Below are 121,896 nucleotides of genomic sequence, written 5' to 3' on the forward strand. Positions count from 1 at the left end.
TAACTATACACTTATCCCCTATTATGTGTGTATTCGATACATATTAATGTGGCATAAACCCTTTAAATGTTACTGTTACTATTGACAGCTACAATAAACTGGGTTAGACAGTCTGACTGTAGTCCTCTGGGGTGTGGACTGGTGACTTGGGAGAATATCTGGAGGATTGTGCAGAAAGGTAACATTTGTAACAAAAATGTAGTTATACACAGCACAAGAGAACACAGTCCACTTCCAAACATTAATTCCTAACAATGAGTTTAATTAATATAGCAAAGTACTTGTGGTAAGTGGATGGCACAATGAGCCTGGTGACCAGTGCCAGACAGCCAAAAAATGCATAAAAAGGGCCTTAATTCTCATGATCAAAACATGATCTAAGATTTTGAGACTTACCACTTTTGTAACATGTTGGATAATTAATCCTTCCATTTAGACAAGTAATTCTCATGTCAGTGGCAGGAGGAGCAACAAATCCAGATTTACATTCAAATTCTACAATGTCACCATTTGGAATCTGGAGAGTTTTTTCTTCTTTCCACCTTAGCTTTATATTATTTCTGTCCAGGTCATTTTGAGTTGTTTGACATGGCACTAAATAATAAAAAAAAAATGGTTTTCATCATTATTCATCATTTTTGTTTCATTTTATAAATAGAAATAAAGCAAAAAATATTGTAATATGTAAAATAGTGTTGAGTGAACTGAATCTGTAGAACCTTGTTTCAATAACAATATGATAATAGCATACAGAAGGAGGAACATAGATATGATGTTAGAATAGTCCAGAATACCTTACAAGTAGGAGGATCACATGATGTTAGGTAAGCTAATGATACCTTCCATACAGCTTAGGAGGCAGTATAGGGGTGGTCCAGAGAACAGACAAGAGAGAAGAATTGCAAACGTAGAACCTGAACCACCCCTATGTAGAAATATAGTAAGCAAAGCACACTCGTCACTGGGTTATATTGTAAACCTTGTACATCGGGCAAGATCCGCAATGTGAATGACTGTAGGGCGGTGCAGTCATTATGTGAAATGAAACATTATGTAGAGAACAGCTGAGAGAGAACAACTGCAAACGTAGCACTCACCCTTCCATTTGGTCAAAGAAGCTTTATTGAAGAATAAACATTACTGCACATGGAGCCACATCACGGGAATGTGGATCCGTGTACAGTAATGTTCATTCTTCAATACAGCTTCTTCGACCAAATGGAAGGGTGAGTGCTACGTTTGCAGTTGTTCTCTCTTGGCTGTTCTCTACATAATGCTTCATTTCACATAACGACTGCACCGCCCTACAGTCATTCACATTGCGGATCTTCCCCGATGTAGGAGGTTTACAATATAACCCAGTGACGAGTGTGCTTTGCGTACTATATTCTTACATAGGGGTGGTTCAGGCACCAGAAAAGTCTATGTACAGGTTGCAGCAGCCCTTGAAGAGAAGCCACAAGAAGATCTTTGTGAGGAATAATCTGCTCTAACCTATAATAAAACAGAAAAAACACTAGTCTAATGTTCTCTTCCCATGTTGGCTCCCAGTGGATTCTTAAGAAACTATTTCTACTGTCATCTTGGAGTTTAGCTGCAAGGCCCAAAGCATGGTACAGATCCTAAGAATAAATGGTTACTTGACACCAACTTGGGCTCAAGGTTCAGCCTGAAGCCCTGAAAGGTCCTTGGATACCTATGGAGCTTGTGTCCAATTTCTCCCCACAGTCTCTCTCTTTGTATAACTCCACAGTCTTCTGCTCTCATTTTAAGGATGAGGACTAGGCAGACTTCATCAAGATGTAACCTGACTATGTGCAAGAGCTGTTCAACCCCAAGCAATACTAGGTTTTAGGCATAACTTTGGAAATTGGATACTCCACTCCCTTCCTCACTTTAACCCCTTAACGACGAGCACCTTAAATGTACGTCCTGGTGGCCTGGTTAGGTGGTACTAATCGCAGCAGGACGTACATTTACGTCCTATGCATAACCGCGAGCATAGGAGCGATGCCCGGATCATGGGCGGCCAGTCCCGGCTGCTGATCGCAGCCAGGGACCCACCCGTAATCGCGGACACCCGTGATCCCGCGGATGTCCACCATTAACCCCTCAGATGCCGTGATCAATACAGATCATGACATCTGCAGCATCGCGGTCATTAAAATGGATGATTGGATCGCCTGCAGCGCTGCCGCGGCGATCCGATCATCCAGAACGGCAGACGGAGGTCCCCACACCTGCCTTCGCTGCCTTCCGGGAGTCTTCTGCTCTGATCTGCCCTCCCGCAGACCAAAGCAGAAGATGACCCATAACCCTGATCAGTGCTGTGTCCTATACATAACACCGAGTGATTGCTATAAATAGTCCCCTATGGGGACTGTTAAAGTGTAAAAATAAAAGTAAAAAAAGTAAAAAAAAGAAAGTAAAAATAAATGTGAAAAACCCCCTCCCCCAATAAAAACGTAAATTGTCCCATTTTCCCTATTTCACCCCCAAAAAGTGTTTAAAAATTTTTTTATATACCTATTTGGTATCGCCACGTGCGTAAATATCTGAACTATTAAAATAAAATGTTAATGATACTGTACGGTGAATGGTGTGAACGTAAAAATAAAAAAAGTCCAAAATAGATGCTTTTTTATAACATTTTATTCCAAAAAAATTTTATAAAAAATTGATTAAAAGTTCTATATAAGCAAATATGGTATCAATAAAAAGTACAGATCACGGCGCAAAAAATTAGCCCTCATACCGCCGCTTATGAAAAAGTTATAGGTCTTCAAAATAGAGGGATTTTAAACATACTAATTTGGTTGAAAAGTTTGCGATTTTTTTTTAAACACAACAGTAATAGAAAAGTATATTATCATGGGTATCATTGTAATCGTGTTCACCTAAAGAATAAAGGACACATGTCATTTGTACCGTAAATTGTACGGCGTAAAAACAAAACCTTCCAAAATTAGCAAAATTGTGGTTTTCTTTTTAATTTCACCACACAAATAGTATTTTTTTTGGTTGTGCCATGCATTTAATGGTAAAGTGAGTAATGCCATAACAATGTACAACTGGTCGCGCAAAAATCAAACTCTCATACTAGTCTGTGGATGAAAATATAAAAGAGTTATGATTTTTGAAGGCGAGGAGGAAAAAACAAATACGTAAAAATTAAATTGTCTGCGTCCTTAAGGCCCAAATGGGCTTCGTCCTTAAGGGGTTAAGCTAGACTCTTAGCAGCTCAAATTTCTGTCTCTGGGGAGACAAAAGTTGGGCTATAGTTGACTCACCCCACAGACTCGAATGTTTCCAAAGCAAAGTGTATAGGCCTATGTGAAGTGCATGTGCTTACCATTACTCACAGCCAACAGGTATAAACAGCAGAATCTGTAAGGACAGTGGCAATCCCCATTAAAACAGTAAAACAATATAAATACATATAAATATCATGCACTAATATCTAACAACCAACGCACTCCACAAGCTACATAATGGAAAGTTCATAAATACCCATGCAAGGTCACCCATTGTTTATAGCAGTGTTTCCCAGAATGAGCAAGCAATATTTCATGTGAGCAAGGTGCAGGCACATTTCTGTGTCCCCATTAAAGTTGCAAGTCCGCCTCAACCTCAGGTGTAATGACCAGAACTGAAACCAATATAGGGATCATGTTGTCAGACCAGGTGATTAGATTTACAAATACAAGATAGAGTCAGAAATGCAGTCATGTTATGGCCTAACTTGGATAGATAAATATAATGCAAGAACAACATGCACCATTGCCTTTTGTTTCAATGGTCAAAGGATGATGATACCACTCAGCTTAACAGGATCTGACTATTAACCCTCTCTTTAACCCTTGAACTTCAAAGTAAACGACATTGACCCCTCCACTTCCTTACACCAAAAGGGAATAATTTTTCCCTGTTTTAAGTTGTTTAAACCAGGGCTACATGCTAAACAAGGTACATTTTCAGGGGCAGAGGTCAAATATATTTGATAATCTCTGCAACAAAGGATCTATGGAAGTATGAGTCTAATGAGAGCTACACCGTGTCTTCAAATTGTAGATAGAAGAGAGTTTCTACAGAAAATTTATCCTAAACTTCTCCTTCCTTACCACTCCTATTTCTGCACTGATGAGAAAGGGGTGAATGCGAGAAAGTGGACCCCTGAGTCTGAGTCTGCTTTGTTGCAACTGAAACATTGCTTTGCTGCCTCTCTGATCCTCCATCACCCAGACATATCCAAACATTTCTTTCTCAAAGTTGATGCTTTAATATTGCAGCAGGTGCCATCCTGTTGTAGAGGAACTCAAAAGGGAAGTTTTCAGAAATGGTTTATTTTCCAAGATCTTATCTTCCTGCATTTGCAGTCTGCACAGCGAATAAACCCTCATCAGGCTCGATTTTCACTTTTCTTCGACAGGTACAATTTTCTCCTAGCTTTACAACCGGCCGATCAGAATGTGAAGGCAGATGCACTTTCCTGTTCCATTGACCAAGTCTGGTTTCTGTAGCCACAGTAGAGGTAAAGGACATTCCTCCAGGAAAGATCTTTGTTCCACCGGCCAAGAGAAAAATAATTCTTACTTGGGGACATTGCTGGTTACCCTAGGGTGCAGAAGACCCTTGACTTGATCCCATCACTAGTGGGGACCTACCTTATCTATGTCCAAGAGTTCCTGACTGCCAGCACCTTTTGTGCCTTCAATAAGGTCTCCAGAACCAAGCCTGCTGGGTATCTAGAGCCATTACTTATTCCTGAAATCCCCTGGTAGCACATAGCCATAGAAATTGCAATTTGGGCAGCGGTAGACAAAGTTTTAAAGATTTAAAGTTTTCATCCTGCTCCCAAGACTGCCTTCTGCTAGCCAATAAGCCTGTCTGTTCATAGAGCACATCTTCTGCTTTTATGGTGTACCTCTTCACATTGTATCTCCTGAAAGTCCTTACTTTCAGCTCCCAAGTTTGGTCCAAAGTCAGACGATTGAGTGGCGCAGCGAGTGTACACCCATTGGGGTGGTACAGAAGTGCAAATACTTTTTTAAGAAACACCTTATGACTAAATTTAGCATATGTGCCATACAAGTAGAATGCGTCATGCCACCTATACGCTGTGCAGCCACAATATTCTTGCCATTATCAGTGGCCACATTGCTCAGTTACAGGTTTTGAGGAGACAGCTAAAATGACATTTCCTTATGGTGACAGGGCAGCAACCTGTCCACTTTTTCTTTTCTTCTCCAGGTTTAGGAGATGTAATACAATGTGGCAGGGCTTCAAGTTGCACCAATGAAAGAAGTAGGGAGAAGGAGGAGGGGGACTGTAAGATGTCCATTGAGAAGCACCTAGATGACATGCCCCAGGTATTTGAAGTTGAATCGAATTGTTGAGTCATGGAGTGGCACACTCTCGTCCACATGATTGTACAAGGCGATTATGTTTTTTTTAAATTTAATTATTTTTTTTATTTAAAGTAATGGTGACTGGTAGACATGATCGAATTTTTCAAAAATTCGATTTGGCCGATTCACTGAATTTTCCCCCCAAAATGTGTTTTGTTCCTAATCTATTCGCGGTAGATCGCTATTAAAAATGGCTATTTCTGGCCTACAGAGAGGCTCAATAAGGGTGTAGAACACTTTGCTCTGTCCTAACACGCATAGGGAGTGTGCTGTGTTACTAAAATAATACAGTTATTCATTATGACATGCAGATTACAGGCATCGCTATTCAAATCACTGCCGCAGAGCATCTGGATGTGGACGATTTTTTTAATGTAATTTTTATTTTATTTCATTTGAATTTATTTAAATTTTTTGATTACTGATTCTGGTGAGCATCGAGCTGGTGGTCTTCCGCCAGGCAAGATAAAACCTGTTCCAGCCCCTGCCTCTCAGTGCCCCCCTGACTGTGAAAGTGCGAATGTTTCATTGTTTTCGCTCCAAGCTGTTTCATTGGATTCTTATGATTATTCCACAGGTATTATGACGTCGACGACCATAGGGCCTCAGTCTTGAAAATATTATTTTATTTTATAACTTTATTTTAAATTTAAGATTGATATTAAATTCCCAAGCTTAATGTCCGGGGTTTACTTTGAACTAATACTGTATGACCAAAAAACCTAATCTAACAAGGAGCACATGGCGGCACAGTGACAGAGCCTAGAGGTGGCAGCAGCATGAGGAGGACATAATCTGTCAGAATGACACAGCCTGTTTATGGTAGCAGTAACTGCCATAAATCTTCAATTTACATTTTCAAATTTAAATTGAAGATTTATGGCAGTTACTGCTACCATAAACATTTTTAGGTAATGCCCCAGGCCCATCAGCATCAGTAAACCATATAGTGGATGAATGACACAGCCTGAAGCTGGCGGCAGCATGAGGAGATATAGGGCTTCACAATCCCTAAGATTAAAAGATGACTTATCAAATTTAAATTGAAGATTTATGGTAGCTAGTTCTACCATAAACATTTTTAGGTAATGTCCGAGGCCCAGCAGCATGAGTAAACCATATAGTGGATGAATGACAGCCTGGAGTTTGCGGCAGCATGAGTAGAACATATAGTGGCTGAATGGCAGAGCCTGGAGTTGGCATCAGCATGAGTAGATCATATATTGGCTGAATGACACAGCGTGGAGGTGTTGGCAGCATGAGGAGACCATATAGTGGCTGAATGGCACATCCTGGAGTTGGCAGCAGCATGAGTAGAACATATAGTGGCTGAATGGTACAGCCTGGAGTTGGCGGCAGCATGAGTAGAACACATAGTAGCTGAATGACACAGAGGGGAGGTGACGGTAGAATTAGGAGACCATATAGTGGCTGAATAGCACAACCTGGAGTTGGCGGGAGCATAATTAGAACATATAGTGGCTGAATGACACAGTGTGGAGGTGGCAGCAGCATGTGGAGACCATATAGTGGAAGAATGGCGCAGCCTGGAGTTGGCAGCAGCATGAGGAGAACCTATAGTGGCTGAATGACACAGCGTAGAGGTGGCGGCAGCATGAGGAGTACATGTAGTGGCTGAATGGCAGAGCCTGGAGTTGGGGGTAGCATGAGTAGAACATATAGTGGCTGAATGGCACAGCCTGGGGTTGGCAGCAGAATGAGGAGAACATATAGTGGCTGAATGGCACAGCCTGGAGGTGGCGGAAGCATGAGGAGATCATATGGTGGCTGAATGAGACAGCCTGATGGTGGCAGCAGCAGCATCAAGAGTGTTGAAACTGACCCGGTGACAGAGTGGTGCAGTGGGTGGCAATACCAGTACTCAGTGACGAAGTTGCGTGAAAAAAGGTCTGATGCGGAGGAATGTTTGTAACTGGGTAGCAGCGCCTTAAATATGTTTGGCACTATCCATATTTGTGAAATGTTGGTGTGGCACTATGGGCAATCTAGTCTGATGCATCAGATATTGGTGGGTGGAAATCCTGATTCATCTTCACAAAGGTCAGTCTCTCCACATTTTTCATGGACAGACAAGTTCTCCTTGGGGTGACTATGGCCACCCGCTGCACTAAATAACCGCTCTGATGGCACACTACTGGCCGGGCAGGACAGCTTTTCCAGGGCAAACTCTGCTAGTTGCGGCCACAAATCAAGTATGGCTACCAGAAGTTCAGCGGATCTTCAAGGTGTGTTGGCATGGTTATGTCAAGGTATGCCACCAGATGCTGGTTCAGGTCCTGCTCCATGTCTACCTACTGCTGATGAGTTGCTTCACTATGCGGATGAAGAAAGCTACTCATCAGTGACTTTAGACTCAGGCTGCTGCTGATGGAGCTGGTACTGCTCCTGCCACCCCTCCCCTCCCCAGCAGCAATGGCAGTGGAAGGTTGCGAGAGGATGGACGATGGCGCCGTTGGATGTCTCTGTAGTAGGTGAGTTTGTCCTCCCTCTCAGTGGGTGTAAAAAATGCCCCCATTTTGTGCCGGAAGTGAGGGTCCAATAAGGTGGAGAGCCAGAAGTCACTGCGCTACCGAATGGTGACAAATCAGCGGTCACTACGCAAGTAACTGAGCATGCATCGTGTCATTTGTGCAAGTGACTCAGAGGAACTCCCTGCCTCCATCTCCACTGTATATTGCCACGGTGTGTGTCTAGGTCCTCTGTCTCACCTTCCTCATAACCCTCTGGCTGCTCCTGTTCCTCGTCTCCTGTTAGATGACTACAAAAAATGCCCATTTTGTGAAACCTAAACTGTGCTCCACTGTGGAATGAAGTTGTTCATCCCATAATCCTGGCAACTGACTAAAATGTGGCTTCCTCAAAGGGCCTGAGCAAATGGCAGGTGTCATGTTTGAGCTGCCACTGGTTGACATTGAAGATTCACAGGAGAGTACCCCTATCCGCGTTGATCATCAAGAAATCGGTGATGGATTTTCTCTGTTCTTATAGTCGGTCAAACATATGGAGGGTGAAATTCCAATGTGTTGCAATGTCACTAAGCAGACTAAGTTGGGGTATACCATTCTAACGCTGCAGCTCAAGGAGTGTGTGCTTTGCGGTGTACAAGTGGCTGAAGTGCAGGTAAAGTTTCCCTCACATTGTTAGGATGTCTTGCAAATGGGGGGAACACTTCAGGAACTGCATGACAACCATATTGAACATGTGTGCCATGCAGGGCGCATGGTTCAGCCTTCCTTGTCAGGAGCACATTCAGCATCTGTGCCGTTGGATGAGTGGACGCATACTGTTTTGTCTTGGACATGGCTTCGCCGATGGATTGCTGGCAGAATGACTGACTAAAAGTAGGAGGAACAGGAGCATCTGGAGCTACAGAAGGAGGGTATGACACACATCTCCCTTCGGCTGAGGTGGTGGAGCCTTGGCTGGCTGAAACAGGAAGCGGCATGCCACTGGGTAATGCTGCAGGCTGGACCACCACATCAGAGCCAAGGTTCTCCCAGGCCACTTTATGATGGCGAAGCATATGTTGACGCAGGGCCGTGGTGCCAACATTGGGACCCTGACCACGCTTCACCTTCTGCTGACACATCTTGCATTTGGCTATGTTAAAACACCAGCCGGTGAGAACTTTATCCTGGACTTTCCCAGTACCTAGGCCCTTGACAGATTAACAGGGGCAAAATAGTACAATACTTAGATGTTGGTATGAATTTCTGAGGGCAGAAAAATTTGCTACAGTATGCTTAAATAAGTATTTGTGCACAACACCACACAACAGTGCTGCAGCACACAGTCACTGTGTACTAAACCTAAAATTGCACTCTCTCTCTCTCTCAAAGACTATTAGGAATGGACTGCTGGGTATGTATTATACCATCTACAGACTAGTATAACCAGCAGACCATTTGTTGTGGAACAAAGACACAGAGTTGGGCTAAAAACGTATTCCTCCCTCCTCTGCTAACTTTCTCCAGCTGAGCTAGCTTGTTCAAACGTATGAGGCAACACACAGCTCTTTGCCCCTCTCTGTAATACAATGCCGTAGACAGTGACTGGGAGGTTAATCGTTGCAGTAAAAAAATATATAATCTTCGTGAAGTTTCCCACATTCACCGGATGGAAGAGCTCCTGGCCGACTCTAAAAATCAGTTAGATAGGTTTTATGACACTTGGAGACCCTGGTCGGAGTTTATGTCTTCCGGGGATTTTGCAACCCTGCACCTCTCTGCCTAATGATGTCCTCTGACCCCATGCTTGCTATTCTAGTAACCATATTGACACTAGAATGCCCGAGAGGTTCCCCACTGTGTCTGCTTTGAAAGGTAAGTGCTCACCTTCTAACCAGACATTCTTTGCTCTTTTCTCCCTTCCTTTTTCTTTTCCTCTTTCCTCCTGTCTTTCTCTTCCTGCTTTCCCCCCTTCCTCTTCTCCCACTTACCAGCCTGTACTTTCTTTAATGCTGCATTACTTTATGCCAGTCGCCAATGCCCACGCAGGCACCTAAGGGCCCTAACAGCACCATCATATGCTCCTAAATCTGCCCTCTTACGGACTTCATGTCACACACAAACTTACTTTGTGGATCTGTTTGCCTGTCCTACACGTGATGAGGCTTCTGACTACTGTTGTTATGTTTTCTGTTTATTGTTGGACCCAGTAACCGTCCGCCTATATCACATATATCTGCTTAGTGTATACGGCTTTGGCACATCTGTGTATATGGAATTATGTAATGTCTTACCTTTTTTGCATTTTATTTGCCTATGTTTTAAAACTCAATAAAGACATACTTTGGAAAAAAAATTCTGTGAAAAATGCACTGCTCTCTGTCCAACAGAATTCTGATGTGACTAGGATGGGAAACACTGCTGGAAAAAGCTTTTCTGTGTAACACACAGCACTCTCCATCCTTTCTCTCTGCAGTGAAAGGATGAAGTGAGTAGCCGGAATATGGCTGCCGATTATATAGGGTTGTGACATCACAGGGGTGATTGGCTGCTGATAGGCTGCATCCTGCATGGGATTCAGGGTCATCCTGCCTACCCTTGTTCCCGCCTTCCCAGGATTCCTTGCCCCATGTCCTAACATATAGATCCACCATTTTAGATGCCCAAGAGCCTGGACTGCACTTAATGGAGTTTAATGATCGATTTGTGGCAATATTCTCATTTGTTTCAAATCAAATTTTTTCTGAAATTCGTAACTAATTCGGACTTGTCAGATTCAATTTGCTCATCTCTAGTGACTGGGAATGCTCCACCTGTACTGGGCATATCCCATTAGTTGCCTAAAGGCAGTGGATTCAACCAGATGGCACAGCAGCGAATTCACCACCAACAACTTGGCCAGGTGTGAATTCAGCCTCCCAACCACTGAATGACAAATTTATTATTGATGTTTTCAGGCTATAGCTTCTATTATGGATAACGGATGAGATGGAGGAGGTGGAATACTAGATGATCTATACATTTCTAAGTGTTTGCGCCCTTAGTATTGGTCACATGTTGCACCAGATCCTCTATATTGTTTACATCAAGCATTGTTTCTCTTGTAGGTCCCTTTCATTATTATTTTTTTTTCTCTAGATTTTCACGCTGGTCACTACTTAGTATGACTGAATACTTGTTTTCTGTTTCAGCTATCTTCTAGTGTGTCTACCAGTGCACATTAAATTTAAGTAGTATATAATTTACTAGGCACTTTAAAATTACTATTATTACCATCATTTTGGGAAATATAGGTAGGTTTGCATTGAAGGTGTGAGTGATGCTGTATATTGCATGTTATTTCTGAACTATTTTTCTGTATCATTATTTATTTATTTTGGAAGTGAGAGATTCTTTGTTCCATATTATTCCTCAATAAGGATCCCAGTTGAGTATATATGTCAGCCACCAGTAAGCCATTGCCACCATTGCCTCTTGAGAAAGCCGCGGGTGCAGCGAAACATGTAGAGGCGGCAATAGTGTAAATTTTAAGGGATACCAGTATGATCAAATGCTCAGTAGCCACTGTGGGGCTATGTGATTAATAAATTGAGATTGCTCTCCTATTACTAGCTGCACTTATATGAGATCATCTGATTATCAGTTTTACCTTTTTTTGTTGGGATAATATATTTTTAAAAATAATAAGTAAAAGTTACGTTTTAGGGGTTGCATTATAGGGGTTTCATACCCCAGGCTTAGGCCCAGAGGTTTAGTAATTTTTTGGTTCATTTGGCCCCTTCCTGCCCTTGGGTAGTGTTTCTGGGAAATCATGACAGGGGCTGTTGCCCTTTTGAAATAGAATACATGTTCGAAAGCAGTGACTAGGAGTGACTCCTTTCGGCCATAGAATTGAATGGGGTCCTCTGCACCCTTCAACAGTATATGTCAGCATCCTGTTTTCGGCGGGATGTCAACAGATACCATTAACGGGGGCCAAAACGTAGTGTGTTCCAACCCTTAGCGGTACACATAATCCTCTCTACTGCTGGTCTGTCTGGGCATCTGGAGCCTGTTGCATGCCTGTGTTTGCCTTTGCGACACCTCCTAATAGCTTGATCAGAACAGCCTAGATGGCATGCAAATTATCAAAATGACCATCCTGCCTCTCTCATTTCAATAATGTGCACCATCACAAGGTTTGCCAACTGGGCAAAATTGTCTGAGTATGTTGGAGAGGCATGTTTAGCAGTCAGTGATGTCTCACCAAGAGCTACACTACCCAAAAGTAGTCTCTGGGAGCCTTTTTAAAGCTTAATGGGGGGATCAGTTTACACACTCCTGTGGCAAGATCCAGCATGTAATGAGACCACATCTGTGGCTATTTACATAACCACTGGAGGAATAACTGAAGTTTTGCAGCAATCCGACACTTCTACTTGGAAGCACAATTTAAAAATGATTTTTTTCAATATTTGTATAAGCACTGTATGGCAAAGTTATATGAGCCATGTAAGGCCTTGCTCAGAGGCGGCTCTCTAATTAGGCGATATAGGCGGCCACCTAAGGTCTCGCGCTAAAGGGGGCCTTGCAGTGATTTTGGCGACATTTTTTTTTTTTTCAAATGTCCCGCCCCGGCCTGCGCGCAGGGGGGGAAGGGAAGCCTGCGTGCGTCCTCCTGCGTCCCCTGTTCCACCCCTGTTCACCCCTGTCCACCCCCTGTCACCCATGCTCACCCTCTTGTCACCCATGTCCACCCCGTCATCCCTGTCACCCATGTTCACCCCCCTGTCACCCATGTCCACTCCCCTGTCACCCATGTCCACCCCGTCATCCCTGTCACCCATGTTCACCCCCCTGTCACCCATGTTCACCCCCTGTCACCCATGTCCTCCCCCCTGTCACCCATGTCCTCCCCCCTGTCACCCATGTCCTCCCCCCTGTCACCCATGTCCACCCCCCTGTCACCCTTGTCCACCCCCCGCTGTCACCATGTCCACCCCCCTGTCACCCATGTCCACCCCCCTGTCATCGCTGTCACACATGTCCTACCCCCCTGTCACTCATGTCTACCCCCCCCCCTATCACCCATTCATTTTGTGGTGTTGGGAAACCCCTTGGAGCCCTGCTGGCTCATCGAGGATCAGGGCCCTTTAAGTGGAGTTACTCTGGTAGCTCTGGATGTAAATATAGCAATATACTCAATGATGTAAGTATCCAGTCCAGTGTTTCCCAACCAGGGTGCCACCAGCTGTTGCAAAACTACAACTCCCAGCATGCTCGGACAGCCTAAGTTTGTCCAGGCATGCTGGGAGTTATAGTTTTACAATAGCTGGAGGCACCCTGGTTGGGAAACACCGATCCAGTCCATACTCATCCCACACCATGGCCAGTTAGGATGTCAGGTGTGTACACTGTCCGTAATAATGTTATAATAACATGTCCACCCCCCTGTCACCCCTGTTCACCCCTCTGTCACCCATGTCCACCCCCCTGTCACCCATGTCCACCCCCGCCACCCATGTCCACCCCCCTGTCACCCCTGTTCACCCTCCTGTCACCCCTGTCCACCCCCTGTCACCCATGTCCACCCCCTTGTCACCCCTGTTCACCCTCCTGTCACCCCTGTTCACCCCCTGTCACCCATGTCCACCCCACCCTCTCACCTATGTCCCCCCTCCTATCATCCCGTCACTCATGTCCACCCTCCTGTCATCCATGTCTAGCCCCCCTCAAACCCCCGCCAGTCCAGTGTGTTTCCCAACCAGGGTACCTCCAGCTGTTGCAAAACTACAACTCCCAGCATGCCCAGACAGCCTAAGTCTGTTCAGGCATGCTGGGAGTTGTAGTTTTGCAACAGCTGGAGGCACCCTGGTTGTGAAACACCGATACAGTCCATACTCATCCCACACCATGGCCAGTTAGGATGTCAGGTGTGTACACTGTCCATAATAATGTTATAATAACATGTCCACCCTCCTGTCACCCCTGTTCACCCCATGTCACCCATGTCCTCCCCCCTGTCACCCATGTCCTCCCCCCTGTTACCAGTGGCGTTGCTAGGGTTGGTGTCACCCGGTGCGGTAGAAAATGGTGTCACCCCCATACCTCCCCCCCCCCCCCCCCCGAGTAAGTTTTTAGCCTGTTGTGACAGACACCACTGTTGTAGCGCATTGTGAGAAATTCCAGTATAATAATCAGATATACCAGTTGCCTCAGAATGGGAAAGTGTTAAAGAAGTTTTCACCATTTAAATATACAGCTCCCAGAATTACTTAAAGGGGTACTCCACTGGAAAATATTTACTTTTATATCAACTGGTGCCAGAAAGTTAAACAGATTTTTAAATTACTTCTATTTAAAATCTTAATCCTTACAGTACTTATAAGCTGTTGTATTCTCCACAGGAAGTTGTGTAGTTCTTTCCAGTCTGTCCACAGTGCTCTGTCTGTCCATGTTAGGAACTGTCCAGAGCAGGAGAGGTTTGTAATGGGGATTTGCTCCTACTATGGACAGTTCTTGACATGGACAGAGGTGTCAGCACAGAGCACTGTGGTCAGACAGAAAATAAATTAAAAAAGAAAAGAACTTCCTGTGAATCACGTATACAGCAGCTAATAAGTACTGGAAGGATTAAGATTTTTAAGTAGAAGTAATTTATAAATCTGTTTAACTTTGTAGCACCAGTTGATTAAAAAACATTTTTTCCAGTAGAGTACCCCTTTATGCAGTGGTGAGGTTATGCTGGGAGTTGTAGTTTCACTCATCATAACTGTAGAACTGACAAGTGACTACAGCTCTGATAGGACATAGAGAGGAGAATGTACAATGATATCAGTGACTACAGGTGACGTCTTCTCTATAGTCTTCCCTTATCTAATTCAGATGGTACATACCGCCTGGTCCAGCTAAAACTTCTGTCTGCAGAATGTGACGCCCAGACGTCTCCTCACTATGTCAGCGCATTCTCATCCTCTATATGAAAACAATAATTATTATAAACCTGCCAGACACTGTATCCTCTAAATATAATACTACTATACACTATACTCTTTGATTATAAACCTTCCATACACCGTACCCACTGAATATAATACTACCACACACTGTACATTCTAAATATAATACCAACATATACTGTACCCTCTGAATATAAATCTGCCACATACTGTACCCCTGAATATAATACCGCCACACACTGTACCCACTGAATATAATACTACCACATACTGTACATTCTGAATATAATACCATCACATACTGTACACTCTGAATATAAATCTGCCACATACTGTACCCCTGAACATAATACCGCCACACACTGTACCCTCTGAATATAATACTACCACACACTGTACATTATGAATATAATACCATCACATACTGTACCCTCTGAATATAAATCTACCACATACTGTACCCCTGAATATAATACCGCCACACAGTGTACCCTCTGAATATAATACTACCACACACTGTACATTCTGAATACCAACACATACTGTACACTCAGAATATAAATCTGCCACATACTGTACCCTCTGAATATACCGCCACACACTGTACCCTCTGAATATAAATCTGCCACATACTGTACCCTCTGAATATAAATCTGCCACATAATGTACCCTATGAATATACCACCACACACTGTGCCCTCTGAATATAAATCTGCCACATACTGTACCCTCTGAATATAAATCTGGTGGTGTTGCTAGTTGATGATGGGGGTGCTAGTACTGGGGAGGTGTTGCTGGAGGATGATGAGGGTGCTACTGGCCATCCCCCCTGGCAGTATCACCCCCATCGTCCATCGGCAGGATCATCCTCCTGGCAGGAGCACCCCCATCATCCACCATCAGGATCTGCTGATGGAGGTGCTGCTGCTGGGGGGGGTTGCTGGTGGATGATGAGGGTGCTACTGCCAGGGGGGGGGGAGCATTAGGTAGGCAGCAGTTCCCCCACTTAAGGTAGGTAGCAGTTCCCCCACATTAGGTAGGTAGCAGTTCTCCACATTAGGTAGGTAGCAGTTCCCCCACATTAGGTAGGTAGCAGTTTCCCCACATTAGGTAGCATAGATTCCCCACATTTGGTACCAGTTACCCCACATTAGGTAGTAATTTCCCCACATTAAGTAGCACAGATTCCACACATTAGGTAGCACAAATTCCACACATTAGGTAGCACAGATTCCACCTATTAGGTAGAAGTTTCCCCACATTAGGTAGCACAGAATCCCCACATTAGGTAGCAGTTTTCCCACATTATGTAGCAGCCTTCGCACATTAGGTAGCAATTTTCCAACATTAGGTAGCAGTTTCCCCACATTAGGTAGCATAGATTCCCCACATTTGGTAGTAGTTTCCCCCCATTAGGCCGCAGGTTCCCTTGCATGTTCCCCACAATAAGTCAAAGTCTCCCCACATTAGATCGCTGGTTCAAACAAACCCCCCCTTCCCCCACACAAAAAAAACACACACACACAACATAGACACACACACACACAGATAGATAGAGAGAGACACACACACACACAGTCAGAGAGACACACACACACACAGTCAGAGAGACACACACTCACAGAGAGACACACAGAGTCACACACACACAGAGTCACACAAAGACAGAGAGTCACACACAGACAGAGAGCCACACACAGACAGAGATTGCGACAGACACACACAGTCACACACACACAGAGACACACACTCACAGACACACACACAGTCACACACAGACAGTCACACACAGACAGAGAGAGACAGACACTCACTCACCCATCCAGCGCAGCGCTCCTTCTCTCCGGTCGCTCTGCGAGTGACGTCACGTCCTCCTGCGCCGGCCCTGCGGAGGGACGTCGGACCGGCGCAACAGAAGACGTGGGGGCGCAGGCCGCTTCACTGTGCAGGTGACGGGGGGGGGGTGCTAGTACATAGACGCAACAAGTGAGGACCGGGGGGAATGCTCTTACAGAGGCAGCGCAAGTGGGGGGCTGCTGGTATGGAGACAGGCAGCGCAACTGAGGACCGGCGGCGTACCTGGTGTCACCCCATCAGGATGGTGTCACCCGGTGCGGGCCGCACCCCCCGCACCCCGGTCGCAACGCCACTGCCTGTTACCCATGTCCTCCCCCCGTCACCCATGTCCTCCCCCCTGTCACCCATGTCCACCCCCTGTCACCCATGTTCTCCCCCCTGTCACCCATGTCCACCCCCCTGTCACCCATGTCCACCCCCCTGTCATCTCTGTCACCCATGTCCTACCCCCCTGTCACCCATGTCCACTCCCCTGTAACCCATGTCCACCCCCCTGTCATCCCTGTCACCCATGTCCACCCCCCCCTGTCACCCATGTCCACCCCAATGTCATCCCTGTCACCCATGTCCTATCCCCCCCCCCCCTGTCACCCATGGCCATTCATTTTGTGGTGTTGGGAAACCCCTTGGAGCCCTGCTGGCTCATCGAGGATCAGGGCCCTTTAAGTGGTGTTACTCTGGTAGCTCTGGATGTAAATATAGCAATATACTCAATGGTATAAGTATACAGTCCAGTGTTTCCCAACCAGGGTGCCTCCAGCTGGTGCAAAACTACAACTCCCAGCATGCCCGGACAGCCTAAGTTTGTCCAGGCATGCTGGGAGTTATAGTTTTACAATAGCTGGAGGCACCCTGGTTGGGAAACACCGATCCAGTCCATACTCATCCCACACCATGGCCAGTTAGGATGTCAGGTGTGTACACTGTCCGTAATAATGTTATAATAACATGTCCACCCCCCTGTCACCCCTGTCCACCCCGCTGTCACCCATGTTCACCCTCCTGTCACCCCTGTTCACCCCCTGTCACCCCTGTTCACCCTCCTGTCACCCCTGTTCACCCTCTGTCACCCATGTCCACCCTACCTTCTCACCTATGTCCACCCTCCTATCATCCTGTCACTCATGTCCGCCTTGTCCACTCCCCTGTCACCGATGTTTTACCCCCGTCTACCCCCGTAGTCTACCCTGTCACCCATGTCCACCCTCCTGTTCACCCATCTGTCCCTTTGTTACCCCAGTCCACCCCTCTGTCACTCCTGTCCCTCTTTTACCCCCTTGTCACCCTTGTCCACCCCTCTGACCCCCTGTCTCCCATGTCCACCCTCCTGTCATTCATGTCCACCCCACCATCCAACCTTCTGTCACCCCAGTCCATCCCTGTCACCCATGTTCACCCTCCATTGTCCACCCCCCTGACCACATCCTTGTCACCCATGTCCACCCCTATTCACCCCTCTGTCACCCCTGTCCACCCCTCTGTTACCACCCATGTTCACTCTTCTATACCCATCTGTCACCCTCTGTACACCCCTCTACACCCCTCTGTACACTCCTCTACACCCCTCTGTCACCCATGTACACTCCTCTACACCCCTCTGTCACCCATGTACACTCCTCTACACCCCTCTGCCACCCATGTACACCCCTCTAAACCCCTCTGTCACCCATGTACACCCATCTACACCCCTCTGTCACCCATGTACACTCCTCTATACCCCTTTTTCACCCATGTACACTCCTCTATACCCCTCTTTCACCCATGTACACTCCTCTACACCCCTCTTTGACCCATATACACTCCTCTACACCCCTCTGTCACCGATGTACACTCCTCTATCACCCATGTACACCCCTCTACACCCATCTGTCACCCATGTACACTCCTCTACACCCATCTGTCACCCATGTTCACTCCTCTACACCCCTCTGTACACCCCTCTGTCACCCATGTACACTCTTTTACACCCCTCTGTCACCCATGTACACTCTTCTACACCCCTCTGTCACCCATGTATACTCCTCTACAACCCTCTGTCACCCATGGAAAAAAAAGTGTGGAGCCTAATAGGTTTGTTTTGCAGGTTTAACAGTGAAGAATTGTGTTTGGAAGAAATCTTGATGATGGCCCGGACCAAATGGAGAAGAAAAGGTAACTAAGCAAATTAGAGAAGACGCCATTGGTTGCTGTATAAAGCAGCACTTTAAACTACATACCCACTGATAAATAGATATAGTGCATTGCCTTTTTTTTTTTTATCGCGCTTGGGGGGCCTCAGATATATTTTTGCCTAAGGCCTCAAAAAGTCTAGATCCGCCTCTGGCTTTGCTATTTGAGTACTTTACTGTAGTGTAGCAAGTAATTTATGACATTATTTGAATCTATCAGAGAGGTTCCATCTTTACAGTGAATAAATAAATATAATTTCAAAATATAATAGCAAATGAGATCTAGAAATAGAAAATAGGGGTATCTTACACTGCGCAATTGAATGGTAGCACCATATTGTTCCAGGAAGACTTGCGTCAAAGCAGCATTTTCTGTTATAACACTCTCTGGCAGTAATTACGGCGGGACCACATGGTTTTCTGTCCAAGGGGCTCACAGCGCACTGGATATTGTCTACAACACAATCATTTGTTATTAATACTGATGTATTATTACTGAATCAATATCTCTAGTGTTATAGTACTTACTTTGTGACCATTTATGGAAGCACCACTTCACCTCACTGGTTTTAAGACTTGAGTCAAAACAGCAGTTTCTCCTTTCACAATCATATTGAGTAATACCAAACTCTCCACATTCTCTTCTTAAATGAGGAGTTCCTCCACATTCATTTGCTGTTACCATAAAAAACAACTATTATTTTGTTGGGAAATGAATCATAATGTGTCCTTATAATATTACCTGTGGTGGTTTACAGTATTACTAAATCCTCTACAGTAAGGAATCTACCATGTCATGGTATGGATCCATAAAAATGTAGATTTTTTTTAACACTTACTGTAAAATCTCTTTCTCGAAGGATCCATTGGGGGACACAGACCGTGGGTGTATGCTGCTGTCTCTAGGAGGTGTGTGACACTATGGTAATACATAAAGTCGGCTCCTCCCAGCAGGATATACCCGCCTTCAGGCTCTGAGCTAATCAGTTTAAGTTCCAGAGCAATAGGAGGAGACCATCAGGTCAAAGAAAGACCAAAAACTGAGGACCAGAAGAACAAACATAACTGGACACACCCTCGGACAGAGAACCAAAGGAAAAATCCAAAAAAGGGCGGGAGCTGTGTCCCCCAATGGATCCTTCGAGAAAGAGATTTTACGATAAGTGTTAAAAAATCTCCTTTTCTCTATCGGCTCCATTGGGGGACAGAGACCGTGGGACGTACCAAAGCCGTCCCTTGGGTGGGCAGACAATCAGTCAGGCAGATGGCTGTTCCACTGCCGCCTGCAACACTTTACTACCCAGACTAGCATCAGCCGATGCGAAAGTATGAACTCTGTGAAACCTCGAGACAGTGTGCAAAGACGACCAGGTAGCCGCCTTGTAATCTGCGAGGCCGAGGCTCTATTCTGGAGAGCTCAGGATGCCCCAACTGAACGGGTAGAGTGACCCACAACCCTGAAAGGAGGGATCTTCTACTTACAGCGATAGGCTTCCGAAATGGCGGACCGAATCCACCGAAAAACGGTGGTCATGGAAGCAGGTTGTCCCTTGCGACAACCTTCCGTAAGGATGAAAAAGGAAGCACACTGACGAAACGAAGAGGTGATGGAGAGATAAGACCGAACAGTCCGAACTACGTCCAACATGTGTAGTAAGCGCTCCTTAGGATGAGAAGGAGCAGGACAGAAGGACGGGAGGACAATGTCCTCATTGAGAAGAAAAGGCCGAGACCACCTTAGGCAAAAAGGAAGGGTCTGGCCTGAAAATTACCTTGTCCTGGTTGATCACCAGGAACGGAGAATGGCAGGAGAGAGCTGCCAATTCAGACACCCTCCGGATGGAGGGGATAACAACAAGAAACGCCACTGTCCAAGAAGGTAGACGGAGAGACACCTCTCTAAGGGGCTCAAAGGGTGCACCCTGGAGGGCACTCAGAACCAAAATCAAGTCCCAAGGGGGAGAGGGTGACCGATAAGGAGGGACAGCGTGCGCCACTCCTTGAAGGAAGATCCGGATATGAGAGTTAGAAGCCAGGGGCCACTGGAAAGGAACAGTAAGGGCCGAAACCAGACCTTAAAGAGAACTGAGAGACAACTCCAGTTCCAACCCTGACTGCAAAAAGGAGAGAAGACGGGTAACCAAGAAGGTTACCAGGGAGAAGTCCTGAGCTTCACACCAACGAAAATAAGATCGCCAAGTACGGTGGTAAATTCTTGCGGAAGAGGGCTTACGAGCCTTGAGCATGGTGTTAATGACTTGGGAAGAGAACCTGCGGGCCCTCAAAACCGCAGTCTCAATCGCCACGCCGTCAAATGCAGCGACTGTAAATTGGGGTGGCAAAGAGGACCCTGAGAGAGAAGGTCCGGGCAGAGCGGAGCGGAAGGCGCAGTGGAGCGTCGTCCAGGAGCCTGACTACGTTGGCGTACCAGGACCTTAGAGGCCAATTTGGAGCTACCAGAATGGCGGGGATGTCCTCTGTCATGAGCGTCCTCCGCACCCTGGGAAGGAGCGGAAGAGGAGGGAACAGATAGGGTAGAGCAAACCCCACCCAGGGAATCACTAGGGCGACCACGGCCAGAGCCTGAGCACTCCTGGAATGTGAATTGCCGAAATGGCCGGAACCTTGCTCTCCGCCCAGGTGAGAATCTTGGTTACCACGTCATTGCTGCTGAGCTGCTAGTACCGCCATGTCGATTTATGTACGCCACGGTCTTGGCATTGTCCGACTGAACGCGGACAGGACGGGACTGAAGACGGGCCTCCCAATGAAGAAGACAAAGAAGAATCGCCCGTAATTCCAATATGTTTATTGGAAGAAGGGTCTCCTGGGAAGACCAGAGTCCCTGAACCGTCCGATCTCTGAACACGCCGCCCCAGCCCGACAGGCTGGCATCCGTTGTAACAACATGCCAGTGAAGGGGAAGAAACGACCGCCCCTGGGAAGAAGGGGAGAGCGGAGCCAACCAGAGCAGAGCCTGATGGACCCTGCAAGGGAGAACAATCTGACGATCGAGGGACAGAGGAGACCTGTTCCACGACTTCCATACAAATGCGGATGGAGACTGATACCTGGGTCCGAAGGGAGCGGACTCCCGACCGGAGCGTCAGACGTTTGTCCGGCGGAAGACAAATTCGGGCAGAAGCCGTGTCGAATCGAAGACCCAGGAAGGTCAGAGACTGGGCAGGACGGCGGACTGACTTGTCCCGGTTAACCATCCACCCGAAGCGAGTCAGAGTGTGGTGAGTGATGTCCAGATTCTCCAGAGTCTGGGCTCTGGTTGGAGCCTTGATGAGAAGGCCGTCCAGATAGGGTATCACTGAGATTCCCCTCGACCGAAACAGGCCCATCACTGGCGCAAGGACCTTTGTAAAGAATCGAGGAGCCAAGGCTAGACCGAAGGGGAGGGCTACGAATTGAAAGTACCCCTCCGGAAACGCAAAGCGGATGTACCGATGAAGGCCTGGGAATATTGGTGGTAGGAGTTAGGCATCCTTGATGTCCACCGATGAAAGGAACACCCCTTGTTCCAGAGACGCCACCACCGAACAGAGCATTCCATTTAGAAGTGGCGGACGAGAAGAAGACGGTAGAGACGCTTGAGGTCTAGGATTGGTCGCAAAAAAACGTCTTTCTTGGGGACCACAAAAGGAATTGAATAGAAACCCCCAAAACCGTTCCCCTGGAGGAACGGGAACAATCATCCCCTGGAGAAGCAGAGACTGGAGAGCCGCTCGAAATTGCTTCGCTAGAGGAGGAGATCGGGGGGCCCGGAATCGAAAAAAAGCGATCCCTCGGAAGGGAGGCGAATTTGATTTGGTAACCTTTGGACACCATGTCCCTGACCCAAAAGTCCTTAATGTGCGAGGTCCCGATGTCTCGAAGAAGCAAGAGACGGCCTCCCACCTGAGAAGAAACCGCAGGTGGGGGCCTAACTTCATGCAGAAGTGGGTTTGCGGTTGCCTGATTTGAGCGAAAAACGGACGGACCGGTTGGAGTCTGACTTCACACCAACGGGCTCAGTAGAGCCATGCATCTTGGTATTACAGTGCTTTACAGAGAAAATAAGTCACTGAAGTCCCAGGCTTCTGTTTAGAGGGAGAAACAGCCCTGGGTACGGGCATAATGAGAAAAAAGACTGTGTCCCCTGTCAGCTGCAGAGAGGAGAGCTCGCTCCATGCAGCTATGGTGAAGGCCAGCCAATAGGAAGAGAGGGGCGTGCCCGAAGCCAGGCACTAACTAACAGACCCCTTCTGACTGAAAATTGCGCCCCCGGCGCTGATTGGAGGCTGCATCACACCTCTAAGAGCTCCCAGCCCTGTGGGCGGAGCTGTAGACCGACCGTGAAGAACTGTCATGGCGCCCACTCCTTGTCCCGAATAGAGCAGGCGGCCTAACGCCGGCAGAGGCTGCCGGAGAAGTGAAACTAAGCCGGCGCTGAGAACACCCGGCCCGTACCAGCGCCGCGGCTGTCAGCCACGTATAAGGCGCTGATTGCATAGTGAAAGTAAAGCCAGCGCTGAGAGTGCCCGGCCCGTAACAGCCGCATATAAGGCTGACAGCCGCATATAAGGCACTGAGGACATAGTGCACTAAACACACACACATATAAAGTGAAGTGCCCCACACACACATATAAAGTGGAGTGCTCCATATTTACTGCCCCCTTAGGTGCCACTGCTTCCCCGGAATAAATGCAGCCCCTGTATGAGCCAGCTCCATAAGAAAGGTGTGCCAAAAACAGGGGGTCTCCAGAGGTTGCAAGTCCGTACCTGTGGAGAAAAGTACTTACATCAGTCAGAAGAACTTACCTGATGGAGTCTTCAGTGAAGTCTTCAGTCAGCTTTAGTTACCTGCATCACGCCTGGCTGCTATGCGTGAGCGAGGCGAGCAGGGAAATAGGGGGTCCCGGACCCATGAGGTATCACCCAGGCGCTGACCGTTGGCGAGGGGGGGTGAACAGTGCATATACTCAATGTCTGTGCCCCCTTACTCGCAATGGGGAAACAGGGAACAGAAAAGAAAAGGGAATAAAAAACTAACACGTCCCTATACTAGGAAAACAAAAAAAACAGAAGACCTGGTCTGGAGCAAACCAGACCATGTCCACCTCCTTCAGACACTAAGCTTAAACTGATTAGCTCAGAGCCTGAAGGCGGGTATATCCTGCTGGGAGGAGCCGACTTTTTTTTATTACCATAGTGTCACACAACTCCTAGAGACAGCAGCATACACCCACGGTCTGTGTCCCCCAATGGAGTCGATCGAGAAAAATGTCAATGCATTTCTTTGTGCCCTACTGTCTTATGACTCTTTCACTTGTTTTACATTTTGTTGTGCTGCGGCCTTGTGCCAAAATAAAGTAAACATTTTCTCCATCATTCTGTACTCAATACCCCATCATGACAAAGTTAAAATAGAATGTTACAAATCTTTCCTAATATATTGTAAAGGAAAAACTAAAATATTGAATTGACATTAAAGGGGTTCTCTGGGGAACTAAACCCAGAGCCAATCCTTTCCCTCTCACCAACCTATTTATTTGTCTAAATATCATTCATTAGCTGTATGGAGCAGTTTTCCTCTTTCAGCTGTCACTTATATGCAGGGAGTGTGAGAAAGACATCATTATCAGATCCTGCTTGTCTCTGTGCAAACCCCTCAGTGAGACTATCCCCCACCCTCCTGGAAGACAAACACCACATGATTTCTGTATTCACAGCCACACCTCCCCTCTCCCTCCCTTTCCCTGTGTGAGGATTTTGCCGGCAGATAAGTCTCCTCTGCACATAACGCTGCTCTTTTCCTGCTGTAGATCTTATCACTGACTGCTGCCATTTAGAGCACAGCATGATTTATTTCTGGGGGTATGGATAATTTGAAAGAAAAGACATATACAGTGTTTTTACAACAACACAGCATGCACACAGATAGTAAAAGCAGTTGGCTGGCAGCCATTACACAGAGCCGCACTGACTGCTGGGAGTTGTAGTCTGGGCTGCAAGCAAGGAAAAATATTTAGGAGACAACTGGGGCCTCAGGAGCTAACAAAATCACATGGATAACTACAGGGGACACAGAACAGGTATTGTGGTGGCTTTGGGGCCCCAGTGCTCTCTGCTGACACCTCTGTCTGTGTCAGGAACTGTCCAGAGCAGGAGAGGTTTGCTATGGGCATTGGCTTGTATGCTGTACAGTTCCTGAAAACTTTTTGTCAAGGGTTCTAAAAATGTTGCCAGGTGGCCCAGGCCTGGCTGGAGGTAGTAGCAGCAAGGCTGATGGTGGACCAGTGGAACTGGTAGTTGCCAGTGGACAGCATAAGGTGGAAAAAATGTTTTTTGTTAAATTAGACCCATGCCTGGATAGAGGTAGCATCAGCAGAAAGGGTGATGGTCGACTAGTGGCACTGTTAGTAGCCAGTGGACTGCAGGATTTAGAAAAATTTAGTTTTCATTAAATTTGACCAGGAGGCCCAAGCCTAACTCGAGGTAGCAGCAGCAGCAAGGGTGATGGTAGACTAGTGGCACTGGTAGTAGCATGTGGACTGCGGAGGTGTTTTTTGTTAAATCAGGCCTGGCTGCAGGTAGCAGCAGCAGCCAGAGTTAAGATGGACTAGAGGGAATGGAAACATCTGAATTGACGTTAAATGTCCCATGTTTTTGTGGGTTTCAAGGCCTGGAAGTCAAATTATTCAGAGCATGGATTGTTCTGCACACTGACAACTGCATGAAGTGGTTCACCCTCAACACCACATTGTGGGGACTCCTGGTAACTGTAGCCACTGGCCAGTGGACAGCAGAAGGTGGTGAGATAGTGTTGGCTGTAGCCACCAGACCAGAGGCATTGGTGAACTATGTATACTTCCAGCCAGGCTTTGTGATACTTCTCATGTGTTGAGGTAGAGGCCTAATTCCTAAATTTGGACCCTGCCCATGCTTTACTTTCTCTGTAAATACAACACTGTGCCTGCTTTCCTAGTAAAGAATTTCCTTGTAGAGAATTTCCATATGGTGGGATACCATCTATAGCTGAGTACATCACAACCTGACTGTGCCCCTGTTCTAGAATGTTTTTTTTATTTAAGCCTTCATATCCAGTATCAGTGCCTTGTTAGTTGCTGTTGAGCTTTTTAGACCACAAACATCCAATTCTCCCAAAGGGGATTCCCAGGGTTAATAATCCAAAGATTTCCAAAATCCAGTCTGGGCTAACGCCCTTCTGGAACTAAATTCCCAAACTAGGGAACAACTAATGTTTTAAAAACTATTCTTTATTAAATCATGTTAAAATCTTGACAAAATGTGTGAAACTCAAAAAATATGATGTGAGTTAAAAGCACAGCCTTTGGACTCCTATTTGTTATCCATATGGTTGATCAAATAACTCCCAGCCGGGATGCTATTACATATTCTCCACTATGGAGCTTCCTAACTGTTCCAACACATTTATGTATCGCCTGATCCAAATGGCTGCTGGTTAGAATGCAAAACACTGACACCCCCCGAGGTTTCGCCGGCCGTAACCTACTTTATCAAGGGCCGAGATATTAAAGGAGTAGTCCAGTGGTGACTCAGTGGTGAACAACTTATCCCCTATCCTAAGGATAGGGGATAAGTTGCAGATCGCGGGGGGTCAGACCTCTGGGGCCCCCCACGATCTCCTGTACGGAGCCCCGACAGCCCGAGGGAAGGGGGCGTGTCAACTTCCGCACAAAGCGGTGGCCGACACGCCCCCTCAATACAACTCTTTGGCAGAGCCGAAGCGCTGCCTTCAGCAATCTCCGGCTCTGCCATTGAGATGTATTGAGGGGGCGTGTCGGCTGCCGCTTCGTGCGGAGGTCAACACCCGCTATCTGGCCGGAGAGCAGGCCCCCGTACAGAGAGATCGCAGGGGGCCCCAGCGGTCGGACCCCCCGCGATCTCAAACTTATCCCCTATCCTTAGGATAGGGGATAAGTTTTTCACCACTGGACTACCCCTTTAATGACAATATACCATATCCTCATGGGTTAAATAGTCTCTGTAAGTGTGTACAAATTTGATTTTCACTTTGTACCAATCTTGTCACACCAAGTCATTTTAGTAACTCCCCTTATATGTAATCAACTCCCTGAATGGTTAATTATTCCCCATGGGGTCTTAAAGTAACCAATGATTAACTTACCACCTAGTTGTTCTTTGGATCCCTTGTAAATAACATATTCTTTTGAGTTCTGTATTTCCGGGTTCCTGACATGTCATGTGATGTCTCATGTGACCTTTCTTTCCTAAGTCCGGTCATGTGAGTATACTACGTAGTGCCTTGTCACCGTTCACATGACTAAAACGGTAGTTTAGCTACGTATTTACACTATATCTGTGCATGCACACTGCACTGAATCTGCAGTTCTGATGTATTTCATCAATTTGACCAGCATAATCATATTATATGTGACTGTTGTATATTTATTATGACAATATCAGGTGTGTTCTATAAGAATACCCTAAGTTATATGATTAGACATTAAAGGGGTTCTCCGGTGCTTAGACATCTTATCCCATATCCAAAGGATAGGGGATAAGATGCCTGATCGCGGGGGTCCCACGTCCCATGTTTGCTCCGGGTCTGATTACCGTCGACCACAGGGCCGTCGGTGTGTGACGTCACGCCTCTGCCCCCGTGTGACGTCACGCTCCGCCCCTCAATGCAAGCCTACGGGAGGGGATAAGATGTCTAAGCGCCGGAGAACCCCTTTAACTCTCAACATATTGGAGTATATTTTTAAATAGAATTGTGGTATTTACCCTCTATGTAGTTAATTTAGGATATATAATTCTCTTCACAAATAGTAACTCCTTTATTTTAGTTTAGGTGTAATTATACTTAAATTTACTGTAAGTTTTTATAGTTTATTCTTCTTTTCATTTTATTTTATTTTATATATGTTCCCATAGGTCTCCATTATGGGAGAGCTATGGTAACATATGTAAAATAAAATAAAATGAAAAAAGAAGAAACTATGCCAAGTCTTTATTATAGTAAATGAATAAAAGTCATGTAGAAATGTAAATAGTGAGTTAGGTCTTTATCTAAATAAACTAGATTAGGAGGAGAAAAGAGGGGAGGGGTATCTAATAATATCTTACTCGAATCTTCTGGAGCGAAGCACCATTTATCTCTGGGAAGACTTGAGTTGAAGCAGCATCCTCTGTCATAACAGGCTCTGGCGTTAGCTACGGGCTCACCACACATTCTTCTTTTAAAGGGGCTCATACCACACTGGGCCTCATCTACAACACAATCATTTGTCTGTCATTAATACTGATGCATAGTTACTGGTTCTATGTCTGCAATATTATAGTACTTACTTTGTGTCTTAGTATAGAAGCACTTTGTTGCAGAACTACGGGAGTCAAAGCAGCAGTTTCTCCTTTTGCAGTCAATCTGACTAATCCCATTAAATCCACATTCCCTTCTGTGCCCATTAGGTCCACCACACTCGATTGCTGTTACCATAAAAAAAATGGTTAGAATATGTACCATATTATAATATTACTTGATTGGTTTGTTTACAGTATTACTAAGTCCTCTACTGTAAGGAATCTACAGTATCATGGTATGGAGCCATAAAACAGTGTCCATGCATTTCTATGAGACCATTCTATACCTTCATATGACACCAGATTTATATTATGCACAAATGTGACCCAAAAGGTAAACCACAGCTACACCCGGGAGAAAAATATATAACAGATAAATAACCATTGGAGGAAATAGTGATGCTCGTATATTATGCACCCTTTACTAATGGGTAAACATAAAACACATCCTTTTCTAAGAAATAATTGAAAACTAGAAATATTGGTGTAAGTAAATAATACGGTTAAAATACAAAGCAATAACAATGCTCTTCATAAAAATGAATATTGATTGGATGTGAAAATATAACAATATTAACAAAGCATTACAAGCTGCCTATATGGGGGGGGGGGGGGGGGGAGATATGGACTTCCGGAACGCTATTCCAGAGGGAGCATGGCGCATGGCTGAAATGAAAGACAGTGTGGGCAGAAGCCGGAATAGCGTTCCGGAGGTCCAACTCTCCCCCTTATATAGGCCCCCCACACACATTCTATTGCCCCAAGAGAAAGAAGTGAAAATGGCGTTCAGGGTCAGGGAGTAGAACCTTAATACCATAATAATATATTAGAGTGTGTATTTTTCGCCGTATAAGACGCACTTTTTCTTCCCCAAAACTGGGGGGAAAAATTCGGTGCGTCTTATACGGCGAATACACCCCTATCGCAGCAGTCCCTGCGGCCATCAACGGCCAGGACCCGCGGCTAATACAGGACATCACCGATCGCGGTGATGCCCTGTATTAACCCTTCAGACGCGGCAATCAAAGCTGACCGCTGCATCTGAAGAGAAAGTGACACTAACCCGGCTGTTCAGTTGGGCTGTTCGGGACCGCCGCGATTTCACCGTGGTGGTCCCGAACAGCCCGACTGAATAGCCGGGTTAGTGCTTACGGGACACCGGGAGGGACCTTACCTGCCTCCTCGGTGTCTTCTCCGTTCAGGGATCCCCTGTATGCCGGCGCTCTCCTTCCTCATCATCACGTCGTCGCGTACGTGCGTCGGCGTGCATAACAACGTGATGGCGGCGACGGAGAGCCAGGATACCCGGCCGGCAGCAGAGACGTTCCGGAGCGACGGGGATACGGTGACAGCGATGGAGCGACATCCAGGGCAGCGGTGGCGGGTCCGGAGCGGCGGGGACACGTGAGTATTACCTCCTCCTGCAGTGGTCTTCAATCTGCAGACCTCCAGATGTTGCAAAACTACAACTCCCAGCATGCCCGGACAGCCAACGGCTGTCCAAGCATGCTGGGAGTTGTAGTTTTGCAACATCTGGAGGTCCGCAGGTTGAAGACCACTATTGGGTTAAAAATCTTTATTTTTTTAGATTTTGCCCCTAAAAATTGGGTGCGTCTTATACGCCGGTGCGTCCTATAGGGTGAAAAATACGGTACTTTAGGGAAACACTCGTACCTTATAGCCATTGTTGGTTTACTTACTGTATTTGATGATTTGTTCCCAAGACTAATAATATTATTCCCTGAATATTATACACTGTACACAGTATTATCACCCTCCTGTGTATAATTCATTACCCTCCCCAGTTGGTTTACAATATGATTTAAAAATTATACATGTTCACAGAGTGGTGCAAAACTGGTTTTTGCATATGTAAGTAATATGTATCCTTTGGCTGATAGTAGAGATGAGCGTATTGAAGCTGACGAACCCGAATTCCTTACAAATTTATTAAAATATTCGATTTGCAACAAATGCAAATATCCTACGATTCTGTTGCATGAATTGCTTCATTAAACTCCATTTACTGTGGTCCAGGCTCCAGGGCATCTACAATGGCGGATCCACATGTCAGCACATGGGCAAGGAACGCTGGGAAAGCAAGGCAGGAAGGGAAGTAGGCGGGATGACCCTGAATCTCATGCAGTATGCAGCCTATTAGCAGCCAGTCACCCCTGTGATGTCACAGCCCTATATTCGGCAGCCATTTTGCGGCTCGTCATCTCATTCATTACACTGCAGAGAGATAGGATGAACATCGCTGTGTGTGTGTTACACAGAAAAGCTTGTTGCAGCAGCATTTCACCTCTTAGTCCCCTCAGCCTTCTGAAGGATACAGAGCACAGTGTTTTTGCACAGAAATTAATTCTTACTGCAGCGATTAACCACTCAGTCACTGTGAACAGCATTGTATTACAGAGAGGGCCAGAGACCTGTGTGTTGCCTCAGCTGCAGAAAAAATTTCACAGGAGAGAGAAATCATTTTTTAGGGCAAAGCTGTGTCTTTGTTCCACAACAACTGGTCTGCTGGTTATACTAGTCTGTAGACAGTATAATCCATACCCAGAAGTCCATTCCTAATAGTATTTGAAAGAGAGTCTTTTTGCAATTTTGGGTTTAGTACACAATGACTGTGTGCTCCGGCATTGTTGTGTACTGCTGGTGCTGTGGGCAATTTTTTTTTGCGTACTGTAGTGCATTTTTCTGCCCTCATAAGTGCATACCACATACCTACATCTAAGTGGTGTACTATTTTGTACCTGTTAATCTTTCAGGGTCCTACATACTGTGAAAGGACAGCCAAAAGTATTCACCGGCTGATGTTTTAGTCCAAAACGTTATTTTAAGCTTACTGAAGCGCGTTTTTCTGCCCTGTTTGTTCCACCACAAATGGTCTGCTGGTTATACTAGTCAGTAGACGGTATATAAATACCCAGCAGTCTATTCCTAATAGTCTGTCAAAAAGTGCAATTTTGTGTTTAGTACACAGCGACTGTGTGCTGCAGCACTGTTGTGTACTGCTGGTGTTGTGCAAAAATATGTTTATTAAGCATACTGTATCACATTTTTCTGCCCTCATAAGTGTAGCACATTTTTCTGCCCTCACTAAGTAGTGTACTATTTTGTTCCTGTTAATCTGTCAAGGGCCTAGATACTGTGAAAGTCCAGGCAAAAGTAATCACTGGCTGATGTTTTACTAAAATATTTTTTTAAGCGTACTGTAGCACATTTCTCTGCCCTCATAAGTGTATACCTTATACCTACATCTAAGTAGTGTACTTTTTTTGCACCAGTTAATCTGTCAAGGGCCTAGATACTGTAAAAGGACAGTCAGTCAAAAGTACACACCTGCTGCTGTTCTAGACAAATGCTGTTTTAAGTGTAGTGAAGCGTATTGTACTCCCCTCATATACGCACTAAGTACAGTCATGGCCGTAAATGTTGGCACCCCTTAAATTTTTGAAGAAAATGCAGTATTTCTCACAGAAAAGTATTGCAGTAACACATGTTTTGCTATACACATGTTTATTCCCTTTGTGCGTAATGGAACTAAACCAAAAAAGGGAGGAAAAAAAAACTAAATGGACATTTAAATGTCGACGGATATTTGTGCTGACACTGATGCTCCCTGAGCCTGCAGGACAGCTTGAATATCTTTGGAACTTGTTTGGGGCTGCTTATCCACCATCCGGACTATCCTGTGTTGACATCTTTCATAAATTTTTCTCTTCCGTCCACATCCAGGGAGATTAGCTACAGTGCCATAGGTTGCAAACTTCTTGATAATGTTGCGTACTGTGGACAAAGGCAAATCTAGATCTCTGGAGATGGACTTGTAACCTTGAGATTGTTGATATTTTTCCACAATTTTGGTTCTCAAGTCCTCTGTCGTCCATGCTTAGTGTGGCACACACAGATACACAATGCAAAGACTAAGTGAACTTCTCTCCTTTTTATCTGCTTTCAGGTGTGGTTTTTATATTGCCCACACCTGTTATTTGCCCCAGGTCAGTTTAAAGGAGCATCACATGCTTGAAACACTCTTATTTTTCCACAGTGCCAATAATTTTGTCCAGACCATTTTTGGAGTTTGGTGTGACATTATGTCCTATTTGTCCTATTTGCTTTTTTTCCTCCCTTTTTTGGTTTAGTTCCAATACACACAAAAGCAATAAACATGTGTATAGCTAAACATGTGTTACTACAATCCTTTTCTGTGAGAAATACTTAATTTTCGTCATAATTTCAGGGGTGCAAACATTTACATAGAAACATAGAATGTGTCGGCAGATAAGAATCATTTGGCCCATCTAGTCTGCCCAATAATCTGAATACTATCAATAGTCCCTGGCCCTATCTTACATGAAGGATAGCCTTATGCTTATCCCATGCATGTTTAAACTCCTTCACTTTATTTGCAGCGACCACTTCTACAGGAAGGCTATTCCATGCATCCACTACTCTCTCAGTAAAGTAATACTTCCTGAAATTACTTTTAAACCTTTGACCCTCTAATTTAAAATTATGTCCTCTTGTGGTAGTTTTTCTTCTTTATAAATATGCTCTCCTCCTTTACCGTGTTGATTCCCTTTATGCATTTAAAAGTCTCTATCATATCCCCTCTGTCTCTTCTTTCTTCCAAGCTATACATGTTAAGGTCCTTTACCCTTTCCTGTTAAGCTTTATCCTGCAATCCATGTACTAGTTTAGTAGCTCTTCTACAGCCACAACATCAACTTGGACAGATCCCGCCGCTTCCTCCTCCACGCTCTCAGGCCATTGGTCCTGTGACAGTGTGCGACTCCGCCTCCTCATTCTCCACCGTTTCCTCAGCCTCCAATGCCCAGACAAGTATCAGTGGCCTTTCAGCATACCATGTGTGTAGGGCACGACGGTGTCATGCTGTTCTTCACATGGTTTGCCTTGGAGAACAGAGTCACACAGGGGAGGAACTGCTAAAAATAATTTGTAAAGAAATCGGAGCATGGCTTACTCCACGAAAACTGGAAATGGGAACCATGGTGACTGACAACGGGAAGAATATCTTGCATGTGCTGCGACAGGGAAGGCTGGGCCATGTGCCCTGCAAGGCACATGTGTTCAATCTGGTTGTGAAGCAGTACCTGAAGTGTTCTCCCCATTTACAAGACATCCAAACAATGGGAAGGAAACTTTGCATGCACTTCAGCCGCTCGTACACCGCAAAGCACACCCTCTTTGAGCTTCAGCATCAGAATGGTAACCCCTAACATAGGGATGAACAACGTCATTCCACTGCTTCATTTCTTACAACACGTGTTGTTAACTATGGCTGTTCGGGGCATTGGAGACATGGCGCCTACATCTCACGGCCACATGAGCCTCTTGGGTTCTTAACTGGAGGCGGAGGAGGAGTAGAGGGGCACAGTGGAGCACAGTTTAGGTTTCACCAAATGGGCGGTTTTGAATAATACAGAGTAATTTGAAAGGAGAGGAGGAGCAGGAGCAGCTAGAGGGTTATGATGAGGGTGAGACAGAGGACCCAGACACACCGTGGCAGTATGCAGTGGAGAGGGAGGCAGAGAGTCCCTCCAAGTAACTTGCACAAATGGAATGATGCATGCTTACTTGCTTGCGTAGTGACAGTCAAATCGTCACCATTCGGCAGAGGGATGACTTCTGGATCTAGACCTTATTGGACCCTCGCTACTGCCACAAAATAGGGGCCTTTTTTACACCCACTGAGAGAGGACAAAGTGACCTACTACAGAGGCATCCTATGTAGTCAGTTGGCCGATGCCTATTAGACCCTTCATCCATCCCCTCGCAGGTCTGAATTGGGAGGCCCCCTGCGCTCACCTTCCACTTCCTGCTGGGGAGGGGTGGGGTGGCAGGAGCAGTACTAGCTCCATCAGTCACTGATGAGTAGCTTTCTTCACCCGCATAGTGAAGCAACTAATCAGCAGCAGGTAGACGTGGAGCAGGACCTGAACCATCAGGTGGTGGCATACCTTGACATGCCCATTCCAACACACCTTGAAGATCCACTGGACTTCTGGGCAGTAAAACTTTATTTGTGGCCGCAACTAGCAGAGTTTGCCCTGGAAAAACTGTAATGCCCAGCCAGTAGTGTGCCATCAGAGCGGGTGTTTAGTGCGGCGAGGGACATAGTCACCCTAAAAATGTGGAGAGACTGACCTTTGTGAAGATGAATAGGGCATGGATCAGCCAGGATTTCCACCCACCAATGCCTGATGCATCAGAGTAGATTGACCATGGTGCCACACCAACACTTCACAAATAAGGATAAAGCCAAACAGATTTGAGGCGCTGCTCCCCAGTTACAAACATACCTCCGCATCAGACCTTTTTTCACCCAGCTTTGTCACCGGGTACTGGTATTGCCACCCACCACACCACTCTGTCACCGGGTCACTTTCAGGACTCCTGCTGCTGCCATCTCCAGGCTGTATCATTCATCCACTATATGGTATTTCCTCATGCTTCAGCCAACTCCAGGCTGTGCCATTCAGCCACTATATGGTCTTTTCATGCTTCATCCACCTCCAGGCTGTGCAATTCAGACCCTATATTGTCTCCTCATGCTTCAGCCACCTCCAGGCTGTGCCATTCAGTCACTGTAAATTCTCCTCATGGTTCAGCCACCTCCAGGTGGTGCCATTCAGCCACTATATGGTCTCTTCATGCTTCAGCCACCTCCAGGCTGTGCCATTCAGACACTATATGGTCTCTCCATGCTGCCACAACCTCCAGGCAGTCATTCAGCCACTATATGGTTTCCTCATACTGATGACACCTCCAGGCTCTGTCATTGTGCTGCCATGTTACATGTGACCCACATGCTGGGGCCCGGGACACTAAAACTTGGGAGTTAAAATTAAAATTTAAAAATTCTCAGTTTCAATTTCAAAATCTTACATTTCTGTCATTCCACAACTATATGGTCTCCTCATGCTGCCAACACCTCCACGCCTTGTCATTCAGATACTATATGATCTCCTCATGCTGCCAACACCTCCAAGCTGTGTCATTCAGCCATTATATGGTCTCCTCGTGCTTCAGCCACATCCAAGCTGTGTCTTCAGCAACTATATGGTCTCCTCATGCTGCCAATTCCTCCATTCAGCCACTATATGGTCTCCTCATGCTGCCAACACCTCCACACTGTGTCATTCAGCCACTATATGGTCTCCTCATACTGATGCTACCTCCAGGCCAGGCTCTGTAATTGTGCCGCTCTGTGGCAGTGATTCTAAAAGCGATGTCTGTAATCTGCATGTCATACTGAATAACAGTATTATTTCACTACCTCAGCACACTCCCTATGTGTGTAAGAACAAATCAAAGTGTTCTACTACCCTACTGAGGCTCTCTGTAGGCCAGAAATAGCCTTTTTTAATATAGATTGACCGCAAATCAATTCGGATCAAACCGAATCGGCCGAATGGAATTTTTCAAAAGTTTGTTCATCTCTAGTTGATTTAGTATTATTTATTGTGGATACATTTGAATATATGGTTTTAGCTGAATTTTTTAATGAAGAGATTATGTCTCTCTTTTTTGGTGTATATAATTATTTTGAGCTTCTCTTGTTCTAATTAGTCCTATTACTAAGCCCCAGCAATATGCGTATATACAATAGTGGGCACTGTTACGCCGAGCGCTCCGGGTCCCCGTTCCTCCCCGGAGCGCTCGCCTCATCCTCGTTGCTGCAGCACCCCGGTCAGATCCACTGACCGGGTGCGCTGCGGTACCGCCTCCAGCCGGGATGCGATTCGCGATGCGGGTGGCGCCCGCTCGCGATGCGCACCCCGGTCCCCGTACCTGACTCGCTCTCCGTCGGTCCTGTCCCGGCGCGCGCGGCCCCGCTCCCTAGGGCGCGCGCGCGCCGGGTCTCTGCTATTTAAAGGGCCAGTGCACCAATGTTGGTGCCTGGTCCAATCTTCCCAATTACCAATTAGTGTGATCACCTGTGCACTTCCCTATATTACCTCACTTCCCTTGCACTCCCTTGCCGGATCTTGTTGCACTTGTGCCTAGTGAAAGCGTTCCCTTGTCTGTTCCTAGCCCGTGTTCCAGACCTCCTGCCGTTGCCCCTGACTACGAACCTTGCCGCCTGCCCCCGACCTTCTGCTACGTCCGACCTTGCTTCTGCCTACTCCCTTGTACCTCGCCTATCTTCAGCAGTCAGAGAGGTGAGCCGTTGCTAGTGGATACGACCTGGTCACTACCGCCGCAGCAAGACCATCCCGCTTTGCGGCGGGCTCTGGTGAAAACCTGTAGTGGCTTAGAACCGGTCCACTAGCGCGGTCCTCGCCATCCCTCTCTGGCACAGAGGATCCACTACCTGCCAGCCGGCATCGTGACAGTAGATCCGGCCATGGATCCCGCTGAAGTTCCTCTGCCAGCTGTCGCCGACCTCCCTACACTGGTCGCCCAGCAAGCCCTAAAGATCGCCCAACGAAATCAACAGCTGGCATACTTGACCTCCGTGACACTGCATCTTCAGTCACAGATACAGCAAATTCAGTCACAGCTACAGCTGCAACAACCATCTCCTCCGCCGGCTCCTGCAACTCCTCCGCAGCAACCGGCCGCTCCTAACCCCTGCTTGTCCCTGCCGGACAAATTTGATGGGGACCGCAATGATCCTGCCACAGCCACAGTCCAGTCCTTCTTCGCTGAGGTCCGTGGTGTCTTCGAGGAGCCTGCCCGAGCTTCTTCTGCCGAGACTGCCCTGCTGAACCTGGCCCAGGGTGTTTCTTCCGTTGGCGAGTACGCCATTCAGTTCCGTGCTCTTGCTTCCGAGTTGTCCTGGAATAGTGAGGTTCTCTGCGCGACCTTTAAAAAAGGCCTATCCAGCAACATTAAAGATGTTCTGGCCGCACGAGAAACTCCTGCTAACCTACATGAACTCATTCATCTTGCCACTCGCATTGACATGCGTTCTTCCGGATGGCGTCTGGAGCTCCGCCTGGATATGGACTTTGTTCGCACGAGGCGTTTTTTCTCCCCGGCTCCTCTCTCCTCTGGTCCTCTGCAATCCGTTCCTGTGCTTCCCGCCGCGGAGGCTATGCAAGTTGACCGGTCTCGCTTGACACCTCTAGAGAGGACACAACGCCGCATGGAGAATCTTTGCCTGTACTATGCCGGTACCGAACACTTCCTGAAGGATTGTCCTATCCGTCCTCCCCGCCTGGAAAGACGCACGCTGACTCCGCACAAAGGTGACACAGTTCTTGATGTCAACTCTGCTTCTCCACGCCTTACTGTGCCTGTGCGGATATCTGCCTCTACCTTCTCCTTCTCTACTATGGTCTTCTTGGATTCCGGATCTGCAGGAAAATTTTTTTTGGCCTCTCTTATCAACAGGTTCTACGTCCCTGTGACCAGTCTCGCCAGACCCCTCTACATCTATTGTATTAACAATGAAAGATTGGACTGTCTCATGCGTTTCCGCACAGAACCCCTCCTAATGTGCATCGGACCTCATCACGGAAAAATTGACTTTTTTTTCCTCAGGTTCTTTGGCCCCAAGAAGAGGGGGAGACCCAAGGGGGGGGGTACTGTTACGCCGAGCGCTCCGGGTCCCCGTTCCTCCCCGGAGCGCTCGCCTCATCCTCGTTGCTGCAGCACCCCGGTCAGATCCACTGACCGGGTGCGCTGCGGTACCGCCTCCAGCCGGGATGCGATTCGCGATGCGGGTGGCGCCCGCTCGCGATGCGCACCCCGGTCCCCGTACCTGACTCGCTCTCCGTCGGTCCTGTCCCGGCGCGCGCGGCCCCGCTCCCTAGGGCGCGCGCGCGCCGGGTCTCTGCTATTTAAAGGGCCAGTGCACCAATGTTGGTGCCTGGTCCAATCTTCCCAATTACCAATTAGTGTGATCACCTGTGCACTTCCCTATATTACCTCACTTCCCTTGCACTCCCTTGCCGGATCTTGTTGCACTTGTGCCTAGTGAAAGCGTTCCCTTGTCTGTTCCTAGCCCGTGTTCCAGACCTCCTGCCGTTGCCCCTGACTACGAACCTTGCCGCCTGCCCCCGACCTTCTGCTACGTCCGACCTTGCTTCTGCCTACTCCCTTGTACCTCGCCTATCTTCAGCAGTCAGAGAGGTGAGCCGTTGCTAGTGGATACGACCTGGTCACTACCGCCGCAGCAAGACCATCCCGCTTTGCGGCGGGCTCTGGTGAAAACCTGTAGTGGCTTAGAACCGGTCCACTAGCGCGGTCCTCGCCATCCCTCTCTGGCACAGAGGATCCACTACCTGCCAGCCGGCATCGTGACAGGCACAGACTTGTTTCCCGCTTGGAACTTTTTTTATTGAAATATACATATAATGGTAATATCTACATTACATAAAAAGTTTTTGTTAACGATAGTACACTTTAATTTAAAAAAAGCCACTGAAAATTAAAGAAGCAATCTGAGGCAATCTCAGGACTGTCGTTCCAGTAACTTCACGGATAATACAGAGGACAAAATGCTAATAGAGAGGGACATGACCACCAAATATCAGACCAGATAGGAGTCCCCGCCGAAAGGCCACAATGCCAACAGCTATCAGGGACCGTAGTGTACCAGTGATGGAGCGGGACAGGGACCCGGTAATGAGTAAGGATTTTATGATTGACTTGTAATAGAGATGGAAGCACTTCTGCCACTGGACAGGTGTGAATTGCTTATATAGTTCATCCTCTCAGGTCGTACAGAATGGAGGCAGGGTGGGGGAGCAGTTAGACAGAAAAATCCTGTATAGGAAGCCTAATGCATGTGGAGGGGAGGGGGGTGTAAAACATAACATTTTAAAGGAGGTTAGGCCACCGTGAAAGCTTGTTACGTGATTTAACAGAATCATAAAAGTGCTGCAATAGAGTGTTTTCACAGAGTCTGCGATTACAAGGTGCGGTAGTTTGTTGTATGGAGTAAAGCGGTAATAGACTATCAGAGGAAAGCACATAAGGAAAGCAGAGAGGATTACACTTGATGCCTCCAAGAAAGCCACAGGGTTAGAGACCTGTGGGGGAAAGCGGGATGGTCAGAAATAGGGAATAGCGGACCTGTGGGGTCAATCATAGATTTATGGGAAGAAGAAGGATGTAGAGCCGAGAATGTCTGGGCAGATGTATAAGATAGCAGGGACAAGGAAGGTGGGGGCCAAATTCAGGGAAGCACAGACAACAAGAGTGAACCGCTATCATGCGCTATGTGTACCCAGATCTTGGAGGTGTAATTGTGCAGAAAGTCCAAAAGACATGCATGCATGGCAGCAAGATAACATAAATGCCAGTCTGGAAGGCCTGCACCCCAGTGACCTTTGTGCGAGAAAGGGTGACAAGTAGGATCCATGCACGGCTCAAAGCCCATAAAAAGGTGCTAAACTGTCATTGCATTGTACACCAGTACAAGAAAGGAATATGGTTCGGGATGGTTTGAACTAGATTAAGTAGTTTGGGTAGAAAGGTCATTTAAGAGTATTAATCCTGACAAACCGGGAAAAATCTTTCCTATTCCACAAATCCAAATGGGCTGTAAATTTTTGGTGGAGCAGATAGAAATTACACTGAAACAGTTGGGACAAATCAGAGGGAGTTTTAATACTCAGATAAGTAATACCCGGGGCCGAGGATTAAGAACAATTCAATTTAAGGGCTGTAACTGTGGACTGGGGAAGGGACACATTTAACCCCTTAACGACACAGGACATATGTTTACATCCTGCGCTGGCTCCCACTATATAACTTGGGGTCACTCTGTGACCTTGCATCATATATATATATATAAATGTAAATAGTTAATTAAACCGCACGGTCAATGGCGTACATGTGAAAAAAATCCCAAGTCCAAAATAGCGTATTTTTGGTCACTTTTCATACCATAAAAATTTTTAGAAAATGCGATAAAAAATGGTACCAATAAAAACTCAGATCATATGATCAAAAAATCAAAAAATGAGCCCTCAAACTTGCCCATATGCAGAAAAATAAAAAGGTTATATGGGTATTTTTTTCAGAAGTACGACAAAATCAAACCTATATAAGTAGGGTATCATTTTAATCGTACGGAACTACAAAATAAAGAGAAGGTGTCATGTGTACCGAAATATGCACTGCGTAAAAACTGAAGCCCCCAAAAGTTACAAAATGGCAGGTTGTTTTATATTTCATTTTTGTTACTCAATGATTTATTTTGCCGTAGATTTTTGGGTAAAATTACTGAAGTCATTACAAAGTAGAATTGGTGGTGCAAGAAATAATCCATCATATGGATTTTTAGGTGGAAAATTGAACGGGTTATGATTTTTAAAAGGAACGTAGGAAAAAACGAAAATGCAAAAACTGAAAATAAATGCTGAGTCCTTAAGGGTTTAAAGCCTAAGATTTAGACACACTGAGGGTGGGGGGGGGGATTTTAAACAGCTTTAGAGCACAAATGTTTCATGTCTCGCAGACTTTGATAAATTTTGCGGACGCTGAATTAAACAATGTTATGCTCTATGTTATGCAATAGAAAAGTTGCAGAGTTAAGTGGCATCAAATGTTGCGCGAACCGTAATACAATTGTCACATAAATCCATTTCACTAGTTCTGTAGGGCAGGGATGATATGCCCTGTAATAACTTCTAAATCTGGCCAGTGTGAGATTTTTGGGACATTTCACGAAAAGTCGGACATGATAAATCAGTGACCACTGCTCAAAGTGCTCTAAATAAGGTAATGAAATGTAAATGTTCTGAATGAAATGTCACCGAAAATGTCCCACTGGGCCAGCCTTAAATTTTTCATGCAACAAATTTAGACAAAAAAAACAAACATTATAAATGGTTTGATAAATTCCCCTCACTGACCTTAAAGTTTGACCAAACACTGAAGACAGACAACTCTGCCTTCAAGGAGGGGATAGAGACATGATGATTGGTAATTTATACCAAAAGGTCATCAGCAAATGCTGAGCACTTATATTCATGGTCCCCAATCTTGATGCCCGAGATGTCCAGATTTTACTAGAAAGTGTTCCCTAATAAGGACTTATAGAAGCAGGAATAAAGGGCAGCCTTGTTGGGTGCCGTTGTGAATCTTGAAAGGTCAGGACAGGAAACTATAAATTTTTAAGAGGGCATAGGGAACTTGGTAGTGTGACATCATTTTAGGGCCTAGGCCAATATGCCAAAGAGTGTCTGGGAGGGACGACAAGAAATACAGTCAAATGCCTTTTTTCGGTGTTGAAAGAGATAATCTAGCGGGGAATCTTCCATGTGTGAGCGTGGTGGATGGTGTCCAGAGTCTTGAGGATATTATCCTGAGCCTTTCTCCCCGGGACAAAGCCCACCTGATCTGGGTGGAAGAGATCAGGCAGATGAAGGCCAATCCTATTCACAATAATTTTAACAAAAATCTTGAGGTCCACATTCAGTAGCGAAATAAGCTGGTAACTGGTGCAGAGCTGTGGGACCAGTTTAGGGAGAACCATGACATGGGCCAATGAAGACTGACGAGGAAAAGTAGTATCATGAGTTACAACATTAAATGCTAAGAGAATTAAAGGGGCAATATGGTCCCTAAACACCCTATAAAATTTAGCCTTAAATCTGCCTTACGTGGTCTCTTTTCCCTAGAAGGGTCTTAATGGCCACTAAAAGGTCAGCTAAGGAAAAAGGTCCATATAGGCCATCCGCAGATTCAGTGGAGAGGATAGGGTAAGTAGAGACGGGGAACGAGTCAGGCCAGGGCTCGACAAGCATCAGCATTGCCATTGACGAGCATAGCCTTTGCATCAGGCAAATGATACAGAGTGGAGTAATATGTGTGAAATACTTTAGCAATATTTGGAGTGGTAAAAAGAAGGAGTCACCCTGAGTTTTAATGGCAGGGATTTGGGACCATGACAATTGTTCCCTGTGTGCTCTACCAACATGTGCCCACTTTTATTGCCAAACTCAAACAATTTACTGTGGTAGACATGGAGAGTGTGGTTATATGCAAGATCAAGAAAACACCCGGCCTCTTGATGCGCGGACTGAAGTTTCCTAAAGGTAAATAAGGAAAGTGCACATTTGTGGGCCAACTCAGAAACCCGGCGTAGGGCCAACATCTAAGCGTGTGCCCTCTCTTTTAGGTGAGATGCCTGTTTGATAAGGGTTCCTTGGAAGACACATTTGGCAGCCTCACATTTCACCAATGGGGAGGTAGGATCTTGGGCATGGTCAAGGATGAGGTGAGCTTTAGCTTTCTTCCACATCTAGTACCGGGGGGGTGTAGAGGAAAGAGAGACAGAGACGGCGCTCCAATAGTGCAGTTTAACTGTTTTCTGTCACGATTCGGCTGGCTGGAGGTGGATCCTCTGTGCCAGAGAGGGATTGGCGTGGACCGTGTTGGTGGACCGGTTCTAAGTTGCTACTGGTATTCACCAGAGCCCGCCGCAGAGCGGGATGGTCTTGCAGCGGCGGTAGCAACCAGGTCGTATCCACCAGCAACGGCTCAACCTCTCTGACTGCTGAAGATAGGCGCGGTACAAGGGAGTAGACAAGAGCAAGGTCGGACGTAGCAGAAGGTCAGGGCAGGCAGCAAGGATCGTAGTCAGGGGCAACGGCAGGAGGTCTGGAACACAGGCTAGGAACACACAAGGAAACGCTTTCACTGGCACAATGGCAACAAGATCCGGCGAGGGAGTGCAGGTGAAGTGAGGTATAAGTAGGGAGTGCACAGGTGAACACACTGATTAAGCCTGCTGCGCCGATCAATGGCGCAGTGGCCCTTTAAATTGCAGAGACCCGGCGCGCTCGCGCCCTAAGGAGCGGGGCCGCGCGCGCCGGGACAAGACAGACGGGGAACGAGTCAGGTACGGGAGCCGGGATGCGCATCGCGAGCGGGTGCCTCCCGCATCGCGAATCGCATCCCGGCTGAGAGAGATATTGCAGCGCACCCGGTCAGCAGGTCTGACCGGGGCGCTGCGAATGCGAGGATGCTGCGAGCGCTCCGGGGAGGACTGGGGACCCGGAGCGCTCGGCGTAACAGTACCCCCCCCCCTTGGGTCTCCCCCTCTTCTTGGAGCCTGAGAACCTGAGGATAAGACTTTTGTCTAGGATGTTGTCCTCAGGTTCCCAGGATCTCTCTTCTGGGCCACAGCCTTCCCAATCCACCCAAAATTTTTTTTTTCCTCTGACAGTCTTGGAGGCCAGAATCTCCTTTACGGAGAAGACGTCAGAAGAACCGGAAACAGGAGTGGGGGAAACAGGTTTGGGAGAGAAGCGGTTAATGACGAGTGGTTTAAGGAGAGAGACGTGGAAGGCATTGGGAATATGAAGAGAAGGAGGAAGAAGGAGTTTGTAAGAGACAGGGTTAATCTGGCACAATCTGACTTTGAAAGGGCCAAGATAGCGTGGTCCCAGTTTGTAACTGGGGACACGAAAGCAGACATATTTAGCGGAGAGCCATACCTTGTCTCCGGGAGCAAAAATGGGGGGAGTTCTTCTTTTCTTATCGACAAATCTTTTCATCCGGGATGAAGCCTGTAAAAGAGAATTTTGGGTAGGGCAGGGGAGTAGGGAGGGGGGGAAGAGGGTGACGGCCGTACACCACGAAAAATGGGGACTTAGCAGAAGATTCGGAGACTCTGAAGTTGTATGAGAATTCGGCCCATGGTAGAAGATCTGCCCAGTCATCCTGGCGGGAGGAAACAAAATGCCGTAAATAGTCACCCAGGACCTGATTAATTCTTTCTACTTGCCCATTGGATTGGGGATGATAAGAAGAAGAGAAGTTTAATTTGATCTTGAGCTGTTTACAGAGGGCCCTCCAGAATTTAGACACGAATTGGACGCCTCTATCCGAGACGATATGCGTGGACAAACCGTGAAGGCGAAAAATGTGTACAAAAAATTGCTTTGCCAACTGAGGCGCTGAAGGAAGACCAGGAAGAGGAATAAAATGTGCCATCTTGGAAAATCGATCAACGACCACCCAAACAACTGTGTTGCCACGGGATGAGGGCAAGTCCGTAATAAAGTCCATACCAATCTGTGACCAAGGCTGTTCGGGGACAGGCAGAGGATGAAGGACGCCAGCAGGCTTCTGGCGAGGAGTCTTATCCCGGGCACAGACAGTACAGGCCCGCACAAAATCAACAACATCAGTCTCCAGAGTCGGCCACCAATAGAAACAAGAGATGAGTTGCAAGGATTTTTTGATGCCCGCATGGCCTGCGAGGTGGGAGGAGTGTCCCCATTTGAGAATCCCGAGACGCTGGCGTGGAGAAACGAAGGTCTTCCCTGGAGGAGTTTGCCTGATGGAGGCTGGAGAAGTGGAGATCAGACAGTCAGGAGGAATGATGTGTTGCAGAGAGACCTCTACTTCAGAGGCATCAGAAGAACGAGAGAGGGCATCGGCCCTAATGTTCTTGTCAGCAGGGCGAAAATGAATTTCAAAGTTAAAACGGGCAAAGAACAACGACCACCTGGCCTGGCGAAGGTTCAGTCGTTGGGCGGACTGGAGATAGGAGAGATTCTTGTGATCAGTGTATATGATAACTGGAAATTTTGATCCCTCCAGCAGGTGCCTCCATTCCTCAAGCGCCAATTTAATGGCCAGTAGTTCTCGATCCTCGATGGAATAGTTTCTCTCCGCTGGGGAGAAGGTCCTAGAAAAAAAACCACAAGTCACAGCATGCCCGGAAGAATTTTTTTGTAGAAGGACAGCTCCAGCTCCCACTGAGGAGGCATCTACCTCCAATAGGAAGGGTTTAGATGGGTCAGGTCTGGAGAGCACGGGAGCGGAAGAAAAGGCAGACTTGAGATGTTTAAATGCGTCTTCCGCATTTAAACATCAAGGGTTGGGGAATGGCGTTGAAGCCACGGTAATCCAAGAAGAATTTCAGAAGTGCAGTTGGAGAGGACCAAAAATTCAATTTTTTCGTGATGAGGTCCGATGCACATTAGGAGAGGTTCCGTGCGGTAACGCACGGTACAGTCCAATCTTTCATTGTTAACAGAATTGATGTAGAGGGGTCTGGCGAGACTGGTCACCGGGATGTTGAACCTGTTGATGAGAGAGTCCAAAATAAAATTTCCTGCAGATCCGGAATCCAAGAAGGCCATAGCAGAGAAGGAGAAGGTAGAGGAAGATATCCGCACAGGCACAGTAAGGCGTGGAGAAGCAGAGTTGACATCAAGAACTGTCTCACCTTTGTGCGGAGTCAGCGTACGTCTTTCCAGGCGGGGAGGACGGATAGGACAATCTTTCAAGAAGTGTTCGGTACCGGCACAGTACAGGCATAGATTCTCCATGCGGCGTCGTGTCCTCTCTTGAGGTGTCAAGCGAGACCGGTCAACTTGCATAGCCTCCACGGCGGGAGGCACAGGAACGGATTGCAGAGGACCAGAGGAGAGAGGAGCCGGGGAGAGAAACCGCCTCGTGCAAACAAAGTCCATATCCTGGCGGAGCTCCTGACGCCTTTCGGAAAAACGCATGTCAATGCGGGTGGCAAGATGAATAAGTTCATGCAGGTTAGCAGGAATTTCTCGTGCGGCCAGCACATCTTTAATGTTGCTGGATAGGCCTTTTTTAAAGGTCGCGCAGAGGGCCTCATTATTCCAGGATAATTCGGAGGCAAGAGTACGGAATTGGATGGCGTACTCGCCAACAGAAGAATTACCCTGGACCAGGTTCAGCAGGGCAGTCTCAGCAGAAGAGGCTCGGGCAGGTTCCTCAAAGACACTTCGGATCTCCGTGAAGAAGGAGTGTACAGAGGCAGTGACAGGGTCATTGCGGTCCCAGAGCGGTGTGGCCCATGACAGAGCTTTCCCAGACAGAAGGCTGACTACGAAAGCCACCTTAGACCTTTCAGTAGGAAACTGGTCCGACATCATCTCCAAGTGCAGGGAACATTGCGAAAGAAAGCCACGGCAAAACTTAGAGTCCCCATCAAATTTATCCGGCAAGGATAATCGTAGGCCGGAAGCGGCCACTCGCTGCGGAGGAGGTGCAGGAGCTGGCGGAGGAGATTGTTGCTGGAGCTGTGGTAATAGCTGCTGTAGCATCACGGTCAGTTGAGACAGCTGGTGGCCTTGTTGCGCTATCTGTTGCGACTGCTGGGCGACCACCGTGGTGAGGTCGGCGACAACTGGCAGTGGGACTTCAGCGGGATCCATGGCCGGATCTACTGTCACGATTCAGCTGGCTGGATCCTCTGTGCCAGAGAGGGATTGGCGTGGACCGTGTTGGTGGACCGGTTCTAAGTTGCTACTGGTATTCACCAGAGCCCGCCGCAAAGCGGGATGGTCTTGCAGCGGCGGTAGCAACCAGGTCGTATCCACCAGCAACGGCTCAACCTCTCTGACTGCTGAAGATAGGCGCGGTACAAGGGAGTAGACAAGAGCAAGGTCGGACGTAGCAGAAGGTCAGGGCAGGCAGCAAGGATCGTAGTCAGGGGCAACGGCAGGAGGTCTGGAACACAGGCTAGGAACACACAAGGAAACGCTTTCACTGGCACAATGGCAACAAGATCCGGCGAGGGAGTGCAGGTGAAGTGAGGTATAAGTAGGGAGTGCACAGGTGAACACACTGATTAAGCCTGCTGCGCCGATCAATGGCGCAGTGGCCCTTTAAATTGCAGAGACCCGGCGCGCTCGCGCCCTAAGGAGCGGGGCCGCGCGCGCCGGGACAAGACAGACGGGGAACGAGTCAGGTACGGGAGCCGGGATGCGCATCGCGAGCGGGTGCCTCCCGCATCGCGAATCGCATCCCGGCTGAGAGAGATATTGCAGCGCCCCGGTCAGCAGGTCTGACCGGGGCGCTGCGAATGCGAGGATGCTGCGAGCGCTCCGGGGAGGACTGGGGACCCGGAGCGCTCGGCGTAACAGTACCCCCCCCCCTTGGGTCTCCCCCTCTTCTTGGAGCCTGAGAACCTGAGGATAAGACTTTTGTCTAGGATGTTGTCCTCAGGTTCCCAGGATCTCTCTTCTGGGCCACAGCCTTCCCAATCCACCCAAAATTTTTTTTTTCCTCTGACAGTCTTGGAGGCCAGAATCTCCTTTACGGAGAAGACGTCAGAAGAACCGGAAACAGGAGTGGGGGAAACAGGTTTGGGAGAGAAGCGGTTAATGACGAGTGGTTTAAGGAGAGAGACGTGGAAGGCATTGGGAATATGAAGAGAAGGAGGAAGAAGGAGTTTGTAAGAGACAGGGTTAATCTGGCACAATCTGACTTTGAAAGGGCCAAGATAGCGTGGTCCCAGTTTGTAACTGGGGACACGAAAGCAGACATATTTAGCGGAGAGCCATACCTTGTCTCCGGGAGCAAAAATGGGGGGAGTTCTTCTTTTCTTATCGACAAATCTTTTCATCCGGGATGAAGCCTGTAAAAGAGAATTTTGGGTAGGGCAGGGGAGTAGGGAGGGGGGGAAGAGGGTGACGGCCGTACACCACGAAAAATGGGGACTTAGCAGAAGATTCGGAGACTCTGAAGTTGTATGAGAATTCGGCCCATGGTAGAAGATCTGCCCAGTCATCCTGGCGGGAGGAAACAAAATGCCGTAAATAGTCACCCAGGACCTGATTAATTCTTTCTACTTGCCCATTGGATTGGGGATGATAAGAAGAAGAGAAGTTTAATTTGATCTTGAGCTGTTTACAGAGGGCCCTCCAGAATTTAGACACGAATTGGACGCCTCTATCCGAGACGATATGCGTGGACAAACCGTGAAGGCGAAAAATGTGTACAAAAAATTGCTTTGCCAACTGAGGCGCTGAAGGAAGACCAGGAAGAGGAATAAAATGTGCCATCTTGGAAAATCGATCAACGACCACCCAAACAACTGTGTTGCCACGGGATGAGGGCAAGTCCGTAATAAAGTCCATACCAATCTGTGACCAAGGCTGTTCGGGGACAGGCAGAGGATGAAGGACGCCAGCAGGCTTCTGGCGAGGAGTCTTATCCCGGGCACAGACAGTACAGGCCCGCACAAAATCAACAACATCAGTCTCCAGAGTCGGCCACCAATAGAAACAAGAGATGAGTTGCAAGGATTTTTTGATGCCCGCATGGCCTGCGAGGTGGGAGGAGTGTCCCCATTTGAGAATCCCGAGACGCTGGCGTGGAGAAACGAAGGTCTTCCCTGGAGGAGTTTGCCTGATGGAGGCTGGAGAAGTGGAGATCAGACAGTCAGGAGGAATGATGTGTTGCAGAGAGACCTCTACTTCAGAGGCATCAGAAGAACGAGAGAGGGCATCGGCCCTAATGTTCTTGTCAGCAGGGCGAAAATGAATTTCAAAGTTAAAACGGGCAAAGAACAACGACCACCTGGCCTGGCGAAGGTTCAGTCGTTGGGCGGACTGGAGATAGGAGAGATTCTTGTGATCAGTGTATATGATAACTGGAAATTTTGATCCCTCCAGCAGGTGCCTCCATTCCTCAAGCGCCAATTTAATGGCCAGTAGTTCTCGATCCTCGATGGAATAGTTTCTCTCCGCTGGGGAGAAGGTCCTAGAAAAAAAACCACAAGTCACAGCATGCCCGGAAGAATTTTTTTGTAGAAGGACAGCTCCAGCTCCCACTGAGGAGGCATCTACCTCCAATAGGAAGGGTTTAGATGGGTCAGGTCTGGAGAGCACGGGAGCGGAAGAAAAGGCAGACTTGAGATGTTTAAATGCGTCTTCCGCATTTAAACATCAAGGGTTGGGGAATGGCGTTGAAGCCACGGTAATCCAAGAAGAATTTCAGAAGTGCAGTTGGAGAGGACCAAAAATTCAATTTTTTCGTGATGAGGTCCGATGCACATTAGGAGAGGTTCCGTGCGGTAACGCACGGTACAGTCCAATCTTTCATTGTTAACAGAATTGATGTAGAGGGGTCTGGCGAGACTGGTCACCGGGATGTTGAACCTGTTGATGAGAGAGTCCAAAATAAAATTTCCTGCAGATCCGGAATCCAAGAAGGCCATAGCAGAGAAGGAGAAGGTAGAGGAAGATATCCGCACAGGCACAGTAAGGCGTGGAGAAGCAGAGTTGACATCAAGAACTGTCTCACCTTTGTGCGGAGTCAGCGTACGTCTTTCCAGGCGGGGAGGACGGATAGGACAATCTTTCAAGAAGTGTTCGGTACCGGCACAGTACAGGCATAGATTCTCCATGCGGCGTCGTGTCCTCTCTTGAGGTGTCAAGCGAGACCGGTCAACTTGCATAGCCTCCACGGCGGGAGGCACAGGAACGGATTGCAGAGGACCAGAGGAGAGAGGAGCCGGGGAGAGAAACCGCCTCGTGCAAACAAAGTCCATATCCTGGCGGAGCTCCTGACGCCTTTCGGAAAAACGCATGTCAATGCGGGTGGCAAGATGAATAAGTTCATGCAGGTTAGCAGGAATTTCTCGTGCGGCCAGCACATCTTTAATGTTGCTGGATAGGCCTTTTTTAAAGGTCGCGCAGAGGGCCTCATTATTCCAGGATAATTCGGAGGCAAGAGTACGGAATTGGATGGCGTACTCGCCAACAGAAGAATTACCCTGGACCAGGTTCAGCAGGGCAGTCTCAGCAGAAGAGGCTCGGGCAGGTTCCTCAAAGACACTTCGGATCTCCGTGAAGAAGGAGTGTACAGAGGCAGTGACAGGGTCATTGCGGTCCCAGAGCGGTGTGGCCCATGACAGAGCTTTCCCAGACAGAAGGCTGACTACGAAAGCCACCTTAGACCTTTCAGTAGGAAACTGGTCCGACATCATCTCCAAGTGCAGGGAACATTGCGAAAGAAAGCCACGGCAAAACTTAGAGTCCCCATCAAATTTATCCGGCAAGGATAATCGTAGGCCGGAAGCGGCCACTCGCTGCGGAGGAGGTGCAGGAGCTGGCGGAGGAGATTGTTGCTGGAGCTGTGGTAATAGCTGCTGTAGCATCACGGTCAGTTGAGACAGCTGGTGGCCTTGTTGCGCTATCTGTTGCGACTGCTGGGCGACCACCGTGGTGAGGTCGGCGACAACTGGCAGTGGGACTTCAGCGGGATCCATGGCCGGATCTACTGTCACGATTCAGCTGGCTGGATCCTCTGTGCCAGAGAGGGATTGGCGTGTACCGTGTTGGTGGACCGGTTCTAAGTTGCTACTGGTATTCACCAGAGCCCGCCGCAAAGCGGGATGGTCTTGCAGCGGCGGTAGCAACCAGGTCGTATCCACCAGCAACGGCTCAACATCTCTGACTGCTGAAGATAGGCGCGGTACAAGGGAGTAGACAAGAGCAAGGTCGGACGTAGCAGAATTTCAGGGCAGGCAGCAAGGATCGTAGTCAGGGGCAACGGCAGGAGGTCTGGAACACAGGCTAGGAACACACAAGGAAACGCTTTCACTGGCACAATGGCAACAAGATCCGGCGAGGGAGTGCAGGGGAAGTGAGGTATAAGTAGGGAGTGCACAGGTGAACACACTGATTAAGCCTGCTGCGCCAATCAATGGCGCAGTGGCCCTTTAAATTGCAGAGACCCGGCGCGCGCGCGCCCTAAGAAGCGGGGCCGCGCGCCGGGACAAGACAGACGGGGAACGAGTCAGGTACGGGAGCCGGGATGCGCATCGCGAGCAGGCGCCTCCCGCATCGCAAATCGCATGCCGGCTGAGAGAGATATTGCAGCGCACCCGGTCAGCAGGTCTGACCGGGGTGCTGCGAATGCGAGGATGCTGCGAGCGCTCCGGGGAGGAGCGGGGACCCGGAGCGCTCGGCGTAACATTTTCAAAGTATATGGGTGTGAAAGAATAGCAAAAAAGCCGCTCACCTTAACTAGTTGAGCTATTGGCAGGCACAACACTGGGGATCCCTTTGTGTAGGTTGCGGCACGGTTCGGGAGCCGTCGATGGTACCGCTGGCAGCGGTCAGGAAAGCAGCTGGATGCAGGTTGCGGGAATCCCTGGCGGGGGATGGTGCCAAATCCGTATTGTGGTATCGCCACTTCAGTGTAGAAAGTTGTCCTCGCAGACAGTATACTGTAAAAAAACTTTTTATCAACCAAAGTATAGATTTTGCAAAGGCAATATCAGTTACACAGATAGCTGGGTGCTCAGGACAACATGTTTTGTGAGGGAGTCCGCTAACTTATTGTGAAGTGAAAGTATTTATACAGTGGAGGGGACTTCAATTTTTTTACATTTTGGAGGTCACTGGGGGCTGGTCCATGATGTTAGCCTCCATTACCTCTAGGAGGGGTTTACTATATTTTAGTATCAAACGGAGTAAGTTTATTCAAACTCAAGTACAGAGTACAATACACAGCTCATGTACGTAAAAAGCAGTGTAAATACAACAATGAGTATAAGGGCTAAAGCACAAGTAACAGCAAAAATAAAAGAAAGCCCTAAGGGGGAAAGGGGTGGGGAGGGAGGATAAATTATGAGCAACCTAAACTTGGTATAAGGCAGACCTTGAGGTTTATGGCCCAATAAATAAACAGCTGGGTCTAGAGGGCAGGAAAACTGTAAAATAGAGAATATCAGATCCCTGATTTGGAGCCAAAAAGTAGAGACATACGGACAGGTCCACCAAGTGTGTAAAATGTCATCCGTTGTTGGACAACCCCTAAAGCAAAGAGGGGAGACAGATGGATATATAGCGTGCAACCTGGAGGGAACATAGTATGTCCTATGCAATATCTTAAGGGCAGTTTCCGTTAGGGAAGTTTTCCAACTACCCCCACTCAACTGCACACAACACTCCTGCCATTGTGGTAGTGACAAAGAAATCTGTAGATCCCCTTCCCATTGGGACATGAATAGTAGCTTATTATCGTTAGGAGGGTGGTTAAGGACTGAGTATATAAGGGAGAGGGCTCCAGTACGCAATGGAGAGTATAGGGCCGCGGACTCAAAAAAGGAATTGTCCACTACCCCAGAGGCATTGGTCAGGGAGCGCCAGAATGAAAAAACCTGGGAGACCCTAAACAACTCCTCCGGGGGAGGGCTATATCTATCTATGAACAAAGACTGGGTAATCAATTGTTTACGTATAAGGAAATGGTGAAGCAAATAGAATTTCTGAGACAACCACCAAGAAAAATCCGACCTCTGTAGACCAGGAGGAAAGAGGGGATTAGCAAGTAGAGGAGTGACAGGAGAGACTGGGGATTGAAGTTTAAGCTTGAAACAAACAGACCGCCAAAGAAGAAGAGAATAAAGCGAGAGAATAGCCGAGGAAGCACACAAGAAGAGACTGAAGGAGTAGACCACATGAGAGACCGCAGCGTGTAAGGTGAGAGCAAGTCATTCTCTAAGGCCACCCAACGAGGGAAAGAGGAGGGAACATTACATAAAAGAAGCTGAGCTAGGCGTGCAGAGGTATAATAATGTACAAAGTTGGGTACAGACAGGCCACCTAGTCTCTTATGATAGAACATAATAGTACGAGGAATCCTAGGTTTAAGACCTCTCCAGATGAACTCAAATACATCTCGTTGAAGTTTCCTGAGGTCTGCCATTCGTATAGGGATAGGCAAAGATCTGAAAAGATAGAGAAGTTTGGGGAGTACCACCATCTTTACAGAATGGATACGCCCAAGCCACGAAATACGTGGGAGATTCCATCTGGCCAGGTCCTCCACTTATAGAGAGGAATGTAGTTAAATTTATAGAGATTCATAAGGGTAGATGGGAGAGAGATACCTAGATACGGGAGGAAAGAGGAGGAGGGAGCAAGGTGGAAACTATTAAATATGGAATCACGTACCTGAGGAGGTGTATTACAGAAAAGGATCTCCGACTTGGATCTGTTTATCACCAGGCCCGAAACTTTAGAAAAGTGGTCAAGTAGTGGAAATAAATTCGAAAGGGAAACTAGAGGGTTGGTAAGTGTGAGTAACAAATCATCTGCAAATAATGTAGCCTTATATTGTGACGAGCCTATAGAGGCTCCAGAAATGTCCGGGTGAGAACGGATAAGACTCGCCAGGGGCTCCATAACCAGATCAAAAAGAGCTGGGGAAAGGGGACACCCCTGGCGAGTACCCCGCAAAATAGGTATTGGGGAAGGGATAGGAGACGGGAGTTTAAGGTATGCTACAGGGTTGGAACATAGGGTATGAATGGCTTTCACAAAGGGACCAGAAAAGCCCATTGCAGACAGAACCCCGAACAGGTACGGCCAAGAAACGGTGTCGAAAGCCTTCTCTATATCAAGGCCTAGTAAGGCTAAAGAAGTTTTAGTAACTGAGGCCCATTGAATTATAGACAGTACTTTCCGTATGTTGTAGGGGGCCTGTCTGCCTGGGATGAAGCCTACCTGATCATTGTGTATGAGGCTAGGCAATAGGCTATTTAGGTGCCGAGCTAATATGGAGGTAAACAATTTAGCATCCAAATTAATAAGCGAAATGGGCCTATAATTAGAGGGCACTAGAGGGTCTTTATTAGGCTTGGGAATAACCACTATAGATGCTTGTAGGAATTACGGGGGCATAGGGGAACCGGACAAGAATTTGTTACAGTAAGTCACAATATGCGGAATCAATAGGGGAGAAAATTTTTTGTAATACAGAGCAGAGAGGCCATCAGGGCCTGGTGCCTTTCCCAATTTCAAGTCGAAGATCACTGCATCCACCTCCTCAGCTGTGATAGGAGAGTTAAGAGAGTCCCTAGCAGTAGAAGTAAGCATTGGAAGAGAAGCAAAAGATAGAAACGAGGAGACAGCAGAAGTAGAGGAGGAAGCAGGACATGTCCCATATAGAGATGAGTAGAAAGAATGAAAAACAGAGTAGATGTGGGATGGGTCAGAGGTAGGCACCCCAGGTATCAGCTGTATCCTATGTACCTTATTGATCCTCTGTCTATTTCGCAGCATAGAGGCCAAAAAGCGGTCAGGCTTATTGGCCCATTTATAATAAGTAGCCTGCGTCCAGCGTAAAACCTTCGCTGTACGTTCTGAAAGGACTGCATCTAATTGTAGTTTAGTGGTACGTAATGCCTGCAATAAATATAGAGAGGGATTAAGCTGGTGTGCAGTTGCTAATCGAGCCATTTTGTTTTCCAGCATAGTCTGAGCTTTCAATCAATCACGCTTCAAACGGGAGGCAAGAGAAATGATCTTACCCCTAATATAGGCCTTATGTGCCATCCAGACCCATCCAGCATCAGTAGAAGAAGAAGAATTTAAAGAAAAGTAGTCAGAGAGGTCGGATTCTAGTTGGGTGCAAACATGAGGTCTCCAAGAGAAGGGTGTAGAGCAACGAGTACCAATGCTGAAATCAGATAAGATCAAATCATGGTCTGACCAGACACAATGTACATGATGTGCATACAGTAGGTGTGCAAGAGTGGAAGAGTTGGTCAAAATCCAGTCTATGCGCGTATATAGTCCTTGGGAAGGGGAATAATAGGTGTACCCTCTTTGTTGCAAGTTATGCTCCCTCCAGGTATCGACCAATTCAAGGTCAGCAAAGGTTTGAGTCAGCAATTGCTGCTGAGCTAGTGTACAGCGCAGAGAGGAGGTATTGGACCTGTCCAGTATGCCATTGAAGACCATATTGAAGTCCCCACTCCATATTAAATAGTCATATGTAAGAGACTGCAACATGGTCGCCAGTGTGACAAAAAATGCAAGGGGATCATCATTGGGGGCATATGAATTTACAAGACACTTTTTTTTTCCTGATAGTCCCCCTCAAGAATAAGAAATCTACCTTCGGGATCACTAATTGTATTCGTAGGGGTGAATGAGAAGGAATTCTTTAGCATAACCACCACACCCCTAGTCTTTGTCTGATATGAAGCAGTATAAACCCGGGAGTAGTTATTCTGCAAGAATTTCGGGAAAGATGTTGGGGTGAAGTGAGATTCCTGGAGGTTAATGACATCAGGATCATGCTTAAGGTAATCTATAAACGCCTTCCTCCTCTTTATAGGGGAATTGAATCCCCTCACATTATGAGAGATGACACGACACATGAGAAGGGGGGAGCGAACGCTGGGAAGTACATGCATTGACCAAGACAGACAACAGTAGACGGTCGATTGGACAGACTAGGACTGGGAAGGGAGAAACATGAGGTGAAGCACTCAATGTGAACTGGGACGAGAACAAGAAAAACAAACCGGGGGAACCAGACAGACAATCACAGCACCAGGAGATGATGTACAGCAATTGGACAACATTAGTCTGCCATCTCATCATCGCCAGTAACCCGGGACACAGGGCAGCAAGATAGTCCACCCCCACCGAGACCCCCTGGGGAGGGGCATCGCCCCAGATACGGAACAAAGTGAGATATGCAACAGGCTAGTACCAGGTAAATTAGACAATGGAGAATAGAAGGAATGCCAGAAATTAGCTTCAGATTATGGCAAACAGAGAAGAAAGTTGTTACTAAAGGGAGGGGACCAATAGGGGACAGGAGAAGACGTTTGAGTTCTAAGAAAGAGAACTATAAAGGAGGTAGAGAATAGAAAAAGACAATTATCCAGAACAGTAGGCAACATGAACACTTACATACTGCCTAAGTACTGTAGATATACAAAGTTATCATCAGTGAACCGAACCAGAAATAATACATTACTCCACAGCATATAGGAGGTCAATCAAAACAAAGCTTGCGTGGGACCAGACAGTCCAGAGTCCACCTAAACCAGCAGAACCTGATATAAACAAAGGTTAGGCATAGACCTCAATAGTAGAAGGATGAGGAGAGATATTAAATAGAACAAAGTTCATCCAGGCTTGTGTGATTGGGTCCGGTGGCGTTTGTGGGGTACTTCAGCTCTCTGCCATAGTCTCTTAAGAGTCGGAGAGCGGGCAGGTAAAGTAGCATGTTCGTCATATGGAATGTCCTCACGGTGCAGAATCTCCATAGCTTCCGAGGGAGTATGAACAACATAGGAGAGAGAGCGTACTTGAAATTGCAATGAAAAGGGGAATCCCCAAAGGTATTTGATTTGGGCCGTTTGAAGCGCCAAGGTAACGGGTCTCATGTGCCTTCTTCTTTCCAGAGTCGAAGGTGCTAGGTCCGCATACAAATGAACCGAGGGCGGCATGTCAGGTAGCGGAGAAACATTGCGGGCAGCTTGCAGAATCTTGTCCCGCATTTCAGGATAGTGCATACGTAGGACTACATCCCTTGGTACATCAGGGTTTTTGGGGCGGCCAAGTGCTCTGTGGATTCTATCCATACGTAAATAGGCCCGGTCTGTTTGAGGTAATAGCGCAGCAAACAGATTCATAATAGTAGTGCTCAAGTCAGTAACCGTTTCCAGTAGACCTCGAATGCGAACATTAGCCCGCCTGGATCTATTTTCAAGTTCCTTGGTTTTAAGTTTCAGCAAGTCTAACTTGTCAGTATGGTCGGAGAGGAGACCTCTATCAGCCTCAATAGCATCCGCCAAATCATCTTTCCTCAGCTCGATATCGGAGACCCTGCTACCCAGTTCGCCCACCTGTTTGAAGAGGTCAGTCACAGCCTTAGACAGTTCAGCCTCGAACATCATGTGAATGGATCAGTACAATTCAGCCGGGTTCATAGGATCTGCTGGAAGTACAGGAGCTGGTGTCTCATCTGCTATGTCTTCCTCCTCAGGGACTGCAGGGCTGGAAGCGCGCGAAGGAGTCGGCGCCATGTTGGATTTCTGGCCGGACCGAAATATCTCAGGTATAGTTTGTGAAAGAGATTTCTGTGAACCTCTTGCCCGGTTCTTCTCCATTTCCACAGGCTCAGCCCGTCCATAGCGCTCGCAATGCCGCTGAGGAGCTGAAAATTCAGCGCTTATTATAGCTAAATCTCGGCTGGTGGCGCGGAGCTCACAGGGAACACTGAAACTACGGATACTGGAAGCCTGTGCTAGCATTTCTCCTGCGGTGTTGCTATCAGTGTGTGAAGAGTGGGAGAAGAGGGTTGCATTGACAATCCAACACAGTGGGCAGCACATTGAACACATTTTATAAGTGGTCAGAAACTTGTGAATAACTCATGAAAGAATAAAGTTACGTTAAAACCAAGCACATCATTGTTTTTTTGAGAAATTCCCAATAAGTTTGATGTGTCACATGACCCTCTTCCTATTGAAAAAACAAAAGTTGGATTCAAAATGGCCAACTTCAAAATGGCAGCCATGGTCACCACCCATCTTGAAAAGTTTCCCCCCTCACATATACTAATGTACCACAAACAGGAAGTTAATATCACCAACCATTCCCATTTTATTAAGGTGTATCCATATAAATGGCACACCCTGTACACAGAAAAACCATATTCATTACAATACTGACATCTACTGGCTGCTTCTAGCTATTACAAGTAGAGATGAGTGAACTTACCGTGAATTCGATTTGTCACAAACTTCTCAGCTCGGCAGTTGATGACTTTTCCTGCATAAATTAGTTCAGCTTTCAGGTGCTCCCGTGGCCTGGAAAAGGTGGATACAGTCCTAGGAGACTCTCTCCTAGGACTGTATCCACCTTTTCCAGCCCAGCGGAGCACCTGAAAGCTGAACTAATTTATGCAGGAAAATTAATCAACTGCCGAGCCGAGAAGTTTGTGACGAATCAAATTTACTGTACGTTCGCTCATCTCCAATTACAAGCTTTACAACTTTCCTTTTTTCTTCTCCACTGTCAATCATAATTAAACCAAATGTAACCACAAACTTAATTAGTTTAACCACAAACTACTTTAATAATTTCCCAAAGCCATTATCCACTTAACCTATTGGCCTTAGCTGTCATCACAAGTTAAACCCGAGATACCCCTCTCCCATCCACAGCCTGGCTGAGCACTCAGTTGCTTAGCTTACAGTGATGTTCACTGAACTTAGCCATAGACCACAATGGGCCATTAATCCCTATGGGCAAAATTTGGTAATGTTAAAGATACAACCTAGTGAAAATACAGTAAACCCCTCCTAGAGGTCACAGAGTCTGACGTCATGGACCAGCACCCAGTGGCTTCACAAAGCCGCCAAAATTTGAACAAAATTGAAGTCCCCTCCACTGTATAAGTACTTTCACTTCACAATAAGATAGCGGACCTTACGAAGAGAGGAATCCCCTCTCGAAATGCATTATTCTGAGCACCCAGCTATCTGTGTAACTGATATTACCTTTGTATAATCTATATTTTGGTGAATAAAAAGTTTTCACAGTATACTGTCTGCGAGAACTACTTTCTAAACCCCGGTGAAGCACCGATACTGCAAGTCAGATTTGGGACCATCCCCCGCCAGGGATTCCCGTAACCTGCATCCAGTTGCTTTCTTCCACATCTGCAACACAGACAGGATTCAGGGAAAGGGATTTATTTAAGAACCAAGTCCATCCCCTTGTAAAGAAATGTCAAGTGCAATGTACAGACCAACCAGGCGTGGTCAGACCACAACATACTAACCATTGTAGAGGAGTTCACCCAGGGGAGGGCATGTGTTGTAGGAGAATGTAATCAATTCTAACTTGTAAATACATTGTAAATTTGAAGACAAGACAAAGCTTGCTTGAATTTTTTAATGGCCGAGTATGAAATGGCTATTGGCCAATTATCTAGGGCAGGGTAAGCGGTGCTCACGTCATACACATCAGGTTACGGCTGCTAGCAGCCGGTATTGGCCAACATCCGTGATCGCGCAGATGTCTGCCACTAACCCCTCAGATGCTGTGATCAGTACAGATCACGGCATCTGCGGCAATGCGCATGTTAAAATAGATGATCAGATCACCCCCAGCACTTCCGCAGGGGTTCCGTCATTTGTAATGGCGGACGGAGGTCCCCTCACCTGCCTCTGTCTGTCTCCCGGCTTCTCCTTCTCTGGTATGAGATCGAGCAGACCAAAGCAGAAGATCACCGATAATACTGATCAGTGCTATGCCCTATGCATAGCACTGATCAGTATTAGCAATCAAATGTAAAAAAAAAAGTTAAAAAAAAGTGAAAAATCCCCTCCCCCAATAAAAATGAAAATTGTCCTTTTTTCCCATTTTACCCCCAAAAAGGGTAATTTTTTTAATAAACATATTTGGTATTGCCACGTGCATAACTGTCTGAACTATCTAAATATAATGTTAATGATCCTGTACGGTGAACGGCGTAAACGTAAAAAATAAAAAAAGTCAAAAATGTTTGCTTTCTTGTTTTTTATTCCCAAAAAAAATCATAAAAATGATCTAAAAGTTTATATATGCAAATGTGGTATGGATAAAAAGCAAAGATGGTGGCACAAAAAATGAGCCCTCATACCGCCCTATAAACGGAAAAATGAAAAAGTTATATGTGGTCAAAGTAGGGCAATTTTAGATTACTGATTTTGTACAAAAACTTTTATATTTTTGTACCGCTTAAAAAAAAATCTAAAAGTATCTAGCCATGGGTATAATCTTAACCCCTTGGGGACGGAGCACATTATAACCCTAAAGACGGGAACATTTTTTGCAATTCTGACCACTGTCACTTTAAGCATTAATTACTCTGGGATGCTTTTGCTTTTCATGCTGATTCCGAGATTTTTTTTCGTGACATATTCTACTTTATGTTAGTGGTACATTTTTGTCGATACTTGCATCATTTCTTGGTGAAAAATTTTCAAAATGTGATTAAATTTTTTTTTCTAACTTTGAAGCTCTCTGCTGTAAGGAAAACAGACATTCCAAATAAATTTTATATTGATTCACATATACAACATGTCTACTTCATATTTTCATCATTAAGTTGACATGTTTTTACTTTTGGAAGACATCAAAGGGATTCATAGTTCAGCAGCAATTTTCCAATTATTCACAACGTTTTCAAAATCAGATTTTTTCAGGGACCAGTTCAGTTTTGAAGTGGATTTGAAGGGCCTTCATATTAGAAATACCTCACAAATGACCCCATTATAAAAACTACACCCCTCAAAGTATTCAAAATTACATTAAGAAAGTTTGTTAAAATCTTCATTTTTTACACTCACATGTTCTTGTAGACCCAGTTTTTGAATTTTTACAAGGGGTAAAAGGAGAAAAAGCCCCCCAAAATTGGTAACCCAATTTCTCTCGAGTAAGGAGATACCTCATATTTGTATGTCAAGTGTTCGGCGGGCGCAGTAGAGGGCTCAGAAGGGAAGGAGCAACAATGGGATTTTGGAGAGTGAATTTTTCTGAAATGGTTTTTGAGGGGCATGTCACATTTAGGAAGCCCCTATGGTGCCAGAACAGCAAAAAAAAAAAACACATGGCATACTATTTTGGAAACTACACCCCTCAAGGAATATAACAAGGGGTACAGTCAGCCTTAACACCCCACAGGTGTTTGACGACTTTTTGTTAAAGTCGGATGTGTAAATGAAAAAAAAAAGTTTTTCCATTAAAGTGCAGTTTTCCCCCCCAAATTTACCATTTTTACAAAGGGTAATGGGAGAAAATGCCCCCCCGAAATTTGTAACCCCATCTCTTCTGAGTATGGAAATACCATGTTAGGGTATGCTCTGCGGGCAAACCATAATGCTCAGAAGAGAAGGAGTCACATTTGGCTTTTGGAAAGCAAATTTTGCTGAAATGGTTTTTGGGGGGCATGTTGCATGTAGGAAGCCCCTATGGTGCCAGAACAGCACATAAAAAAAAAAAAAGCACATGGCATACTATTTTGGAAACTACACCCTTCAAGGAATGTAACAAGGGGTACAGTGAGCCTTAAGTGGGACGTGAAAATGAAAAATTAGATTTGTAACACTAAAATGCTGGTCTTACCCCAAACTTTTCATTTTCACAAGGAGTAATAGGAGAAAATGCCCCACAAAATTTGTAACCCCATTTCTTTTGAGTAAGGAAATACCTCACATGTGGATGTAAAGTGATCTGCGGGTGCACTAGAGGGCTCAGAAGGGAATGAGCGATATTGGGCTTTTGGAGAGCAAATTTTGCTGAAATGGTTTTTGGGGGCATGTTGCATTTAGGAAGCCCCCATGATGCCAGAACAGTAAAAAAAAACACAAAAAACAAAAACAAATGGCATACTATTTTGGAAACTACACCCCTCACAGAATTTAATAAGGGGTGCAGTGAGCATTTACACCCCACTGGCATTTGACAGATCTTTGGAACAGTGAGCTGTGCAAATGAAAAATAAAATTTTTCATTTTTACGGACAACTGTTCAAAAAATCTGTCAGACACCTGTGGGGTGTAAATGCTCACTGCCCCCCTTGTTACATTCCATGAGGGGTGTAGTTTCCAAAATAGGGTCACACGTGGAGAGGGTCCACTGTTCTGGCACCATGGGGGCTTTGTAAACATACATAGCCTTCGATTCCAGCCTAATTCTCCCTCAAAAAGCCCAATGGCGCTCCTTCTCTTTTGAGCATTGTAGTGCACCCGCAGAGCACTTTACATCCACATATGGGGTATTCATATACTCAGAAGAAATGGGGTTACAAATTTTGGGGGGCTTTTTTCCTATTACCCTTTGTGAAAATAAAAAATTTGGGGTAACACCAGCATTTCAGGAAAAAAAAAATTAATTTTCATGTCCAACTTTAACGAAAATTTGTCAAAGACCTGTGGGTTGTAAAGGCTCACTATACCCCTTGTTACATTCCATGAGGAGTGCAGTTTCCAAAATGGGGTTACATGTGGGTGGTTTTTTTTTTTGCATTCACGTCAGAACGCTGTAATGATCAGCCACCCCTGTGCAAATCACCAATTTATGCCTCAAATGTACAAGGCGCTCTCTCACTCCTGAGCCATGTAGTTCATCCGCAGAGCATTTTACATACACATATGGGGTAATTCTGTACTCCGTTTAAAATTTTGGTGGTCTTTTTCTCCTTTTACCTCTTGTGAAAATGAAAAGTATGGGGCAACACCAGCATGTTAGTGTAAAAATTTTTATTTTTTTACACTAACATGCTGGTGTAGCCCCCAACTTTACCTTTTCATAAGGGGTAAAAGAAGAAAAATCCCCCCAAAATTTGTAACGCAATTTCTCCCGAGTACGGAGATACCCCATATGTGGCCCTAAACTGTTGACTTGAAATACGACAGGGCTCTGAAGGGAGAGAGCGCCATGTGCATTTGAGGCCTAAATAAGGAATTTGCAATAGGGGCGAACCCGGTTACAAGGATGGGGCTTGTCTCCACCAAAACCCTACAGCAGTGTTTCCCAAACAGGGTGCCTCCAGCTGTTGCAAAACTCCCAGCCTGCCAGGACAGTCTATGGCTGTCTGGCAATATTGGGAGTTGTGGTTTTGCAACAGCTGGAGGCTCCATTAAGGAAACACTGCTGTATAAGACGTTTTTCATTTTTATTGGGGGGGGGGGGAGGGACGTGTAAGGGGGTGTATATATAGTGTTTTACTTTTTATTATTTGTTAGTGTAGTATAGCGTTTTTAGGGTACATTCACACAGGCTGGGGTTCACAGTAAGTTTTCCGCTGGGAGTTTGAGCTGCGGCGGAAAATTTGCTGCAGCTCAAACTTGTAGAAGGAAACCCACTGTAAACCCCCGCCCGTGTGAATGAACCCTGTACATTCACATGGGGGGGGGGGGGTACCCCAAACCTTCAACTGTGGCAAAATGACAACTCCCAGAATGCACTGACAGACCGTACATGCTGGGAGCTGTAGTTTTACAACAGCTGTAGGCACACTGGTGGGGAACCACTGAGTCAGAAAACAGACTCTAGCTCAGTGATTCCGACCAGTGTGCCTCCAGCTGTTGCAAAACTACAACTCCCAGCATGTACGGTCTGTCAGTGAATTCTGGGAGTTGTAGTTTTGCAAAAGCTTGAGGCACACGGGTTGGAATCACTGAGTTAGGAAACAGACTCAGTGTTTCCCAACCAGTGTGCCTACAGCTGTTGCAAAACTACAATTCCCAGCATGGCCAGACAGTCAGGGTATGCTAGGAGTTGTAGTTATGCATCAACTGGGGAAGAACAGATTGGAGACCGCTAAGTAATGGTCTTTCAAACTGTAGCCCTCCAGATGTTGCAAAACTACAACTTCAAGCATGACCAGACTGTCCAGGCATGCTGGGAGTTGCAGTTCTGCAACATATGAAGGGCCAGATATTGCCGAACTACACGTCCAGCATCCCTGACTGTCTGGCCATGCTGGGAATTGTACTTTTGCAACATCTGGAGGGCTTCAGTTTGGAGACCAGAGGATAGTGGTCTCCAAACTGTGCCACTTCAGATGCATTGAGCCAGCATTGAGCAGAGTGTGCCCCATGTAGGGAGCTGTAGTACTTGCAGTTAAGGAAAGATCACAGCGGATGTCACTTCTGACACCCGCTGTGATCCTCCTGTATAATGTATAGATGCGGCCGGCCACTCTTCTATGGTCCCATGCAATGCCGTATACATACACCTATTAATATTTCCCAGAGAGAGCTGTGATTGGCTGGAACCATCTGGCCAATCACAGCTCTCTGCGGGAAATATGAATAGGTGTATTTATACGGCAGTGCAGGGAACCACAGAAGAGCGGCCAGCCACATCTATACATTATACAGGAGGATCGCAACGGGCGATCTGTCTATTAGTACAGGTACTACAACTCCCATCATGGAACAGTGTGTTCCATGCTGGGAGTAGTAGTACTACTTAAAAAAATTCAAAAAATAAAGAAAAAAATGAAAAACACTCACACTACATTTTTAGGTCCCCACCCTCCCACATAAATAATCCCTGTTTTAAAAATGTATAGAAATGTTGTTATAAAAAAAGATAAATTGCGTTAGATACCATTTTTTCCTTACCTACTGTATCTTTTTTATTTCTTTTTTTTAATGGTACCCTATGAAATTTTATTAAAAAAAAGGTATCTCGGTCACTTTTTTGGATTGCTAAAGTCCAAAAAAGAAAAAAAACTGCCTCCAAAAATGCCAAAGTTAAAACCCACATATCGTTTTTGTTGGTGTTTTTTTTTAACTCCCATAGACTTCTATGTGAGAAAAACACCACAGTTTGGACAAAAAAATCGCCAGTGGCTCAACATGCTGAGATTTTGGAAAACCGCCAAGGAGCTGAAAAATGCCAAAAAGAGTGAAAAAACGCCAAAAGGATTTTTTGTGCCGTGATCTGAAGTTTTTAGCGGTACCATTTTTTTATTGATCGGACTTTTAAATCACTTTTTATTCATTTTTTCATCATATAAAAAGTGACCAAAAATACGCTATTTTGGACTTTTGAATTTTTTTTGTGTGTACGCCATTGATCATGCGGTTTAATTGACAATATATTTTTATAATTCGGACATTTCTGTACGCGGCAATATCACATGTTTATTTTTATTCTTATTTACACAGCCTTTTTTTATGGGAAAAGGGGGTGATTCAAACTTTTATTAGGGAAGGGGTTAAATGATCTTTATTAACATTTTTTTTTCACTTTGTTTTTTTGCAATGTTATAGCTCCCACAGGGGACTATAACACTGCATACACTGATCTTTTACATTGATCAATGGTTTCTCATAGGAAACCATTGATCAATGATTCTGCAGCTTGACTGCTCATGCCTGGATCTCACGCACTGAGCAGTCATTCGGCGATTTCACACCAGGAGGTAGGTAAGGGGACCCACCTGCAGTCATACAGCTGTTTGGGATGCCGTGATTTCGCCGCGGCGATCCCGAACAGCCCCCTGAGCTTACAGGCATTAGTTAACTTTCACTTAAGATGAGGCGATAAACTTTGAACGCCGTGTCTAAGGAGTTAATAGCGCACGGCACCGCGATCAGTGCCGCGCGTTATTAGCCACGGGTCCGGGCCGCTGTTAGAGGCCGGGTCCGACCCGCCGTGGCCCCGCGTCATAGAAAGGGATTGGGCAAAGGGTGTACAAGTACGCCCTCCGTCCCCAACAGGTTAAGGTTAAAATGGGCTTGGTCCTTAAGGGGTTAAAGTCGCCATAGAACAAATCCATCCACCATAACCAAAGGAAGCACCACATCCACAAAGTTCAACAGATTCCCCAGTGAGTCTCAGGGTCAATCATGCAAGAAAGGACCTGATAAGTGAGGGAATTATGGATGGAAATCGCTATCCTGCAGGATCTAGAGCACAGGTTGTTCGCCCGGAACCAGGAAGTTTAGTGTGGGTGTTTAAGAGAGGGTTAATGTCCTACCTTGAAATTAGTCTCTATGAAGCAGATTACTTGCACCCACGCTTATGAAAGTAGCGCAGGATTTAGAGATGTTTTTTCGGCGTATTAAGGATTTTGCATTGAAGATGGTAATCTTAAAATCAGCCATAGACAGGGAATGGAGAGTAGGAATGAGCAGATGGAAGAAGAATATACAGGGAAGGAGCACAAAAAGGGTCTCACAAAAAAAAGGACTTACAGAGAACAAACAACACAGAAAAGACAAAACAGCTGCAGTGTCATCTCAAAAAGAGACAATGAGATTCCAACCAGAGACCTGAGAACTGCAAAGCCCTCAGAGGTCTCCAATAGAGATGAGCGAATCGAAGCTGACAAACCCGAATTCGTTACGAATTTCATGAAATATTCGATTTGCAACGAATGCGAATATCGCCTCATTCTATTGCTCGAATTGCTTCATTAAATTCCATTTTACAGCGTTCCTGGCTAAAGGAGACCTAAAATGGCGGATCCACATGTGAGTACATGGGGCAGGGGATTATGGGAGGGCGGAAAAGTACAACAGTAAGGGAGGTAGGCGGGATGATCCGGAATCACATGTGAGATGCAGCCTATCAGCATTCATTGACCCTGTGATGTCACAGCCCTATATAATCGGCAGACATCTTGCAACTGCTCATTTCATCCGTGCGCTCAGAGAGAGAGGACGGGACTGCGTGTGTGTGAATTGCTTATACCACAGCGTTACACTGCAACTGCTAGTCACATCAGCATTGTGGACAGACAGGAGTGCAGTGATTTGGTGTTCTCACTGAGAAGGATCCTACTATATATAAACCTCCTATTCACGTTATTGAACATTTCATCACAGAGGGGCAGATAGCTTTTCATTACCTCATCCATATCAACAAACTGCCTGAACTTTATGAACCATCTTATCACCTTATTTTTCAGCATAATTCTGTGCTTTTTTTGCTCCATAAATCATCTGCCGCTTCAAATTGTGTGTAGACTGTATAAAAACCAGTGCACACCATTCTTAACACTCTGTGACAAAGTGCAATTTAGAGTTTAATCCCTGTTTTCTTATTTTTTTTTTTTGTGGTGCTGCACTGTTGTGTCCTGCTGCTGTTCCCAAATACGTTTTTTCAGCAGACTTTAGTGCCTTTGTTTGCCCTCATACGTGCATACCACATACCTACATCAAATCAGTCTACTATTTTGTATCTGTTACAAGTCTAGATACAGGGAAAGTCCAGGAAAAAGTAATCACCTGCTGGTGTTTTACAAAAATACAGATTTTTTCTGCATATTGTTTCACATTTTTCTGCCCTCATCAGTGCATACTACATACGTACATCCAAGTAGTGTACCATTTTGTACATGATAATCTGTCAAGGGCCTACATACTGTGAAAGTAAAAACAATAGTACTCACCGGCTGGTGTTTTACAAAAATACTGATTTTTTTTCTGCGTATTGTAGTGCATTTTGCTGCCCTCATCAGTGCATACCACATAGGTACATCCAAGTACTGTACCATTTTGTACCTGTTAATCTGTCAAGGGCCTACATACTGTCAAAGTCCAAACAATAGTACTCACCAGCTGGTGTTTTACAAAAATTACAGAGTTTTTGTTACGCTATGCACTCCTGCCTCACACGCTGAACGTGAGCGCATGGTCCCCTTACCTTCTGCTGCCGACGGGGCTGGGACTCGCATTGCGGGACGCATCCGCATGCGAGCCCCAGTCCGTCACTCTCCGGGTGTTTCCCCTGCCTCTGCTTCCGCCGGAGCTTTAAGATTTAAAGGGCCAGTATGCTCATTAGTGTAACCACCTGTGTCTTGTTGATAAATTCCTCCACCCTCCTCAGTTCTCTGCCGGATCTTTGTTGCCTTGTGCCCTAGAGAAAACGTTCCATTGTATTGCCTTGCCGTGTACCAGATCTCCTGCTCTTGTGACCTTGACCTTGCTTCTCTGCCGCCTGCCTACTGAACTTCTGCTACGTCTTGACTACGCTATTGTACCGCCTCCCCTGCCCTACAGCTATCCTGACTATGAGTTGTCTCATCCCTTCTGTGCTTCACATCTCCTCAGCCGCCTGTGTGGTCGAGCCGTTGCCAGGGGTTGCGACCTGGGTGTCGCCTGCAGCTGCAAGCCCATCCTGCTTTGCGGCGGGCTCTGGTTAAGACCAGCGGCACCATAGACTCTGCTCCCTGGCACGGTCCGAGTCATCTGCCACACAGGTCCAGCGGATCCACATACACCGGAGTTCCTGTCTTCAGAAACGTGTGTGTTACAGTAAGATCCGGCCATGGATCCCGCTGAGGAACCCTTGCCTGAAGTTGCGGATCTTTCCTACGTTGTGATACGTCACTCACAGCAGTTGTCCCAACAGGCGCAGCCATTTTCTCAACTTGCAGCCATGATGCAACAGCTTTTGACCTTGCAGCAGCCGCAGATGCCACAATCTGGCCCACTCCCTCCTCCAGCTCCTGCAGTCTCTCCTGGCTCCCAGCTGCACCTGCATTTTCCTTTCAAGTATGATGGGGATTCCAAGTCATGCAGAGGCTTTGTTACACAGTGCTCCATGCATTTGGAGCTCATGTCTGAACTGTTTCTGACTGAACGTAGTAAGGTGGCCTTTGTCATTAGTCTACTTTCTGGAAAATCCCTGGCTTGGGCTATACCCCTTTGGGACCGTGGTGATCCAGTATCCTCTAATTTGTTGGCATTCTTGACCGAATTCCGCAGTGTCTTTGAGGAACCCGCACATGCCTCTTCAGCTGAGACGGCTTTGCTGAATCTCTGTTAAGGAGATTTTACCGTTGGTGACTACGCGGTTCAGTCCCTCATTCTAGCCTCTGAACTCGCCTGGAATGAAGAGGCCTTGTGTGCCACATTTAAAAATGGACTGTCAAGCAGGATAAAAGATGCCCTTGCAGTATGAGATCCTCCATCTTCTTTGTCTGAACGTATCCACTTGGCCACACGCATTGATGTGCGTTTTGCCGAAAGGCAGGAGGTATTGCGCTTTGAGAGGGAATCTGCCTGCCTGACACCGGTGTCCCAACGTTCTCCTCTTCTGTCTCTTGAGCCTCTTGCCAAAGAGGTTATACAAGGAGATCATCCTCGTCATACGCAGCAGGAGAGGTCACGACGACGCAATGGGAATTTGTGTTTGTACTGTACTAGCCCGTAGCACTTTCTCAAGGACTGTACCATTCGTCCGCACCTAGGGTATGTGGGAGGGGCATCCCTGGGTGTGAATTCTACTTCTCCAGGCTTAAAGGGGTTCTCCGGTGCTTACACATCTCATCCCCTATCCAAAGGATAGGGGATAAGATGCCTGATCGCGGGAGTCCCGCAGCTGGGGATGCCCGCGATCATGCACGCGGCACCCCGTTTGTAATCAGTCCCCGGAGCCTATTCCTGTACAAGTCTTCGCTTCAGCCAAGTCTTCCTTCAGTGCTACAGCATTTTTGGACTGCGGATCTGCAGGTAACTTTATTGATGCGGCTTTAGTCCACAAGTATCATCTTCCTCTTATTCGGCTTGCCAAGCCCTTGTTCCTCTCCTCTGTAAATGGACAAAATCTGGACTGTAAGGTTCACTTCCATACTGAATCTCTCGTCATGCAAGTGGGAGTATCGCATAAAGAGAAGATTGAATTCTATGTTCTACCACACTGTACTTCTGAGATTCTTCTTGGTCTTCCTTGGCTGCAACGCCATTCCCCGCAACTGGATTGGAGAACTGGAGAAATAATTCACTGGGGACAATCCTGTCAAAATTTTTGCCTCCAACCTGTTCTGCGTAAAGTTGTTTCTTGTCTTCCACCTTTACCTGGCCTGCTACCACCTTACCAAGATTTCTCGGATGACTTCTGCAAGAAACAGGCTGAATCTCTGCCTCCACATCGTCCTTACGACTGCCCTATTGATCTTCTGCCTGGTACCACTCCTCCTTGTGGGAGGATATATCCTCTTTCAGTTTCTGAGACCAAAGCCATGGCTGAGTATATCCAGGAGAATCTCCAAAAGGGATTTATCCGTAAGTCCTCTTCTCCTGCTGGAGCAGTTTTTTTCTTTGTAGGGAAGAAGGAGGGCTCACTCCGTCCATGCATTGACTACAGGGGAATTAACAAAATCCCGGTCAAGAATCGTTACCCTCTACCTCTTATCTCAGAACTTTTTGACCGTCTACGTGGTGCCAAGGTCTTCTCCAAGCTGGACTTACGCGGTGTGTATAACCTCATTCGTATCCGCAAGGGAGATGAATGGAAAACGGCCCTCAATACTCGTGACGGACATTTTGAGTATCTTGTTATGCTTTTTTGTATCTGCAATGTTCCAGACGTTTTCCAGGAGTTCCTTAATGATATCTTCCGTGATCTTCTTTACACCTGTGTTGTCGTATATCTTGATGACATCCTGATCTTCTCTTCCAACTTAGAGGAGCATTGTGCTCATGTTCGTCTGGTTCTTCAGAGACTACGGAAGAATCATCTCTATGCCAAATTTAATTGGAGAAATGCCTGTTCGAAAAGTCTAGTCTTCTGTTTCTTGGCTACATTGTCTCTCATCAGGGCCTACAGATGGATCCAGATAAGTTATCTGCAGTTTTGGATTGGCCTTGTCCCTCGGGCCCACGTGCAATTCAACTCTTTCTGAGATTCTCTAACTATTATCGTCAGTTTATCACACATTTTTCATCCTTGGTTGCTCCTATTGTAGCTCTCACTAAAAAAGCATCCAATCCTAAGTCTTGGCCTTAAGAGGCTGAAGAGGCCTTGTAAGCTCCCGTGCTTACAAGACCTGAACCAAAGGGGCCCTTTGCGTTGGAGGTTGATGCATCATCTGTTGGAGCGGGTGCTGTCCTCACACAGAAAAACGCCAAGGGCAAGAGTGTAACTTGTGGGTTCTTCTCCAAGACTTTATTTCCTGCTGAGAGGAATTACTCCATTGGAGATCGTGAACGCCTTGCTATTAAGCTAGCTTTGGAGGAATGGCGACATTTACTGGAAGGTTATTCTCATCCATTCAGCATCTACTCCAATCATAAGAATCTTCTATACCTTCAGTCTGTTCAGCGTTTGAACCCCCGCCAGGCAAGATGGTCATTGTTCTTTTCCCGTTTCAACTTCTTCATTCACTTCCGTCCTGCAGACAAGAACATCAGGGCTGATGCACTCTCCAGGTCCTCTGACATCATTGGTTTGGACCCCACGCCTAGGCACATTATTCCTCCTGACCGTTTGATTACTGCCGCTCCTGCTGAGATTCAGCAAGTTCCTCCGGGAAAATCCTTTGTGCCCACCAGATTGAGATGCAAGGTCTTGAAATGGGGTAATTCTTCCTTGACAGCAGGACATCCTGGAATATGCAAGACCCTACTTCTTATTTCCTGGCACTACTGGTGGCCCCATCTTGAACATGATGTTTCTGATTTTGTTCGGTCCTGTGTAACTTGTGCCCATGACAAAACTCCTTGGCAAAGACCTGCAGGCCTCTTACAGCCTTTACCCATTCCAGAGACTCCCTGGTCCCATATCGTCATGGATTTCATCACTGATCTGCCACCTTCTCATAATATCACCATCATCTGGGTTGTGGTAGATCGGTTTTCCAAGATGGCTCACTTAATTCCTCTACCAGGTATTCCTTCTGCTCCGCAGCTGGCGAAGTACTTCTTGTTGCATGTCTTTCGTTTACATGGTCTTCCACAGCACATCGTTTCGGATCGAGGTGTGCAGTTTGTTTCTAAGTTCTGGGGAGCCCTTTGTAACCGTCTGGACATCAATCTGGACTTCTCCTTGGCCTTCCACCCTCAGTCCAACGGTCAGGCGGAAAGGGTCAATCAAATCCTTGAGACTTATCTTCGGCATTTTGTTTCAGCTTGCCAAGATGATGGGGTCGACCTTCTCCCCTGGGCTGAATTTTCATATAATCTTAAGGATTCCGAGTCCACGAGGTCGTCTCCCTTTTTTGTTGTCTGCGGACTCCATCTACGTCCTCCTCTTCCTCTCCCAGTCTCCTCCGGTGTGCCTGCTGTTGATGAGCTGGTCCTTTACTTCTCCACCATCTGGCAACAGACCCGACAATCATTGTCCCAGGCTTCTTCACACATGAAGGCGCAAGCGGATAAAGTAGAAGACCTCCTGTGTCCTTCTCTCCTGGTGACATGGTGTAGCTTTCATCCAAATACGTCCACTTCAAGATCCCCTGTTACAAGCTCGGTCCCTGCTACCTTGGTCCCTTCCAGATTCTACAAAAGATCAATCCTGTCTCCTACAAACTCCGTCTACCTGCTACGTTACGTATTCCCAATTCCTTCCACATCTCTCTCCTCAAGCCTCTTGTTGTAAACCGGTTTTTTCAGAAAAATCCTCTCCCAACACCTGTCTCCGGCTCCTCTGATGTCTACAAAGTTAAACAGATCCTTTCTGCAAAAACTGTGAGAGGTAAACTATTTATTTTGGTCGACTGGGAGGGTTACGGTCCTGAGGAGAGATCTTGGGAACCTGAGGAGAATATCCTGGACCGTGACCTTCTCAGGAGTTTCCTTTCTCGTAAAAGGAGGGGGAGACCAAAGAGGGGGGGGTACTGTTACGCTATGCGCTCCTGCCTCACACGCTGGCCGTGAGCACAGGGTCCCCTTACCTTCCGCTGCTGAACGCACCAGAATGCGAGCCCCAGTCCATCACTCTCCGGGTGTTTCCCCTGCCTCTGCTTCCTCCTCTTTGCTCCGGCGCATGTGTCCCCGTCCCTTAGGGTGTGCGTGTGTCGGAGCTTTAAGATTTAAAGGGCCAGTAGGTGTAACCACCTGTGTCTTGTTGATAAATTCCTCCACCCTCCTCAGTTCTCTGCCGGATCTTTGTTGCCTTGTGCCCTAGAGAAAGCGTTCCTTTGTATTGCTTTGCCGTGTACCAGATCTCCTGCTCTTGCAACCTTGACCTTGCTTCTCTGCCCCCTGCCTACTGAACTTCTGCTACGTCTCGACTATGCTACTGTGCCGCCTGCCCTGACCTACAGCTATCCTGACTACGAGTTGTCTCATCCTTTCTGTGCTTCGCATCTCCTCAGCCGCCTGTGTGGTCGAGCCGTTACCGGGGGTTGCGACCTGGGTGTCGCCTGCAGCTGCAAGCCCATCCTGCTTTGCGGCGGGCTCTGGTGAAGACCAGCGGCACCTTAGACTCCGCTCTCTTGCACAGTCCGGGTCATCTGCCACACAGGTCCAGCGGATCCACATACACCGGAGTTCCTGTCTCCAGAAAGTGAGTGTTACAGTTTTTAGGCTCATAGTAGCGTATTTTTCTGCCCTCATCAGTGCATACCGCATACGTACATCTAAGTAGTGTACCATTTTGTACCTGTTAATCTGTCAAGGGCCTACATACTGTGAAAGTCCAAACAATAGTTGTTACGCCGAGCGCTCCGGGTCCCTGCTCCTCCCCGGAGCGCTCGCGGCGTCTCTCTCTCTGCAGCGCCCCGGTCAGACCCGCTGACCGGGAGCGCTGCACTGACATTGCCGGCGGGGATGCGATTCGCATAGCGGGACGCGCCCTCTCGCGAATCGCATCCCAAGTCACTTACCCGTCCCGATCCCCGGCTGTCATGTTCTGCCGCGCGCGGCTCCGCTCTCTAGGGCGCGCGCGCGCGCCAGCTCTCTAAGATTTAAAGGGCCAGTGCACTAGTGATTGGTGCCTGGCCCAATCAGTCTAATTAGCTTCCACCTGCTCCCTGTCCATATTACCTCACTTCCCCTGCACTTCCTTGCCGGATCTTGTTGCCATTGTGCCAGTGAAAGCGTTCTTTGTGTGTTCCTAGCCTGTGTTCCAGACCTCTTGCCGTTGCCCCTGACTACGATCCTTGCTGCCTGCCCTGACCTTCTGCTACGTCCGACCCTGCTCTTGTTTAATCCCTTGTACCGCGCCTATCTCAGCAGTCAGAGAGGTTGAGCCATTGCCGGTGGATACGACCTGGTTGCTACCGCCGCTGCAAGTCCATCCCGCTTTGCGGTGGGCTCTGGTGAAAACCAGTAGCAACTTAGAACCGGTCCACCGACACGGTCCACGCCAATCCCTCTCTGACACAGAGGATCCACCTCCAGCTAGCCGAATCCTAACAGTAGATCCGGCAATGGATCCCGCTGAGGTGCCGCTGTCAAGTCTCGCTGACCTACCCACGGTGGTCGCCCAGCAATCGCAGCAAATTGCCCAACAAGGACAGCAGCTGTCGCAGTTGACCGCCACGTTACAGCAACTTCTGCCACTGCTACAGCAGCAACCATCTCCTCCGCCAGCTCCTGCACCTCCTCCGCAGCGAGTGGCCGCTCCTAGCCTCCGCTTGTCCCTGCCGGAAAAATTTGATGGGGACTCTAGACTCTGCCGTGGCTTCTTGTCTCAATGTTCCCTACATATGGAGACGTTGTCGGACCAATTTCCTACAGAACTGTCTAAGGTGGCATTCGTAGTGAGTCTTCTGTCTGGAAAGGCCTTGTCTTGGGCCACACCGGTCTGGGACCGCAATGATCCTGCCACAGCCACAGTCCAGTCCTTCTTCGCTGAAGTCCGTAGTGTCTTCGAGGAACCAGCCCGAGCTTCTTCTGCCGAGACTGCCCTGCTGAACCTGGTCCAGGGTAATTCTTCAGTAGGCGAGTACGCCATCCAATCTTGTACTCTCGCTTCCGAATTATCTTGGAATAACGAGGCTCTCTGCGCGACCTTTAAAAAAGTCCTATCCAGCAACATCAAGGATGTGCTGGCCGCATGAGAGATTCCTGCCAACCTGCAAGAACTTATCCATTTGGCCACCCGCATTGACATGCGTTTTTCTGAAAGACACCAGGAGCTCCGCCAGGAAAAAACCTTGATCTCTGGGCACCTCTCTCACAGTATCCTTTGCAATCTACCCCTGTGCCTCCCGCCGAGGAGGCTATGCAAGTGGATCGGTCTCGCCTGACCCATGAAGAGAGGACTCGCCGTAGGGACAAAAATGTATGTCTGTACTGCGCTAGTACCGAACACTTCTTGGTGGTTTGCCCTATTCGCCCTTCACGTCTGGGAAACACACGCACGCACCCAGCTCACGTGGGTGTGGCGTCTCTTGGTACGAAGTCTGCTTCTCCACGTCTCACTGTGCCCGTGCGGATTTCTCCTTCTGACAACTCCTCCTTCTCAGCCGCGGCCTGCTTGGACTCTGGTTCTTCTGGAAATTTTATTCTGGCCTCTTTGGTGAATAAGTTCTGCATCCCGGTGACCCGTCTCATCAAGCCGCTCTACATTTCTTCAGTCAACGGAGTGAAGTTGGACTGCACTGTGCGTTACCGCACAGAGCCCTTGCCTATGAGCATTGGACTGCATCACGAGAAAATTGAATTTTTCGTCCTTCCCAACTGCACCTCTGAAGTCCTCCTCGGTCTGCCAAGGCTCCAGCATCATTCTCCCACCCTTGACTGGACCACCGGGGAGATCAAGAATTGGGGTTCTGCTTGCTGCAAGAAATGCCTCACGTCTGCTCCCAGTCCCGTCTGTCGGGCCTCAGTGTCTCCTCCTGTGCCTGGTCTCCCCAAGGCCTATCAGGACTGTGCCGTGCCTCCTCATTGCCCCCGTCCTGGTGACACTCTGCCCCGTGACAAGCTTCACCCTCTGCCCCCCCTCCCCATTCCCACTTCTTCTGAACTACCTGACAGTGGTATAGCTACCCAGGACTTCTTTTTTCAGAAGGAGACTCAAGAGGCGTCTCCGATGTTCTCGTCCCTTTTGAAGGGACAAGGAGACAAAAAGAGGGGGAGACCTAAGGGGGGGGTACTGTTACGCCGAGCGCTCCGGGTCCCTGCTCCTCCCCGGAGCGCTCGCGGCATCTCTCTCTCTGCAGCTCCCCGGTCAGACCCGCTGACCGGGAGCGCTGCACTGACATTGCCGGCGGGGATGCGATTCGCATAGCGGGACGCGCCCGCTCGCGAATCGCATCACAAGTCACTTACCCGTCCCGGTCCCCGGCTGTCATGTTCTGGCGCGCGCGGCTCCGCTCTCTAGGGCGCGCGTGCGCCAGCTCTCTAATATTTAAAGGGCCAGTGCACCATTGATTGGTGCCTGGCCCAATCAGTCTAATTAGCTTCCACCTGCTCCCTGTCCATATTACCTCACTTCCCCTGCACTTCCTTGCCGGATCTTGTTGCCATTGTGCCAGTGAAAGCGTTCTTTGTGTGTTCCTAGCCTGTGTTCTAGACCTCTTGCCGTTGCCCTGACTACGATCCTTGCTGCCTGCCCTGACCTTCTGCCACGTCCGACCCTGCTCTTGTTTAATCCCTTGTGCCGCGCCTATCTCAGCAGTCAGAGAGGTTGAGCCGTTGCCGGTGGATACGACCTGGTTGCTACCGCCGCTGCAAGTCCATCCCGCTTTGCGGCGGGCTCTGGTGAAAACCAGTAGAAACTTAGAACCGGTCCACCGAGACGGTTCAACCCAATCCCTCTCTGACACAGAGGGTCCACCTCCAGCCTGCCGAATCCTGACAATAGTACTCACCGTCTGGTGTTTTACAAAAATACAGAGTTTTTCTGCGTATTGCGCATTTTTCTGCCCTCATCAGTGCATACCGCATTTGCACATCTAATTAGTGTACCATTTTGTACATGTTAATCTGTCAAGGGCCTACATACTGTGAAAGGACAGCCAAAGTAATCACCTGCTGCTGTTCTAGACAAATACTGTTTAGCTCCTTGGGGACAGACTCTAGCTCAGTGATTCCAACCAATGTGCCTCCAGCTGTTGCAAAACTACAACTCCCAGCATGTACGGTCTGTCCGTGCATTCTGGGAGTTGTAGTTTTGCAACAGCTTGAGGCACATGGGTTGGAATCACTGAGTTAGGAAACAGACTCTAGCTCAGTGTTTCCCAACCAGTGTGCCTACAGCTGTTGCAAAACTACAATTCCCAGCATGGCCAGAAAGTCAGGGATGCTGGGTGTGTAGTTCTGCAATATCTGGCCCTTCAGATGTTGCAGAACTACAACTCCCAGCATGCCTGGACAGTCTGGGCATGCTAGGAGTTGTAGTTATGCAACAACTGGGGAAGAACAGTTTGGAGACCGCTAAGTAGTGGTGTCCAAACTGTAGCCCTCCAGATGTTGCAAAACTACAACTCCAAGCATGCTCAGACTGTCCAGGCATGCTGGGAGTTGTAGTTCTGCAACATATGTAGGGCCAGATATTGCAGAACTACATGCCCAGCATCCCTAACTGTCTGGCCATGCTGGAGGTAGAGTGGTCTCCAAACTGTGCCACTTCAGATGTTGCAAAACTACAACTCCCAGCATGCCCAGACAGTCAGTGCATGCTGAAAGTTGTAGCTTTGCAACATCTGGAGGACCATAGTTTAGAGACCACTACACAGTGGTCTCCAAACTGTGACCCTCCAGATGTTGCAAAACTACAACTCTCAGCCTTTGGCTGTCTGAGCATGCTGGGAGTTGTAGTTTTGCAGCTTTTAGAAGGCCACAGAGAAGATCACTTACCGCGATCTTCACTGCATCCTTCTCCACCGCACTTTCCATCCGCTCCTATTGCGTCACTGCCGCTGGTCCTGGATGCCGTCGCTGCCGCCTCCATCGGTCCGGGTAAGCTGGGCCATGCTCCCCCCACCCGTTTCCCCCCCCCCCCACTCTGCCTGTACTTAGATAGGTGGGCAGAGCGGGGGAAACAAATTCTAACCCCCCGCCCCCTCCTGCCATTGGAGGTCAGCCTGACCGACCAATGGCAGGGGATAGCAAAGTGTGGCAACACTGCCACCTCGCTCCTATCCTTTAGGATGGTCGGAGCTGTATCTGACAGCTCCAATCATTCTTATTTTCTGGGCGATCGGGTCACCAGTGACCTGATTGTCCCAGATCGCAGGCAAATCGCTGGTCTGAATTGATCAATGATTTGCCGCGATCGTTGACATGGGGGGTCTCAGGACTCCCCTAGGCATTGCCAGAGGATGCCTGCTGATAGATATCAACAGTCATCCCGGTCAGATCACCGCCCGGCGAGCGGCAGTGATCGGAAATGCGGAGGGCGTATGGATACGTCCTTTGTCCTTAAGTGACGGGACGCGAGGGCGTATGCATACGCCCTCCGTCCCCAAGGAGTTAAAGAGTAGTGAAGCGTATTGTAATACCCTCATATACGCACTAAGTATGTCAGGCAGTGAAGTGCCAGGGCATGCACAGAGGAGTGGCAGAGGCCTAGTGTCATCAGGCAGAGTTGGTAGCAGACTCGAGGCAAGTGGCAGCAAGAGTCGCAGCAAGAGGCCTGAGTTCCCGTTATCAGCCAGCGGTCGAGTCTCGGCCAGCAACCCATATGCCTTCGTCAATTGGTTAATACGCTCATCCACTTCATCACAAGTGACATCTGACACCCCCAGTCAACAGTCTGTGGGTTCCTTAGACACAACCCTCAGTTGGCATTGCGCGGGAACAGTCCCTTTCCTCCCATTGCCTTTGTCCTATGCTGTTCCCTCTCCTAGAGAAGTATCTTATGCTTTGGCTTCAGCTCCACTATTCACTGAGGACAATCTAATAGAGGACAATCAGCAGCTACTGCCCAGCTAAGAAGGGGAGGAGACATGCGCGGCTTGCTCCGCTAGGCGGCCAAGTAGTGATGCGGAGAGTGACATGGGAGGCGGTGTTGCCAGGTTTCAGGGTCCTGAAGCAGAACCTGGGGAACCTGAGGAGGACATCAGTGACATGCAGACGCCTGTTGATGATGATGAAGCCGATCGCAATTGGGAGCCGGGTGCAGAAGAGGCTTCATCATCATCAGGAGAAGAGAGTTACAGGTTGCCCTTGAGGCAGCAGCTGAGCCAGCAAGGCGGAAGCACGGTTGGCAGTCAGCATGGTGTCAGGAGTGGAAATTCTGGAGCCAAACGTGCCCAGAGGAGACCACCTGCTTTGCAGCCTACCTTACTGGGAGGTAGTGGAAAAGGGGTTCCTGGAGGCGGCGCCAGTAGCAGTCAATTAGTGCGGACTGTAGGTGGGAAAATCAGCTACTCGGCGGTGTGGCAGTTTTTCATCATGCATCCGGAGGAGGTTCATGTAGCCACATGCAAGATATGTCGGCAGAAGGTGAAGTGTGGCCAGGGTTCCAATGTCGGCACCACGCCCCTCCGTCAACACATGCTTCGCCACTATAAAGTGGCCTGGGAGGACTGTGGCTCCGATGTAGTGGTCAAGCCTGCTGCATCACCCAGCGGCCATCTGCTCCCTCCTTCATCCAGCCAAGGCTCCACCACCTCAGCCGAAGGGAGCTGTGTGTCAAACCCTTCTTCTGTCGCTACAGATGCTTCTGCTTATCCCGCTTTTAGTCAGCCATTCCGCCAACAATCCATCCGCGAAGCTATGTCCAAGAGACAACAGTATGCGCAGAAGTTGAATGTGCTCCTGTCCAAGTTGCTGGTGCTGCAGTCCCTCCCTTTTCAAGTAGTGGACTCTGCACCTTTCAGAGAATTGATGGCTTGTGCCGAGCCAAGGTGGAGAGTCCCAAGCCGTCATTTCTTTGCAATTAAGGCAGTACCAGCCCTGCATAAGTTTGTACAAGAGAAGGTGGGTCAGTCCTTGAGCCTGTCGGTGTGTTCAAAAGTGCACGGCAGCGCCACCGTGTGGAGCTGTAAATACGGGCAGGGACAATACTTGTCTTTTATGGCCCACTGGGTAAATGTGGTTCCTGCACAGCCACAACAGCAACTTGGACAGGTCACACCTAGAGATGAGCGAACTTTAAAAAAATTAGATTTGGCAAATTTGCTGAATTTTCCGAAAAAGTTTGTTTTGATCCAAATTTTTTTGTGGCGAATCTATACTAAAAAAGGCTATTTCTAGCCTACATACAGCCTCTATAGGGTTATAGAACACGTTGCTGTGTTCTAAAACACACATATGGAGTGTGCTGGGGTAGTGAAGTAATACTGTTATTCAGAATAATATTCAGATTACTGGCATCGCTTTTAGAATCACAGCCGCATAGCAGCACAATGACAGAGCCTGGTGGTGGCATCAGTGTCAGGAGACCATATAGTGACTGAATGACACAGCATGGAGGTGTTGGCAGCATGAGGAGACCACATAGTGGCTGAATGACACAGCTTGGATGAGGCTGAAGCATGAGGACACCATATAGTGGCTAAATGGCATAGCAAGGAGGTGTTGGCAGCATAAGGACACCATATAGTGGCTGATTGACACAGCTTGGATGAGGCTGAAGCATGAGGATACCATATAGTGGCTGAATGACACAGCGTGGAGGTGTTGGCAACATGAGGAGACCATATAGTGGCTGAATGGCACAGCGTGGAGGTGTTGGCAGTATGAGGACACCATATAGTAGCTGAATAACACAGTGTGGACATGTTGGCAGCATGAGGAGACCATATAGTGGCTGAATGACACAGCGTGGAGGTGTTGGCAGCATGAGGAGACCATATAGTGGATGAATGGCACAGCCCGGAGTTGCCAGCAGCATGAGTAGGCACTAGGCCTTCACAATCCCTAAGATTAAAAGATGAATTAAGAAATTTAAACTGAAGATTTTGGATAGCGGGTGCTACCTATGAGAAAATTTGAAATTCCCAGACCCAGGCCCAGCAGCGGCATCAGTAAACCATATATTGCCTGAATGACACAGCCTGGAGTTGGCTGATGCACGAGTACACAGCAGGGCTTCACAATCCCCCCCAAAAAACACCACAATTTTAGAAATTTTAGAAAAAGATTTTGATGAGAAAATTTGAAATTCCCAGACCCAGACCCAGCAGCTCCATCATTTTTTTAATTTGAAATCTAAAACAAACTTTGAGTGTCCCGGACCCCAGTGTGTGTTTACGAAGGACCACATTCAACAAGCCCCCACAGCAACATCAGTAAACCATATATTGCCTGAATGACACAGCCTGGAGTTGGTTGATGCACGAATATACAGCAGGGCTTCACATTCCCCCCCCCCCCCCCCAAAAAAAAAAAAAAAAAACACAATTTTTTGAAATTTAAAAAAAATATTTTGGATAGCGGGTTCTACCTATGAGAAAATTTGAAATTCCCAGACCCAGCAGCGCCATAATTTTTTTATTTGAAATTTAAAACAAACTTTCAGTGTCCCGGACCCCAGCGTGTGGGTACGAAGGACCAAATCCAACAAGCCCCCACAGGGCTCATGTGGCCGTGAGATGTAGGCACAATGTCTCCATTGCCCTGACCGGCCATTGTTTCCAAGACTTTTCGCCAAGGCAAACCATGTAAAGTATAGCATGACACCGCCGTGCTCTGCACACATGGTATGCTGAAGGGCCACTGAGACTTGTCCGGGCAGTGGAGGCTTAAGACACAGTGGAGGATGTGGAGGCGGAGTAGCACACTGTCGCAGGACCAACGGGCTGACAGAGTGTAGCAGGAAGCAGCATTGAGTACACACCAGGGCTTCAGAATCCCAAAGAAAAAACAACAATTAAAAAAAAAAATGTAAGAATATTTAGGACAACGGGTTCTACCTATATATTGCCTGAATGACACAGCCTGGAGTTGGCTGATGCATGAGTACACACCAGGGCTTCACAATCCCCCCCAAAAAAAACAACAATTGTAGAAATTTATGAATAAGACTTTTGGATAGCGGGTGCTACCTATGAGAAATTCCCAGACCCAGGCCCAGCAGCAGCATCAGTAAACCTTATATTGCCTGAATGACACAGCCTGGAGTTGGTTGATGCATGAGTACACAGTAGAAAAGACTAATGTCCACGTACGGACAGAGGCGCCTTATTAAAACATAACTTTTACTGATAGCAATTAAGATTCATAATAACCAGCAAATAATAGTGCACAAAAGTAGTGAAAGAAAAAGAAAAAAAACTGTTAGGTAACAGTAAATATAGCCGTGTGTTCACACAGATAATATAAAGTAAATAAGTACGCTCCTAGTTGTCATCACAGTAAAAAAGTTGGTGATAGTATTGAATACACCATACTCCACTGTCTGTTTAAAGCAGTGCTCGCTATTCACAAACAAGGAGTACTTAGTCCCTATTCCCAACGCGTTTCCATGCGGGCAATCGATGTAAATTGTTATTCCCCGCACTTCATCAGGGGACATTGGAATCTAGCATACAAATATTGGAGCGATAGCTTAGAAATATTAAAGTTAAAAGGAGGGGCCCATCACTATATCAACAAGATATACAGTCGTGTATAATAGCATCAATGGGAAGCTTAGATCATCCTCATAGAGACAGATCCCCAAGCAAACTCATCTATCCAGCCATCTGATACAATGACCTCATGCTTCTGGGTAAAAACAGACCTGTAGAGACAAAAACAAACAGAGATCTCTCTTAGCAACCCTGGGTTTACTTACCCCCTGTGTCGCCCCTCAGGGAAATTAGAGGTATTTACTCACGGACTGCTGGACAGATAGAAGAGACCCAGGGAAACCGGATACTGAAATAGCAATATACCCGTGCTCAATTTACTTGTACACATAAACCGCAAATATTGCCTAAATAGTAAGCATTTGGTAAGGTAATCCTAAAAAACTTACATACCGTGTCGGCAAGCGAAGCAGTAAGCTGCCCCTGCAGTGGCAGGGGGTCTCGGAACGATATCCAGGTTATGAGCATGTTAGATGAACACGCCGGCGTCTTATTAACACCGGCGCGCATCCTATTTACGTCATTGGAGGCCCGTCCCCGTGACGCCGCAGCTGGGGGCGCGGCCTCCACACGGCGTCGGATAAATGAATGAAGTTAGTCCGGCCCATGGTAGATAAGACGGCAGATGCGATACCGGTTAACAGTGTGAATGATGTTAGAACAATAGACTCCTGACTTAGGCTAAACATAGAGACATTTCAAAATAATATATTAACAGCAAATTCACTATCTGCATATCTCGTCACTGCCGTATGCAGCATTAAGCTGCCTTAAGCTTGCTCAGTTGTTATGAGAGGTGTGGCCGGGATTTATTCCTGCCATCACCCCTAGCAACAACTATGGGGAAGACATATATAACCCATAAAGGAATTTTATCCAATGCTTGAAACTAGTAAATGTAATGATGACCAGAAATTGGTTTTGGAAGGAGGTGTATAGGGGAGATCCGACGTGATTGACCCGTAAATCACGGTATCCAATAAAAACAGCATTAGAACAATAGCAGAGTACTCGATACAGATCCCACCGGTATTAGTGGTTTACATTAATGAACCATGGGGGGGGGGGGGGAAGGGGGAGGGGAAAAAATAATAATGAAGGATCCCCTGTACATCCATATCACCTCCCTCCTATATAGACACAGGGGTTACATTGGAACCCTTGTCTCCCATGATTGATTATAGAATCAGAAAATGTATAAATAGATAATCAAAAGGAAAATCTTGAATGCCCCTGTGACGCCCCAATGAGCAATTGAAACCTCAGCATTACAATGTGATCAGTATTAATACTAGGTGGAAAAAGAAGGAGGAGCAGAGGAAATTAATAACTTAGGGGGGGGGGGGGGGATTTCTTGGGATCATAGAGTTTGGACCAGGTGCCCTAGAGGGTATGGGGACAGAGGGAGATACTTGAGAATGTGGGAGACGTTCGCAATAGCAGAAATACTCCTGTTGCTACCCACATCAATACAGTACATAATGGTGACATGTCACAGATGAAGTTTATTGGCATCGAGTTGGTTAAACCCCCACCAAGAGGTGGTGACTGGGATAGATCCATACTGCAACGCGAATGCAGATGGATCTATAGGTGACAGAACATGGCCCCTGTGGGCCTCAATGAGCAAATCTCTTATACATGTTTTATTTGATCTATCTTCCAGATGGGGGTTGATTTGTTGGGATCACTATTCCCAGGGTGGCTCTGTTAGGCAGTTAGGGAAGATCCCAGTGGATCTATGTCTAGATGGCCACCTTTTAGACAGGGTGTTATAGGACGACCAAAAGAGGTTCCTGTTTATCCGGTACCGCCCTTATTAGGGCGTCCATGCTTAGGGCTAAGTAACTCAGTATAGGACTCTACAGGGAACTATTAGGACTCCCTAGGCCCCCATACCCTCTAGGGCACCTGGTTCAAACTCTATGGGGGATATTTATCAAAGGATTTAGACTGTTTTTTCCTGTCTAAATTTGTCGCACAGAAAGTCGCAGTCTAAATATGTGCGACTTTTCTGCGACTTTTGTTCTAGAGGATTTATAGAAGATGATGCATTCTAGTCTATTTTAGACGGAAATGCATTGGAAAATGCAATGGTGCTGAATTTATCAAAAGCAACATTTCAGCGACAAGTCGCATAGGCTGAAAGTACGCCGAAATGTCAGACCATGTTGGAGCAGGTTTAAATATAGACTAAAGCATAGATCTGCAAGTCTGTGCACAGAATTTATCAAGAGCCTTGCGCCTTTTGATAAATTGGGGCACAATAGACCTGCTTAACCCTCTGTAGTTTGGTCTAAACTAATGCGGGACATAGACAACTTTGATAAATATCCCCCTTTGATCCCAAGAAATCCCCCCCCCCCTCAGTTATTAATTTCCTCTGCTCCCTCCTTCTTTTTCCACCTAGTATTAATACTGATCACATTGTAATGCTGAGGTTTCAATTGCTCATTGGGGCATCACGGGGGCATTCAAGATTTTCCTTTTGATTATCTATTTAAACATTTTCTGATTCTATCATCAATCATGGGATACGGGGGTTCCAATGTAACCCTTGTGTATATATAGCTGTGAGGTGATATGGATGTGCAGGGGATCATTCATTATTATTTTTTCCCCTCCCCCCCCCCCCAATGGTTCATTAATGTAAACCACTAATACTGGTGGGTTCTGTATCGAGTACTCTGCTATTGTTCTAATCACGTCGGATCTCCCCTATACACCTCCTTCCATAACAAATTTCTGGTCATCATTACATTTACTAGTTTCAAGCATTGGATAAAATTCCTTTATGGGTTATATATGTCTTTCCCATAGTTGTTGCTAGGGGTGATGGCAGGAATAAATCCCGGCCATACCTCTCATAACAACTGAGCAAGCTTAAGGCGGCTTAATGCTGCATACGGCAGTGACGAGATATGCAGATAGTGAATTTGCTGTTAATATATTATTTTGAAATGTCTCTATGTTTAGCCTAAGTCAGGAGTCTATTGTTCTAACATCATTCACACTGTTAACCGGTATCGCATCCGCCGTCTTATCTACCATGGGCCGGACTAACTTCATTCATTTATCCGGCGCCGTGTGGAGGCCGCGCCCCCAGCTGTGGCGTCATGGGGACGGGCCTCCAATGATGTAAATAGGATGCGCGCCGGTGTTAGTAAGACGCCGGCGTGTTCATCTAACATGCTCATAACCTGGATATTGTTCCGGGACCCCCGGTATGTAAGTTCTTTAGGATTACCTTTAGAGATGAGCGAACTTTTCAAAAATTCGATTTGGCCGATTCGCTGAATTTTCCCGAAAAGTTTGTTTCGATCCGAAATTATTTGCGGCGAATCGATGTTAAAAAAGGCTATTTCTAGCCTACATACAGCCTCTATAGGGGTATAGAACACGTTGCTGTGTCTTAAAACGCATATGGAGTGTGCTGGGGTAGGGAAATAATACTGTTATTCAGAATAGCATGCAGATTACCGGCATCGCTCTTTGAATCTTTGCCGCACCGCAGCACAATGACAGAGCCTGGTGGTGGCATCAGTGTCAGGAGGCCATATAGTGACTGAATGACATAGCGTGGACATGTTGGCAGCAAGAGGAGACCATTTAGTGGCTTAATGGCACAGCGTGGAATTGGCTGATGCACTAGTACACTAAACATCAGGGCTTCACAATCCCCCCCCAAAAAACAACACAATATATGAAATTTTTGACAAAGATTTCTCATTGGTAGCACCCGCTATCTAAAAATTAGAACTTTCCAGACCCAGGCCCCACCTCTGTGGCATCAGTAACCCATATATTGCCTGTAGGACACAGCCTGGAGTTGGCTGATGCACCAGTATACATCAGGGCTTCACAATCCCCCCTCCAAAATCAACACAATGAGAAATTTTTGTCAAAGATTTCTCATTGGTAGCACCCGCTATCCAAAAATTTGAAATTTTCAGACCCAGGCTCCACCTCTGTGGCATCAGGAACCCATATATTGCCTGGAGGACACAGCCTGGAGTTGGCTTATGCACCAGTACACACCCGGGCTTCACAATCCCCTCCAAAAAACAACAACATTTTAGAAATTTTTTAAAGAAATACCTTTGTGTAAGAACAAGCGCACATCCAACAGTTCACAAGACTCTATAATGCAGGACGGTGGACCACCCAAAGACATTCTTCTCAAAAATAATAAACCACACTCAATATGTGTGTAAGCGCATCTGTCTTGAAAAGATCAGATCATCAAAGGACTTTTTTCGCCAAAATGATGAAGCAGAGTTTATCCCTGTCTGTATTATTTTTTTTTCATAAAAAAATCACACGCAACAAGCGTTCCGTTGTGTAACGATTAGCATTCTGGAAAATTCAATTTTATTACTGATAAAATTATCAGTAAATAAAAAAAAAAACACTACCCAAGAGTGTTTAATTACCCCATACATTGCACCAGGAGCAGTCAAGAGTAGGCCTCAGCAGTACCCAAGAGGCTTTAATAACCCCCTACCTTTGCACGATCAATTGCGAGATCGAGCAATACCAGGTGTGTTATGCCCTTGTTATGTCTCTATCTTTCATCGACCGGTGCTGGTAACCCGCTAACTCCCGGAAAGGTAAGCTGCCGCGAAGCACGTTTGGCTCCAGAATTTCCACTACTGCCACACCACGCTGACTGCCAACCGTGCTACCGCCTTGCTTACTCAAGGGCAACCTGCAACTCTCTTCTCCCGATGATGAACCCCCTTCTGCTGAGATCGAGCAATAACAGGTGTGTTAGGCCCTCAGATGTCCGGGGCCGCAGGCGCGCTCCACTGAACGGATTAGGGTGTGTCCATCTTTTTTTATAGCTCCTGCAATCCAAAAATGTTTAATTCCCAGACCTAGGCCCCACCTCTGCGGCATCAGGAACCCATTTATTGCCTGAGGGACAAAGCCTGGAGTTGGCTGATGCACCAGTACACACAGGGCTTCACAATCCGTCCCAAAATCAACAAAACTGTATAATTTTTTTTTTTAATTTACAGCTTTGTGTAAGCACAAGCGCATATCCAACATTTCAGAAGACTCTATAAGGCAGGACGGTGGACCACCCAAAGACTTTCTTCTCAAAAATAATGAACCACACAATTGTTGAATTAAAAAAAAATTATTTGAAATTCCTAGACCCAGGCCCCATGCCCCACCTCAGCTGCATCAGTAACCCATAGATTGCCTGAAAGACACAGCCTGGAGTTGGCTGATGCACGAGTAAACACCCGGGCTTCACAATCCACCCCAAAAAAACAAAATTTTTTTTAAATTGTCTGACAAAATACCTTTTTGTTAAAACAAGCACATATACAGCAGTTCAGAAGACTCTATAATGCACGACAGTGGACCACCCAAAGACATTCTTCTATAATATAATTAAAACCACACAATATGTTAAATTTTTTTAAATAATTGAAATTCCAAGACCAAGGCCCAACCTCTGCTGCATCAGTAACCCATATATTGCCTAACGGACACAGACTGGAGTTGACTGATGCACGAGTACACACTACACACCCGTCACCCGGCTTCACAATCCACCCCAAAAAAACCACAACCTTTTTTCGAAATTGTCTGACAAAATACCTTTTTGTTAAAACAAGCGCATATACAGCAGTTCAGAAGACTCTATAATGCAGGACGGTGGACCACCCAAAGACATTCTTCTCAAAAGTAATAAACCACACAATGTTTGAAATTTGGTTAAAAAATTACATGTGTGTAAGTGCATCTGTCTCCAAAAAATCAGATGGCAAAAGGATTCTATAAGCCAAAAATGATTAAGCAGAGTTAATCCCTCTCCATCTATTTATTTTATTTTTTTTTCATAAAAAAATCACACCCAACAAGTGTTCCGTTGTGTAACGGTTAGCATTCTGCAAAATTCAATTTTATTACTGATAAAATTACCAGTAAATTTAACAATAACACTAACCAAGAGTGTTTAATTACCCCATACATTGCACCAGGAGCAGTCAGAAGTAGGCCTCAGCAGTACCCTAGAGGCTTTAATAACCCCTTACCTTTCCCGATCAATTGCGAGATCGAGCAATAACAGGTGTGTTATGGCCTCAGATGTCCTGGGCCGCACTAGCGCTCCACTGAACTGATTAGTGTCTCTCTATCTTTCAAGGACAGGTGCGTGTTGCACGCTGAAACCAGTTCGTGATAGGGATCTGTGATTACAATTATTTAATCTTAAAACGAGGAATTACCAGTAAGTGAGGGTCATAAGCTGGCGTTTATTAAGTCCCTGCCCTTTGTACATACCGCCTGTCGCTATAAGCGATTGGATTAGTTAGTGAGTTGGTTAGTGAGGTCCTCGGATTGGCCCAGGCGGGGTAGGAGAAGGCCCTGGCAGAGCGCCGAGAATTTAACAATCATTGTTGAAATTTGCATTAAGCATGTATTTAGCTACTGCTAAACATCCAAAAATTTAAGGCCCAAGGCCAGAGGCAAGTAGTTCCTGAAAGACACAGAATGAGTCTGGAGCATGCATTTGCAGTACCCAAGAGGTTTTCATAACCCCTTACATTTAAAGATCAATGTTTACATTTGCATGAAGCATGTATTTAGCTACTGCTAAACTTCAAAAAATTATAGGCCCAAGTCCAGAAGCTTCTGTTTTCCCCATATTAGGAGCATAGTTGTCCCCCAAATTAGGCAGCATAGATGTCCCACAGAGTAGGCAGCATAGATTTCCCCCAGATTAGGCAGCATAGATGTCATCCAGATTAGGAGCATAGTTGTCCCCCAGAGTAGGCAGCATAGATGTCACCCAGATTAGGCATCATAGATGTCCCCCAGATTAGGAGCATACTTGTCCCCCAGATTAGGCAGCATAGATGTCCCCCAGATTAGGCAGCATAGTTGTCACCCAATCAGCGCGGGCCGGTCAGAGCCAATCAAAGGGCCTTATGTGCCAAGCGGGCCGTACAATCCCCAGGTCTGCCCCAGAGGGTTTCATAACCAACCACAATAGAGAAAATTTTGTTGTAGGAGCATGGTCAATCTACTCAGACCCATCTGTCATTGGTGGCTGGAAATCCTGGCTGATCCATCCCTGATTCATCTTGACAAACGTCAGTCTCTCCACATTTTTAGTGGACAGACGAGTTCGCCTTGGGGTGGCTATGGCCCCGGCCGCAGTAAACACCCGCTCTGATGGCACACTACTGGCCGGGCAGGACAGCTTTTCCAGGGCAAACTCCGCTAGTTGCGGCCATAAATCGAGTTTGGCTGCCCAGAAGTCCAGCGGATCTTCAACGGTTGTTGGCAGGGTCATGTCGAGGTAAGCCATCACCTGCTGGTTCAGGTCCTGCTCCATGTCCACCTGCTGCTGATGAGTAGCTTCACTATGCGGCTGAAGGAAGCTACTCATCAGCGACTGTAGACTCAGGCTGCTGCTGATTGAGTAGGTACTGCTCCTGCCACCCCTCCCCTCCCCAGCAGCCGTGGCAGTGGAAGGTGAGCGCAGAGGACCCACCGAGTCAGACCTGCGAGTGGATGGACCATGTGGCCGATCGGCATCGGCCAACCGACTACGTAGAAGCTCCCTGAAGTAGGTCAGTTTGTCCTCCCTCTCAGTGGGTGTAAAAAAGGCCCCCATTCTGGGCCGGTAGCGAGGGTCTAATAAGGTGGAGATCCAGAAGTAATCGCGCTGACGAATTTTGACAATTCGGGGGTCACTACGCAAGCAACTCAGCATGCATCGTTCCATTTGTGACAGTGACTCACTGGGACTACCTGCCTCCATCTCCTCTGCATACTGCAACGGTGTGTCTGGGTCCTCTGTCTCACCTCCCTCGTAATAAACCTCCAGCTCCTCTGGCTGCTCCTGCTCCTCCTCTCCTGTCCAATGACCAGAAACACCGGCCATCTCATCCACCGTAACTGTGCTCCGCTCTGCCTCTCATCATCCTCCTCCAGTTCATCCCCCACAGGACTCATGTAGCCTTCTGATGTAGGCGCAACATCTCCATTGCCGTGACCAGCCATGTTTTCAATCATTTTTTGGAGTAAATGTAGGAGTGGAATTACGTCGTTCATGGCGTAATTCGAGCGACTAACAAAAAATGTGGCTTCCTCAAAGGGCTTCAGCAAACGGCAGGTGTCACGTATGAGCTGTCACTCGTTCACATTGAAGTTACACAGTGGAGTATTCCTATCTGCTTGTATCATCAAAAAATCTGTGATGGCTTTCCTTTGTTCGTATAGTCTGTCCAACATATGGAGGGTGGAATTCCAACGTGTGGCAACGTCACAAATAAGACTATGTTGTGGGATAACGTTCTGACGCTGCAGCTCAAGCAAAGTGTGCTTGGCGGTGTACGAGTGGCTGAAGTGCATGCACAGTTTCCTTGCCATTGTCAGGACATCTTGCAAATGGGGTGAAGACTTGATGAACTTCTTGACAACCAGATTCAACTCGTGTGCCATGCAGGGCGAATGGTTCACACCTCCTTGTCGCAGCGCGGCCACAATGTTCTTCCCATTGTCGGTCACCATGGTTCCGATTTCCAGATTTCGTGGAGTAAGCCATACTCAGATTTCTTCCCTAATGAACTTCAGCGGTTCCTCCCCCGTGTGACTCTGTTCGCCAAGGCAAACCATGTGAAGGATGGCTTGACACCGCTGTGCCCTACACACGTGGTACGATGAAGGGCCACCGAGATTTGGATGTGCAGTGGAGGCCGAGGACACGAGGGAGGAGTAGGAGGCGCACACTGTAAAAGGACCAACTGCCTGGGAGCGAGAGCGTGGAGGAGAAAGCGTTGTGACCTGTCCAAGTTGCTGTTGTGGCTGTGCAGGAACAACATTTACCCAGTGGGCCGTAAAAGACATTTATTGTCCCTGCCCGTAGTTACAGCTCCACACGTCGGCGCTGCCGTGCACTTTTGAACACAAAGACAGGCTCAAGGACTGGCTCACCTTCTCTTGTACAAACTTATGCAGGGCTGGTACTGCCTTTTTCGAAATGACGACTTGGGACTCTCCACCTCGGCTCAGCACAAGCCATCAATTCCCTGAAAGCTGCAGAGTCCACCAGTTGGAAAGGGAGGGACTGCAACACCAGCAACTTGGACCGGAGCACATTCAACTTCTGCGCCGTTGGATAAGTGGGCGCATACTGTTGTCTCTTGGACATGGCTTCACCGATCGATTGTTGGCGGAATGGCTGACTACGAGCGGAGGAAGCAGGAGCGCAAGAAGAATGGTTTGACACAATGCTCCCTTCGGCTGAGGTGGTGGAGCCTTGGCTGGATGACGGAGGGAGCGGATGGCCACTGGGTGATGCGGCAGGCTGGACCACTACCTCGGATATACGGTTATCCCAGGCCGCTTTATGGTGGCGAATCATGTGTTGATGCAGGGCCGTGGTGCCGAGATTGGGAACCTGGCCGCGCTTCACTTTCTGCCCATAGATTTTGCATGTGACTACGCTAAGGTCCTCCGGATTCTTTATGAAAAACAACCACACCGCACAGTAGCTGATTTTCCCACCCGTAGTTCGCACTATTTCACTGCTATTGGTGCCATCTCCAGGAACCCCTGTTCCACTACCTCCCTGAATGGTAGCTTGCTGCGAAGCAGGTGGTCTCCCCCTGGCATGTTTGGCTCCTGAATTTCCACTACTGCCACCACCACACTGATTGCCAACCGTGCTACCGCTTAGCTGGCTCATAGACAAAGAGCAAATCTCTGCTCCTGATGATGATGAAGCCCCGGCTTCTGCATCCGGCTCCCAATTGCCATCGGCTTCATCATCATCAAAAGATGTGTGCACGTCACTGATGTCCTCCTCGTGTTCCACAACAGTGTCTGCCTCAGGACCCTGAGCAATTGAAACACCGCCTCCCACGTCACTCTCCGCATCACTACTTGGCCGCCTTGCGGAGCAAGGGACGCATGTCTCCTCACATTCATGGCTGCCCATTAGATGCTGACTGTCCTCTATTACATCGTCCTCGCTAAATAGTGGAGCTGAACCCAAAGCATGAGATGCTTCTTTGGAAGAGGGAACAGCATAGGACAAAGACAATGGAATTACAGGGACTGCTCCCGGGCCATGCCAACTGAGGGTTGTGTCTGAGGAACCCACCGACTCTTGACTGGGGTTGTCAGATGTCGCTTGTGATGATGGGTATGAGTGTGCAAACCAATTGACGAGGAGAGATGGGTCGAAGACACGACCGCTGGGTGTAAGCGGGAGCTTAGGCCTATTGCTGCGACTCCTGCTGCCACTCGCCCCAAATCTGCTGCCAACTCTGCCTGACGTATGTAGGCCTCTGCCCCTTCTCTGTGCACGTCCTGGCACTTCCCTGCCTGACATACTTAGTGCATTTATGAGGGTATAGAACAGCAGCAGGCGATTACTTACGGCTGTCCTTTCAAAGTATATAGGCCCTAGACAGAATAACAGTTACTAAATAGTACACTCCTTTGTTGTATGTATGCCCTTTGAAATGATGAGCGCACAGTTAAGCGTATTTTTACGCCGAAAAAAACTCTTTTTTTGTTGTATACACCAGCCAGTGTATACTAATGTGTGGAATAGCACTGAATTTAGCACCAAGACTGAAATACAGGTACTAAATAGTACACTACTTGGTTGTATGTATGCCCTTTGCAATGATGAGCATACTGTTAAGCGTATTTGTACGAAGGAAAAACTTTTTTTTTCTTTAATACACCGGCAGGTGTATAATGTGTGGTATAACACTTAATTTAGCACAGAGAAAGAAAAAAAGGTGGTATATGGTACACTATTTGCTTGAATTTAGGCCCTTTGCAATGATAAGGCCACTGAAAAAGCGTATTTTTACCCAGGAAAACCTTTTTTTTCTTTAATACACTGGCAGGTGTATAACGTGTGGTATAAAACAGAAATACAGGTACTAAATAGTACGCTATTTGCTTGTATGTAGGCCCTTTGCAATGATAAGGCCACTGTTAAACGTATTTGTACTCAGGAAAAAAACAATTTTCTTTAATACACCGGCAGGTGTATAACGTGTGATATAACACTGAATTTAGCACAGAGACAGAAAAAAAGGTGGTATATAGTACGCTATTTGCTTGTATGTAGGCCCTTTGCAATGATAAGGCCACTGAAAAAGCGTATTTGTACTCAGGAAAAAAAATGTTTTTTTTTAATACACCGGCAGGTGTATAACGTGTGGTATAACACTGAATTTAGCACAGAGTAACAGGTGAAAAATGGTAAAAAGGCTCTTAAGTCCACACTAATATGACTTATTTCTGAACAGCAGCAGGACCCAACAGTGCAGCACCACAAAAAAAAAAAAAAAAAAAAATCCAGGGATTAAACCCTAAATTGAAGATTTTCCTAACCCTTATGATGGAAAATATAGATTTTATGAAAGATAGGAGGCAAGCATTATTTGCATATTCTTTCTTTCACTGGGAATATAACAGCAACATTAAACGTTTTATCACATAAATAAGAGAAAAAACTTTGATAACAGCTTGGTACAGGTATCACACATAAACATGCTACAGGTGAACAGGTAGCCAATAGGAATCCCAGGTATGCTATATAAGGACCTGACGATTGTAGCTCCTCCTCTTTCTTTGGTGATATACATTCATACAATAAATCACAAAAACTGTCAGAAGTAACTGGAACGGTAGGAAAGAAGTGAATTCCGAAAGTCGTCCTCTCAGGAATGAAGAAACAAGGACTCTGGAAGGCAACCATCAACGAAGAAAGTGAAGAAACGCTTGACACAGGAACATGCAGATGATCCAGGAATATGTAAAGGAGGCGAGATGATCCCAAAGTCTGTAAGTATTAGTAACCTGAAAAAGAAAAACATATAATGTTAAAGGGTGGGTAGTGAGGGATAATGTTTGCCTCCTGTCTTTCATAAAATCTATTTTTTCCGTCATAAGGGTTAGGAAAATCTTAAATTTTATATCAGACAGGAGGCTCACATTATTTGCAAGTTTAAAGCTTGACATAATCAATGATATGATATACAGTTATCTGAGTAAAGACAAGGAAACATGAGATTCGGGTCTGAAGTAAAAGATTTTAAAAGTAGATTCTGAAGACCAGTCTGCAGCCTTAAGAAGATCTGAAAGAGAACCTCCTGATACAATCAGTTTAGTAGAGACAGCTCCTCTAGTAGAATGAGCTCCGAACAGAGAGATGTCGATGTTAGCGAGAGACATGACCTGTCTAATCCACCTAGCTATGGAGGCTGGGGAAACTGAATTATGCGGTTTACGGAATGAAATAAGAAGTTGAGTAGCAGAGGGAGGTCTGAAAGGACTTGTCCTGGATTCGTAAGATTTAAGACATCTGACAACACAGAGTTTATCATGATGAGGAAAAGCAGGATAAAAAACTTCCTGAATATTAGTTTTTGTCCTCCTACGAATCCTGAATAGTACCCCATGGGGAGAATATTGACGATGGGAGATATCAAGAACCTTAACATCTGAAACTCTTTTGATTGAAATTAGACATAATAGTGTGGTAAGTTTAAGAGTTAAGTGTTTAAGGGACAGAAGTTCATTATCTTCCCAAGAGAGAAACAAGTCAAGAATCAGATTAACGTCCCAAGTAGATTGATACTTGGGTTGAGGAGGACGTTTAAGGCGAATACCTTTAATTAGTTTAACCAAAGAATTTTGACCAACAGGAAGAGAATTAATGGGTTCATGATAAAAAGAAATAGCTGAACGACAAATATTGATAGTACGATAAGCTTTTCCATCATCAAAGGATTTGGAAACATAGTTTAAGATATGGGAGATAGGTGCACGTACGGGATCCAAATCCCTGTGTGTGCACCAATCAACCCAAAGTTTCAAGGCTGATCGGTAAGCAGTTCTGGTACCTGGAGCCCAGGCCTCTGAGAGGAGAGTTCTAGTTGAGAGAGAAAATTCTGAGTCAATTGAGTTTGACCCAAAATTAACCAGGCAACCAGAGGAAGTTGATGGGATACAATCAGAGGGTGAGGATTGTTGGCAGGGTCCAGGAGGAGATCCTGGAAGGATGAAATGATTCTCGGAAAGTCCAGCAACATGCTTAGGATCCGGGGAAACCAGGATTGAGTGATTAGAACTATGGTTGACTTCTGAATGAGAGTCTGAATTAGAACCCTGGATATCAGATTGAATGGGGGAAAAGCAGAAAGAGTCTGTGTAGGCCAAATTTGCAAGAGAGCATCTACCCCTGATGCTTCCGGATCCGGACGCCAGCTGAAGAACAATGGGAGTTGACGATTGAGCCTGGATGCAAATAGATCCAGGTGAAGGGGACCCCAAAGAAGATTGATTTGATGAAATACTGCAGAATCCAACTTCCAGTCGCTGTAATCTGTAAGATGACGCAAATTCCAATCTGCTACAGTATTGGATAAACCTGGGAGGTATTCTGCCTTTAGGATAATATCTCTGTCCAGACAGAAATGCCAAAGCTTCTTTGTTAGGTTGGCAAGAGTTTCTGATTTTGTCCCTCCTAAGCGATTTACGTATTGGACAGCAGTTATGTTGTCCATACGAAGGAGAACGCAGCAGTGAGACGTGTTTTGTAAAACTTTTGAGAGCAAAAAATTCTGCTTTGAGTTCTAGATAGTGGATATGCAAAAGGGATTCCGACGGGGACCATTTGCTCCCTGTCGAAAGAGATCCCATCCAAGCTCCCTAACCTAATAGACTGGCGTCCGATTCCAAAATCACATCCGGTCTGGAGAGAAAAACTGTTTTCCCGTTCCATTCCTGGATATGATGGAGCCACCATATCAATTCTTCTCTGGCTTCTGAGGAAATAGGGATCTCGCTCGAATACCCTAGACCATCCTGAAGGTGCTGAATCTTCAATCGTTGAAGGGCTCTGTAGTGTAATGGAGCCGGAAAGATTGCCTGAATTGAGGCCGATAAAAGACCTACTATACGAGCTATGGCCCGAAGGGATATAAGATCTTTGTTCAATAAGGAACGAATTTCTTTGCGTATTGTCTTCAGTTTCTTTGGAGGAAGGCTTAAAAGAGCAGATTTGATATTGATCAGAAATCCTAAAAATTCCAGTTCTTGAGATGGGGAAAGGATAGATTTGTCGTAATTGATCAAAAAGCCTAGATAAGACAAAAGTGACAGAATCCATTCCATATGGGTGTAAGCCTGAGTACGAGAGGATGCCATAATGAGAATGTCGTCTAAATAAATAATTAGATGCACACCTCGGGATCTGAGCGCAGCAATGGCGGGTTTCATTAGTTTGGTAAAGCACCAAGGGACTGACGACAGACCAAAAGGAAGGCAGGTGAACTGCCATTTCTTGCCTTTTCAAAGAAATTGGAGGAATTGTTGAGAAGATAGATGGATAGGGACTGTTAGATATGCGTCTTTCAGGTCGATCTTGATCAACCAATCGTCTTGAAGGAGAAGATCCTTTAGTAGATGAATACCTTCCATCTTCAAATGGCGATATTGAACGAAATTGTTCAGTATTTTGAGATTTATAACAGGTCTGTGACCTCCATCTTTTTTCTTTACTAAAAACAGATTGCTTATAAACCCCGGAGAATTGAGAGGTACTTGAACTATTGCATTTTTTGAGGAAAGTTCTATTATTTCTGAGTCTACCAGGATCTGATCCTCTTTTGAGAAGTGGATAGGATGAGGAAGATGAGATTGTATTGGGAGAGACATGAATTCTATTAGATAGCCTTTCACAGTAGACAGAATCCACTGGTCGGAAGACACCTCCTCCCAATTTAGGGAAAAAAGAAGGAGTCTTCCACCCACTGGAGGATGGGAAAAATTGAAGTGACTTACCTGCAGGTCTGGCTCTGTATGCACCTCTCTGGCCTCTTGCCCTCCATGGACGTGCCCGGGTTGGAAATAATGGTTGTGGTTGGACAACTGGAGGGGTGAAGTTGGACCTGTCAGGCTGAGGTTGGGGGCCTCTATATTGGGTTCTGTATTGATTGGCCCGGCTGGGAAAACGGTCCCTACTTTTCCCAGCCCTCCCAAAAATTTTGTTCGAAAATACCTTTTTTAAAGAAGTTTGGGCCTTATCTAGGCTGGAGAAAAGGCCCACGTACTTGGAGATTTCCTTAACAAAACTATCTCCGAATAACAGACCCTCTGTTGGGTTGGAGGCTTCTGAGGAAGCCAAGTTGGCTAATTGAGGGTCCAGTTTCATAAGTATGGAACGTTTTCGTTCCGTACAGAAGGCCTGGTTTTCATTGCCATAAAGGCACATGGCCTTTGGGTCCAACCTCTCATGGTAGGGATGTCAATTGGAGTACCTGAGGCGGTAGCTTCCTCAGTAATGTCAATTATTTTGGCTATAGGGCCTAAAAGGTCAAAAAATTTGTCTTGACATGATTTAAAACTCCGGTCTACACCGTTTTTAGGGTTCTTGCCGAATTTTTGTATATATTTTATGAGGACAGGGTCAATTTCTGGAGTTTGCGCAGTATCTACTGTAAGAGTGGGTCTTGGGCATTCTGCCCGTAACTTGTTCCTCTGTTTTTTATCTAAGCCCTTTTTTAGCCAGTATGAAATGAACTTGTCAACCTGAGGGTTGGTGGACCATTCAACCGATCTGGGGTGTGATATTTGTGAGGGATCAAAATAAGGCAATCCCAATGAATCATAAATAGTAGAGGCAGAAGTTTGGGTTTCATCAAAATTATTGTCATCGCCCTCAGATTCCATATTGTCATATTAGGGTCCTGCCTTATCTCAATCATCCGAATCATACTCAGAGTCGGAATCATTAGTTTCCTTAAATGAGTTGGGCTTTGCACGTTTTGAGGCCTTCTCACCCCGTAAATTCATATCTTCCTCCCGGGAAGAGGGTTGAGGATGCTATGTGGAAGCATCTGAATGTTGGCAGCCGGATGAATACATGGCTGAAAATTGTTCCTGACCCTTATTATGAGGAACAGTGGAAGGGTCGTCTGATGTGAGAGGTCTCTTATGGGGGCGTTTTTTAGGTGCGCCTTCTGATTGAGGTTTTTGAGCAGAAAGCTGTGTAATTGAACGTGCCACAGACAAAGCCATAGCATCTTGCATAGAGGACATTGCCTCAGTAACTGCACTTTTAACAGATTTGGCCACTGATTGGTCAATTAAGTCCTGTATATCATGTGGTAAAGAACTCTTATGATCTTTATTTGAAAGTTGCTCACAGGACATAGTGTAAATATATGAAATTTTTTTAAATATATAGGTAAATAAATTAATTATAACTAATTGATTGATAGTAATAATAGGAAAGGTGTAAATATATAATAAATTAAGCAATATCTATAATGCTAGGTATGGTATTATTAAGGCTACTATTATGAGGGAAAAATCTGAGAGCAAATATTGAATTAAAGTCTAATTTGAGACAATAGAAAGACAGTGTCCTGAAAAGAACACCGGGTGGCAGTATAGTACTGTATAATGTGGAAAATTCAGTCAGGGATAGCGTTAGGCCAATGGCGGAGGTCCGGTCTGACTGACTTTCTCCTCAGCGAATGAGGAGAGGGCGAGATCGGCTAGTTGATCACCAACTGGACGAGATATCGTGATAACTGAAAAGAGAGCTGCGTCACAGATGAAGAGGACGGCACGAGTGAACAGCGCGAGCGAGGAGCGCGAGATGCGGCCCCGCTAATGGCGCGAATACCGCGGCGCGAATGTGATAAGATATAAGAAGAGATGTAAGAAAGTAAGTAAGATAACGAGCATGTGTGTATATATATATATATATATATATATATATATATATATATACATATATATACATATATATATATATATATATATATATATATATATATATATATATATAAATATATGAAAAAACCTGGGAAGGTAGGATAAGCAACCTATGCGCACATATATAGGGAAAGTATGGCAAAGTAATGAAGAGGATATTATATATAAGACGTCCCAGAAGGACAGAATGTAAGAAAAATGATGAAGCTTAATTGAAGAATAATTAACAACATTAAAATACATAGACACTTATCTGTAATCCCAGCAGCAAAGAAAGAGGAGGAGCTACAATCATCAGGTCCTTATATAGCATACCTGGGATTCCTATTGGCTACCTGTTCACCTGTAGCATGTTTATGTGTGATACCTGTACCAAGCTGTTATCAAACTTTTTTCTCTTATTTATGTGAGAAAACGTTTAATGTTGCTGCTATATTCCCAGTAAAAGAAAGAATATGCAAATAATCTGAGCCTCCTGTCTGATATAAAATTGCACTCTGTCACACAATTCTGAGTGGCCGAAGATTTGTGGAGAAAAAAAAAAACTCAATAGAGCTGAAAAATGAGGAGATGAGATGCTTCAGAAAGTTCAGGCAGCTTGGAGATCTGTATGAGGCAGCTGACAGCTATCTGCCCCTCTCTGCTGCAATGCTCAATAACGTGAATAGGAGGTTTAGCTATCAATGATTCTTCTCAGAGTAACAGCACAGCACTCTGCACTCCTGCCTTTCCCTAATACTGATGTGACTAGCAGTTGCAGTGTAATGCTGTGGTATGAGCTATTCACACACACACAGTCCCGTCCTCTCCATCTGAGTGCATAGATTAAATGAAGAGAGGCAAGATGGCCGCCGATTATATAGGGGCTGTGACATCACAGGGGTCAGTGAACACTGATAGGCTGCATCTCACATGTGATTCAGGGTCAGTCCGCCTACCTTCATTCCCGCCGCTGTTTCCCGCCCTCCCATAATCCCCTGCCCCATGTACTCACATGTCGATCCGCCATCTTAGCTCTACAATAGCCTGGAACGCTGTAAAATGGAGTTTAATGAAGCAATTTGTGCGATAGAATCGTGGCGATATTCGTATTCGTTGCGAATCGAATTTTTCATGAAATTTGTTACGAATTCGGGTTCGTCAAGTTCGATTCGCTCATCTCTAATTACCTTACCAAATGCGTACTATTTAGGCAATATTTGCGGTTTATGTGTACAAGTAAATTGAGCACGGGTATATTGCTATTTCAGTATCCGGTTCTCCTGGGTCTCTTCTATCTATCCAGAAGTCCGTGAGTAAATACCTCTAATTTCCCTGAGGGGCGACACAGGGGGTAAGTGAACCCAGGGTTGCTAAGGGAGATCTCTGTTTGTTTTTGTCTCTACAGGTCTGTTTTACCCCGAAGCATGGGGTCATTGTATCAGATGGCTGGATAGATGAGTTAGCTTGGGGATCTGTCTCTATGAGGGTGATCTAAGCTGCCCATTGATGTTATTATGCACGACTGTATATCTTGCTGATATAGTGATGGGCCCCTCCTTTTAACTTTATTATTTCTAAGCTATCGCTCCAATATTTGTATGCTAGATTCCATGTCCCCTGATGAAGTGCGGGGAATAAAAATTTACATCGATTGCCTGCATGGAAACGCGTTGGGAATAGGAACTAAGTACTCCTTGTTTGTGAATAGCGAGCACTGCTTTAAACAGCCAGTGGAGTATGGTGTATTCAATACTATCACCAACTTTTTTACTGTGATGACAACTAGGAGCGTACTTATTTACATTATATTATCTGTGTGAACACACGGCTATATTTACTGTTACCTAACAGGTTTTTTTCTTTCACCACTTTTGTGCACTATTATTTGTTGGTTATTATGAATTTTAATTGCTATCAGTAAAAGTTATGTTTTAATAAGGCGCCTCTGTCCGTAAGTGGACATTAGTCTTTTCTACAGTCTATTGCCGAGAGGTTTAGTGTTTATTAGGGGCATATGTATGGCCTGATACTCTTTGTATACATTTTATTTATGCATGAGTACACACCAAAGCTTCACAATCCCTAATAAAAAAGACAAACAAACATTTTTGACAAAAAATTTTAACGAAAATTTAGGACAGCAAGTGCTCTCTATATAATACCTGAATGACGCAACCTGGAGTTGGCTGCAGCATGAGGAGACCATTGAAATGTCTGATTTGTTTATTTGAAATTTAAATCAAAAAGTGTGTCCCTGACCCCGCCGTGTGGGTACAAAGGACCTAATCTCACAAGCACCCACCGGGCTCATGTGGCCGTAAGATCTAGGTGCAACGTCTCCATAGCCCTGACCGGCCATTTGTTGTTTTTGTACCTTTGTTTAAGAACCAGCGCATATCCAAGAGTCCAGAAGACTCTATAATACAGGACGGTGGACCACCAAAAGACATTCTTTTCTAAAATATTTTTTTATGAAATAAAGAAGCAGAGTTCATCCCTATCCGTATTTTTTATTTTTATTTTTTTATTAAAAAATCAAACGCAACAAGTGTTCAATGGTGTAATGGTTATTATTCTTTAAAATTCAAGTTTATTACTGTGATAATTATCAGAAAATTTGAAGAAAAAAAAAAACACTACCCAAGAGTGTTTAATAACCCCATACATTGCACCATAAATGTTGAAATTTAAATTAAGCATTGTATGTATGTATTTCAAATATCCTAAAATTAAAGGCACAAGCCCAGAAGCATCATGAAGTCAAGTTCCTTAAAGACACAGGAGCAGTCAGGAGTAGGCATCAGCAGTACCCAAGAGTCTTTCATAACCCCTTACATTGCACGATCAATCGCGAGATCGAGCAATAACAGGTGTGTAATGCCCTCAGATGTCCGGGGCTGCACGCGCGCTACACTGAATGGACCAGCGTGTGTCTATCTTTCACCGACAGGTGTGGGTAACCCGCTGATCAGGGATTGCAATTATGTGCCAAGAAAGAAGAATCCCAACTAAGTGTGGGTCATGAGCTCGGGTTCATTAAGTCCCTGCCCTTTGTACACACCACATGTCTCTACTACAGATTGGATGGTTTAGTGAGGTCCTCGGATCGGCCCCGGCGGGGTAGACACAGGATGAGTCAGGAGCAGGCATTCGCTGTACCCAAGAGGGTTTCATAACCCCTTACATTTAAAGATCAATGTTGAAATTTGCATTAAGTATGTATTTAGCTACTGCTAAACATCCAAAAATTAAAGGCCCAAAGCCTGAGGCATCAGGGAGGCAAGTAGTTCCTGAAAGACACATAATGAGTCAGAGGCAGTCAGGAGCAGTACCCAAGAGGGTTTCATAACCATCCCCTTACATTTAAAGATCTATGTTGAAATTTGCATTAAGCATGTATTTAGCTACTGCTAAACATCCAAAAATTAAAGGTCCAAGGCCAGAAGCATCAGTGAGGCAAGTAGTTCCTGAAAGACACAGGATGAGCCAAGAGCAGGTAACCGCAGTACCAAAGAGGGTTTCATGACCGTAATTGATAACCCAAGAGGGTTTCATAACCAACCATAATTGGGAAATGTTTGTGTAGCAGCATGGTCAATCTAGAAGTGGAATTACGTTGTTCATGGCTTAATCCAGGCGACTTACAAATAATGTGGCTTCCTCAAAGGGCCTCAGCAAACGGCAGGTGTCACGTATGAGCTGCCACTGGTTCACATTGAAGTTACATAGAAGAGTACTCCTATCTGCTTGAATCATCAAGAAATCGGTGATGGCTTTTCTTTGTTCGCATAGTCTGTCCAACATATGGAGGGTGGAATTCCAACGTGTGGCAACGTCACAAATAAGACTATGTTGTGGGATACCGTTCTGAAGCTGCAGTTCAAGGAAGGTGTGCTTTGCGGTGTACGAGTGGCTGAAGTGCATGCACAGTTTCCTTGCCATTTTCAGGATGTTTTGCAAATGGGGTGAAGACTTGAGGAAGTGCTTGACAACCAGATTCAACACTTGTGCCATGCAGGGCGCATGTTTCACACTTCCTTGTCTCAGCGCGGACACAATGTTCTTCCTGTTGTCTTCCACCATGGTTAGCATTTCCAGATTTCGTGGAGTAAGCCATACTCGGATTTATTTACCAATGAACTTTAACAGTTCTTTCCCTGTGTGACTCCGTTCGCCAAGGCAAACCATGTGAAGAACAGCTTGACACCGCCGTGCCCTACACACATGGTACGATGAAGGGCCACCAAGATTTGGACCTGCAGTGGAGGCCGAGGATACGCTGGAGGATGAGAAAGCGGCGTCGCACACTGTAACAGGACCAGTTGCATGAGAGCGAGAGCGTGGAGGAGGAAGCGGTGTGGCCTGTCCAAGTTGCTGTTGTGGCTGTGCAGGAACCACATTTACCCAGTGGGCCGTAAAAGACAAGTATTGTCCCTGCCCGTAGTTACAGCTCCACACTTTGGCGCTGCCGTGCACTTTTGAACACACCAACAGGCTCAAGGACTGGCCCATCTTCTCTTGTACAAACTTATGTAGGGCTGGTACTGCCTTCTTCGCAAAGAAATTATGGCTTGGGACTCTCCACGTCGGCTCGGCACAAGCCATCAATTCTCTGAAAGGTGCAGAGTCCACCACTTTAAAAGGGTGGGACTGCAACACCAGCAACTTGGACAGGAGCACATTCAACTTCTGTGCCGTTGGATGAGTGGGCACACACTGTTGTCTCTTGGACATGGCTTCGCCGATGGATTGTTGGCTGACTAAAAGCGGAAGAAGCAGGAGCGACAGAAGGAGGGTTTGACACACAGCTCCCTTTGGCTGAGGTGGTGTGGCCTTGGCTGGATGAAGGAGGGAGCGGATGGCCACTGGGTGATGCAGCAGGCTGGACCACTACATCGGAGCCACGGTTCTCCCAGGCCACTATATGGTGGCAAAGCATGTGTTGATGCAGGGCAATGGTGCCAACATTGGGACCCTGGCCACTTTTCACCTTCTGCCGACAGATCTTGCATGTGGCTACATGAACCTCCTCCAGATGCCTTATGAAAAATTTCCACACAGCCGAGTAGCTGATTTTCCCACCTGAAGTCCGCACTAATTGACTGCTACTGGCGCCGTTTCCAGGAACCCCTGTTCCACTACCTCACGGAAAGGTAGGCTGCCACGAAGCCGGTGGCACGTATGGCTCCTGAATTTCCACTTCTGCCACCACGCTGACTGCCAAACGAGCTACCGCCTTGCTGCCTCAAGGGCAACCTGAAACTCTCTTCTCCTGATGATGATGAAGCCCCTTCTGCACCCGGCTCCCAATTGCGATCGGCTTCATCATCATCAACAGGTGTGTGCACGTCACTGATGTCCTCCTCAGGTTCCCCAACAGTGTCTGCTTCAGGACCCTGAACCCTTGCAACACCGCCTCCCACGTCACTCTCCGCATCACTACATAGCCGCCTAGTGGAGCAAGCGGCGCATGTCTCCTCCCCTTCTTGGCTGGCCAGTAGCTGCTGACTGTCCTCTATTAGATCATCCTCAGTAAATAGTGGAGCTGAATCCACAGAATAAAATACTTCTTTAGGAGAGGGAACAGCATAGGACAAAGGCAATGGGAGGACAGGGACTGCTCCCAGGCCATGCCAACTGAGGGTTGTGTCTGAGGAACCCACCGACTGTTGACTGGGGGTGTCAGATGTCACTTGTATTATGTGGAAGGGCGTGTTAACCAATTGACGACGGCAGATGGGTTGCTGGTGGAGACACGACCGCTGGCTGATGACAAGAGCTCAGGCCTCTTGCTGCGACTCCTGCTGCCACTCGCCCCAAGTCTGCTGCCAACTCTGCCTGAAGTATTTAGGCATCTGCCACTCCTCTGTGCACGTTCTGGCACTTCTCTGCTTGACATACTTAGTGCGTTTATGATGGTATTAGAATACGCTACACTACTCTTTAAACAGTATTTGTCTAGAACAGCAGCAGGTGATTACTTATGGCTGTCCTTTCACAGTATGTAGGCCCTTTACAGATTAACAGGTACAAGATGGTCCACTTGGATGTACGTATGCGATATGCACTGATGAGGGCAGTATTATTCACAACTATATGCAGAAAAAAACTCTTTTTTTTTTTTTTTTTTTTTTTAAACACCAGCCGGTGAATACTATTGTTTGGACTTTGACAGTATGTAGCCACTTGACAGATTAAAAGGTACTAAATGGTACAATACTTGGATGTACCTATGCGGTATGTACTGATGAAGGCAATGATATGCGCATCTATATGCAAAAAAAATAAGTATTTTTTAAAAACACCAACAGGTGATTACTTTTGCCCGGAGTCAGGACTTTCCCTGTATCTAGACTTGTTACAGATACAGCATAGTAGACTAATTTAATGTAGGCATGTGTTATGCACGTATGAGGGCAGACAAATGCACTACAGTCCACTGAAAAATAACGTATTTGTGAACAGCTGCAGGACCCAACAGTGCAGCACCACAATAAAAAAAATACAGAGATTAAATCCTAAATTGCACTCTTTCACACAATTCTGAGCAGCAGATGATTTGTGGAGCAAAATAAATACTGAATTGCGCTGAAAAATGAGGTGGTAAGATTGTTGATAAAGTTCAGGCAGCTTGGAGATCTGTATGAGGCAGCTGACAGCTATCTGCCCCTCTCTGCTGCAATGCTCAATAACGTGAATAGGAGGTTTAGCTATCAATGATCCTTCTCAGTGTAACAGCACAGCACTCTGCACTCCTGCCTTTCCCTAATGCTGACGTGACTAGCAGTTGCAGTGTAATGCTGTGGTATAAGCTAGTCAGACACACGCAGTCCCGTTCTCTCTATCTCTGAGTGCATAGACGAAATGAAGAGAGGAAAGATGGCTGCCAATTATATAGGGCTTTGACATCACAGGGGTCAATGAATGCTGATAGGCTGCATCTCACATGTGATTCAGGGTCATCCCGCCTACCTTAATTCCCGCCCTCCCATAATCCCCTGCCCCATTTACTCACACGTGCATCCGCCATTTTAGGTCTCCAATAGCCTGGAACGCTGTAAAATGAAGTTTAATGAAGCGATTGGCACAATCGAATTGCAGCGATATTCGCATTTGTTGCAAATCAAATTTTTCATGAAATTCGCAACGAATTCGGGTTCGTCAACTTCGATTCGCTCATCTCTAGTCACACCGCTTCCTCCTCCACTCTTTAGCTCTCAGGCAGTTGGTCCTGTTACAGTGTGCCACTCCGCCTCCTCATCCGGCACTGTGTCCTCGGCCTCCACTGCACGTACAAATCTCGGTGGCCCTTCATCGTACCATGTGTGTAGGGCACGGTGGTGTCAAGCTGTTCTTCACATGGTTTGCCTTGGCGAACGGAGTCACACAGGGGAGGAACTGCTAAAATTCATTCATCAAGAAATCCAAGTATGGCTTACTCTACGAAATCTGGAAATGGGAACCATGGTGACCGACAACGGGAAGAACATTGTGTCCGTGCTGCGACCAGGAAGGGTGAAACATGTGCCCAGCATGGCACACATGTTGAATCTGGTTGTCTAGCACTCCTGAAGTCTTCACCCCATTTGCAAAACATCCTGACAATGGCAAGGAAACTGTGCAAGCACTTCAGCCACTCGTACACCGCAAAGCACACCCTCCTTGAGCAGCAGCGTCAGAACGGTATCCCACAACATAGTCTTATTTGTGACGTTGCCACATGTTGGACAGACTATACGAGCAAACAAAAGCCATCACCGATTTCTTGATGATCCAAGCGGATAGGGGGACTCCCCTGTGTAACTTCAATGTGAACCAGTGGCAGCTCATACGTGACACCTGTCATTTGCTGAGGCCCTTTGAGGAAGCCACATTATTTGTAAGTCGCCTGGATTACGGCATGAACGACGTAATTCCACTCCTACATTTCCTACAACAAATGATTGAAACAATGGCTGGTCACGGCAATGGAGACACTGTGCCTACATCTCAAGGCTACAAGAGCCCTGTGGGGGCTGAACTGGAGGAGGAGGATGAGGGGCAGAGTGGAGCACAGTTAAGGTTGGGTGAGATGGCCGGTGTTTCTAGTCATCGGACAGGAGAGGAGGAGCAGGAGCAGCCAGAGGAGCTAGAGAGGGTTATGAGGAAGGCGAGACAGAGGACCCAGACACACCGAGGCAGTATGCAGTGGAGATGGAGGCAGGTATTCCCTCCAAGTCACTGGCGCAAATGGCACAATGCATGCCCAGTTGCTTGCGTAGTGACCCCCGAATTGTAAAAATTCGTCAGGGGGATGACTTCTGGCTTTCCACCTTATTGGACCCTTGCTACCGTCCCAGAATGGGGGCCTTTTTTACACCCACTGAGAGGGAGGACAAATTGACCTACTACACAGAGATCCTGCGTAGTCAGTTGGCTGATGCCTATCGGTGACATGGTCCATCCACTCGCAGGTCTGACTCGGGGGGCCCTCTGCGCTCACCTTCCTCTGTTATGGCTGCTGGGGAGGGGGGGCAGGAGCAGTTCCAGCTCCATCAGCAGCAGCCTTAGTCTACAGTCGCTGATAAGCAGCTTTCTTCACCCGCATAGTGAAGCAACTCATCAGCAGCAGGTAGACATGGAACAGGACGTGAACCAGCAGGTGGTGGCATACCTTGACATGGACATGCCAACAAACATTGAAGATCCGCTGGACTTCTGGGCAGCCAAACTTGATTTATGGCCGCAACTAGCAGAGTTTGCCCTGGAAAAGCTGCTCTGCCCCGCCAGTAGTGTGCCATCAGAGCGGGTGTTTAGTGCAGTCGGGGCCATAGTCATCCCAAGACGAACTTGTCTGTCCATGAAAAATGTGTAGAGACTGACCTTTGTGAACATGAATCAGGGATGGATAAGCCAGGATTTCCAGCCACTAATGCCAGATGCCTCAGAGTAGATTGACCATGCTGCTACACCAACACTTCACAATTATGGTATTATGCTTATGAAACCATCTTGGGTACTGCGAATGCCTGCTCCTGCCTCATCCTGTGTCTCTTTCAGGAACTACTTGCCTCACTGATGCTTCTGGCCTTGTGCCTTTAATTTTTGGAAGTTTAGCAGAAGCTAAATACATGCTTAATGCAAATTTCAACATTGATCTTTTGGTATAAGGTGTTATGAAACCCTCTTTCAGGAACTACTTGCCTCACTGATGCTTCGGGCCTTGGGTCTTTAATTTTTGGATGATTAGCAGTAGCTAAATACAAGCTTAATGCAAATTTCAACATAGATCTTGTAATGTAACGGGGTTATGAAACCCTCGGTTGTACTGCTGATACCTGGGCCTGTGTATTTCAGGAAATACTTGGCTTACTGATGCTTCTGTTTTTTTTTTGGATGGTAGCACTACCTAACATGCATCTTCAATAGAGATTTCAAAGTTCACTTTTTAATTTTAGGGGTTGTGAACCCCTCTTGTGTACTCATGCTGCTTCCTGCTCCACTCTGTCAGCCCCTTGGTCCTGTGACAGTGTGTGACTCCGCCTCCACATCCTCCACTGTGTACTATGCCTCCACTGCCCGGACAAGTCTCAGTGGCCCTTCAGCATACCATGTGTGCAGGGAACAGCAGTGTCACGCTGTTCTTCATATGGTTTGCCTTGGCAAAAATTCTTGGAAACAATGGCCGGTCAGGGCAATGGAGAAATTGTGCCTACATCTCACGGCCACATGAGCCCTGTGGGAGCTTGTTGGATTTGGTCCTTTGTACCCACACGCTGGGGTCCGGGACATTCAAACTTTGATTTAAATTAAAAAAAAAAAAATCTGACATTTCAATGGTCTCCTCATGCCTCAGCCAACTCCAGGCTGTGTAATTCAGGCAATATATGGTTTACTGATGCCGCTGCTGGGCCTGGGTCTAGGAATTTCAAATTTTCTCAAAGGTAGCACCCGCTATCCAAAATCTTTTTCAAAAATTTCTAAAAATGTTGTGTTTTTTTTTTGGGGGGGGGGGGGGAATGAAGCCCTGGTGTGTACTCATGCATTAGCCAACTCCAGGCTGTGTCATTCAGGCAATATATGGTTTACTGATGCCGCTGCTGGGCATGGGAATTTCAAATTTTCTCATAGGTAGCACCCGCTATCCAAAATCTTCTTCAAAAATGTCAAAAATTGTTGTGCTTTTTTGCGGGGATTGTGAAGCCCTGGTGTGTACTCATGCATCAGCCAACTCCAGGCTGTCATTCAGGCAATATATGGTTTACTGATGCCGCTGCTGGGCCTTGGTCTGGAAAATTCAAATTTTATCATAGGTAGCACCTGCTATCTAAAATCTTCGGTTTAAATTTCTAAATTCATCTTTTAGTCTTAGGGATTGTGAAGGCCTAGTGACTACTCATGCTGCTAACACCTCCACGCTGTGTCATTCAGCCACTATATGGTCTACTCATGCTGCCAACACCTCCACGCTGTGTCATTCACCCACTATATGGTGTCCTCATGCTTCAGCCTCATCCAAGCTGTGTCATTCATCCAATATATGGTCTCCTCACACTGATGCCACCACCAGGCTCTGTCATTGTGCTGCTGTGCGGCAGTGATTCTAAAAGCGATGCCGGTAATCTGCATTTTATTCTGAATAACAGTATTATTTCACTACCCCAGCACACTCCATATGCATTTTAGAATACAGCAAAGTGTTCTATACCCCTATTGAGGCTGTCTGTAGGCTAGAAATAGCATTTTAAAAATACAGAATTGCCGCAAAAAAAATTTGGATCAAAACAAACTTTTTCAGAAAATTCGGCGAATCGGCCAAATGGAATTTTTGAAAAGTTCGCTCATCTCTAGTCTCCAACCTACACGGGGGAAGAGCAGGTTAGGTGGTAAAATTAACAGTGCTCCCGGCACTGCCAAAGAGACATAACATACAGGAAGGAAGGAAATTGGTGTATGAATGGGATAGACACTAATCAGAGGCACAAGAGAACAGATGGGAGAATCAGAGAATTAAGAGAACCTCTCTACCTCTACTATCTTCCCATCTAAATGGTGGAGCAACAAAATGGCTCATCCAGTAGGCCCTCAGGTAGATGAGGATGAAATCATAAGAAAGGGAGGACACACGCTGGCAACAGGAGGAAACTTTTCACCACAAACCGGCAATTAAATGGATAAGCTGTCCTGCTGTGCATCTTAAAGGGGTACTCCGGTGCTTAGACATCTTATCCCCTCTCCAAAGGATAGGGGATAAGATGACTGATAATGGGAGTCCAGCCGCTGGAGACCCCCGTGATCTTGCACGCGTCACCCCGTTTATAATCAGTCCCCAGAGCGTGTTCGCTCCGGGTCTGATTACCGGTGACCACAGGGCCGACGGCATGTGACACCACGCCTCCGCCTTCGTGGAGCGTGACGTCACACGGGGGCGGAGGCGTGATGTCACACGCCGTCGGCCCTGTGGTCACCGGTAATCAGACCCGGAGCGAACACGCTCCGGGGACTGATTACAAACGGGGTGCCGCCTGCAAAATCACCGGGTTCCCCAGCGGCGGGACTCCCATGATCAGGCATTTTATCCCCTATCCTTTGGATAGGGGATAAGATGTCTAAGCACCAGAGTACCCCTTTAAGCCAAATTACCTGGATCGCACCAGGCCTCCCTCCTGAGACCTTCTGTGATCCTTAATTACAGGCAGGGGAAGCGGGCGTTGTTGCGCTGAGCTCCACATCCAGCTAATATCTTTGCTGGCCAGTAAACTCAGCAAAGACAGCAGCTTCCCACACCTTTAATTAAAGATTGCAGCAGGTCGCAGGACTGCCTCTTTGGGGGAGGGGGGTATACAACTTTTGCTGTATACAGAAGAAGATGAACTTAGCAACCTTCTTCTTTATCCGTCATCTTCTTCTGTAGCCCCACCTCTAATGATGACATCATTAGAGGTGGGGCTACAGAAGAAGCGTGTTCGGCCAAGAAGAAGGTTGGTAAGTCTGTTCGCTATGTGCGTTTTAAGCAGGTTTTGTTTCTTCTTTTCTTATGCATGTTAAAAATGTTTAAAACGTCAGGGGAGTGTTTACTGCATGCACCTTTCCAGCCAGTTATATACACACTTAAATCCATATATATATATATATATATATATATATAACTGTCTGGAAAGGTGAATGCAGTAAACACTCTCCTGACGTTTTATACTCATGAACTAGCTTCCACTGCGGTTCACGCCAGCCTAAAACATGGAGTCAATGAACGAGGAAACTCCGGACACCGAAGGGATCGAGACCCCCCGGCCAAGTGCTTTGGAGGCAGGTCGAGAGGACATTGGCACCTTTTTCACCCAATGTAACACCGAGGATGAATATAAAGTATTAAGTACATGGGCCCTGGAGAATAAGATAATGTCGCTCTCCGAGAAGGAGGTGTGACTGTATTGGACAATCAACACATTAAAATCGTATGTGGATGCGAATCGTTCACCCCGGGGCCTTCGACAATACAAGGAACCATCTCAATATCAAGAGGATAAGATCTTTGTACAAAAGTGACAACAAGCCTATATAAAACATTCCTTGAACCTGACTAGATTGGTGCTGGACCGGTCTACAATGGACTATACACTTACATAGACCAATCTGGACAAGGCTAAAAGTGAAATCAAAACAAGGATGACGGAGTCACAGTGGCAATCCTTTTCACGCAAAATTGAGACAAAATTGGTCCCTATACAGAATGATATCAAAGAGAGAAAAAGGAACAAGTTTGTCCGAGATAGAACTGACTTTGAACTTGAGAGAATCTTTTCTTGGAAAAATCCGCAGTAAATGCCTCAACGCCCGTTCAGACCCAGAAACCAGAAAAAACGTAACAAACGCCAGAGGCAAAATCCGGATCATTGGACTACGGACTCAGGGTCGGATTCCAGTAACATCGAGGACTCTAAGTCAGCACGATCCAGCCGACCGTTGGGTGGTGCAGCTGGGGGAGGTTCGGGTTCCTCATCCCAGCAAGGCCCTTTAGGTGCAGGACACGCCGGGGGGGGGGGGGGCGGTACAGGAAATCATTCCCAGCAAGGGACCGGAGTCAAACGCAAGCAGGTCTCCTGGCAAGCGTAGGAGTTCCTGCCGCGGAAATCTCCGGGACTTCTCAACAGGTTAGTCCTGACCTTAAATATGCTACTAATATCATAAATCTCTAGAATGTCACATTATCGGATGCATGTATTTCCCTCCTGTCCCGAGGTTTAAATTATTGTCTGTCTAATAGATTTGATGAAATAAAATTCCAGATAGATCTGGCCAAGTGAATGAATTTGCATAAAATGTTCAGAAATAAGGGTGTAGATAGGGAGGTAGCTTTAAGGCGAGGAGAAATTCCAGCCAAGATTGGCCCGCTGGGGTTTATTTACAATCCTAATTTATAAGCCGAGGACCAACACGTAATATCTGACTTAATGCAATTACTACTAGAATCTGACCCCATGGATAGCGAGGAAACCCCTAAATTCATGGGGGGTGTTAAATCACGTTTTTTTCCCCCTTTGTCACTGGGCTCCAGTTTAGAGATATTTGAAAACAGTGTCCTACATGATGTCAAAAGTCTACTGTATCCGGAGATGCGGGACAATTTGACACATGAGGAGAAAAAAGCTCTAAGATGGTTAAAAGGTAATGATGAAATTGTTATGAAGCCCGGTGACAAAGGGGGAAATATAGTGGTGTTAGATAAATCCTCCTATCTGGCTGAAGCCATGAGACAGCTCTTGGATCCACACACCTATACTAAATTAGATAAAGATCCTACACATGAATATCAAGCTAAATTGCAATCCCTCCTCAGAAGAGGAGTAGAAATGGGTGTTTTGACAAAAAATTTAGCAGAGAAATTGTTCCCTCAGAATCCATGCAAACCCAACTGGTACTACTTACCGAAGATTCACAAGGGTCTCGGGAACCCTCCGGGTCGACCAATCGTATCGGGGAGGGGTTCACTTACTGAGCCCCTCTCTCAGTACCTGGACTGGTTCCAGAGACCCTTGCTGAAATCTGTGCCCTCGTATCTGGCTGATACGAAGGAATTGTTGCAAACCATAGAGGACGGGACGTGGCGGGGCAAATATGCCCTAGCCACCATTGATGTGGTAGGGTTATACACCCGGATACGCCACAGAGATGGCATTAACGTAGTGCGCCTGTTTCTGCAGCAAGCAGGTAAAGAGGAAAGATGTATTGCCTTTATATGTGAAGCACTGGCATTCGTGCTGGAACATAATGCGTTTAGGTCTGGTGCCACCCGGTATGCCCAAAAGACGGGCACGGTAATGGGCACGCCGGTGGCACCAACCTATTCGATTATTTTCCTAGCACTGTGGGAGGAGCACGTCGTCTACGGGTCAAGAAATCCATTCTCCCGATACATAGGGAATTGGACTCGATATATAAACGACGTGCTCCTCTCATGGAAAGGGACTGAGGAAGAATTTCAAAAATTCACCCAGTATTTAAATGTGAATGATTACAATATGCAATTTACTTCCTGTTTCAGGGATAAGAAGGTGCAATTTTTGGATTTGGAGCTAAGCTTAAATGAGGAGGAGATGGAAGTACGAGGATATGAAAAACCAACAGCCAACAATGCACTACTGCACTTGAATAGCTTACACCCTGCACATGCCACCCAGTCCCTACTTTATGGGCGGTTTTTAAGACTCAAAAGAAATCATTCAGATGATGGAGTTTTCTTACAACAGGCTTTTATACTAATGCAGAAACTAAGGGATAGAGGATATAGTGAGGACATTATATTTCAGGCATTCGAGAGAGCAAAGAAATCAGAAAGGAAGGACTTAATACTGGGACGGAGGAAAAAAGAGCAGCGGAATAAAAAGACAGTTTTTTCATTTGAATACTCTCCTGTGGCAGATTGCATAAGACGTGCCATTCATAAAAACTGGCACATTCTGCAATCTGACAAGGACTTGTCGGAAATGACGGTACAACGCCCTATAATATCCTTTAGACGTACAAATAATCTGAGGGACGTACTGGTGAGGAGTGCATTTAGGCACAAAAATGTAAAAACTACATGGTTACAACGGGGATTGCCTAAAGGCAATTTCCGTTGCGGTAGTTGCCCATATTGCACACATATGGAAACTTCAAAAGTATTACAGTTAGGACCAGTCAAACACATTGTCTCTGATTTTATAACATGCCGTTCAGATTTTACTGTGTATGTAATCATATGCCAATGTTTGAAATTTTATATTGGTAAAACCATCCGCCCGGTCTTTCACAGATTCCGCGAACATTTATACTCTCTGCGGACAGGAAAAGGATGCCCCAGGTTCATTTCTCATATGAACAGTCATCATGCAGGGGACTTTAAGAATATAAGATTCGCAAGACTACAACGTATATAACAATCTGAAAGTGGTATGGATAGACATACCAGGCTGCTTCAGGCTGAGGCAACCTGGATTATACGCACCAATGCTACAGGTTGTACAGGTCTAAATGATAGGAATGATCTATCCTCTTTTTTGTAAGATTTTATCAGTGTAATAATTATGTTTGCATTTTTGTAATATTTTCGGGGGGTTCTGTGTATTTTTTGTATTTTTGTATATTTATATATGTATGGTCAATACATGTTAGAATTTTTCAGTGTGAACTGCGACTCATTCATTTGGGTTGCAGTTGACACATATGTGTTTAAGGGGTGTGTCTATTTGGTGCTGGATGGGTTAAATAGGGAGTTCCCCTTTACCCACATTGCCTTGAGAAAGCGTTCTGGTGGACGTGAAACTGTTGGTGTGTTCCTCTCTGCTGTAACCTGCTAATCGAGCAAATAAAGAAGCGGTTTTATTGCACAAGTACCGTGCCGCCTGCTATTTTCTATCCCTGATACTGTTAAAAATGTTTAATGTGAACAGACCTTTTCTGCCAGTGCATTCTCAAACGGAACCTCCAGGTGTTGCTTAACTACAACTCCTATCACCCTTTGTCTGTCTGGGAATCATAGGGGTTGTAGTGTATCAACAGCTGGAGGTTCCCGGTTTGGGTACGCACTAGGGCCTAGGTGGTAACAGGCTGGTGTTATTTAGGCTGGGGAGGGCCATTAACAATGGTTTTTGATTACCCTGGTAATGTCAGGCTGTTGCTCATTAGTTGGTATCTGGCTGAGAATAATGGAAAGATGATGGAATAATGGAAAAACAATTATGAAAAAATTGGAACAATGGAAAAATAATGGAATAATGGGGAAAAATTATGAAAACACTTTATTTATGAAAAAAAAAAACTTAATTACAGGCTTCCCTAGCCTGTAATTAAGGATCACATCGGGTCTCAGGACTGAGATCTACTGCGATCAACAACTTTTGACAAGTTAAAATATATTTTTTAATACAGTAGTCCTAACTACTTGCTGGTCTGAGTGCACAGTGCTCAGTCCGTCAAGGGGTTAAAGCATGAGCTGTGCTTGCAGCTGTCTAGCTGCAGACATAGGTCAGACCCAACATTGCGGAACCTGCCAATGTTCGAAAGTTCTGCAAACCGAGAACCCCTCATAGTTTGGTTCGAGTCTGTGTTTGGTGGCTCTGCTCACATAACTCAAGTGGCGGGGAATGGCTCTGCTGTGCCCGCTTGGTAGGAGAGATGACATAGCCAGCCAGTCCGGGAGAGCAATATCCTGCAACTTCAGATCCTGAAGAAAAACTGGAAGGTTATCCGGAAAGTGCAAAGTCTATGATAGCTCGTCTTTCCGCACTAAAAGGGAGAATGGAAACCCCCAGCGATAGTGAATGTCCTTATCACGGAGGACATTCAGAAGGGGTTTGAGAGCCACAAATGGGTGAGGAGGTCAGAACTTTCATGGTGGCGGCTCAGTGGCGATAGGTCACATCTGATCCCTAGATCACCCCCATAACCTCCTAAGGCCCCAAAACATTTCCAAAAATAAAATAAAAAATATATATTTTTAAGCTTAATTCTATGCCCTCTCCTGAACTCACCACCTGTCTTATTCTAACTGGATAGTCAAATAGTCGTTACTTCCTATGGTCTTGTACTTCATTTATGGAACAAGCACTCTATCTGTTTGCACTTCATATTTATGCGTATTATGTCCATTGTATATTTTGACCTATTCATTTTGTAATTCTGTGCTACCCACAGTGATTATATAAATTTTCTATTTTATTTACAAATGTTAAAATGGTGCCGCTGCAGGAATAAAAATATGTAAAATAAAAGTAGCTTATATACTCGAGTGTAAGCCGAGTTTTTCAGCATGATTTTTCGTGCTGAAAATGCCCCCCTCGGCTTATATTCGAGAGAACTCTCCGCCTGTCAATCCCTTCACCTTCGTCGTCATCCAGACCCCCCTTTAGTTTTCTACTCACCTCCCCTCGGTGGGAAGGTAGGATAAGCTGTTCTGGGCCATATATGCTGCAGGGACCGTCCGGTAGGGAGGGTTAGTCGTTCCCGGCTGTCAATCTTCACCGGGAGGCCCTCTTCTCCGCTCCGGGTCGGCCCCGGATTAGTGACGTTGCCTTGACGACGACGCACAGGGACGTCCGTCCCTGCGCATGAACGTCCAACCCTGCGCATGAACGTCCCTGTGCGTCGTCGTCAAGGCGACATCACTAGTCCGGGACCAGACCAGAGCGGTGAAGTGGGCCTCCCGGTGAAGATGGACAGCCTGGAATGACTAACCCTCCCCACCGGACGGTCCCTGCAGCATAGATGGCCTGGACCAGCTCACCCTTCCTTCCCACCAAGGGGATGTGAGTAGAAAACTAAAGGGGGGGTCTGGATGATGACGAAGGCCGCAGTGGTCTTCAACCTGCGGACCTCCAGATGTTTCAAAACTACAACTCTGTCCGGGCATGCTGGGAGTTGTAGTTTTGCAACATCTGGAGGTCCGCAGGTTGAAAACCACTGATGAAGGGATTGACAGGTGGTGATGATGAAGGGGGGTTGATGTTGACAGGCGGTGATGATGAAGGGGGGGATGATGACGGTGATGATGAAGGGGAGGGATGACGACAGGGTGATGATGATGGGGGTGTTAATGACGGGGGTCTGGATGATGACAGGGGGGATGATGACATAGGGGATGATGTATTTCCCACCCTAGGCTTATAGTCGGGGCAATAACTTTTCCTTGGTTTTTGGGGTGAAATTAGGGGCCTCGGCTTATATTCGAGTCGGCTTATACTCGAGTATATAGGTACTTGGAAATTTAGTGGATGGCACAATGAGCTTTTTAAGCAATGTCAGCCAGTCATTAGGAAGGCAAATAAATCCTTAAATGTATAAAAAAAAATGTAAGGCTAGGTTCCCACACAGGTTATTTTGAATTTTTTTTTAAAACTACCACTACAGTTTTTGAGACAAAGCCAGAAGTTTATTCAAAAATAATGGGAAATGTAAGAAAATGACTTCTCCTTCCTACTAAATCCACTTCTAACTTTGGCTCAAAAACTGCATTGGCAGTTTTCCATAAAACACCACAAAAAAAACAGTGTGGAAATCTAGCCTTAAAGAGGTACTCCACTGGCCAGCATTCGGAAGTAAAAATTTTTTTGTGCTGTGGGTGTCGACCACGCCCCTTGTGACATCACGGCCACGCCTCCTCAATGCAAGTCAATGGGAGGGGGCATGATGAATGTGGAGTACCCCTTTAATGTGCATGAAAAGAACATGATCTTTAAGTAAGATCTAAGATTTTGAGTCTTACCCATATTGTAGCATCTTGGATAATCCATCCTGCCATTTTTACATTGAACTCTCATTTCAGTGCCATAAGGAAAGTCATATCCAGGTTTACATTCAAATTCTACAGTTTTACCATGTGGAGACTCAAGAGTTTTTTGATCTCTCCATCTTAGCTTTATATTCTTTTCTTCCATTATGTTTTCACTTGTCATACATGGTGCTGAAACATAAGATAATTTCTATCTATTATTTTTATTCATTTTTATATACAGCACAAGCCATTTTAAAAGCTTCAGTTCCTATTCAGCACTATGTTTAAAACTATGATATATATATATATATATATATATATATATATATATATATATACACACACACTTACACACACAACCCTGGCCACTTTATTAGGTACATCTGTTCAATTGCTTGCTAACACAAACGGCTGTAAGGCATGTAGAAGTGGCCAAGACAGCGTGTTGAAGTTCAAAGCAAGCATAGGAATGGGGAAGAAAGGGGATTTAAATAATGTGTCATGGTTGTTGATGCCAGATGGGTGAGTGTTACTGTATTCCTGGGATTTTTCATGCACAACCATGAATGGTCCATAAAAGAGAAAATATCCAGTGAGCGGAAGTTGTGTGGACAAAAGTACCTTTAGAGTTTGAAGGGGTATTCCATGGAAAAACTTTTTTTTATTTTTTTTTATATATCGACTGGCTCCAGAAAGTTAATCAGATTTGTAAATTACTTCTATTAATAAATCTTAATCCTTTCAATTATCAGCTGCTGAAGTTGAGTTGTTGTTTGCTGTCTGGCAACAGTGCTCTCTGCTGACATCTCTGCTTGTCTCACGAACTGCACAGAGTAGAAGAGGTTTGCTATGGGGATTTGCTTCTAAACTGGGCGGTTCCCAAGACAGGTGTCATCAGAGAGCACTTAGACAGAAAAGAACAACTCAACTTCAGTAGCTGATAAGTACTGAAAGGATTAAGATTTTTTAATAGAAGTAATTTGCAAATCTTTTTAACTTTCTGGAGTCAGTTGATTCACTGGCATTCATGTGTCATTCAGCTCCCAGGACAATAGGAGACCGGACAGGGGTGGGTTTTTGACAAATTCTATTTTATACAATTAAACGGCAAGCTTAGCACAGATATCTGTGGGCTGATCTCAGGCAGGGACCTTCTGTCACTACGAAGTCTGTACAGTTGGTGCACAAATAATCCCAGCCAGCAGTGATCCAGGCCATAAAAACATTACAAGCAGAGAAAAGTATTGTTCCGTGGGCTGACCTTAGCTAGGTACCTCCTGTCACTACATGCAAAAGTTTGTTAGTGCACTACAAATCCCAGCCAGCAGTGAACCAGTCCATAAAATCACATACAAAGATCTAGCAAACTAAACAAAGCAGTGGGCTGAGCAAAACATATTAAAAAGGTAAACATGTACATTATTTACTGGGTTTATTCCAACATATATTTTTTTAATTCCTGAATGTAACATAACAACCCAGTTAACAGCGTAACTATATGTAACCCAGATAACAGCGATTGGATTGAACACGACATCACCATCTAAGTGTCAGTTATGTATATTAACTGGGTTTAACCGAACAAAGTATTTCTACCTGGGCATAACATGCCAACACAGTTAAAAGCAAAAGATAAAAATAACTTCAAAATCTTTGACAATATAAAAAAAAAGTCTGGTAAAGGAATTGTTGGACGGGGTAGAGGACAAACCACTCCTGCCATGTCCTCTGCCAGTAAGAGTGTTGGTGGTGGTACCTGCATCAGTACAGATAGCAGCTGCAGCCAAGTGCCTGGTAGTAGCAGTAGCAGCAAGCAAAAGTTGTCACTGACTTCCAGGGGTTGTGTGGTTTTGGAGGATAGTACGGTCCTTGTGGACTGGTTGACTGATTTAAGGTCTTTTCAGGAGGAGAAAGAAGGGTCCGACGATATGAAATGCTTTTACTGGATTCCTGATCATATACAGGTCTGTTTCATTATCTCTGTCTTTGTTTCAGGACAAGGGAAACAGGTGAGGAGGGGGTGACATGTTCTGAGCAGTAGGGTAGTGGTAGTGTCAGCAAATAAGAGTATAGTCAAGAGTATAGTGTCAGCAAATAAGAGTATAGAATGCAATGTCACGCTGTTGCTTCCAAAGCCGGCAGGATATTGTCATGTATCAAAAGAGGCATGGACTCAAGGGACAGGGACATAATACTCCCCCTTTATAAAGCATTGGTACGGCCTCACCTGGAATATGCTGTTCAGTTTTGGGCACCTGTCCATAAAAGGGACACTGCGGAGTTGGAAAGGGTGCAGAGACGCGCGACTAAACTAATATGGGGCATGGAACATCTTAGCTATGAGGAGCGATTAAAGGAGTTACAATTGTTTAGTCTTGAGAAGAGACGTTTAAGGGGGGATATGATAAACGTATATAAGTATATTAATGGCCCATACAAAAAATATGGAGAAAAACTGTTCCAGGTTAAACCCCCCCAAAGGACGAGGGGGCACTCCCTCCGTCTGGAGAAGAAAAAGTTTAGTCTCAAGGGGCGACACGCCTTCTTTACCGTGAGGACTGTGAATTTATGGAACGGTCTACCTCAGGAACTGGTCACAGCAGGAACAATTAACAGCTTTAAAACAGGATTAGATACATTCATGGAACAAAATAACATTAATGCTTATGCAGAAATATAAAATCCCATCCCTTCCCCAATATCGCGCCACACCCCTACCCCTTAATTCCCTGGTTGAACTTGATGGACATATGTCTTTTTTCGACCGTACTAACTATGTAGGGGCAACAAAAAAATATTATTTATGTGAGGAAATTGAAAAGAAAACCACAATTTTGCAAATTTTGGATGGTTTCGACTTCACACCATACATTTTTACTGTAAAATGTTTTTTCTTTATTCTGTTGGTCAGTATTATTAAAACGATACTGATGATTACATGCTTTCCTATTATTGTAATGCTTTAAAAAAAAAAAAAAAAACTCTTTTTTTTACAAAATAAGTATATTTAAAATTGCCATATTCTGACCCTCTATAACTTTCTAATTTTTCTAAATTAGGGGCTGTATTGGTCAGTGATCTGTAGTATTTTTGTACCACTTTCTATATTTTTTTTTATTAATCACTTTTTCTTAAAAAAACATTTTAAAAGTGAAATGGCAAAAAAGCGGAAATTTTTTACATTTATGCCATTTACCGTGCAGGATCATTTCATTATACCTTGATAGCTCATACATTTACACAGGTACCTATACCAAATATGTTTATCAGTTTTTTTTTAACACTTTTTAGGGGTAAAAAGGGGCAATTACATTTTTTATTGGGGGAGTGGATTTTTCACATTTTTTAAAAATACATTTTTAATTTTTTTATTTTACACTTTTTGTGTCCCCATTGTGGGCAATTTATAGCATTTATTAGATTGCTATTACTGATCAGTATTATGGGCGATCTACTTCTCTGGTCTGCTAGAAGACAGACCAGAGAAGAAGACTCAGAGATGACAACAGGAGGCAGGTGAGAAGACCTCTGGCCACCATATTGCCTGATCTGTTTCCCGCGGTCGTACCGCAGGTGATCAAATCAGCCATTGGAACCCCTGTATTGCCACAGATGCTGCGATTTATAATGATCATGGCATCTGAGGGGTTAACGAAGGACATCATTGCAATCGCTGATGTAAGCCATTACTGGTGGGTCCCTAGCTGCTAATTGCTACCTGAACTTGCTGAGCATAAAGAAACACAGCTCCTGTGCTTGCTTCCCCCATAGGACGTAAATGTACCAGCGTACCAGAACGTATATTTACTTAAAGGGTTAAAACGATACCCATATTCACATAGCTTTTCTATGTTTGTATTACTTAAAAAAGTAAAACTTTTTTTAAACAAAACAAGTACCTTAAACATTGCCCTTTTGTGACCCCATTTTAGTAGTTAGTAGTAGTAAAGTATACAGGTTTGAACTACCCCAATGTGTGGGTGGGAGGAGCATGTGAGCGGACGTGCATTTGAGACGCTGCTCTAATCACCCGGCATAGCCAGCTGGTGAAATGATCCCTGTTACCTGAGTGCTGCGGCTGGGCATGTTAGGAGGCAGCTGCTGCTGTGGAGCCCTGGGAGTCCCTGGAGCGGTCTGTGTGGTGCCATCGGAAGTGGAGGGTGCATGACCAGAGTTGGGGAGGAGGAGAGAGGACAGAGGAGAGAGGTGTCCACTGGAGGTAAGGTGGTGGTAACCCGGCTAAAAGCAGAGAGGAACATGTGTGGAGGGGGCTGCGACCCACGTGGGATGCCGGGTCTCTCGGAAAGGAGAAGAGGGGAGGAGACGAGGCCGGAGACGGAGATGAGCCCAGAGACGGGAGTGGTGAGAGGAGCTGAGCTCCAATATACAGCGGATAAATGATTTCTAAGATTTGGAGTAACTGAAATATTATAGACAGTGATGGAGCTGACTATTTATAAATGGGGTGGAGACTTTGTTTGGATCAGCTACTGAATGGAAATCTGGGGGCTGCTCTATTTCAAAGACTGTGGTTTTCTATTGCTGGAGACTATTGCTGAGCCTCAGCCTATGCAGGGACTTTTTGAGGTCTATAATCAAGATAAAAAAATATATTTTTAGGATTCTTTCATTAATAATTCAAAAACTAACTTGTTGTTTTTAACTCACTTTTATAACTGTGGTGTTGGAAATTTTTGGAGCTCTATTATTTAAATACCGGACTCTGGGGTCTCAATATCTACCTTTGCAAACTGTGTGAACCAAGGACATATTCATTAACAACTAATAATCGTAAGTATTGTTTTTTTTCTTTTTTTTCTTTTTTTCTTTCTCTCTTTGAATACTTAGTATCTGACTTATGGGACCTCACATTTAATCTAGGGGGTTAGATAGTGTTTTTTTTTCGAATCCCCGGATGTAAGCAGTTATTGTGTTAATATCTTAAGGAAACCTGGTGGGAAGGTGAGGGTAGGGTGAGAGTATAGGCGAATGTTGAGTAAATAGTTGGTCTCTGGAAGCATAATAATTGGGG

At 46.2% G+C, this 121,896-nt stretch overlaps 1 protein-coding gene across 1 annotated transcript; it reads right to left on the reverse strand.

Moving 5' to 3' along the window:
* Positions 1-17,343: 17,343 nt before the first annotated feature.
* On the reverse strand, positions 17,344-117,027 carry LOC130277424 (integumentary mucin C.1-like). Its single transcript, XM_056528095.1, has 5 exons — positions 116,856-117,027; positions 28,187-28,324; positions 27,965-28,108; positions 19,368-19,514; positions 17,344-17,357 (listed from the first exon to the last, which is right to left on the reverse strand). The coding sequence occupies exons 1-5, from the start codon at positions 117,025-117,027 to the stop codon at positions 17,344-17,346; spliced, it is 615 nt and encodes a 204-aa protein (XP_056384070.1).
* Between the last annotated feature and the right edge of the window lie 4,869 nt (positions 117,028-121,896).

Source organism: Hyla sarda, chromosome 6 (genome assembly GCF_029499605.1).
Source record: "Hyla sarda isolate aHylSar1 chromosome 6, aHylSar1.hap1, whole genome shotgun sequence".
NCBI lineage: Eukaryota > Metazoa > Chordata > Amphibia > Anura > Hylidae > Hyla > Hyla sarda.

Excerpts from the sequence above, each read along its gene's own strand:
- LOC130277424 (XM_056528095.1), bottom strand. The coding sequence starts at position 117,027 with ATGGAAGAAAAGAATATAAAGCTAAGATGGAGAGATCAAAAAACTCTT. Across the intron at positions 28,325-116,855 it reads TCCAAGATGCTACAATATGG|CAATCGAGTGTGGTGGACCT; the intron begins GTAAGACTCAAA and ends TTATGGTAACAG. Across the intron at positions 19,515-27,964 it reads CTTCGCTCCAGAAGATTCGA|CAAATGAATGTGGAGGAACT; the intron begins GTAAGATATTAT and ends TTATGGTAACAG.